The sequence below is a fragment of the Mauremys mutica genome, chromosome 15 (assembly GCF_020497125.1).
Source record: "Mauremys mutica isolate MM-2020 ecotype Southern chromosome 15, ASM2049712v1, whole genome shotgun sequence".
Taxonomy (NCBI): Eukaryota; Metazoa; Chordata; order Testudines; family Geoemydidae; genus Mauremys; species Mauremys mutica.
In genome coordinates this window covers 13,468,344-13,588,686 of record NC_059086.1, presented here as the reverse complement: position 1 = coordinate 13,588,686, position 120,343 = coordinate 13,468,344, and the positions used below count along the sequence as shown (strand labels likewise).

The 120,343-nt window shown below is 47.1% G+C and overlaps 2 long non-coding RNA genes across 2 annotated transcripts; one reads left to right on the top strand and one right to left on the bottom strand.

Moving 5' to 3' along the window:
* Positions 1-37,227: 37,227 nt before the first annotated feature.
* Positions 37,228-47,366, bottom strand: LOC123350222. The gene is made up of 3 exons (XR_006573731.1): positions 47,150-47,366; positions 43,449-43,636; positions 37,228-37,586 (listed from the first exon to the last, which is right to left on the bottom strand). It is a non-coding gene; the product is annotated as an uncharacterized LOC123350222 (long non-coding RNA).
* Positions 47,367-63,888: 16,522 nt separating this feature from the next.
* Positions 63,889-70,248, top strand: LOC123350223. Its single transcript, XR_006573732.1, has 3 exons — positions 63,889-63,940; positions 64,913-64,944; positions 68,875-70,248. It is a non-coding gene; the product is annotated as an uncharacterized LOC123350223 (long non-coding RNA).
* The last annotated feature ends 50,095 nt before the right edge of the window (positions 70,249-120,343 follow it).

Genomic DNA, 120,343 nt, shown 5'->3' with positions numbered 1-120,343 from the left:
CCTGATTATGTGAATCAAGGTCAGTGGAACTGTTTTATGACAGAGGGACTCACCATCAACTGAGTAGCACTCACTAGACAAGGGACATGGGTTCCAAAAGCCAGTGAATTGAGAGAGGTTGGGGGAAGATATGTGTAACTGAGGGTATGGGTTTCTTTGAGGCATGGCTATGCCTTCTCTCCACTGTTGAATAGCAGAGATAATTTTGAGTCCCTTAAGAGTCTAGTTACAGAGTGCTGAGCTGGATTCACTTTGGGACAGTGGTGTACCAGCACTGGGGCTCCCCTACTGCAAGCAGACATCACTAAGTGCTGAAATCATTAAAGAGCTAAAACTGCTGAGCTGAGCTGAGCTCACTGAGTGTTGTGTTAACTAGTGGGGAATCCTGAAGATCTATTGCTAAGTGGCTGGCAGAGCAGAGCAGAGCAGTTTGTGAGATACCCACGGAACAATGAGTGGCATGGAGCTGAGCAGTTTGTGGGGGCACCTGGAGCGGCTCATGGGCAGCTGGTGAACTGGAGTGGCTGATAGAGCAGAGCAGTTTGTGGTGAAAGCTGCAGGAGAACCTCATGCAGAGGTGGGGCAGTCAGCCTCAGACCACATACGGTGCCCCTTTACACCCTGTGCACCTCCTCATCCCCCCATTTCCACCCAGGCTGGGGGTGTAAAACTCTGCAGATAAACTTTTGAACTCTGGGACTGCACTGACCAGGGACAGAGACTTTTGGGTTGTTGGACTTTTGGATGATTTTTAGGTTGCTGGACTCAAGAGACTTTTGGGACTTTGGGGTGATCTTTTGGGTGGTTGGACTTAAGATCCTGAGAGGAAAAAGATACTGCCAAATTTACTTGGGGGTGGGTCTTTTGCTCATGGTTTGTGTTATGAATCCTGTTGTGGTGTTTCCCCAGCATAATGCCACATTGTTTCCCTCCTTTATTAAAAGGGTTTTGCTACACCCAGACTCCATGCTTGCGAGAGGGGAAGTATTGCCTCCTAGAGGCACCCGGGGGGTGGTATGTAATTATCCCAGGTCACTGTGTGGGGGCTCAAGCTGGTTTTGCATTGTGTTATTGAAACAAAACCCCTGGATACTGAACCCGGCCGTTGTTGCTGCCAACTCAGAGGGGCAGAGGGGTTACACCAGTTTGTAGAGTTTTGCTGGGAAACTTCCCCAGCCAGGCTGAGTTCACCTCCCAGCTCCCAAGGTGAGACCAGTCACCACATGGTCAGCTCTCTTCTGGCTGCTAGTTCAGAGCTGCTGCCTGTGTGTGTCTGGATGCTGGGCTGGGAGACAACAGTTTGGATGTTAGTATAGTTGTGTAACCTGCACCTTGAGCCCTGCAGCCCAGTTTGGTGAGGGGAAATCCTGGGACCAAAGCAGCCTGACTCTTGCCTGAAGAGGATCCCTGCCAGCAGAGATCAGCCCCTCTGCAGTGACCGAGTCATCTTTTAGTCAGTCAGTCAGTCAGTCAGTCAGAGAATTTGTCTTGGGGACACCCTTCTCCCCGAACTGTGTCCTCAAGCCAGGGAATGAGGGTTTGGCGATTTTATAACCTGCTGCATATTAAACCTGTGGAGGGATTTACCACCTTCTCCCACTTGTGAGTCCATTGGGTTGTACTGAACCCAGTCAGCCACACTGCTAAACCACTGCAGAAAATATCAGAAAGGTTGCTGTGTTGGTCTTGATCTGTAAAAAGCAACAAAGAGTCCTGTGGCTCCTTATACACTAACAGATGTATTGGAGCATAGGCTTTTGTGGGTGAATACCCACTTTGTCAGACACACTGCAGAAAAGAATTGTGTGTTCATAGGTCATCAAGGGCCCCAACAAAGCATGCGAACCAATGGGACACTAATCATACATTTGCTACATCAGGTCCCGTGACTGGGGAATGTCATGGGTATTATCAGCATGGGCACTGGTGACCCTAAAATAGTGTTTTACCCTGTTATGTATATTTGTCTCCTGTTTAATATAATTATTGTGTTGAATATATTGTATGTATTTGTGTTATTTCTTGGAAGTCTCCAACTAAACCTCTACCACGATATAACGTGACCCAATATAACATGAATTTGGATATAACACGGTAAAACAGTGCTCAGGAGGGGCGGGGCTCCACACTCTGGTGGATCAAAGCAAGTTCGATATAATGCCGTTTCACCTATAATGTGGTAAGATTTTTTGGCTCCTGAGGACAGCGTTATATCGGGGTACAGGTGTATCTGGTAAGTAAGTAGGGTTACCCTGTGATTGGAGGGAAGGAGCGAGGGGGGTGGAGGCACCGCCAAATAAATTCATAGGAAAAAATAAAGAAGATACACCCTGCTGAGTGAATGGCAGGATCCAGAAGAACCCAGACCTGTCCATCAAAACCTGTAAGCAGATTGGCATTACAGAAGGTAAGCAGGTGGAGAGAGGGCGCTACACTTATTATGCTCTTACATTCATGGGAGACCCCTGGGTCGTCAGAGACAAAAAAGGCGGCTCCCCCAGGCCCTGTCTGGGCTCCCCCCACCACATACACTGCTTTTCTCTTGCTAATCTCCCATCCCCTCATCCTGTTTCCATCCCCTGTTCTCCTCCTGCCATTTCCACCCCTTCCCTTCTCCTCCCCCTCCTCACTTCTACCTTCCCTTCCTTCTGCCCAACCCCCATCCCCTCCCTCCATCCCACTGACCTCCGCTTATCTGAGGGCTTTTCCTGACCCCTCCCCCAGCTATTGAGATCCTCCCCCAGGTGACAGTTGGGCTCCCCCATCCCCCCCAGGTGGCAGTTGGCTGTTCCCCCCCTTGAAGGTCCCATCACTGACTCTGCTCGCCAGGCCCCTCCCCCCACAGGCAGTTCCCAAGTCGCTGCAGGTTGCTCCGGCCCATCCCCCAAGCTCGCCACACCCAGGGCTAGCGGGTTTGGCCCGTCCCAGCAGGGCCCCACCAGGCTCCAGCAAGTCTCCAGCCCACAGAGCAAAGGGCCACGTAGCCCCTGACTGTTTGCTCCCCAGTGACGTCACTGCGCCCTGAAATGCAAACACGGGAGTTACACTGGCATTGCTCAGCTGTGGCCAGACGCCCGAGCGAGCGTGGGGAAGAGACGGGCTCTGCCTGCTGAGTTGCCAGCACTGGAGAGACACCAGGCAAAATTCTCACCTTTGTGAGCCGATCTGGAGTCCAGCTGGCCCAGGGACTGGGGGGACCAGGTTTGTTGGGTGTGTCTGTTTTTTATCAAACAGACAACATGGGTGAGGTCAAACCTTCTGTTGGACCAACTTCTGCTGGTGAGAGAGACACTTTTCAGCTACACGACTCTGCTATCCTGAGACCTACACGGGTACAACAATTTTTATTTTTCTGGTAAGGGATGCTGGGGTAGCGAAGGCCTGAAGAGGAAAGAGCCAGTGGCCACCACTGCCAAAGGAAAGGCTGGCTAGCAACAGAGGTGGGATTCAAACTCACCCATGTCTAATACAAAGGATCAACCATTAGCTCCTCAGCCACCATCTTATCTACTGGAGTATCTTTCCCATGAGTTGTCATTTTGTCAGCTGAGACCAGGCACCCAGGTGACTGTATAGAAGGAAACATAGGGCTGGCCTGCAGGCATACCAAGCCCATAGCCAGATCATGCAAGATCGCTGAGTGGTTAAGGCTCTAGACTACTAATCTATTATGTGCTGCTGTCCCCGTTGGTTGTGGGCTGTCACTTCTTTTTGTGGAGGCAGCTGCTTGGTCATTCTTCTGCACCCCTTCACCCAACAAAGCCATACGGTCACCAAAAGAAGACCCACAAATTGGGTGCCACAGCACTTCCTACACCAGGTAGGACTCAAACCCAGTTTAAAATAATGAGAATTAAGCACGAAACCTCTACACCACTGGTCTCTTTGCAGACCTCCTCTGCTATGTCTGCTCTACCCTGTCTTGGGTGCCTGGCCTGGGTGCCTGCCGTTGGCTGACCAAGCACAGCTGGTGGAAAGAGGCCCTTTTGGCTGATAAAGTGACCAAGCGGTTAAAGTGCTGGATTTCCAATCTGTTGTACCAAGAGCATCACAGTGGATCACAAATTGAATGTGAGTCAACAATGTGACGCAGTCACAACAAATGCTACTGTCATTCTGGGAAGTATTAACAAGAGTGTGGTATGTGAGGTTGTTGTCCCACCCTCTCCTTGAAACTGGACTGTGTCCAATTCTGGGTGTCAGTACTGTTTTAATATTTTTGGTCTTGCAATAATGTTATTTCTTCTGTACATGACTTGTTTAGTTTATGGTTGTCTTTTGGGTGCTGCCCATGCTGCTTTGTTATTGTAGAGTCAGACATTGGGCCTGTGCACACACTGGTTTGTTTTCATTTCCATGTCTGAGTTTAGATTTGTGCTGGTTGTTAACGCCTTTATGAAGCACAGAAATATTATTTGCCCTGGCTTTAGAGGGGCAGGAGGGGACTTACCAAAGCTCACACAGAGTCAGTGGAACAGCTGGGAATGGAACCCAGGAACCCCCCAAGCACTGGGTGTTAGCATCAAATTCCATCTTCCCACCCTATACAGTGGGAAGTCTTATGTCTTGTCAGTGTACAGAACTTACACCATTGGGCATAAAAGCAAAACATAACTAGAGGCTGGAATCTGTCTGGATTGGGGTGCAGCAGTAGTTATACCATAGTGAGGGTTGTGTTAAAGACATTCATGCTTTGACAGTGGAAAGAATGGTGAATATTGTGTGTTTTGAATGAGTTTTAATGAAACAAAACTTGGGTTAAAATCTTTAGTCAGTGATGAACTGTTTGGTATATAGATTGTACAATTTGTACTTCTGGAAAGTTTATGGTATGCTGTTGAAAAATGGGTGTTTTAGTGATTTCCCCCCCCCTTTTTGATATATTCTTCCAGCAGAAAGATACAATCACAGATATATCCCACATTTGAATACATCATTGCTTCTATAATCGGAATCCCAAGAGTACCAATTTAGGTCAATGCATGGCATATAAAAAGTATTTAAAAACTGGACATCAATCTAGAATTCCTGCCAAATATCAGCTCAAAACCATATACCAAAGCCAAATACTGACATGATGTTCTCTTGCCTCCACATGGCTGCACTCTCTGGAGGAGGCTAACAAATAGTTTCACAAACTCATAGCTTTGTGGGCCTTGGGTCACATTTTCGGGCCTTTCTCCCCAAACATGATGGTTATAATATTACCTTTTTTTTTTAATGAAAGCCGAGATTCTAACTGAACCCCCGACCCTCAGACTGGGGGCTTTATGTAGAACATCAAATGCCATGAGACTGATCCTTAAGTCATCAGACTTGGCCACACCCCTCCCAGGGGCAGTCAGTGGGGCTGGTGGAGATGGGGATAGGGATCCGTGTCAATACAATGATGAAATTGGGCCATGTCACTCATTTTCCATCTCTCTCTCTCTCCTGTAGCGGGCGGCAGTGCGGAGGAGGGGAGCGCCCTGCAGCAAACTCAGCAAACTCCTTCCCTCCCCACCGACCGGAGCAGCAAGAAGCCCTCCCAGCAGGCGGCGTGGCGATCAGGGCCGCGGGGTGAGCACCCCGCTGAAGCCCTGGCCGCCCCCTTCTCTCTCTGCCCCCCGCTCCCTCCCCATTAGACCAGGCGCGCACTGCAGCACAGGGAGTCCCCTGGCTCTGGCCGCCCTGTAGGGTTTTGTTTTGTTTTGTTTTCTCCCCTGCTTTGCCGGCCGTGCCGTTCCCCCCACACACCTCGCTTTGCCGCTCCAGCCACTCCGCAGGTTGTTGTTTTTTTCACCTGCTTTGCTGCTCCAGCCGTGCAGTGTTTTTTGTTCCCCCCCCCCCTGCTTTACCGCTCCGGCTGTGCTGCAGGTTTCTTTTTTCCCCCCTGCTTTGCCGTTCCAGCCGCGCCATTTTTTGTCTCACCCCCCCTGCTTTACCGCTCCGGCCGCACCGTGGTTTTTGTTGTTGTTGTTGTTGTTGTTGTTTCCCCCTGCTTTGCTGCTCCGGCTTTGCTGCATTTTTGACCCCTCCCCCCCCACTTTGCCGTTCCAGACACGCTGTTTTTTTGTTCCCCCCCCCCCGGTTTGCCGCTCTGGCCGTGCTGTGTTGTTTTTTTTTTTTTCCCTGCTTTGCTGCTCCGGCGGACCCCCCCCCCATTTTTTTTTTTTTTTGCTTTGGGCTGCAAAAAAGCCAGAGCTGGCCCTGGACATGTGTGTTCCCACTTGTGGATTTTTGGCGTGATGGGAGTCGTTGTGGTGGGGACCTCTCATTCTGCTTCTCTATCGGGTCCAGGTGGTGCTTTCTCTCTCTCTTTTTCTGTTTCTTCTTGCTCTCTCTCTCTCTTTTTCTTTTATCTCCAGTTTTTTCACTTGCAATAATCTCTGGTGCTCCTTCTCCTTTTCTGCAAACTGCAGCCTAAAGAGCTCCAACTTCACAATCACTTCACTGCTTTTACTCATTTTCCTGCTTTTCTGTTCCTACTTCCCTTTCCCAAAATAAACAAAGAGAAAATAACAAAACGATGATGTCCTCTTGACTGTTCTTAGTGTCGGGGACTCGAACCCCAACAGCGAAGTTCGTTGTCTGACCGCAGAGAGACCAGGCAACACCAGCAAGGTCCGATCAAAAGTTCTTTATTGATAAGTGCACGTATCAGTAAAGAACAGCTCGTATCCGAAAAGAACCAGCCCCCCCTTTATAGCTTAGTATAGCTTATATAGACAGTTTTATTACGTCATAAATCATTTACTTAAGCAATCCACCCCCTTTGTCTAACAACTAGAAATTAGACACCTTTTAATATATACGCATGCCTAGTCTCTACAGCATTATATTATTAATATCTCAACAAGCGCCAAAGGTTAGGAATGTGAGGGAGTTAAAAACACACCGAACACTAAACCAGGGAGTTAGTCAGAACTGTGAGATGCTTGTGTTTCTTATCGGTCCTTCAAACACTGTGTCTTAACACAACACAGCTGGCACCAGCCCCCTCACTTATCTTGCTCTTTCCCAGGGCTTTGTGAGACAATGGTGCCTGTCAGTATTTCACTCTGGGTTATCCCAGAAACCTCTGCTAGCCTGATTTTAGTCAGGTTGGCATAACTGGTTTTGTGCTACATCTTTATTCAGGCCTAACATTAGCCACTGCACTTAAGACTCACTTAAAATCATAAATATCAGTGCTTAAAGTGTGAACTCCACTTGGAATAACAAGCTGTACATACACCCTGAGCACTGTGCCACTGTGACATTCCCATGGTGTGATCTGCTAGGTCACTCCAATCCTCAACTCTGGGAGCCAGCCTTACCCTGCTCTGCTGTGAGAACCCCCACTCCCGGGTTATTCCTGCACAGCCTCAAGCATGTAAGCTGCTCCTTGGATTGTGCAACCGATTGACACTAGCCAATAACTCCAGTCCCAGACACAGTCCTAGGAACCTCCATCTTGCAGAGTCCAGTTATGCCTGCTACTATAACATCAGTATAAGAAACATGCTCAGTGCATCATGTTATGCCTTCTGAAGACACCCGACATGACAAACTTTGCATTGGATACCACACAATCATATTATAAGGATGAACATGGGGGTGCAGGGTGTTCCTCTGAGATACACAGCATCACAGATACAGCCCTCCTTTGTAAAATATTTTGAGATCTACTGTTGAAATGCCTGATATAAGAGCTTGGTATTATCTTCTTCTAAATGCTTTCTGTCAGTTTCCAGCAAAACCCCATTTTGATTAGGCTGAGTTGAAAAGCTTAAAAATAATAATTTGCAAAAGTATATTTGTGATGGGTTCCCCCCGGGGTGCCACCTGGAACTGCGGTACCACTGAGCCCTCTGACCCACCAGCCTGGGCTCCCTCTCACAGTGTGCTGCTATGACAAGTTGCAAAGCCCTTCAGACTTGAACTTTCACCAGCATGCAAGCAAGTAGGGACACATCCAGGTACAGTCTCATGCAGGCTCTCTAACCACCAGCATCTGAGCCTAGGACACCAGAGCAGTACTGTCCTACTTTGATCAAATCTGGCCAGTATATGAGTTTATCACCCGGTCCACCTCTACCCCATGTGAAGAGGACCATGGGATGGTGTTCCAAGAAGAAGGATTGCTAGGCAGAGACGGGCTGCACCTAACGAAGAGAGGGAAGAGCATCTTCACAAGCAGGCTGGCTAACCTAGTGAGGAGGGCTTTAAACTAGGTTCACTGGGGGAAGGAGACCAAAGCCCTGAGGTAAGTGGGGAAGTGGGATACCAGGAGGAAGCACGAGCAGGAGAGTGCAAGAGGGGAGGACTCCTGCCTCATACTGAGAAAGCGGGACAATCAGTGAGTTATCTTAAGTGCCTATACACAAATGCAAGAAGCATGGGAAACAAGCAGGGAGAACTGGAAGTCCTGGCACAGTCAAGGAAGTATGATGTGATTGGAATAACAGAGACTTGGTGGGATAACTCACATGACTGGAGTACTGACATGGATGGATATAAACTGTTCAGGAAGGACAGGCAGGGCAGAAAAGGTGGGGGAATTGCATTGTATGTAAGAGAGCAGTATGACTGCTCAGAGCTCCAGTATGAAAGTGCAGAAAAACCTGAGAGTCTCTGGATTAAGTTTAGAAGAGTGAGCAACAAGGGTGATGTCATGGTGGGAGTCTGCTATAGACTACCAGACCAAAGGGACAAGACTTTCTTCTGGCAGCTAATTGAAGTTACTAGATCACAGGCCCTGGTTCTCATGGGGGAACTTCAATCATAGGATATCAGGGTTGGAAGAGACCTCAGAAGGTCATCTAGTCCAAACCCCTGCTCAAAGCAGGACCAATCCCCAGGCAGATTTTTGCCCCAGATCCCTAAAAGGCCCCATCAAGGATTGACCTCACAATCCTGAGTTTAGCAGGCCAAGGGTGCTAAAGGAGTTGGTGGATGTGATTGCAGAGCCCTTGGCGATTATCTTTGAAAACTCACGGTGATCGGGGGCAGGGCTGTCTCTAGGCTTTTTGCTACTCCAAGCAAAAAAAATTTTGGCTGCCCTCCACCCCAGCCTTGGGCTCTCACCCCCCCACACCAGTGCCCTCCCCCACCTGCACCCTCTGCTGCCCCAGCCCTGGGCTTTTCCCCCCCACCCCACCCCACCCCACCCCACCCACACCCCCAGGTCTGGGCTCCCCCAACCAGTGCTGACTCCATCCGCTCCCCCCTCACCTCCAGCCAATCCGGCACTGGCAGGGTCGGGTAAGCATTGGGGCTCCCGGGCCATGCCTCAGCCCAGAGTCCCTCCAGCCAGGGCTCCTGCCTCCAGATCCGAACGGGACTTGGGAAGGCAGAGCCAAGGGACTGCCCCGGCAGGGGGCTGAGGAGCCGGGGCAGGGTAGCCCCAGAGGGAGAGGAACCCTGGAGAGCAGGACGAGGGCCCACACGGCAGCACCCCACCCTATATGGCCCCACTGCTTCTGCTGCTTCTGACCGTCCTGTCCGCAGGCTGCTTCGCCCAGTCCCTGTGCTGCACGGAGCGGCCACCAGCCTGAGTGTCCCCCGCTCGGAGCCTGCCTGGCCCAGCCACAAGGTGCGGGCACTGCTCCCTCGCAGCGCGGACTGCAGCGGCCCCAGGGTGCCCCCTGCGCACCATGCACTGCTGCTGCCAGGGCCGGCTCTAGGCTTTTGCCGCCCAAAGCAAGAAAAAAATAAGAGGGCCAGAATACCGCCTCTGAAAATGTGCCGTCCCAAGCACGTGCTTGGTTTGCTGGTGCCTAGAGCTGGCCCTGGCAGCACCCCCCTGCTCTGGAATCTTGCAGCAAACCACCCATCACTGGTGAGCCAATCAGAAGGGATTCTTTAACCACATGACTTTTTGTGGAATCACACCTCACTGAACCGTAAATTGCATCACATTTTCCTAAACCAGTCAGAAGGATTTTCTAACCCCATGGATTTTGACGGAATTATTCAGCAGAGCATGTTAAATTGTAAATTAAAGATAAAATACCAATTCCAGTGAGCATGTATGTAGGTGTCTTTATCAATTTTTTTACAATACCTACATAAATTCAGCAGTTAATTGTTTAACTGCTGTTAAACAATTAACAATTATTAACAATATTATTAACAATTATTAACAATAATTAACAGCAGTTAATTATTAACAAATAATTGTTTCTTAATTTGAACCAGGAATAAATGTCCTCTTTCTCCACAATTCTTTTAGCATTTGTCTTTAAAAACTGGTGGACTGGCCCTAATAGAATTACATGCCTAAATTTTATTCCAATTTCCCTTATTCCATATACTCAAATCATGTATTTCTTCCTAAGCTTTTATATTTATTGGAAATTAGCACCTATTGGCTTAAGAGGTATTAGGGGCCTCTTAATTTTCGTTAAGTTTTTGACAAAAAGATACATTTAAAAAAAGTAGGGAAACATGCAGCACGCCCAACCCCAAATAAGTATGTTCAAGCCAGCCTGTTCACTATTTATTGATAACCCCTTTAAATATTTAATATACAACTACTTTGAATGTTTTATAGATGTGTTTTTCTCACACACACTTGTTTTTCAACATTGTTTCATATAAAGCACACACAGCACCACACTCAAAGGAAATCTAATTGTGAAAATTCATTAATAGGCCCATTCGTGAGAGAAAATGCAGGCCTAGTTTAAGCTACCTTTTTATTCCTCTTTCCTCAAACTATGCACTTTTTGGTAATGTGGATTAATTAAAGTTATGTGTACTAAGTAAAATAAAAACAGCACTGGAGTAGTTGGGAAACTTACATTTTAGTATTTGAGAGACAATAGCTACAAACAAAATTTTATTCTTAAGTTTTAGCAGTAAATATTTTGCATTAATAACTTATTTGGCACATTTAGCAACATACACAAAAGACATTAACAATCACTGAACACATGCACACACACACACACACACACAGGTACACAGAGTTACCTGATAATCAGAGCTATCTGAAAAACAGTTAATTTTTTTCATTTTATTTATCATCACACTGAAGCAGCAACAAGGTATTAATTTTCTTTCTCTTATAAAAAAATTATTGTATAGTGTCATGCTGTCTGGAGTGGCTCACGACTGTGAATGCTACCTCAGGGCAGACTGCCAGAAAACAGGTCAGACACCCGACGCTGGTGGTTGTGTTCTATAATTAGATTTCACCAAACCAATAACAAATGTGAACTCCTGGATTACTATACCAGTCATGCCATGGAGTCACAGACAGTCCCCTTGGACTCTCCAGCCTATCTTGCCACCCAGACAAACTGGACTTTGTGATAAAACAGTCACTTAATCCAAAAATCACAAATATTTTAGGTTACTCCCACTCCCAAGAGGCCAGTCACTCACGCAGATCAAATGGTATCCTAGATCTTACACCAAAGACAATGCCGACAGCCAATTCTATAATAAACTTTTATTAGCAAAGAAATTGAAATGAGTTATTGAGAGGTTAAAGCAGGTAAAATATAATAACAGGTGAATTACAGTCTATAATTTCAAATGGGCAGAGATGTAATAACCAGCCAGTTTCCCAAAAAGATCTCAGGTTCTACTCAGATTAACTCTGGTTATTCCACCTTTTAGAATACAAACAGCTCAGAGTTGAAGAACTTTCCCTAACTCCATACTTATAGCTTCTTCTCACAGCAAGCAAACTCACAGGGTCACTACCCACATCGGCTCTACCTTTGATTACGGAGAGTGAGGAATGCACTTAGCGTTTTTCCCCTCTGATCACCACACACAATGATCACTTGCCTTAAAATTAGCACTTTTCTGTCAAAGTTCTTCATTTGGATTCCACAAGGCTTCTTTTTCCTTTGCTGGGTTATTTAGTTACAGGGATATACACTGTGGATGTTTGCTATTACATTATAACGGGATACAGATAAGTGAAAACAATGCATGCAACATCCCACTAGTTTTCATGAAGTTTAAACATCAAATACACTCTCATACATTTACCAATCACTTGGATCTGTACTAATACACAGGTGAATTGGTCTGGCTTCCAACTATGGATTTATAAACATTCAGTGAGGCCTGTGGCATTGGCATGAGGTGTTATAGTGTCATGCATCACATCTAGTGCCTTTAAACCCATAACCGCTAATGCAGTGGTGAGCAACAATGCAGCCCATCAGAGTAATCTGATTGCGGGCCGCAAGACATTTTGCTGACATCCGCAGGCACGGCCCCCCGCAGCTCCCACCACTGCTCTAACGCTCACATCTCATGCCTCCACTCCACCTCTCATAAACATTACTGTTGTGTTCGAACCAAAGAGAGGGGGTCTGGTGAAATAAAAAGTAAATTAAAACGCTTAAAAGAGAAACTAGCTAAACCTTTATTACTAGAAATTATGGCTATATTTTGAGATGATCTTTCCTGTTTGGATCCTTCGGCCCATTCAATGCAGGTAGCTCTGGGTTTGATTACTCCCCCGAGCTCCTTTTACAATTACTGCATGTTTTGATTTTATTTTTATTTTTACAGTCACGTGCCAGATGTCCAGGCTTATTGCAAGTGAAGCATGTAGTGATTCTGACTGCATGAACCACTACAATTTCCTTGCTACCGTCCTCTTTTTTTTTTCTACTTCTGTGGCCCATTTCATTACTGCCGAGTATGTCTCTCTCACTGAGATGCCTTATGCCAGGACTGCTTGGTGATCTGCAGACAGCCCTTCCTTTAGGATTTGAAGGAATACATCATGGTCTCAGGATGTTATATTCTCCAGACCTGAATAATCTCAGAATGCATTCCAGCCTGATCCCCTCCCGCTGGGTTGGGGTTATGATCTTCAGCCCAGCGCCCTGTCTTCCATCTATTATCTAGGTTCTCCCACACATCCCTGGGGCACTTGCACTTGACCAGGATGTGAACATCTTTCCTATGGAGGCCATGTATTTTAGTCAGGCCATCCAGCTTATCCCAGAACTCAGTATTGTTATCACACTTGAGTTTGGGTAAATCAGACAGAAGTGCCTGTTTTTCCTGGGGTGAAGGGATGGTAGATTTCAGTTGTTTCTGTTCTCAGTCCCCTTAAAGTTGACCCTCCACATTAACATTTCTGAATCTCCTTAGCTGTGTTTTGATTGGAGCCATGTGCTGTGCTTGCTCCCCTGGGGCAATTAATCCTTGTGATGCTCCTTTATTATCTCTGTGGGTGCTCAAATTTGGCCTGTCATGCAAAGAAATGTATGGAGGGGGTTCTGATTCCTCCCCTTTGCTTTGTGCTGCTGAGTTTTCCCACAGATAGTTAATCTGTTTCCCACAGATAGTTAAGCAGGTGGCTGGCAAATGCCAGGAGGTGTGTCCCAGGCATGGTGATGCTTTCGCTCTGGGATCTTTTCCAATTTCCAAACAGTTACATATTTTAGAGCACAGGCTCTTATCTTTGAGCCATAAGACTGATCTGCGTGTGTGAAACATGGGAAACATGAGAAATTGATTCCAGTTCATTGCTAGGCACAGATTTCTCTGCGAATCTTTTTTCACAAGCCAATAGCATCCCCGGCTGGACATTTGGTAATTTCCTTTGGTGAACATTGCTAAATATGAGCCTGTCATTGCAGATCACTGATAGGCACGAATTTCTCCTTGAACTATCCGCTAAACATTATTCGGATGCACTGTTAAGCATTTGTCTGAGCTCCTTTCGTTAAAATAGCTACCAATGACCAATTCGCGCATAGCTCTGCGAGCGACGAATGTCTAATGCAATCGTCCTCCAACTGGAATTCTGATGCTCTGCTGGCCATTTGGAAGAGATAGGTTATGAAAACTGGGAAACATGAGAAATTCATTGCGGAATATTGGTAGGCACGAATTTCTCGTGCTAGGATCCTAAAATTGCTATTTGGACGCAAATCGAGCAATTCGACCGAGATACGCTGTGAAAACAGCTATACATGAGCTAGTCTTTCCAAATCTCTCATAGGCAGTAATTACTCCTGCAACCAGTGTACAAATGATATTCGCTTCCACTGCTGGGCTTCTGGCAGAGTTCCGTTCGTGACAATAGAGCAACATGAGATATTCATTCCAGATGAAAGCTAGACACTTGAAACTAGCTAATGATGAATTATTAAGCCCGCATCAGTGCTAGACAGGAATTTCCCCTAGAACCAGCCTCCAACTGCTTTTGGAAAGCACGGGTGGTTTTTTGGTAGAGATCCTTCGTGAGAATTGCTATAAAGGAGACGCTCAGTGCAGATGACTGCTACGCAGGACTTTCTCATTGAAGCAGCCTACAAATGCTCTTCAGCTACGTTGTTGGCCTTGAGATTGATCTGCGTGTGTGAAAATTGATAACTATGAGAAATTCACGCCAGTTGATGCCTAAGCAAGGATCTCTCAAAGAATCCTCTTTCAGAAGCCTCTGCTGGACAATCCTTTCGTCAACATTACAAAAAAGGAGAAGTTCAGTGCAGATCATTGTTAGGCACCACTTTCTCCTGGATTCCAATTACACATGCTATTCCGATGCATTGCTGGCCAATTGGCTGAGATCCGTTTGTGAAAAGAGATAAACGTGAGAAATTCATTCATTCCAGATGAAAGCTAGGCACTTCAAATTAACTAATGATGAGTTATTAAGCCCACATCAGTGCTAGACAAGAATTTCCCCTAGAACGAACCTCCAAGTGCTTTTGGAAAGCACTGGTGGCTATTTGGCAGAGCTCCTTTCGTGAAAATTGCTATAAAGGAGAGGTTCAGTGCAGATAACGGCTAGGCAGGACTTTCTCCTTGAAGCAGCCTACAAATTCTTTTCGGCTGAGTTGCTGACTTAAGACTGATCTGGGTGTATGAAAATTTATAACTATGAGAAATTCACTCCAGTTGATGCCTAGGTAAGGATCTCTCTTAGAATCCTATTTCAGAAGCCAATAACATCCTCTGCTGGACAATCCTTTCGTCAACATTGCCAATTGGCTGAGATCCGTTAGTGAATGATGAATTATTAAGCCCGCATCAGTGCTAGACAGGAATTTCCCCTAGAACCAACCTCCAAATGCTTTTGGAAAGCACTGGTGGCTATTTGGCAGAGCTCCTTTCGTGAAAATTGCTATAAAGGAGAGGTTCAGTGCAGATCACTGCTAGGCAGGACTTTCTCTTTGAAGCAGCCTACAAATGCTATTCGGCTGAATTGCTGGCCAAAAGACTGATCTGCGCGTGTGAAAATGGCTAAATATGAGAAATTCATTCCAGTTCATTGTTAGGCACAGATTTCTCGGAGACTCCTCTTTCACAAGCCAATAGCATCCCCTGCTGGACATTTGGTAGAGATTCCTTTCGTGAACATTGCTAAACATGAGTCAGTCATTGCACGTCACTGATAGGCACGAATTTCTCCTTGAACTATCCGCCAAACTTTATTCGGATGCACTGTTAACCATTTGTCTGAGCTCCTTTCGTGAAAATAGCTACCAATGACCAATTCGCGCATAGCTCTGCGAGCGACGAATGTCTAATGGAATCGTCCTCCAACTGGAATTCTCATGCTCTCCTGGCCATTTGGAAGAGATAGGTTGTGAAAACAGCGAAACATGAGAAATTCATTGCGGATTATTGGTAGGCACGAATTTCTCCTGCTAGCATCCTAAAATTGCTATTTGGACGCAAAGCGAGCAATTTGACCGAGATATGCTGTGAAAACAGCTATACATGAGTTAGTCTTTCCAAATCTCTCGTAGGCAGTAATTTCTCTTGCAAACAGTGTACAAATGATATTCGCTTCCGCTGCTGGGCTTCTGGCAGAGATCCGTTCGTAGAGCAACATGAGATCTTCATTCCATATGAAAGTTAGACACTTGAAACTAGCTAATGATGAATTATTATGCCTGCATCAGTGCTAGACAGGAATTTCCCCTAGAACCAACCTCCAAATGCTTTTCGAAAGCATTGGTGGTATTCTGGCAGAGCTCCTTTCGTGAAAATTGCTATAAAGGAGACGTTCAGTGCAGTTCACAGCTAGGCAGGACTTTATCCTTAAAGCAGCCTACAAATGCTATTCGGCTGAATTGCTGCCCAAAAGACTGATCTACGCGTGTGAAAATTGGTAAATATGAGACATTCATTCCAGTTCATTGCTAGGCACTCATTTCTATGCGACTTGTCTTTTACAAGCCAATAGCATCCCTTGCTGGACATTTGGTATAGTTTCCTTTCGTGAACATTGCTAAACATGAGTCAGTCATTGCAGTTCACTGATAGGCACGAATTTCTCCTTGAACCATCCTCCAAACAGTATTCGAATGTACTGTTAGCCATTTGTCAGAGCTCTTTTCGTGAAAATAGCTACCAATGACCAATTCGCGCCTTAGCTCTGCGAGGGACGAATGTCTAATGGAATCGTCCTACAACTGTAATTCTGATACTCTGCTGCCATTTGTAAGAGGTTGTGAAAACAGAGAAACATGAGATATTCAATGCGGATTATTGGTAGGCAAATTGCTATTTGGATGCACTGATGGCAATCTGACAGATCTACGGTTTGAAAGCAGCTAAACATGAGAAGTTCATTCCACATCTTTGGTGAGCACAAATTATTGCTGTGACCGCCCTAAAATTGCCATCTGGACGCAAAGCTAGCAATCTGACCGAGATTGGCTGTGAAAACAGCTATACATGAGCAATACTTTCCAAATCTCTCGTAAGAAGTAATTTCTCCTGGAACCAGTCTATAAATGATATTTCGCTTCCACTGCTGGGCTTCTGGCAGAGATCCGTTCGTGACAATAGAGCAACATGAGATATTCATACCAGATGAAAGCTAGGCACTTGAAACTAGCTAATGATGAATTATTAAGCCCGCATCAGTGCTAGACAGGAATTTCCCTTAGAACCAACCTCCAAATCCATTTCGAAATCACTGGTGGTTTTTTGGCAGAGCTCGTTTCGTGACAATTGCTATAAAGGAGACGTTCCGTGCAGATCACTGCTACGCAGGACTTTCTCCTTGAAGTAGCCTACAAATGCTATTCGGCTGAATTGCTTTCCAAAAGACTGCGCGTGTGCAAATGGGTAAATATGAGACATTCATTCTCATATTATTGGATCATTGCTTGGCACATCTGTCCATGCGACTTGTCTTTTACAATCCTCTGATAGGCACGAATTTCTCCTTGAACTATCCTCCAAACAGTATTCGGACGCACTATTAGCCATTTGTCTGAGATCCTTTCGTGAAAATAGCTAAAAATGACCAATTCACGCCTTAGCTCTGAGAGGGACGAATGTCTAATGGAATCGTCCTCCATCTGTAATTTTGATACTCTGCTGCCATTTGTAAGAGATAGGTTGTGAAAACAGAGAAACATGAGATATTCATTGCGGATTATTGGTAGGAAAGAATTTCTCCTGCTGGATCCTAAAATCGCTATTCGGATGCACTGCTGGCAAATTGACAGAGCTTCGGTTTGAAAGCAGCTAAACATGAGAAGTTCACTCCATATCTTTGGGAATCACGAATTACTGCTGTTTCCACCCTAAAATTAATATCTGGATGCAAAGATATTGCAGAGAAAAACAGAGAAACATGAGATATTTATATTTCATATATTTAAAATTGCTATTTGGACGCAAAGCGAGCAATTTGACCGAGATACGCTGTGAAAACAGCTATACATGAGCAAGACTTTCCAAATCTCTCGTAGGCAGTAATTTCTCCTGGAACCAGTCTATAAATGATATTCGCTTCCACTGCTGGGATTCTGGCAGAGATCCGTTCGTGACAATAGAGCAACATGAGATCTTCATTCCAGATGAAAGCCAGGCACTTGAAACTAGCTAATGATGAATTATTAAGCACATGTTTAGCAATGTTCACGAAAGGAAACTCTACCAAATGTCCAGCAGGGGATGCTATTGGCTTGTGAAAGAGGAGTCTCCGAGAAATCTGTGCCTAACAATGAACTGGAATGAATTTCTCATATTTAGCCATTTTCACACGCGCAGATCAGTCTTTTGGGCAGCAATTCAGCCGAATAGCATTTGTAGGCTGCTTCAAAGAGAAAGTCCTGCCTAGCAGGGATCTGCAGTGAACCTCTCCTTTTTAGCAATTTTCTCGAAAGGAACTCTGCCAAATAACCAACAGTGCTTTCCAAAACCATTTGGAGGTTGGTTCTAGGGGAAATTCCTGTTTAGCACTGATGTGAGCTTAATAACTCATCATTAGCTACTTTGCAGTGCCGAGGTTTCATCAGGAATGAATGATTTTCTCAGGTTTAGATGTTTTTCACTAACGGATCTCTGCCAATTGGCCAGGAATGCATCGGAATAGCATTTGCAAGTTGAGTCCAGGAGAAAGTGGTGCCTAGCAGTGATCTGCACTGAACGTCTCCTTTTTTGCAATGTTGACGAAAGGACTGTCCAGCAGAGGATGCTATTGGCTTCTGAAAGAGGATTCCAAGAGAGATCCTTGCCTAGGCATCAACTGGAGTGAATTTCTCATAGTTATCAATTTTCACACACGCAGATCAGTCTTAAGGCCAGCAACGCAGCCGAATAGCATTTGTAGGCTGCTTCAAGGAGAAAGTCCTGCTTAGCAGTGATCTGCACTGAATTTCTTTTTTTTGCAATTGTCACAAAAGGAGCTCTGCCAAAAAAACACCAGTGCTTTCGAAAAGCATTTGTAAGATGGTTCCAGGGGAAATTCCTGTCTAGCACTGATGCGGGCTTAATAACTCATCACTAGCTGCTTTAAAGTGCCTAGGGTTCATCTGGAATGAATGAATTTCTCATGTTTATCTCTTTTCACTAACGGATCTCAGCAAATTGGCCAGCAATGCTTCGGAATGGCATGTGTAATTGGAATCCAGGAGAAAGTGGTACCTACCAGTGATCTGCACTGAACGTCTCATCTTTTGCAAAGTTGACGAAAGGACTGTCCAGCAGAGGATGCTATTGGCTTCTGAAAGAGGATTCTATGAGAGATCCTTGCCTAGGTATCAACTGGAGTGAATTTCTCATAGTTATCAATTTTCACACAACCAGATCAGTCTTAAGGCCAGCAACGCAGCCGAATAGCATTTGTAGGCTGCTTCAAGGAGAAAGTCCTGCCTAGCAGTGATCTGCACTGAACGTCTCCTTTATAGCAATTTTCACGAAAGTAGCTCTGCCAAATAGCCACCAGTGCTTTCCAAAAGCATTTGGAGGTTGGTTCTAGGGGAAATTCCTGTCTAGCACTGATATGGGTTTAATAACTCATCATTAGCTACTTTGCAGTGCCCAGCTTTCATCTGGAATGAATTTCTCATATTTAGCTCTTTTCACAAACGGATCTCAGCTAATTGGCCAGCAGTGCATCGGAATAGCATTTATTAGTTGAGTCCAGGAGAAAGTGGTGCCTACCAGTGATCTGCACTGAACTTCTCCTTTTTTGCAATGTTGACGAAAGGATTGTCCAGCAGAGGATGCTATTGGCTTCTGAAAGAGGATTCTAAGAGAGATCCTTGCCTAGGCTTCAATTAGAGTGAATAGTTATCAATTTTCACACACGCAGATCAGTCTTAAGGCCAGCAACGAAGCCGAATAGCATTTGTAGGCTGCTTCAAGGAGAAAGTCCTGCTTAGCAGTGATCTGCACTGAATTTCTTTTTTTTTTTTTGCAATTGTCACATAAGGAGCTCTGCCAAAAAAACCACCAGTGCTTTCGAAAAGCATTTGTAGGTTGGTTCTAGGGGAAATTCCTGTCTAGCACTGATGCGGGCTTAATAATTCATCATTAGCTATTAGGAAATGCCTAGCTTTCATCTGGAATGAATATCTCATGTGGATCTATTGTCACGAACGGATCTCTGCCAGAAGCCCAGCAGTGGAAGCGAATATCATTTGTAGACTGGTTCCAGGAGAAATTACTGCCTACGAGAGATTTGGAAAGAATTGGTTATGTTTAGCTGTTTTCACAGTCTATCTCGGTCAGATTGCTAGCTTTGCGTCCAAATAGCAGTAACAGCAGTAATTCGTGCTTCCCAAAGATGTGGAATGAATTTCTCATTTTTAGCTGCTTTCAAACCGTAGATCTGTCAGATTGCCACCAGTGCATCCGAATAGCAATTATAGGATCTTACCAGGAGAAATTCGTGCCTACCGATAATCCGCAATGAATTTCTCATGTTTCCCTGTTTTCACAACCTATCTCTTCCAAATGGCCAGCAGAGCATCAGAATTACAGTTGGAGGACGATTCCATTAGACATTCGTCGCTCGCAGAGCTATGCGCGAATTGGTCATTGGTAGCTATTTTCACGAAAGGAGCCCAGACAAATGGCTAAGAGTGCATCCGAATAATGTTTGGCGGATAGTTCAAAGAGAAATTCGTGCCTATCAGTGATCTGCAATGACAGGCTCATGTTTAGCAATGTTCACCAAACTACCAAATGTCCAGCCGGGGATGCTATTGGCTTGTGAAAAACGATTCGCAGAGAAATGTGTGCCTAGCAATGAACTGGAATCAATTTCTCATATTTCCCATGTTTCACACACGCAGATCAGTCTTATGGCTCAAAGATAAGAGCCTGTGCTCTAAAATATGTAACTGTTTGGAAATTGGAAAAGATCCCAGAGCGAAAGCATCACCATGCCTGGGACACACCTCCTGGCATTTGCCAGCCACCTGCTCCACTGATTAACTATCTGTGGGAAAACTCAGCAGCACAAAGCAAAGGGGAGGAATCAGAACCCCCTCCATACATTTCTTTGCATGACAGGCCAAATTTGAGCACCCACAGAGATAATAAAGGAGCATCACAAGGATTAATTGCCCCAGGGGAGCAAGCACAGCACATGGCTCCAATCAAAACACAGCTAAGGAGGTTCAGAAATGTTAATGTGGAGGGTCAACTAGTAAGGGGACTTAGAACAGAAACAACTGAAATCTACCGTCCCTTCACCCCAGGAAAAACAGGCACTTCTGTCTGATTTACCCAAACTCAAGTGTGATAACAATACTGAGTTCTGGGATAAGCTGGATGGCCTGACTAAAATACATGGCCTCCATAGGAAAGATGTTCACATCCTGGTCAAGTGCAAGTGCCCCAGGGATGTGTGGGAGAACCTAGATAATAGATGGAAGACAGGGCGCTGGGCTGAAGATCATAACCCCAACCCAGCGGGAGGGGATCAGGCTGGACTGCAGTCTGAGATTATTCAGGTCTGGAGAATATAACATCCTGAGACCATGATGTATTCCTTCAAATCCTAAAGGAAGAGCTGTCTTCAGATCTCCAAGCAGTCCTGGCATAAGGCATCTCAGTGAGAGAGACATACTCGGCAGTAATGAAATGGGCCACAGAAGTAGAAAAAAAAAAGAGGAAGGTAGCAAGGAAATTGTAGTGGTTCATGCAGTCAGAATCACTACATGCTTCACTTGCAATAAGCCTGGACATCTGGCACGTGACTGTAAAAATAAAAATAAAATCAAAACATGCAGTAATTGTAAAAGGAGCTCGGGGGAGTAATCAACCCCAGAGCTAGCTGCATTGAATGGGCCGAAGGATCCAAACAGGAAAGATCATCTCAAAATATAGCCATAATTTCTAGTAATAAAGGTTGAGCTAGTTTCTCTTTTCAGCGTTTTAATTTACTTTTTATTTCACCAGACCCCCTTCTCTTTGGTTAGAACACAACAGTAATGTTTATGAGAGGTGGAGTGGAGGCATGAGAAGGGAGCGTTAGAGCAGTGGTGGGAGCTGCGGGGGGCCGTGCCTGCGGATGTCAGCAAAATGTCTTGCGGCCCGCAATCAGATTACTCTGATGGGCTGCATTGTTGCTCACCACTGCATTAGTGGTTATGGGTTTAAAGGCACTAGATGTGATGCATGACACTATACCAGCTCATGCCAAAGCCCCAGGCCTCACTGAATGTTTATAAATCCATAGTTGGAAGCCAGACCAATTCACTTGTGTATTAGTACAGATCCAAGTGATTGGTAAATGTATGAGAGTGTACTTGATGTTTAAACTTCATGAAAACTAGTGGGATGTTACATGCATTGTTTTCACTTATCTGTATCCCGTTATAATGTAATAGCAAACATCCACAGTGTATATCCCTGTAACTAAATAACCCAGCAAAGGAAAAAGAAGCCTTGTGGAATGCAAATGAAGAACTTTGACAGAAAAGTGCTAATTTTAAGGCAAGTGATCATTGTGTGTGGTGATCAGAGGGGAAAGACGCTAAGTGCATTCCTCACTCTCCGTAATCAAAGGTAGAGCCGATGTGAGTAGTGACCCTGTGAGTTTGCTTGCTGTGAGAAGAAGCTATAAGTATGGAGTTAGGGAAAGTTCCTTCATCTCTGAGCTGTTTATATTCTAAAAGGTGGAATAACCAGAGTTAATCTGAGTAGAACCTGAGATCTTTTTGGGAAACTGGCTGGTTATTACATCTCTGCCCATTTGAAATTTTAGACTGTAATTCACCTGTTATTATATTTTACCTGCTTTAACCTCTCAATAACTCATTTCAATTTCTTTGCTAATAAAACTTTAGTTAGTTTATTATAGAATTGGCTGTCGGCATTGTCTTTGGTGTAAGATCTAGGATACCATTTGATCTGGGTGAGTGACTGGCCTCTTGGGAGTGGGAGTAACCTAAAATATTTGTGATTTTTGGATTAAGTGACTGTTTTATCACAAAGTCCAGTTTGTCTGGGTGGCAAGATAGGCTGGAGAGTCCAAGGGGACTGTCTGTGACTCCATGGCATGACTGGTATAGTAATCCAGGAGTTCACATTTGTTATTGGTTTGGTGAAATCTAATTATAGAACACACCACCAGCGTCGGGTGTCTGCCCTGTTTTCTGGCAGTCTGCCCTGAGGTAGCATTCACAGTCGTGAGCCACTCCAGACAGCATGACACTATACAATAATTTTTTTATAAGAGAAAGAAAATTAATACCTTCTTGCTGCTTCAGTGTGATGATAAATAAAATGAAAAAAATTAACTGTTTTTCAGATAGCTCTGATTATCAGATAACTCTGTGTACCTGTGTGTGTGTGTGTGTGTGTGTGCATGTGTTCAGTGATTGTTAATGTCTTTTGTGTATGTTGCTAAATGTGCCAAATAAGTTATTAATGCAAAATATTTACTGCTAAATCTTAAGAATAAAATTTTGTTTGTAGCTATTGTCTCTCAAATACTAAAATGTAAGTTTCCCAACTACTCCATTGCTGTTTTTATTTTACTTAGTACATATAACTTTAATTAATCCACATTACCAAAAAGTGCATAGTTTGAGGAAAGAGGAATAAAAAGGTAGCTTAAACTAGGCCTGCATTTTCTCTCACGAATGGGCCTATTAATGAATTTTCACAATTAGATTTCCTTTGAGTGTAGTGCTGTGTGTGCTTTATATGAAACAATGTTGAAAAACAAGTGTGTGTGAGAAAAACACATCTATAAAACATTCAAAGTAGTTGTATATTAAATGTTTAAAGGGGTTATATATAAAGAGTGAACAAGCTGGCTTGAACATACTTATTTGGGGTTGGGAGTGATGGGTGCGTGCTGCATGTTTCCCTACTTTTTTTTAAATGTATCTTTTTGTCAAAAACTTAACGAAAATCAAGAGGCCCCTAATACCTCTTAAGCCAATAGGTGCTAATTTCCAATAAATATAAAAGCTTAGGAAGAAATACATTATTTGAGTATATGGAATAAGGGAAATTGGAATAAAATTTAGGCATGTAATTCTATTAGGGCCAGTCCACCAGTTTTTAAAGACAAATGCTAAAAGAATTGTGGAGAAAGAGAACATTTTATTCCTGGTTCAAATTAATTAACAAATAAGGTTAACTGCTGAATGTATGTAGGTATTGTAAAAAAATTGATAAAGACACCTACATACAAGCTCACTGGAATTGGTATTTTATCTTTAATTTACAATGTAACATGCTCTGCTGCATAATTCCGTCAAAATCCATGGGGTTCGAAAATCCTTCTGACTGGTTTAGGAAAATGTGATGCAATTTACGGTTCAGTGACGTGTGATTCCACAAAAAGTCATGTGGTTAAAGAATCCCTTCTGATTGGCTCACCAGTGATGGGTGGTTTGCTGCAAGATTCCAGAGCAGGGGGCGGTGCTGCCAGGGCCAGCTCTAGGCACCAGCAAACCAAGCACGTGCTTGGGACGGCACATTTTCAGAGGTGGCATTCTGGCCATCTTTTTTTTTTCTTGCTTTGGGCGGCAAAAGCCTAGAGCCGGCCCTGGCAGCAGCAGTGCATGGTGCGCAGGGGGCACCCTGGGGCCGCTGCAGTTCGCGCTGCGAGGGAGCAGTGCCCGCAACCTTGTGGCTGGGCCAGGCAGGCTCCGAGCGGGGGACACTCAGGCTGGGGGCCGCCCCGTGCAGCACAGGGACTGGGCGAAGCAGCCTGCGGACAGGACGGTCAGAAGCAGCAGAAGCAGTGGGGCCATATAGGGTGGGGTGCTGCCGTGTGGGCCCTCGTCCTGCTCTCCAGGGTTCCTCTCCCTCTGGGGCTACCCTGCCCCGGCTCCTCAGCCCCCTGCCGGGGCAGTCCCTTGGCTCTGCCTTCCCAAGTCCCGTTCGGATCTGGAGGCAGGAGCCCTGGCTGGAGGGACCCTGGGCTGAGGCATGGCCCGGGAGCCCCAATGCTTACCCGACCCTGCCAGTGCCGGATTGGCTGGAGGTGAGGGGGGAGTGGGTGCAGTCAGCACTGGTTGGGGGAGCCCAGGGCTGGGGGTGGGGGGGAAAGCCCAGGGTTGGGGCAGCAGAGGGTGCAGGTGGGGGAGGGCACTGGTGGCGGGGGGTGAGAGCCCAAGGCTGGGGTGGAGGGCAGCCAAAATTTTTTTTGCTTGGAGTAGCAAAAAGCCTAGAGACAGCCCTGCCCCCGATCACCATGAGTTTTCAAAGATAATGGCCAAAGGCTCTGCAATCACATCCACCAACTCCTTTAGCACCCTTGGCCTGCTAAACTCAGGGTTGTGAGTTCAATCCTTGACGGGGCCTTTTAGCGATCTGGGGCAAAAATCTGCCTGGGGATTGGTCCTGCTTTGAGCAGGGGTTTGGACTAGATGACTTTCTGAGGTCTCTTCCAACCCTGATATTCTATGATTGAAGTTCCCCCATGAGAACCAGGGCCTGTGATCTAGTAACTTCAATTAGCTGCCAGAAGAAAGTCTTGTCCCTTTGGTCTGCTGGTCTATAGCAGACTCCCACCATGACATCACCCTTGTTGCTCATTCTTCTAAACTTAATCCAGAGACTCTCAGGTTTTTCTGCACTTTCATACTGGAGCTCTGAGCAGTCATACTGCTCTCTTACATACAATGCAACTCCCCCACCTTTTCTGCCCTGCCTGTCCTTCCTGAACAGTTTATATCCATCCATGTCAGTACTCCAGTCATGTGAGTTATCCCACCAAGTCTCTGTTATTCCAATCACATCATACTTCCTTGACTGTGCCAGGACTTCCAGTTCTCCCTGCTTGTTTCCCATGCTTCTTGCATTTGTGTATAGGCACTTAAGATAACTCACTGATTGTCCCGCTTTCTCAGTATGAGGCAGGAGTCCTCCCCTCTTGCACTCTCCTGCTCGTGCTTCCTCCTGGTATCCCACTTCCCCACTTACCTCAGGGCTTTGGTCTCCTTCCCCCAGTGAACCTAGTTTAAAGCCCTCCTCACTAGGTTAGCCAGCCTGCTTGTGAAGATGCTCTTCCCTCTCTTCGTTAGGTGCAGCCCATCTCTGCCTAGCAATCCTTCTTCTTGGAACACCACCCCATGGTCCTCTTCACATGGGGTAGAGGTGGACCGGGTGATAAACTCATATACTGGCCAGATTTGATCAAAGTAGGACAGTACTGCTCTGGTGTCCTAGGCTCAGATGCTGGTGGTTAGAGAGCCTGCATGAGACTGTACCTGGATGTGTCCCTACTTGCTTGCATGCTGGTGAAAGTTCAAGTCTGAAGGGCTTTGCAACTTGTCATAGCAGCACACTGTGAGAGGGAGCCCAGGCTGGTGGGTCAGAGGGCTCAGTGGTACCGCAGTTCCAGGTGGCACCCCGGGGGGAACCCATCACAAATATACTTTTGCAAATTATTATTTTTAAGCTTTTCAATTCAGCCTAATCAAAATGGGGTTTTGCTGGAAACTGACAGAAAGCATTTAGAAGAAGATAATACCAAGCTCTTATATCAGGCATTTCAACAGTAGATCTCAAAATATTTTACAAAGGAGGGCTGTATCTGTGATGCTGTGTATCTCAGAGGAACACCCTGCCACCCCCATGTTCATCCTTATAATATGATTGTGTGGTATCCAATGCAAAGTTTGTCATGTCGGGTGTCTTCAGAAGGCATAACATGATGCACTGAGCATGTTTGTTATACTGATGTTATAGTAGCAGGCATAACTGGACTCTGCAAGATGGAGGTTCCTAGGATTGTGTCTGGGACTGGAGTTATTGGCTAGTGTCATTCGGTTGCACAATCCAAGGAGCAGCTTACATGCTTGAGGCTGTGCAGGAATAACCCGGGAGTGGGGGTTCTCACAGCAGAGCAGGGTAAGGCTGGCTCCCAGAGTCGAGGATTGGAGTGACCTAGCAGATCACCAGTCCAGATAACACCATGGGAATGTCACAGTGGCACAGTGCTCAGGGTGTATGTACAGCTTGTTATTCCAAGTGGAGTTCACACTTTAAGCACTGATATTTATGATTTTAAGTGAGTCTTAAGTGCAGTGGCTAATGTTAGGCCTGAATAAAGATGTAGCACAAAACCAGTTATGCCAACCTGACTAAAATCAGGCTAGCAGAGGTTTCTGGGATAACCCAGAGTGAAATACTGACAGGCACCATTGTCTCACAAAGCCCTGGGAAAGAGCAAGATAAGTGAGGGGGCTGGTGCCAGCTGTGTTGTGTTAAGACACAGTGTTTGAAGGACCGATAAGAAACACAAGCATCTCACAGTTCTGACTAACTCCCTGGTTTAGTGTTCGGTGTGTTTTTAACTCCCTCACATTCCTAACCTTTGGCGCTTGTTGAGATATTAATAATATAATGCTGTAGAGACTAGGCATGCGTATATATTAAAAGGTGTCTAATTTCTAGTTGTTAGACAAAGGGGGTGGATTGCTTAAGTAAATGATTTATGACGTAATAAAACTGTCTATATAAGCTATACTAAGCTATAAAGGGGGGGCTGGTTCTTTTCGGATACGAGCTGTTCTTTACTGATACGTGCACTTATCAATAAAGAACTTTTGATCGGACCTTGCTGGTGTTGCCTGGTCTCTCTGCGGTCAGACAACGAACTTCGCTGTTGGGGTTCGAGTCCCCGACACTAAGAACAGTCAAGAGGACATCATCGTTTTGTTATTTTCTCTTTGTTTATTTTGGGAAAGGGAAGTAGGAACAGAAAAGCAGGAAAATGAGTAAAAGCAGTGAAGTGATTGTGAAGTTGGAGCTTTTTAGGCTGCAGTTTGCAGAAAAGGAAAAGGAGCACCAGAGATTATTGCAAGTGAAAAAACTGGAGATAAAAGAAAAAGAGAGAGAGCGAGAAGAAACAGAAAAAGAGAGAGAGAGAAAGCACCACCTGGACCTGATAGAGAAGCAGAATGAGAGGTCCCCACCACAACGACTCCCATCACGCCAAAAATCCACAAGTGGGAACACACATGTCCAGGGCCAGCTCTGGCTTTTTTGCCGCCCCAAGCAAAAAAAAAAAAAAAAGTGGGGGGGTCCGCCGGAGCAGCAAAGCAGGGAAAAAAACAAACAACACAGCACGGCCAGAGCGGCAAACCGGGGTGGGGGGAACAAAAAAACAGCGTGTCTGGAACGGCAAAGTTGTGGGGGGGGGTCAAAAATGCAGCAAAGCCGGAGCAGCAAAGCAGGGGGAAAAAACAACAACAACAAAAAACCACGGTGCGGCCGGAGCGGTAAAGCGGGGGGTGGGGGGGACAAAAAACACTGCACGGCTGGAGCAGCAAAGCAGGTGAAAAAACAACAACCTGCGGAGTGGCTGGAGCGGCAAAGCGAGGTGTGTGGGGGGAACGGCACGGCCGGCAAAGCAGGGGAGAAAACAAAACAAAACAAAACAAAACCCTACAGGGCGGCCAGAGCCAGGGGACTCCCTGTGCTGCAGTGCGCGCCTGGTCTAATGGGGAGGGAGCGGGGGGCAGAGAGAGAAGGGGGCGGCCAGGGCTTCAGCGGGGTGCTCACCCCGCGGCCCTGATCGCCACGCCGCCTGCTGGGAGGGCTTCGCGCTGCTCCGGTCGGTGGGGAGGGAAGGACGCGGGCTGCCCTGCCGAGTTTGCTGCAGGGCGCTCCCCTCCTCCGCACTGCCGCCCCCTACAGGAGAGAGAGAGAGAGATGGAAAATGAGTGACATGGCCCAATTTCATCATTGTATTGACACGGAGCCCCATCCCCATCTCCACCAGCCCCACTGACTGCCCCTGGGAGGGGTGTGGCCAAGTCTGATGACTTAAGGATCAGTCTCATGGCATTTGATGTTCTACATAAAGCCCCCAGTCTGAGGGTCGGGGGTTCAGTTAGAATCTCGGCTTTCATTAAAAAAAAAAGGTAATATTATAACCATCATGTTTGGGGAGAAAGGCCCGAAAATGTGACCCAAGGCCCACAAAGCTATGAGTTTGTGAAACTATTTGTTAGCCTCCTCCAGAGAGTGCAGCCATGTGGAGGCAAGAGAACATCATGTCAGTATTTGGCTTTGGTATATGGTTTTGAGCTGATATTTGGCAGGAATTCTAGATTGATGTCCAGTTTTTAAATACTTTTTATATGCCATGCATTGACCTAAATTGGTACTCTTGGGATTCCGATTATAGAAGCAATGATGTATTCAAATGTGGGATATATCTGTGATTGGATCTTTCTGCTGGAAGAATATATCAAAAGGGGGGGGGGAATCACTAAAACACCCATTTTTCAACAGCATACCATAAACTTTCCAGAAGTACAAATTGTACAATCTATATACCAAACAGTTCATCACTGACTAAAGATTTTAACCCAAGTTTTGTTTCATTACAACTCATTCAAAACACACAATATTCACCATTCTTTCCACTGTCAAAGCATGAATGTCTTTAACACAACGCTCACTATGGTATAACTACTGCTGCACCCCAATCCAGACAGATTCCAGCCTCTAGTTATGTTTTGCTTTTATGCCCAATGGTGTAAGTTCTGTGCACTGACAAGACATAAGACTTCCCACTGTATAGGGTGGGAACAAGGAATTTAGTGCTAACACCCAGTGCTTGGTGGGTTCCTGGGTTCCATTCCCAGCTGTTCCGCTGACTCTGTGTGAGCTTTGGTAAGTCCCCTCCTGCCCCTCTAAAGCCAGGGCAAATAATATTTCTGTGCTTCATAAAGGCGTTAACAACCAGCACAAATCTAAACTCAGACATGGAAATGAAAACAAACCAGTGTGTGCACAGGCCCAATGTCTGACTCTACAATAACAAAGCAGCATGGGCAGCACCCAAAAGACAACCATAAACTAAACAAGTCATGTACAGAAGAAATAACATTATTGCAAGACCAAAAAAATTAAAACAGTACTGACACCCAGAATTGGACACAGTCCAGTTTCAACGAGAGGGTGGGACAACAACCTCACATACCACACTCTTGTTAATACTTCCCAGAATGACAGTAGCATTTTTTGTGACTGCGTCACATTGTTGACTCGCATTCAATTTGTGATCCACTGTGATGCTCTTGGTACAACAGATTGGAAATCCAGCACTTTAACCGCTTGGTCACTTTATCAGCCAAAAGGGCCCCTTTCCACCAGCTGTGCTTGGTCAGCCAACGCCAGGCACCCAGGCCAGGCACCCAAGACAGGGTAGAGCAGACATAGCAGAGGAGGTCTGCAAAGAGACCAGTGGTGTAGCGGTTTCGTGCTTAATTCTCATTATTTTAAACTGGGTTTGAGTCCTACCTGGTGTAGGAAGTGCTGTGGCACCCAATTTGTGGGTCTTCTTTTGGTGACCGTATGGCTTTGTTGGGTGAAGGGGTGCAGAAGAATGACCAAGCAGCTGCCTCCACAAAAAGAAGTGACAGCCCACAACCAACAGGGACAGCAGCACATAATAGATTAGTAGTCTAGAGCCTTAACCACTCAGCGATCTTGCATGATCTGGCTATGGGCTTGGTATGCCTGCAGCCCAGCCCTATGTTTCCTTCTATACAGTCACTTGGGTGCCTGGTCTCAGCTGACAAAATGACAACTCATGGGAAAGATACTCCAGTAGATAAGATGGTGGCTGAGGAGCTAATGGTTGATCCTTTGTATTAGACATGGGTGAGTTTGAATCCCACCTCTGTTGCTAGCCAGCCTTTCCTTTGGCAGTGGTGGCCACTGGCTCTTTCCTCTTCAGGCCTTCGCTACCCCAGCATCCCTTACCAGAAAAATAAAAATTGTTGTACCCGTGTAGGTCTCAGGATAGCAGAGTCGTGTAGCTGAAAAGTGTCTCTCTCACCAGCAGAAGTTGGTCCAACAGAAGGTTTGACCTCACCCATGTTGTCTGTTTGATAAAAAACAGACACACCCAACAAACCTGGTCCCCCCAGTCCCTGGGCCAGCTGGACTCCAGATCGGCTCACAAAGGTGAGAAGTTTGCCTGGTGTCTCTCCAGTGCTGGCACCTCAGCAGGCAGAGCCCGTCTCTTCCCCACGCTCGCTCGGGCGTCTGGCCACGGCTGAGCAATGCCAGTGTAACTCCCGTGTTTGCATTTCAGGGCGCAGTGACGTCACTGGGGAGCAAACAGTCAGGGGCTACGTGGCCCTTTGCTCTGTGGGCTGGAGACTTGCTGGAGCCTGGTGGGGCCCTGCTGGGACGGGCCAAACCCACTAGCCCTGGGTGCGGCGAGCTTGGGGGATGGGCCGGAGCCACCTGCAGCGACTTGGGAACTGCCTGTGGGGGGAGGGGCCTGGCGAGCAGAGTCAGTGATGGGACCGTCAAGGGGGGGAACACCCAACTGCCACCTTGGGGAGATGGGGGAGCCCAACTGTCACCTGGGGGAGGATCTCAATAGCTGGGGGAGGGGTCAGGAAAAGCCCTCAGATAAGCGGAGGTCAGTGGGATGGAGGGAGGGGATGGGGGTTGGGCAGAAGGAAGGGAAGGTAGAAATGAGGAGGGGGAGGAGAAGGGAAGGGGTGGAAATGGCAGGAGGAGAACAGGGGATGGAAACAGGATGAGGGGATGGGAGATTAGCAAGAGAAAAGCAGTGTATGTGGTGGGGGGAGCCCAGACAGGGCCTGGGGGAGCCGCCTTTTTTTGTCTCTGAGGACCCAGGGGTCTCCCATGAATGTAAGAGCATAATAAGTGTAGCGCCCTCTCTCCACCTGGTTACCTTCTGTAATGCCAATCTGCTTACAGGTTTTGATGGACAGGTCTGGGTTCTTCTGGATCCTGCCATTCACTCAGCAGGGTGTATCTTCTTTATTTTTTCCTATGAATTTATTTGGCGGTGCCTCCACCCCCCTCGCTCCTTCCCTCCAATCACAGGGTAACCCTACTTACATACCAGATACACCTGTACCCCGATATAACGCTGTCCTCAGGAGCCAAAAAATCTTACCACATTATAGGTGAAACGGCATTATATCGAACTTGCTTTGATCCACCAGAGTGCACAGCCCCGCCCCTCCAGAGCACTGTTTTACCGTGTTATATCCAAATTCATGTTATATTGGGTCACGTTATATCGTGGTAGAGGTTTAGTTGGAGACTTCCAAGAAATAACACAAATACATACAATATATTCAACACAATAATTATATTAAACAGGAGACAAATATACATAACAGGGTAAAACACTATTTTAGGGTCACCAGTGCCCATGCTGATAATACCCATGACTTTCCCCAGTCACGGGACCTGATGTAGCAAATGTATGATTAGTGTCCCATTGGTTCGCATGCTTTGTTGGGGCCCTTGATGACCTATGAACACACAATTCTTTTCTGCAGTGCGTCTGACAAAGTGGGTATTCACCCACAAAAGCCTATGCTCCAATACATCTGTTAGTGTATAAGGTGCCACAGGACTCTTTGTTGCTTTTTACAGATCAAGACCAACACAGCAACCTTTCTGATATTTTCTGCAGTGGTTTAGCAGTGTGGCTGACTGGGTTCAGTACACCCCAATGGACTCACAAGTGGGAGAAGGTGGTAAATCCCTCCACAGGTTTAATATGCAGCAGGTTATAAAATCGCCAAACCCTCATTCCCTGGCTTGAGGACACAGTTCGGGGAGTAGGGTGTCCCCAAAACAAATTCTCTGACTGACTGACTGACTAAAAGATGACTCGGTCACTGCAGAGGGGCTGATCTCTGCTGGCAGGGATCCTCTTCAGGCAAGAGTCAGGCTGCTTTGGTCCCAGGATTTCCCCTCACCAAACTGGGGTGCAGGGCTCAAGGTGCAGGTTACACAACTATACTAACATCCAAACTGTTGTCTCCCAGCCCAGCATCCAGACACACACAGGCAGCAGCTCTGAACTAGCAGCCAGAACAGAGCTGACCATGTGGTGACTGGTCTCACCTTGGGAGCTGGGAGGTGAACTCAGCCTGGCTGGGGAAGTTTCCCAGCAAAACTCTACAAACTGGTGTAACCCCTCTGCCCCTCTGAGTTGGCAGCAACAACGGCCGGGTTCAGTATCCAGGGGTTTTGTTTCAATAACACAATGCAAAACCGGCTTGAGCCCCCACCCAGTGACCTGGGACAATTACATACCACCCCCCGGGTGCCTCTAGGAGGCAATACTTCCCCTCTCGCAAGCATGGAGTCTGGGTGTAGCAAAACCCTTTTAATAAAGGAGGGAAACAATGTGGCATTATGCTGGGGAAACACCACAACAGGATTCATAACACAAACCATGAGCAAAAGACCCACCCCCAAGTAAGTTTGGCAGTATCTTTTTCCTCTCAGGATCTTAAGTCCAACCACCCAAAAGATCACCCCAAAGTCCCAAAAGTCTCTTGAGTCCAGCAACCTAAAAATCATCCAAAAGTCCAACAACCCAAAAGTCTCTGTCCCTGGTCAGTGCAGTCCCAGAGTTCAAAAGTTTATCTGCAGAGTTTTACACCCCCAGCCTGGGTGGAAATGGGGGGATGAGGAGGTGCACGGGGTGTTAAGGGGCACCTTATGTGGTCTGAGGCTGACTGCCCCACCTCTCCATGAGGTTCTGCTGCAGCTTTCACCACAAACTGCTCTGCTCTATCAGCCACTCCAGTTCACCAGCTGCCCATGAGCCGCTCCAGCTGCCCCGGCAAACTGCTCAGCTCCGTGCCACTCATTGTTCTGTGGGCATCTCACAAACTGCTCTGCTCTGCTCTGCTCTGTCAGCCACTTAGCAATAGATCTTCAGGCTCCCCCACTAGTTAACACAACACTCAGGGAGCTCAGCTTAGCTCAGCAGTTTTAGCTCTTTAATGATTTCAGCACTTAGTGATGTCTGCTTGTAGTAGGGGAGCCCCAGTGCTAGTACAACACTGTCCCAAAGTGAATCCAGCTCAGCACTCTGTAACTAGACTCTTAAGGAACTCAAAATTATCTCTGCTATTCAACAACGGAGAGAAGGCATAGCCATGCCTCAAAAAGACCCCTACCCTCAGTTACACATACCTTGTCCCAACCTCTGCCAATTCACTGGCTTTTGGAACCCATGTCCCTTGTCTAGTGAGTGCTACTCAGTTGATGGTGAGTCCCTCTGTCATAAAACAGTTCCACTGGCCTTGATTCACATAATCAGGGTAACAACACTTTATTCTTCCTGCCCCAATAACAGAGAAACTGGGGATCCCACAGCAGCCAAAGTGACCATTTAGGGCTGCTGTGGGTTCATGCTAGGCGGGGTGGGTGTGCCTATGCAAACAAGACCAGCCCCTGAAGTTCTTTCCCACACTTGCCACAATTCACCATCAGATGTCAGGGTAGAGCTCATCCTGACTCTGCTTACACTGGGAATCATCAGCGGAGAAAGACAAGCCAAGCTGAGGGATCTTGCTTTCAGGTCCCTAGAAGCCAGTTTTCGGGGGGAACCCAGCATGTAGGCCTGGGACTTCCCAGCTCCCCACACAACCAGTCCTGCCCTTGCCCTGGCTGGCTCCAGACTGACTCAAAAATGGCTTCTCTCCTTTCCTGAACTCCCTGGGAGGGGCTTCTCACTCCCTATTGGTTGCCAGGCAGACTCTGAGTTTGCCTTGGCTCCCCCTCCCTCCCAGGGACAGTGTGCCTCTCCCTGAGCTGCCAGCAGACAGAGCTCCAGGAATCTAGGTAATCTTACATAAGAGCCCCTGTCTTTCCCAGCTTCTCCCATAGTAGGGCAGGGATCTGCTGATGGGGGGCAGCTGTGGCAGGAGATCCCTCATGTCACATGGGATCTGCTGGGACCCCCCAAGTGACTGAGGCCAGGGGAAGCCACTGGAAGCCTTGTGGCATAGCACCCCCCATACCTCACACTGTCTTCAGAGGTGTGACCCCCCCCCACACACCTGGAGGCTACAGGGCACATCTCGGAGCCAAGTGATCACTTGAGGGTCAGTCTCTGGGGGGTTTCATCCATTTCCGATGGGTGTGTTTTGAAGATGCCAGTGGTGGGTTTACAAGCTTCTGCAGTGTTGCTGCATCTGTGTGTTATTGCAGGTCACTTGCAGGTGGATCTGGGCAAATAATTGATGTTTTGGTCTGGCAGGAAACTGAAAAATCAGAGCAGGTATTTGAGACAGTTCGAGATGTGTTTGAAATTTGTTAGTAAATTGGAAAAGTCTGTTTCAGGTTGTTGAAAATGTTTCATTCAGGGCAGCTTCTGAAAAGTGCCGGCCCCTCCCAACCTTTGCCCTGGGGTTCAGTATTTGCCTGGGTTGTGGGAGACCCACTTTGGAGGGTTTTGAACTCAGCATTTAAACAGGATGTGAACAAATTAGAGAAAATCCAGAGAACAACAAAAAACTGATCAAAGCTTTAGAAAACTTCACTTATGCAGAAAGGTTAAAAAAATTAGCATGTTAAGGCTTGAGAAAAAAAGATCGAAGGGGAACCTGGTAACCATCTTCAAATCTGTTAAGGACTGTTATACAGAAGATGGTGATCAATTGTTCTCAGTGCCCTCTAAACATAGGGCAAGAAGTAATGGGCTTCATCTGCAGCAAGGGAGGTTTAGGCTCCATAGTAGGAAAAGCTTTCTAATGATCAGGGTAGTTAAGCTCTGGAATAGGCTTCCAAGGGGAGATGGAGGAATCCCCTCATCAGAGATTATTAAGAACACGTAGGACAAACCCCCTGTCAGGGATGGTCTAGGTTTACTTGATCCTGCCTCAGTGCAGGGGGCTGGACTTGATGACTTCTTCAGGTCCCTTCCAGCCTGACATGTCTATGATTGTACGATTACCAACTGTAGTTTGTGTTGCTAAGTGCTGCTGGTGCTGCAGCATTGGTAATGCTGCTAGTGCTGCTGTTCTCAGAACTCCGACATCAGCTGCACTAGCAGACAGTGCAGTGTGTTGATACAGGAAACCTCATATTACTACAAAGAAAGACCCCAGGCTCGGTTCAGTGGCAAAGGTGCTCGGCCAGATTTGTTGTTGACAAAGCACAGTCCTAGTGAGGAGCTACAGATACACTACAGATACACAGATACACTAATTATCTTGTCATCTCCTCCTTATCCTTTAGGAGCGGTCAGTGAGTTCCTGTACCATCTCTTAAGTCTGTATTTATGGTGTTACTTGAGAACTCTGTGTGTCCTTGTACCATCCTCTCACATGAGCTTACTTGGTTAGCCAATACCCAGTGTGTTACTATTCTCCCAAGACCAGCTCTACTTCTGTTCACAACCTTTGCTTCATACTGTTAGTTATGCCTAGAGCTCCAGCATAGCCTGCACCCACAGCCCCACACTCATCACAGAGGCCTTCAGGCTAATGTACATTAACCTCTAGGACATTCCAGGGAGTCATGTGGACACAGGGCAGAACAGAACATTGACAGATTCCACCTGCAACCAGTGAGGGCTTAAGAATGGTGCACTCTGGAGCAGGGCAGAACATGGATTTTTTTTTCCCCTGTGGAAAATTTCATTGAACTTTTCATCAAAAAATTGAAAATGTGAAAATTGGGAGGGAAATATTTGGTTTTGGCAAATGGAAACTGAATTATTTCAGTTGAAAACTCCCAAAAGCCAAAATATTTGGGGGCTTTTCATTTTCCAATGAAAAATCAAAACTCTTCAGAAAAAGCACAGACTTCCACAAATTAATTAATAAGAAAAAATTAAAAAATCATTCAGTCAAAATCTAATTTTCCATTGAGAAAGGTCTTGATGTACAATTCTCAGCTGGCCCTGCTGCAGGCATCATTACGAATGTGTTGTTTCTTCAGTACCATTGGTGGGCTGGTGCTGTACAGGTAGGTTTCATACAGCACAATCCCTGTCCTGACAATCTGCTGTGGGTTGTATTCTTCACTGGAGTGTTAAACTTCCCAGTGTCTTTTGTTACAGTGTAACCTAGGATTGTCAGTGGCCTTGCCTAGCTGCCCAGTCAGTCTGTCAATGGCAGGCCGTGGGTACACACCGGATCTGCACACTCCACTGAGCTTTCTGAAATCTCTGCCGAGATCAACAGCTCCATCTGGTCCCTCTTCCCCATTCACCATTAGGTGGCTCAGCTACCCTAGATCAAGCATCTTCTTCCCCTCCTCAGTCAGACTCTGGATCATTGTATCTGGTACCTATTGTGCTTTTAGTCTCAGAAAGAGAGTCCCCACACCCAGCCTTTGGGGCTGTCTCATACCAGAACCTAAAGTCCACACCCCCAACTCTGAGGAAGGTCAGATTAGGACCCACACCTGGAGCTAAATCTCATGGCCCATCTCCAGTTGCTCTGTCCCAGTCCAGCATCTCCCTTTCCCCTGGTCCTCTCTTTCGCTGATCAGCCACAGCCACCTTAGTGTTTAGAAATGGGAGCCGGTTTGGAGTCGTTAAACCAAGAGGGGATGTCTCTTTCCACCAGATGTGCTCTAGCTCAGCTAGAAGTGAGCAGCTCAAATCAGGGATCCCTGGGGGAGGCTCTCAGGCCTGGGCTATGTAGATGTTCTGACTAGATGGTCACATTGGTCCCTTCTGGCCTTTAAATAAACTCCCCTGAAAACCTCATGAGAACAGACTAAAGCGGGGGGGAGGGGAGGGGAGGCAGGTTAATGTGTGAGGACAAAAATAACATTGTGTGAGCATCTTATTTAATCCCACATCTCAGCGTATGATACACCCCCACCTCGCTGGGCTGCTAACTCAGTCAGGCCGGGGAGAGCTAGCTCAGGCTAGGCATGAGAAGATGCTCAGGGTGCTGTCAGCTCGTCCTGTGGTTCCCTCCCTCTGCAGCTGCACAGAGCAGCTGGGCTGTGTGTGCAGATAGTTGAGGAGCAGGAGCCCCCAGCTCACAGCAGTGACTATCCTCTCTCTTCCTTCTTCTGAGCAGCAGCCTGTCGCTCTCTAGTCCTGCAGCATCTGGCTCCATCCATGGGGCTGGAGAGATGGGTCTAATTCTGCCCAGGCTGCCCTGAGGTTTGGGCCAGGAGAAGGGAAGCAGGACCTAGCTCAGAAACAAAAGAGGGTGGGACCTACTGTGAGATAAATTGAACCATCTGCAGCAGATTTACCAGCTTGTGTAAATTAATTAATAATATGCTTTCCATATTTTCCAGTCCCATTCAGGCTCTTTTCCTCTTTGGGTGAAAAAGCCCAGGGTCATTGGCTTCAGGCAGTTATGACTCTGGTTATTGTCATCCAGGCCATTGGGAGGAATGGGGGCTGCAGGGAGGAAGTACAATCTTGTGGCTAGAGCAGTGGACCATGAGCCCTTGGTTCAATCCCTCACTCACATGTGAACTCCTGTATGTCCTGGGCTCAGTCACTTGGGCTTGCTCTGTGCCTCAGTTTCCCCATCTGTGAAATGAGGTGAGCTTCAGAAGTGTCTGAGGATAAACCCATTAATAATTGTGAAAGGCTCAGATACTCCACTGACAGGGGATGTACAGGGAGAGCATTGATGGGAAGGGCTGTTCATCCCAGGGCTTCTCCATACACAGAGAATTTTACAACTATAGCTTTTTCTGGTATACCTCCCACGGGGTCAGAGTCTTTGTCAGGTTTAGTCACAGATTCTAAGATCAGAAAGGACCACTGGGATCCTGTATAACATAAGACAGAGAACTGCCCCCCAAATAATTCCTGTTTGAATTAGAGCATCTCTTTGAGAAAAACATCCATGCTTGATTTAAAAATTGCCAGTGATGGGCAAGCCACCACAAACCCGTAGTAAGTTTTTCCCATGGTAAATTATCCTCACTGTTAAAAATGTACACCTTATAGTTTGTATTGCTTTCAAAACAAGATAAAGTAAACCAGAAAAGGGCTCTCTTATACCAGAACATGAATATGCACAGGAACTTATATTGGTGTAAATGGAGAGGTATAATTCACCCCTTAGCTGATACGAGATACTTTCCCATGAAGTACCATAGCGGTAAGGACTGAGTTTCATGGGCAGGTGCTGGGTCAAGTCCATCTGCTTTGGGAACATGTCAGGGTGCCCACAGCTTTCACACAGCTGCCTCTATTGCCTCAGCAGGAAATGACAAATGTTCACCCTGCAGGGAAGTTTGAGGCAGCTGAGAACTGGACTGGCCGCTCAGCATCCGCGCAGTGTGGTTGTGCCAGAGGAGCTTTATCACAAAATCCCCATCACAACTCGCACCCATTGCCCTTGATTGCAGTCTCACCCGAGGGCCAGAGCTAGAATCGGTCGTGGGGACGCAGCCCCTCGTACTCCTACAGCTGGTCTCAAAGACAGATTCTGCACATGAGCAATTGGCACAAGCACTTCTGGTCACACCGTCCAAAATGGTCGATAATTTGGGAGCCCAGCGTGAGACAGCTTAAGGAGTGACAGACAGACTGCGTTGAGCCCCCACCTGCTGGAAATCAGCCCCTTTAAGATGGCCCCAAATTCACTAATCGTTTTAGGAAGTCTTGGTCTTTCTGCTTAACCATGTGATAAATCAAGCATGGTATTTAAAAACATCCCCATATACATGCTTTGTGTGTGTGTGTGTGTGTGTCTCTCTCTCTCTATCCCCATACATAGCCATCTATCTATATATCGATCTATCAATCAATAGCTCTCTCTATCACAGGCTCTATGCAGATGACTCCTTCAAGTCTTTGTTAAATCACTAGCCTAGAGAGGAGCCCTGATCATTTCTTCCCCGTGTGGAGCTGTTTGCTCCTTTCAGGGTCTGTGTGAATGAGGCAGCTGCAGGATATGTGCAGCGGGAGCATTTCTTTATGCACATGTTCTTGCTTCACATATCAGCTGTGTTGGAAGCTCTGCTGGGGATGCAGGGATTGAGTTCCTCTTCTTCACATCCTGCTATGTGCTGTGCATGGTCCTGTCATCAACCTCCCCTTCACCCACCCATGGTGGAGACTTTCCCTGTTCCTGGTTCCAGTCTGGGTTGGGGTCACTCCAAGTGAAAGCTCCTGAGCCATTTCTCTGTCACAAGAGAACCGACCCGCTTACACAGTGGCCTGATCCCAAGGCCAGTGAGGTCAGTGGAGTCTTTCCATAGACACCAAGGAGCTTTGCATCAGACCCTTTCTGGGCAGCATTGTCTGAGCTACAAGCAGGGCCCAGCTGCCATCCAAGGGTGCCAGCAGCTCAGCCTGACCCACAGCCCTGGGGGTCACTCTGGACGGAGCCACCACAATGCAGTAATCTCCAAAGTGAGAGTTTTTGTCCAAATATTTTCATTATTTCCAAAGTTTTCATTTTTTCAAAGAAAACATTAAAACTGTTTGGCGGGGTGAGTTGTAAAAATAAAACTGGAAAATGAAAAGAAAAAAATGAAAATTTACATAAAAAAACTTTTTTGGATAATTTTTTATAAAGTTTCAGCTTTTGGATTTCCCCTCCCTCCATTTTCACCATTTTGCCACCAAGAAAGGTGGAAAAAACAGCAAATATTTAAAAAAATATTTTTTACAAAAAGTTTTGAAATAATGATATTTTTAAAAAGAGCAAAACATATTTACCTTTTTCACGCTGCTGTTTTCTGGGCACTGCTTATAACAGGTAGTCTCAACCTGTGCTCCACTGACCCTTACCTGAGCTATGCTGATGATCCCTCAAGCATCTGAACTACCCCAAACATCCCCTGTCCAGCTGCTCTGCAGAGCTGACTCCATCCCAGTGGAGAAATGTGCCCAGCCACCACCCCAGGACAATCCTGCATCAATCTGCATCAATGAAAAGTTGCTCTGCAAAACTGCTCTGCCTTGTACTCCTGACAGATTTCCCTCGTGGCCCTCGGATATTTGGCTTCCCGCAGAGGTGGTAATGTCTATTCAAAAGACTCCCTCATGTTTCTTTGGCCTTTTGCTCTGGTTCCTCCACTTGCTTAGTCACACTGATCTGAGCTCCCCACCTCCTCAGAGGTCACTTCTGGAGGCTCTTTCTCAACTGCCTTGTGTTCTTCCCCCCGACCCCGGCAGTGGGGAGGTGATTCGAGAGGGAACCAGGGTAGGAGAAAGGGACCTTCTGCCCGTCTCTCAGCAGGGACAGCAGACTCTTCAGAAACCCAGAATGAGAAGAGAAGGGAAGTCATGGCAGACTCTGTAGAAGTGGCTGGAGCTGGATGTGGAGGATGGGGTGGGTGCAGACTAAGGAGGTGGGGAAGCCAGTGCAGAACTGTGATCGCTGTTCTCTGGCGGTGAAATTCACCTCTGTGCAGGGGGTCCTACACAACCCCATTTATGTCCAACTCAAGCCCAGAGGGTGAATTTCCCCTGGGGGAGCTGGGTCCTTCTCCTCATGGACTGGAGAAAAGAGTGTAGCAAAAGATTCAGACTCATCCAACATCCCAGGCCCCACAATCACCCAGTGACCTTTCACTCTGGCCCAGCTGTGCCTTTAGCCAGGGCTGTCTCGGTCCCTGGGCAGTGAGATGGGACAGGAGGTGTTTCCTCAGTGATATGTTTAGACTCAAACAAGCAAACCAGACCCTTTCAGTTCTCAATTTTGCAGGCCTAAATAGAGACGCTGTGGCCAGGGCAAGGAAAGGGGGCGGTGCAGGGTAGGAAACAGGGAGCAGTGATTAATATCAGACCTGAGGAGAGGACAGAGCAGGTTGGAGAGAGGCTGAAACGTGTGCTGCCTGAGCGCTGCAGACTCCAGGGTGCCTGGGAACAGGAAGAGGAGCTGGGTGGAGACTCCAACCCTGGGGAGCAGAGTGGGGCAGATCAGAGCAGAGAGAGAGACCAGAGCTTCCCTTCCGAAGTCAGACAGGGCAGAGGGGGCAGGTGGGAGCAGGGAGCGACTGTGGATTGTCCCCTCCTGATCTCATCAGGAGAAGAAGCTGCTGGGCTGTTTCCATCCTGATCGGTTCCTCCCGGTGCCCCGATGATCCTGTCTCTGTGCCTCTTGCTGCCCGGTGAGTATGCGGGAACCCTGCGCTAAGTCGTAGCAAGTTGGAAGGAAACAAGACTGAGAGCAGCCCCTGGCCTAGACAGCCAGCAACTCCCGTTTAGTGGGAGAGAAATGGGAACCAGTGTAAACACCGAGTGTGAGAGCTGCTGGGCCAGATCGGTGTCGTTCCACTGGAGTCAGGCCGGTTTTCACCAGCTGAGGATCTGGCCCTCTAGAGAGCTGAAGGGAAAGGCGGTTCCCAGCTCAGCCAAGGTCTGCGTGCCATGCCCCAGATCTAACATCTTGCCTGGTTTGCTTCTTTACCAAAACACAAATCAGCAATTTTTTCCTATTAAAGGCAGTTTTTGTCTCTGAAGAGGGACCTCAGAAAAGGGAGAGATTTTATCTCCAGCACTAACCGCACGGCACCTTTCTGTTCCCAGCGCTGAGTTCCAGCAGCCAGGAGATATGTTCAGTACCCGGTGAGTCCATCTGTCTTTCTGTCCCCATTCTACCCAGGGCATTTACCCCTCTGTTTTCAGGCCTCCAGCCACCACCCCTTTGGCTGCTCCCTGCTCACTGTGGTGTCAGCAGCAATGGCCCGGGAAGGTGCGCGGGGCTGTGTGGGATCCGAGCAGGGATCTGACCAACCCCTCCCTGTCCCATTGCCTCTCAGCTCTGGTCTGATAGGGGGCTGGTGTGACACATGGGTGACACATGGGGTGACACATGAGTGACACATGGCTGGGGTGAAACATGGGTCCACAACCCATCCCACCCTCAGGTCACTAGCTCTGGTAAGCAGAGAACACCATAGCTCTGGCCCCAAGGGATTTACCTTCCCATGGCATCAGCTCCCAGCCCTTCATGGCCGCAGGTTTCTCCCATGCAGCTCACCCCCACATGGACTCAGCCTGCACCTTGTCCATAAATGTCAGCCGCACCGCTAATAGTCAGCAGGTGGAATTCGAAAGGGTACGGCCAGAAGGGACCATTTTATAAACCAGGCTGAGCTCCCATATGACCCGGGCCAGGAAGCCGCACCCAGTGAGCCTGCACCCAGTGCAGCAGGGGCTGGCTGAGTTGCTTCTTTGCTGGCTGCCTGGGCAAGGCAGCAGCAAGGGGTGGGGCAGAAAGCCAAAGCGCCACCACACGGGACTGAAGCCAAAGCCTGATCAACTTAGCTTTGTGGTGCTCTCTTTGGTGTGGGGCCCTGGGCAAATGCCCGGCTTGCTACCCCCAGGGGCGGCTCTAGGGATTTTGCCACCCCAAGCACGGCAGGCAGGCTGCCTCCGGCGGTTTGCCTGCGGAGGGTCCGCTGGTCCTGCGGCTTCGGCGGACCCTCTGCAGGCAAACCGCCGGAGGCAGCCTGCCTGCCGCCCTCGCGGCGCCGGCAGAGCGCCCCCCGCGGCTTGCCGCCCCAAGCACGTGCTTGGCATGCTGGGGCCTGGAGCCATCCCTGGCTACCCCCTAACTCTGGCCCTGGCTTTTATATACAGAAAAACAGTTGTCGTGGTACAGCTGGGTCATGGAGTTTTTATAGCATGTTGTGGGATGGAGCAGGGGCTCAGAAAGAAGAAGGTTGAGAACCTCTGCCCTAGACAGCCCTCAATGGCCAGAGGCCGGTCTTGATGAGGGGTCGCCTCTCTCCCAGCCGTACTGCTCCAGCTATGTCAGCCGGGTGCCCACGTCAGGGCCCTTTGTTCTAGGAGAGTGTGCAGTGCCAGACAATTGGAGCCCAGCCCACTGAGCCTCCAAGCCCTTCCACAACCCAAATGATCCCACTTAATGAAGCTTCCGGTCACCAGAGAGAGTTCATCTCCCCATCTGCCCAGTTGAGCTGTAATCAGACCCTCCAACCACGATGTGGCACAGACCCACCTGCCATTTGCATCCTGTCCCACCAACAGTGCTGGGCGCCACCAACGCCCCACTGATAGTGCTGACCCATTCCCCTTCCCAGGCACTCTCCGTGGCCCCATCCTCTACCTGAGCCAGACGTCTGCCCAGCCAGGGGACTCCATGCGGCTCCAGTGCTCCGTGCTGTCCCAGCTCCTGGCCACCCGCATCATCTTCTGCAAGGACGGGGAGGAGGTTTCATCCCAGCGGGGTTCAGAGGAGAAGGTCACCTACAACTATGACCATGTGGTGTCCAGGAACAGTTCTGGGAGTTACTCCTGCGGGTACGAGATCAAGGACAGCGATAACCACGTGATCAGATTCCAGCTCAACCCTGCCCAGCAACTCAGCATCACAGGCAAGTGGGGGTGATGGCAGAGTGAGAATGACAATTAAATAATAATCCCTGGAAATCCAAATGCTGAATTTCATCAAAATCTGAAAAAAAAAATTATCACAAAACATCTTTTTTCAAAATTTGACACAGGGAACCCCCCCCCCACTCCACCCCCATTTTAACCCATCTCAGCTCAGACAGCTCAACACAGGCAGGTGGGGTCAGGGACATCATAGAAATGTCTGGCTGGAAGGGACCTCAAGATGTCATCAAGTCCAGCCCCCTGCACTGAGACAGGACCAAGTGAAACTGGACCATCCCTGCCAGGAGTTTGTCCAATCTGTTTTGAAAAACCTCCAATGACAGGTATTCCACAACCTCCCTTGGAAGCCTATTCCAGAGCTTCACTAGCCCTATAGTTAGAAAGTTTTTTCTACTGTCTAACCCAGGGTCGGCAACCTTTCAGAAGTGGTGTGCCAAGTCTTCATTTATTCACGCTGATTTAAGGTTTCGTGTGCCAGTAATAGATTTTAACATTTTTAGAAGGTCTCTTTCTAGAAATCTAGAATATATAACTAAACTATTGTTGTATGTTAAGTAAATAAGGTTTTTAAAATGTTTAAGAAGCTTCATTTAAAATTAAATTAAAATGCAGAGCCCCCTGGACCGGTGGCCAGGACCCAGGCAGTGTGAGTGCCACTGAAAATCAGCTAGTGTGCCAAAGGCGGCACGTGTGCCATAGTTTGCCTACCTCTGGTCTAACCTAATCCTCCCTTGCTGCAGATTAAGCCCATTATTGCTTCTCTTACTTTCAGTAGGCACTGAGAACAATTCATCACCGTCCAGCAAGTTAAAAAAGGATGGATTGGAAGAATAGACTATAAGGTGGATAGAAAGCTGGCTAGATTGTTGGGCTCAGTGGGTAGTGATCAACAGCTCGATCAACGGTATCGAGCAGCAGCGTGCCCCAGGGGTCGGTCCTGGGGCCGGTTTTGTTCAACTTCTTTATTAATGATCTGGATAACGGAATAGATTTCACCCTCAGCAAATTTGTGGATGACACTAAGCTGGGGGAGAGGTAGATAAGCTGGAGGGTAGGGCTAGGATCCAGAGTGACCTAGACACATTGGAGGATTGGATCAAAAGAAATCTGATGAGGTTAAACAAGGACAAGTGCAGAGACCTGCACTTAGGACGGAAGAATCCCATGCACCACTACAGGCTTGGGATCGACTGGCTAAGCAGCAGTTCTGCAGAAAAGGACCTGGGTATTACAGTGGATAAGAAGCTGGATATGAGTCAGCAGTGTGCCCTTGTTGCCAAGAAGGCTAATGGCATATTGGGCTGCATTAGTAGGAGCATTGCCAGCAGATCGAGGGAAGTGATTATTCCCCTCTATTCGGCACTAGTGAGGCCACATCTGGAGTGTTGCATCCAGTTTTGGGCCCCCCACTACAGAAAGGATGTGGACAAATTGGAGAGATTCCAGCGGAGGGCAACAAAAATGATCAGGGGGCTGGGGCACATGACTTATGAGGAGCAGCTGAGGGAACTGGACTTGTTTAGTCTGCAGAAGAGAAGAGTGATGGGGGATTTGAGAGCAGCCTTCAACTACCTGAAGGAGGGTTCCAAAGAGGATGGAGCTCAGCTGATCTCAGTGGTGTGCTCAGAACAAGGAGCAATGGTCTCAAGTTGCAGTGGGGGAGATCTAGATTGGATATGAGGAAACATTATTTCACTAGGAGGGTGGTGAAGCACTGGGTTACCTAGGGAAGTGGTGGAATCACCACAGTTAGAGGTTTTTAAGGTCAGGCTTGACAAAGCCCTGGCTGGGATGATTTAGTTGGTGTTGGTCCTGCTTTGAGCAGCGGGCTGGACTAGATGACCTACTGAGGTCTCTTCAAACCCTAATCTTCTATGATTCGATGATTCTTTATAAGAGACCATAACATATTTGGAGACCGTTATCAGATCCCCACTCAGGCTTCTTTTCTCAAGATTAAACAGTCCCAGCTTTTTAACCTTTCCTCCTAGGTCAGGTTTTCTAAACCTTTGATCATTTTTGTTGCTCTCCTCTGGACTTTCTCCAATTTGTCCACATCTTTCCTAAAGTGTCACACGCAGAACTGGACACTGTACTTCAGCTGAGGCCTCATCGGTGCCAAGCAGAGCGGGCCAATGACCTCCCATGTCTTACATACAATGTTAGCCCTTTTCACAACTACGTCCCATTGCTGACTTGTTGCCCTGGAATTTGACATTCCTGCATGTATCCCAGAACTTGACAGCGCTGCAGTCAGTCATTTTATATGTGTAGCCACTGTTGGCTGAAAACCAAACATCACATAGCTGGCAATAATGTGAGACAAGGTCAGACAAGGGAAGACTTGCAGTTTGTTAATCAGAATGGGAGGATGGGATAGAAAGTTGCAGAGGAAAGTAAGTGAATAGCAAGCTTGGTTTTAAATGCCTCCGATATATTGTTGTTATGGCTAAAAATACTAGAAATGTTTTGAGATGATGAGCAGCGTGTTGAAATTAGGACAATTGCTGACTCAGTAGAGGTCATTATGCTGACCCACTAGGAGTCAGTGCTGGTTATGTGCTTTGTTAGAGTAACAGTAAATACCCGAAGAAACTTTTCTCAGGACAAGGAGCTGACATCTAAACTCCCCATCAGCTGGATAGAAAGAGGGCCCCTGGAAGTCCGGCTGGTGATTACTCAAAACCATCTGAGACTGTGGGTAACTATGTCTGGGATGTCCTAAGCCTATTGCGTATGGGTGTGTGTTAAAATCTAAACAATTGTAATTTTAGATAAGAGCATGCTTACTTGTATAAATCATTTCTCAGATGGAAATTGCTGTGAAACAGTTAGCTTACCACTATTTTAGGTTCTGAAAACCCCAAGTAACAGACTCAGATTCAGTTTGTGATCCACTCTAACCCCAGGCCCCTTTCAGCAGCACGGCCACCAGCCAGGTATTGCCCATGGTGTAGCTGCATGAGGGCAGCATATGGGCCTGGAGTGGGGCCATGCTCTGCTCTGATCTCTTGTGTATTTGTTGCCTAGATGGTGACTCCAGCGGTGATGTCGGTGGTTCCTCCCCACAAGGTAAATTATTCTGAAGCATTTCTTTATTCTGGGGGCTCTATTTGGAGAAAGGCGGGTCCTGAGCTGGGCAACCCGCAGTCTGAGTGTGAACGCCATGACAATGGATGTATAGGAAACACAATAGGGTGATAGGCTCGTCCAATGCAGCACTCTCTCTCCCTGCATCTCTCTCAGGCTTTAACCAGCATTGCTGAGCTGGGCTGCATCTTTGCAGTGCAGGAAACTGGCTCTTTCAAAGGGGGAATCCCAAACCCTTCTGATGGGCAAGTTTCATCTAGAGTTCACTGACCCACTCTGCTAAACTGGCATTAAGTGAATTATTTCCTCCTGTTCACTCACTGTATTTGTTGTTGCTCTGGCAGGAGGTACCAGATGCACCGTCACACCAGGACTCACAAGTTCTTCTCTCTGGGTAATTAGTTGTTTACGCTCTATGCTCCAGTCCTGGAACAGAGGTGTCACACTCAGCATGTGGGCAAACCCCTCTTTCAGGAATCTCAGACCAGCACCAGTGCCTGGTTCCCTGGCAGCAACCAAGCCCCAGGAATGGACCTTAGCAGAGCCCAAACCTGGCTGTTTGTCCCCAAAGCGTCTGCACCAGCAAACCAACACCTAAACTGTATATCTACAAAGACTGTGTGTACAGCTCCCATGGCAAGGAGAAGATGGTGTCAGACTTTGGGTAACAGCACCATCTAGTGACTCCAGCCAGAGCGATACTAATGATATCTGTAAAAAGCGACAGAGTTCTGTGGCACCTTATAGGCTAACAGATGTATTGGAGCATAAGCTTTCATGGGTGATACCTGCCTCTGGAAATTTCCACCAATATGTCTGCTAGTCTATAAGGTGCAACAGGACTCTTTGTTGCTTTTTACAGATTCAGACTAACATGGCTGCCCCTCTGATACTTGACACTTATGTTATCTGTGCCTCAAAAGCTAGTGGGAACATAGCATTTTGGTCCTGCAAGAAATACTGACCTTTCAAATTTTATTTTCATCCTGAATGAGGATGAAAAGTCAAAATTTCAGATTTTTCATGGAACAGAAGAAACTCAGCACATTTTGATTCAGAAACATCAAAGCGCTTTGTCAATAGGTTTTCATTTTGAAGAAACAGAACTTTCTGATGGAAAACTGTTCCATTAAATAATTTTGGACGAGCTCTGCACAAGTCTCTGCATGCCATACAGATCTCAGTCCCATTAGGTCACTTTCTATAGAACTCAGTCAGCTCAAGCCAGTGGGGACTTGCCGGTGGCTGCTTGGAGAGGCCATTCACATTGAGGTTCTTTCCTAGGGCCGGATATAAAGTTCTTGTTGGGAATTACAATCCCTGCCATCGTGGTTCTGGCTGTGGTACTTTATCTTCTGGGAAAGAAAGGTGGGTATGACAGTGAGGCCAAACCGTATTATCAAAAGTAGACAGATGTGGCAGAGACAACCCTGCAGCGTGTCTGGGACTGGGAAGAGAGATGATCAAAGACACAATGAAACTTATCATTTGTTTTTGGGAAGCTGGCTGGAGAGAGAGATCAAAGAGATCATAGAATATCAGAGTTGGAAGGGACCTCAGAAGCTCATCTAGTCCAACTCTCTGCTCAAATCAGGACCAATTCCCAACTAAATCATCCCAGCCAGGGCTTTGTCAAGCCTGACCTTAAAAACCTCTAAAGAAGGACATTCCATTACCACCGTAGGTAACCCATTCCAGTGCTTCACCACCCTCCTAGTGAAAAAGTTTTTCCTAATATCTTACCTAAACCTCCCACACTGCAACTTGAGATCATTACTTGTTGTATCGGGAAACAGAGACGAGACAAGGCTGCAGTGAGGCGTCCTGGTATAGTCCCAGACCGCTGCTTTTATTCTCTTTCTTACAGACTGGTTGCTCAGTATTACATGATTGACATCACACAGGTTACTTATTACTATATGATTGATACACCTGTTTACTTCATTCTGATTGGTTAAGGCTGGTTCCCATCACCGGGCCATTGTCTTGTGTGACTAAGCTAGCATAGCAGAAAGTGCATACTATACTGTTCTAATGAACAGTTCAATGCAGAGACAGTGTGGCTTGCCAGCACTTGTACCTACATCTCACCCTTTTTTGTTTTGTTAACTATGACTAATACTTTCGGGGGGGCTCCGGGCTAGTCCATGGACAGCCCTTAATGAAGAGAGAAACAAGTGAAGGGACACACTGGATGCCGCAGCAAAACAGCACGAGTAATAGTACAGTGAGTCCCCCAAAGGTGACAAGCTGATGCAACCACCCAGTGTTAGGAAGCCATGAGGAGAGCCAATCCCACCATCCCCCGAAGGGGTCTGGATTGTATCTGATTTGATCTGTTAAATTTTTAATTATCTTGAGTTGATTTTCAACTGAATGATGATGATCAGAAATATTAAAGCAACACATATCATTAACCTTTTTACATCCATAATGATGCAGCATAAGTAAATAATCTATAGCCGCTCTAATACATGTTCAGCCTGCCGTGATAAAGCTTTGACCTGCCCCCAAGTTATGGCAGTGTTAGGTGTGCCACGCTTTCGGGCCTTGTCAATCTTGTCCACCCTATCCGTCAGGGTTAGACTGAAGTCCGGAATGGGATTCTTTAGCCCCTGATGCCAGGCCATCTCTCCACGGCTTCACAAAGCGAGCGGGAACCCACACAGGGCCGGTTTCAGTTGACACTGCTGCGTAGCCCCGGCCCCAGGTGATGAGTGGCACAGGCAGGCTCCACTCTGGTCCTGGCAACTTGCGATATATCACCTTCGGCGCCGGAAGGGGCTCGGTCTGTCTATAATGGCGCTGGGCTCTAGATAAAAACTGATTATTAAACAAGGTTAAATTTAAATGATTCAGTGTAAACAAGACACGAGCCAGCCATTCTTCCTTATCTGGCAAGGATAGGGGCACTCCTCCTTTTTGTTTTTGTTTAATAAGGGCCTCCTTTAGGGTACGGTTAGCCCGCTCAACAATGGCCTGACCCCGGGAATTATAAGGAATGCCGAATTTGTGGAGAATGCCCCACCGGGCACAAAATGCGGCCATGGCGGAGGAACAGTAAGCAGGGCCATTGTCAGTTTTTAACTCAGCGGGGCTGCTCATTACCGCAAAACTGCGAATCAAGTGATTACAAACATGTTTGGTAGCCTCCCCTTTTTGGGCAGTTACCCAAGTGTAGCCTGAAAATGTGTCGATGACAACATGCAGGTATTTCCAAGGGGAGAAGGGGGGGAAAAGGGTAACATCCATCTGCCAAAGTTGATTGGCTCCGAGACCACGGGGATTTACCCCTATGGGAGGACCCTGTGGGTTAAGGGTGCATTGAGGACATTGTTGAACAATACCTCGAGCATCAGAAAGAGGGATCTGAAATTGTTTAGCCAATGCCTTGGCATTTTGATGATGTAGGGCATGACTTTCTATAGGAGTACAAGGGAATGCCCTGAGTTGGGCATCCGCCTCGGCATTGCCTTCTGTGTCAACATGCCAGGGAAAGGTTGGTGGCTTCGAATATGAGCAATAAAAAACTGATCGGTACGGGAATGAATGAGATGTTGCAATGCTAAAAACAAAGCTAGCAAATTTTTATCTAGCGCTGGTGATACATAGCTACCACTAATATTTGAAACAACATTGGCTACATATAAACTATCAGTAATAATATTAAACGGTTGCATAGAAAAACGATTAAAGGCAAAGTACTTTCGATCACGGGGGAGGAGAGGAATAGAGAAAAAACAATCCTTAAGATCGATTACTGCTAACTGATAATCATGTGGTATAACATTCGGATTCGGGGTCCCACATTGAAGGGCTCCCATAGGTTCCATAATTTTGTTTATAGCTCGGAGATCATGTAATAATCGCCAGCGTCCAGATTTTTTCTTAATAACAAAGATTGGAGTATTATATGGGCTAGTAGTAGGCTCAATATGTCCCTCGGTTAATTGTTCCTGAACTAATTCCTTAAGGGCTATTAATTTTTCCTGAGGGAGTGGCCATTGCTCAACCCACACTGGGACGTGGGTTTTCCATTCCAGTGGGAGGGCAGTGTGTGAAGAGCATTGACGTGTCATGGCACAACTAGGGAGGCTCCCAGCTGAGACAATAGGTCTCGCCCCCAGAGATTAAGATCAATTGGCAAAATGCACGGACGAATTTTTGCAACCTCTCGCCCGTCCTCACTATCCCATACTGAGAGCCAATTGGTGCTCTGTCGAGAAGATTGCGGGCCTCCCACTCCCCAAACAGAGGGGGAAACTTCGGAAGGCCAGGAAGGGTCCCAATGCTTTTGTGCAACTACTGAAACATCCGCTCCAGTGTCTAGCAACCCATAAAGCTCCTTACCGTTGATGGTATACTTACGGGTCGGCTTGTGGGTTCGGATATGTTGTAATACTGCAGCAATCTGTGGATGAAAAAGGAGACCTTGCTCCAGATTAACGCGAGTAGAACCAAATCCGCCGGCACGACTCGCCTGGCTGGGTCCGGCCGGCGCTGTGTAAGGTAAGATTAGCAGTTGAGCCCAAGAGTCCCCCGCCTTTAATTTGAGGGGAAGGTGACTCCAAATTTGAACATAGATAATGCCGGTGTAATCAGAATCGATAACTCCAGGTACAATCATAATAGACTGACTACTGGCAGATGAGCAAGGCAAAATTAACCCAAATGTGTCTGGGGGAAGCGGACCAGAAAGCTGCGTAGGCATGAGGAGTACGTCACCAGGGAGAGGGGATTGCATATCTACTGCATTAATAAGATCCAAACCAGCACTGCCTTTTGTGGCTGGTCGAGCAGCTGTGGCAGGCAAAGCTCCCTCCTTTAAACCGGGGCTGGAGGGGGGCCCGGTCGAAAGTTTCCCGAATTAGCTGGAGTAGAGGAGCGACATTGATTAGCCCAATGATATCCTTTATTACATTTTGGGCACTTTTTAGAAGGACGGCCCCCGGTGGTGTTAGTTCCTCCCTTATGAGCACCACCTCCTGGGGCCCGGCACTCCTTTTTGAAGTGTCCAGGTCGCTGGCAGTTAAAGCAGTTACCTGTAGGTTTGTTACCTTGACGGATTGCTCCCGCCAACAGTGCCATAGCGTGGGTCTGAGTGCCTACTTCGGCACATGCCTGCAACATGTCAGCGAGTGTGTAATTAGGGCGGTGAATGATAGTTTGGAGAATTTTCCGACAGTCAGCATTGGACTGCTCATACGCTAAGCGTAAAAGGAGTTCCGTCTGAGCATCTGGATTGTCAATTTGGCGTTGAACAGCCTCCTTGAGGCGATCAACGAAATGATGATAAGGTTCAGTAGCTTGTTGTTTAACATTTGTGAATGATCGAAGGGGCTTGCCAGAGGCTGGAACGCGCCTAAAGGCTCTTTGAATACACATTGCCGTGCGGTGAAAAGATTCCATGGGCAGTATAGATTGTTGTTCTATGGTGGCAAAAGCTCCTGTCCCATATATTTGCTCAGCAGTATTCTGCGCGTTACCGAGTGCCAGGGCTGCCAATTTAAACTCATTATCCCATACCACGTATTGTGCAGGGGAAAGGATCATACGAAATAGATGTTTCCAGTCCTCCGGGATCATAGTATAACTATTAGCGATCCCTTCTATCATACCCTGCACATAAGTGGAATGCAGCCCTGACTCACGTACCGCTTTGTTAAGCTCCCGAAGAATAGAATACGGGATGGTGGAGTGTCGAGCTACCACTTCACCTGCCTCATTGGGAGGGTCATAAGACAGGGGAAACATCAAAGGGATTTCTCCCTCCCATTCTTCCAATAAGGGGTCCTGCCCGCTCGCCCGCGCCGCCGCAAGGGCGGCACAGACAGCACCCTGATGAAGGGACTTCTGCCCCAGGGTGTCCACCACTGGTGTAGAAGTTTTTGGTGCTAAAAAAGGGGCTGGTGGGAGCACTCAGAGATAGGCGGGAGGTGCCTCTACCGAGAGCAAGGGAGGTGCGGAGGGGGACGCCTCTTTTCGTAATCTCCCCACCGCAGCTGAACAGTGCTGCCACAACAGAATATGTTGGATCTCGGCTCGAGGTTCCCTAAACAATGCCTCTCCGATCTTTATCCAATCGGAGTGATCTAGGGAGCCTCGGTTCGAGTACCATGGGCACTTATACTCAATCACTCGGAGCAATTCCTCCAAGTGCCGTAACGATACTGCAGTACACCCGTCCTGTTTGATAAGCTTCAATAACTCTTTTGCATGATCTTTTTGCTCAATGGATAAGTCCCCCCCCATACTCACGAGGGAGCGCGTTGCGCTGAGGTGCACCAAGGCTAAGCCAGCCGATGAGTCGGGGGTCCTGTGTCTGGATCACGTCGGGGTCACCAGATGTTGTATCGGGAAACAGAGACGAGACAAGGCTGCAGTGAGGCGTCCTGGTATAGTCCCAGACCGCTGCTTTTATTCTCTTTCTTACAGACTGGTTCTCAGTATTACATGATTGACATCACACAGGTTACTTATTACTATATGATTGATACACCTGTTTACTTCATTCTGATTGGTTAAGGCTGGTTCCCATCACCGGGCCATTGTCTTGTGTGACTAAGCTAGCATAGCAGAAAGTGCATACTATACTGTTCTAATGAACGGTTCAATGCAGAGACAGTGTGGCTTGCCAGCACTTGTACCTACAATTACTCCTTGTTCTGTTGTCAGGTACCACTGAGAACAGTCTAGATCCATCCTCTTTGGAACCCCCTTTCGGGTAGTTGAAAGCAGCTATCAAATCCTCCCTCATTCTTCTCTTCTGCAGACTAAATAATCCCACTTCCCTCAGCCTCTCCTCATAAATCATGTGCTCCAGCCCCCTAATCATTTTTGTTGCCCTCTGCTGGACTCTTTCCAATTTTTCCACATCCTTCTTGTAGAGTGGGGCCCAAAACTGGACACAGTACTCCAGATGAGGCCTCACCAATGCTGAATAGAGGGGAACGATCACGTCCTTCAATCTGCTGGCAGTGCTCCTACTTATGCAGCCCAAAATGTCGTTAGCCTTCCCGTTGAGCCCGATGATCTAGCCAGTTTTCTGTCCACCTTATAATCCATTCATCCAGCCCATACTTCTTTAACTTGCTGAAAAGAATACTGTGGAAAAATGATTAATACTATGGATAGATGATGAATACTGTGGATGATGAAAGGGATTATCATTATGATTAATTATTTGTATTACAGTAGCACCTTGTAGCCCTTGTCAGGGATCAGAGCCCCACTGCATCCACTGCTGCACAGATTAGTAATAAAGAGGGCAGTTCCTGCCCCATACATGGTCACATCTAAGACTCAGCCAGGGGTGTGTGTCTGGATGGAATATCAACACACAGATAACTAAGGCTGCAGTTCATGAAGGAATCCCCAAGTCAGGAAGGGCTCCTAAGTATGTTTCTGTGTGTAAGTACTTTCCTGAATCAGGGCCTAACAGCTCTGATAATAGAGCTCTGGACACAGCTCTGTCCTGCCAACCTTTCCTCACACAGTGTCCCCACCTCAAGCTTTCACAGCACTCGAGTCACCCCAACAATCTCGAGACTGGCTTAAAACTCATGGGATTTCCAACAAGTCATCAAAGTGGGTTCTTTGTATCTTCCTGTGGGATTTGATCTTTGTGGGGTCTCTCAGATCACATTTTGAGGCTTTTCTCTCCAGCCATGAGGGCTATAAATTTACATATATATTTTTTTAATGAAAGCCAAGTTTCTCACTGAACCCCCTGACTGGGGCTTTATGTAGAACAAATGCTGTGAGACTGGCACTAAAATGGTCAGACTTGGCCTCACCACTCCCGGGGGCAGTCACTGGGGCTGGTGGAGGAGAGCGCTGGGCTGGGCTGTGGGGATGGGGCTCTGCATCAATACGATGATGAATTTGGGCCACATCATTCAGTTTCTCTCTCTCTCTCTCTCTCTCTCCCCCCCCACGAGGAAACATGTCGTGTCTGATATCACATTGTTTCTCTGCCTTCCAGTCATGTCTCTACCAAGGGATCAAAGGTAGGAGGAGATTATTCCCTCTCCTGTCTTGGGGTACGTCTACACTACGGGACTATTCCGAATTTGCGTAAACCGGTTTTGTAAAACAGATTTTATAAAATCGAGTGCGCGCGGCCACACTAAACACATTAAATCGGTGGTGTGCGTCCATGGTCCGAGGCTAGCGTCAATTTCTGGAGCGTTGCACTGTGGGTAGCTATCCCGTAGCTATCCCATAGTTCCCGCAGCCTCCCCCGCCCCTTGGCATTTCCGGGTTGAGATCCCAGTGCCTGATGGGGCAAAAATCATTTTCGCGGGTGGTTCTGGGTACAGCCTCACCCCTCCCTCCCTCCCTGACAGCGGCAGACAACCGTTTCGCGCCTTTTTTGCTTGGTGAACCGTGCAGACGCCATAGCACAGCAAGCATGGACCCTGCTCAGCTCCATACCGCAATCGTGGATGTTTTAAACACCTCGCGCACTCTCGTGCAGTATATGCTGAACCAGGACCTTCGAACCGAGGCGAGTAAGAGGCGGATACGGCAGCGCGGCGATGACAGTGATGAGGACGTGGACACAGAATTATCTCAAACCGCGGGCCCCGGCGCTTTGGAGATCCTGATGGTAATGGGGCAGATTCTATCCATTGAACGCCGATTTTGGGCCCGGGAAACAAGCACTGACTGGTGGGACCGCATTGTGTTGCAGGTGTGGGACGATTCCCAGTGGCTGCGAAACTTTCGCATTCGTAAGGGCACTTTCATGGAACTTTGTGACTTGCTTGCCCCTGCCCTGAAACGCCATAATACCAAGATGAGAGCAGCCCTCACAGTAGAGAAGCGAGTGGCGATAGCCCTGTGGAAGCTTGCAATGCCAGACAGCTACCGGTCAGTCGGGAATCAATTTGGAGTTGGAAAATCTACTGTGGGGGCTGCTGTGATGCAAGTAGCCAAAGCAATCACTAAGCTGCTGCTACGAAAGATTGTGACTCTGGGAAACGTGCAGGCCATAGTGGATGGCTTTGCTGCAATGGGATTCCCTAACTGTGGGGGGGCGATAGATGGAACCCATATCCCTATCTTGGCACCGCAGCACCAGGGCACCCAGTACGTAAACCGGAAGGGGTACTTTTCAATGGTGCTGCAAGCACTGGTGGATCACAAGGGACGTTTCACAAACATCCACGCGGGATGGCCAGGGAGGGTTCATGACGCTCGCGTATTCAGAAGCACTACTCTGTTTAAACGGCTGCAGCAAGGGACTTACTTCCCAGACCAGAAAATAACAGTTGGGGATGTTGAAATGCCTGTCGTTATCCTGGGGGACCCAGCCTACCCCTTGATGCCATGGCTCATGAAGCCATACACAGGCAGCCTGGACAGTGGTCAGGATCTGTTCAATTACAGGCTGAGCAAGTGCAGAATGGTGGTGGAATGTGCATTTGGCCGTTTAAAGGCTCGCTGGCGCACATTACTGACTCGCTCAGACCTCAGCCAAACCAATGTCCCCTATGTTATTGCTGCTTGCTGTATTCTCCACAATCTCTGTGAGAGTAAGGGGGAGACCTTTATGGCGGGGTGGGAGGCTGAGGCAAATCACCTGGCCGCTGATTACGCGCAGCCAGACACCAGGGAGATTAGAAGAGCACACCAGGAAGCGGTGCGCATCAGAGAAGCTTTGAAAACGAGCTTCATCAATGGCCAGGGTACAGTGTGACTGCTGTGTTTGTTGATGAACACCCAACCCCCTTGATTGACTCAGTCCCTGTAAGCAACTCCCCCTCCCCCTTCGAGTACAGCTTACTTATGCAAATAAAGTCACTCTCATTTAAAAAGCATGAATTCTTTATTGATTCATTATAAAAAGAGGGAGAGAAGTAAGGGTGTGCTTTGGGAGGAGGAAAGGAGGGATGGAGAAGGCCATTAAAAAAAAATTCAGAGCAACGGCATCCTTCTGGTTGGGCTGTCCACGGGGGTGGAGTGGGCGGGTGCACGGAGCCTCCCCCCACGCGTTCTTACACGTCTGGGTGAGGAGGCTAAGGAACATGGTGAGGGGGGAGGGTGGTTATACAGGGGCTGCAGCGGCACTCTGTGATCCTGCTGCCGTTCCTGAAGCTCCACAAGACACCGGAGCATGTCAGTTTGATCACGCAGCAGCCCCAGAGTTGCATCCCGCCACCGCTGATCTTCCTGCCGCCACCGCTGATTTTCCTGCCGGTCTTCCTGCCGCCACCTCTCATCTCGGTTGTCCCTCCTGTCCTCACGTTCATCCCTCCTGTCCTCACGTTCACTGGCCTCTTTCCTGTAATTTGAAACCACGTCCTTCCACTCATTCAGATGAGCTCTTTCATTGCGTGTAACTTCCATAATATCCGAGAACATCTCATCTCGCGTCTTCTTTTTCCTCCGCCTTATCTGTGCTAGCCTTTGGGATGGAGGAGGGACGCTTGAAAAATTTGCAGCTGCATGAGGGAGATAAATATTTAGAAAGATACATTTTACAGAACAATGGTTATACTCTTTCACAGTGAAAAGCACTATTCACCTTACATAGCACATGTGATTTCCCTACAAGGTCGCATTTTTCATCTTAATAGTGACTGCTTGCATCTCTGGGGTTACAGATCTCAGACACAGGTCCAGGCATCAGGATTCAGCTTGCATGCGGCCATGGTAAGCCACTGTCTCAGTGATTTACCCCTCCCCCCCCAACGCATGGCTAATACCACGCTGGCTCCCTGCTAATCAACAACCTTCCCCCTCCCCCCACCCACTGCTTGTCCGGTAGCTTGGGGAAGATCGCCTCGCCGGTGACCAAACAGAAAAGATCATCGGCATTTCACTCCTCCCCTCCCCCCGCTTCGCTACGTGCAGGAAAGTGTTTTTTTTAAGCTGCTGCATTCCACAAACCCAGTAGAGAAATGGCCACCCCCCTTACTTAAATTCCTGATTTTTAACCAGGTTATCCTGAACGATATCACTTTGCTGAGGATAACAGAACAAGATAAAGAGCGGATGCTTCTTGAATGCCAGCAGTCACCGGGACCATACGCCGCTATGCTTTGCCACGCAATGATACCTGATTACTTGCTACATGCATGGCATGGTAAAGTGTCCTACCATGGTGGGCGGAACAAGGATGCCTTGCCCAGAAACCTTCTGCAAAGGCTTCTGGAGTACCTACAGGAGCGCTTCATCGAGATGTCCCTGGAGGATTTCCTCTCAATCCCCGGACATGTTAACAAACTTTTCTAAGTAACTATACTGTCTGCGAATGCATCCCAAGTCCTCTGGGCAAATCAATCATTAAAAAAGGCTTGCTTAAAAAACACTGTTTGCTATTTGCAAAGGTACACTCACCAGAGCTCCCTTCCAGGGCGTCATTCTCTGGAATAGTTGCTTGTGAGGGCTGGGAGCAGGGTAATTCCGTCAGGGTGATAAAAAGCTCCTGGCTGCTGGGGGTCACGGATTGCTGTGTGCTCTCTGCGAGGTCTTCCTCTTCTTCTTCCTCTTCATCTTCCCCGTCTGCATAATCCTCAGACATGGCAGAGATTACAACCCCCACCTCGGAATCCACGGTCAGGGGTGGGGTACTTGTGGCGCAGCCCCCTAAAATTCCATGCAGCTCATCATAGAAGCGGCATGTTTTTCGACCTGCCCCGGACCTTCCGTTTGCTTCTTTGGTTTTCTGGTAGGCTTGTCTGAGCTCCTTAACTTTCACTCTGCACTGCACGGAGTCCCTGCTGTGGCCTTTAGCCGTCATAGCCTTAGAAATTCTTTCAAATACTTTTTCATTTCGTCTTTTGGAACGCAGTTCTGTTAGCACTGAATCCTCTCCCCATATAGCGATCAGATCCATTACCTCCCGAGCGGTCCATGCTGGGGCTCTTTTTCGATTCTCAGGAGACAGCATTGTTAACTGTGCTGATGAGATGTGCGTGGTCACCTGTGATGATGAGCTCTCCACGCTGTCGAAGCAGGAAATGAATTTCAAAAGTTCGCGGGGCTTTTCCTGTCTACCTGGCCAGTGCATCCGAGTTGAGATTGCTGTCCAGAGCGGTCAGTGGTGCACTGTGGGATAGCTCCCGGAGGCCAATACCGTCGATTGCGGCCACACTAACCCTATTCCGATATGTTAATACCGATATTAGCGCTACTCCTCTCGTCGGGCAGGAGTACAGAAACCGATTTAAAGAGCCATTAAAATCGATATAAGGTGCCTCCTAGTGTGGACGGTTGTGGCGTTAAATCGGTTTTACGCTCCTAAAACCGATTTAAACGCCTAGTGTAGACCAGGCCTTGTTTCCATTCTGGGTCCTTTCTCTCGGCCTCACTGAAGGACCAGCTTGGCCACTCCAGCCTCACAGTGGAGCTCAGCTCTCCGGCTGTGGGGAGCGGGGGTCCAAAAAAGAGTCACTGTGGCTAAACAACAAAGTAAAAGAAGCAGTGAGAGGCAAAAAGTATCCTTTAAAAAGTGGAAGTGAAATCCTAGTGAGGAAAGTAGAAGGGAGCATGAACACTGGCAAATGAAGTGTAAAAATACAATTAGGAAGGCCAAAAAAGAATTTGAGGAACAGTTAGCCAAAGACTCAAAAAGTAATAGCACATTTTTTTTAAGTACATCAGAAGCAGGAAGCCTGCTAACCAACCAGTGGACCACTGGATGATCAAGGTGGTAAAGGAGCACTCAAGGATGATAAGGCCATTACGGAGAACCTAAATGAATTATTTGCATTGGTCTTCATGGCTGAGTATGTGAGGGAGATTCCCAAACCGGAGCCATTCTTTTTAGGTGACAGATCTGAGGAACTGTCCCAGATTGAGGTGTCATTAGGGGAGGTTTTGGAACAAATTGATAAATTAAACAGCAATAAATTGCCAGAACCAGATGGTATTCACTCAAGAGTTCTGAAGGAACTCAAATATGAATTTGCAGAACTACCAACTGTGGTAGTTAAATCAGCTTCTGTACCAGATGCATCCAAAGAAGTGGGCTATAGCCCACGAAAGCATATGCTCAAATAAATGTGTTAGTCTCTAAGGTACCATAAGTACTCCTGTTCTCTTTGTACCAGATGACTGGAGGATACCTAATGTGATGCCAATTTTTAAAAAGAGCTCCAGAGGTGATCCTGGCAATTACAGGCCTGTAAGCCTGACTTCAGTTCTGGGCAAACTGGCTGAAACTATAATAAAGAACAATATTGTTAGACATATAGATGAACATAATTTGTTGAAGAAGAGTCAAGATGGTTTTATTAAAGAGAAATCATGCCTCACCAATCTACTAGAATTCTTTGAGGGGGGTCAACAAGCATGTGGACCAAGGAGATCCAGTGGATATACTGTACTTAGATTTTCAAAAAGCCTTTGACAAGGTCCCTCACCAAAGGCTCTTATGCAAAGTAAGCTGCCATGCAATAAGAGGGAAGGTGCTCTAGTGGATTGGTATCTGGTTAAAAGGTAGGAAACAAAGGGTAGATATAAATGGTCAGTTCTCAGAATGGAGAGTGGTTAATAGTGATGTCCCCAGGGGTCTGTTCTGGAAGCAGTCCTATTCAACATATTCATAAATTATCTGGAAAAAGGGGTAAACAGTGAGGTGGCAAAATTTGCAGATGATACAAAATTACTAAAGATAATTCAGACCCAGGCAGACTGCGAAGAGCTACAAAAGGATCTGTCAAAACTGAGTGACTAGGCAACAAAATAGCAGATGAAATTTAATGTTGATAAATGCAAAGTAACGCACATTGGAAAGCATAATCCAAGCTATACAGATAAAATGATGGGATCTAAATTAGCTGTTACCACTCAAGAAAGAGATCTTGGAGCCATTGTGGACAGTTTTCTGAAAACATCCACTCAATGTGCAGTGGCACTCAAAAAAAAAAAAAAGGAACAGAGTGCTGGGAATAATTAAGAAAGGGATGATAATAGGACAGAAAATAATTAAGAAAGGGATGATAATAGGACAGAAAATATCATGGTGCCCATATCTTGAATACTGTGTGCAGATGTGGTCACCCCATCTCAAAAAAGATATATTGGAATTGGAAAAGTTTCAGAAAAGGGCAACAAAAATGATTAGGGGTATGAAACAGCTTCCATATGAGGAGAGATTAATAAGACTGGGACTTTTCAGCTTAGAAAAGAGATGGCTAAGGGGAGATATGACTGAGGTCTATAAAATCATGACCGGTGTAGAGAAAGTATTGTTTACTACTTCTCATAACACAAGAACTATTGGTCACCAAATGAAATTAGTAGGCAGCAGGTTTAAAACAAATAAAAGGAAGTATTTCTTCACACATCGCACAGTCAACCTGTGGAACTCCTTGCCAAAGGATGTTGTGAAGGCCAAGGCTATAATAGGGTTCAAAAAAGAACTAGATAAATTCATAGAGGAAAGGTCCATCAATGGCTATTAGCCAGGATGGGCAGGAATGGTGTCCCTAGGCTCTATTTGCCAGAATCTGGGAATGAGAGACAGGGGGTGGATCACTTTATGATTACCTGTTCTGTTCATTACCTCTGGGGCATATGGCCATTGTTGGAAGACAGGATACTGGGCTAGATGGACCTTTGGTCTGACCCAGTAGGGCCATTCTTATGTTCTTATGTTTATTCTGGAGGAAGTTTTGAAAAGGCCAGGGCAGAATGAACTTCCTGGTCGGGATGGGATCTGGGGATTAGGAGGAGACACTTTAAGGAAGGGGTATGCCAAAGCAGCATGTTCCCATCGAATTCACCGGCACCAGAGCGACTTCATTTGAAAATCACCCCCGGGGGTTTCAAAGACTGAAGGTGACCCTGTTTTACACTCAGGGTGTGTTGGGGCTGGTTGGCCACAAAGTGGCACTGAGTGACCCAGCCAGCTCCCTTGAACTGGGTCTCTTCTTTGGGGCAGGGCTGGGAGTGGCCAGGCCTGGCTGGGAGCCAACGGTCTCCAGTCCATCCAGCTGTTGTGACTAACACCCAATGTTAGCTCCATCAGCTGCAGAGGGTTTAGTGCAAGGTTCAGCACGTTCACACACAGACGTCCCCTAAAACACCCACAGATGGTTCCCTCACAGCGGCCCGTGATTTCGTTGCGGGTCTGTTCATGGGGCAGCCGTAGCGCTCCCCTGCCTGATGGCGAGAACCAGGCAGCAGGAACACCCGTGGAGATTCAGTGCACACCATATGTGTGAACAACGCGCTGTGCAGAGGGGGCTCTGAGCTGATCGCTTCTGCAGCACAGACCAGCGGGACCAACTCATTGGCTGCTCTCAGTGTCAGGGGAGTTGCTGAGTGCTGCTGGTTCACTGTCTGCTCACCACCCTGTCAGGGGGTTCTCAGGGACCTCTTCCCCACCCTTCACACACACAAACTCTGCAGGGACCCCAAAGAGAATGTCTAAGGGTTGCTCCCGGTTGCTCTTGTGCCAGCATCTGCCATTCAGGGCTCCCCCGACTCCTGCTCCCTTTCCCCTCTATTCCTTCTGCAGCCAGCCGCCCTTCTGAGGGCCACAGCACCCATACACTGGTTCCAGGGCCAGCTCTAGGCACCAGCATTCCAAGCTGATGCTTGGGGAGACAGTCTGCAAGGGGCGGCAGTCCCTGTTGTTCTGCCCCCAAGCTATGTTTAGCTGTCCGCGGCGGCTTCAGCTAAACATAGAAGCTGCCGCCGAATTGCTGCAGCCACAGAAAAGCACCTGCCGCCCTAAGGGGACAGGGACTGCCCCCGCTGCCTGTGGTGGCAATTCGGCACGCTGCTTGGGGTGGCGAAAACTGTAGAGCTGGCCCTGACTGGTTCTAAACCTGCCTGCCCCATGCTGGCCTCACTGCTACGTAGCTGGGAGCATATTCATGAGCTGCACATTGCTCCAAGAGGGATTCCAGGAAATCTACATGGTCCCGACCCAGACAGACATGATAAGGGGAGAAGCCAGCCCTGGGGGTGGGACAGAGAGTTCCCAGGTGGGAGATGAGGCAATCCATGGGGTGACCAGCTGGACACAGAGAAGGAAAGGCGCATGGGGAGACTAGAGGCAGTTTCCAGACTATGCCAGTGTCCAACCCAGCCTGGGTCCCCAGTGCAGCAACTCTGCCAATAAAACTTGTGGGGGTAATGGGGACATGACACATGGACTCTCAGTACTGGGAGCCCCCACTCCAACTTCCAGCAGGGTATGTTCCCTGCCTTCCTCCTGTGCCCCCCACCTGTAGGGCTCCTTAGCTGCCTCTCTTCAAATATTCCTTTCCTCCTTCTTCCTGCCTTATGACCAGTCTCTCTCTACAAACACTCCCACCCTGCTCTCCTCGGACATGGGAGCTGGTTAGCAGACTAGGCCAGAAGTGGGGCTCTGAGGCTGTATTTCCACAATATGCAAATACATTAAAGTCGAGCCTTAACAATGCATGTTCAGCCTTTGTGCACTGAGGAGACCTGGGCTAAAAATCCAGTTTTATTTGGGTGAAAAAAATTCAAATAAACAATTTTCTGACTAAAAATTTCTAAGTGAAACAAAACAAAAGTGTCCATTCAAAAGAAAACAAAATGAATATTTTGTTTTAAGATTTTTTTCATTGAAAATTTCATTGGATTTAATACTTTGGCCAAACATTTTGTTAAACTATTGTTCATGAAAAAAAAATCTGTTGAAAAATGACACCCAGTTCTAACTTTGTGAAAATGACCAGGTTCTCTTCTGTCCTAAAGTATCAGGAATTTTCAGTTCCTCGCCCCCCCCCCCTCCTCCCAATCATAACTCCATGCTGACCTAGTGGGGTTTTGGTTAGTTGGTTCTGTGCCATTTTGCTGAAGTAGAACAGGACGTTCAAGTCTCATCTTTATTAGATGTTCCCTCTGTAAATGGTAAAGCCACCATGTTCCCTGATTATCCAGAAGTTGGATTTGCTGCCTTTCCACTGAGTGTGAGCTGATTGGAGATGTAAGGTCCTAGTAGGAAAACAAGCCATAGGAAGAAATCTCCTCACAGCTGGACCTCTGAAAACAGACTCAGTGTCACCAAGGTGACAGAGAGAGAGCACACGGTGTCACTGATACCCCCTGTCCTTATTACTCCCCGCAGAGAACGAGCCCAGCATGACACCAGCAACTCTGCTGAAGATCAAATTCAATGTAAGAGTTTTTGTAGAGTATCAGGGTTACCAGGGTTGGGGGAGAAATGTGGGGACTGGGGGAAAATCTGTTAATTGGTGGGGGATGGACAGATCCCACTGTCTGATCAGACTGTCTGGCCAAGAGTTACAACAACAAATTGCCTGGGATCAAACTGAATTATGAGAAAGAGATCTCAGGATGCCAGGGCTCGTGCAGCTGAGTCCCTCCGGTTCCTTTGTTCCACCCTTTGCCTGTAATCCCCAGTCCTGTGTTGCCATGGCTTAGGGGACTGAGCCAAAGTGTTACCATTTCCAGTCCTTCATGGAAAGGGCACATCCCGGGGAAAGCTCCCAATGGAACGTGTTCCACCGCCTTCCCTGAGAGCTGGGTGCAAGAGTGCCTCATGGGAGCTGTAGTCCAGGTGTCTACTGCTCCTGGTCTCCTCTTTGAGCCAGGCTCTCTGATTCTCCCATGATGCACCACTTTCTCCCTTTTTGGTGACTGGAACTAATACATCGTGGGAGTCCCTGGTTGCAGTGCATCATGGGAGATGAAGCCCAGCGATCCAGCCCTCCTGCAGGGGACAATATGAGCACACTGCAACTGAACTACATGTCCCATGTGGCACCATGGTGGTATTTTGAATCAGAATATTTCTAGATTTTGCCAAAATATTTCAGTTTTGGGGAACTTCTTTTTTTAACAAAATCTTGAAATTTTCTGCTGAAAGCCGACTCTGTTTGTGACTAAATAACTCTGTCAAAAACCGTTTACTGAACATCTTCAACAGCCATGTTAAATACTCTCTTCTGGTATCCCCAGCAACTCTGCTCAGGATCAAGCTCCATTATGCTCAGTGCTGCCTATGGGGGAGCCCTGGCTGGGGGAAAGGTGGGAGCTGGGGGGGTTATAATTCGTGCCCAGCAAAGTGCCTTCCCTTAGAGGCATTTACAACCAAATGACCATGTGTAACTGTCATTCTCTCCCCAGACGCCTCCGTGAATTGGTTGAGAAGCTCCAGGGTGAGTCCCAGCTTTTAATAATGACAAAGCGTAGTGATAGAAAAGAGCGATTCGTTTGCCCATTCCAGCTCAGCAGTGACCCATGGGCTTGAAACATGGATTTACTCAGGATTCCCAGGGTTCAGATTGTGTCTGTTACCTTGGTCTCACTTCTGCTACCTCCCTCTACCCAGGAGCAGGTAGCTGACTCCCACATCTGCTGTTAGCCTTGCTAGTCAGACCCTGCCCCCTCAGACACACAGACCCACATCCAGGCAAGAGGAAAACATCCTTCCCAAACTCCACACCACAGCGATAGGGAAGAATCTCCCACAGCTTGAAAATCTATCCAGATACAGAGGGGCTTTCCCCACCAGCCTCTGCAGTCAGACAAACAACCAAATCCCCCAGGCAAGTTTGAAAACCTCCTTTGAAATATTACCCAAGTGGGAATCAGCTCTAGTGAGAAGCCCCAGCACCACTCACTGCTAACCTTGTGCCTCACTGGGAAGGAAGACAGGCAATGGGTGAAATCCTGGGAGTTTCACATTGACATCAATGAGGGAGGATTTCCCCCAATGGGTTTGCATGCAATGTAGGTGTCAGTGGGGTGTGCATGATCTCACACTGCTAACAGCAGCTGTGCGGTGGTGTACACGCCATGGGTATCATGGTAGTTGCAGGGAAAGCTGCTAACACAGAGCTTCCTTCCCCCAATTGCTTCCTCATGATAATTATTTGTCCACACTTCAGCCGATATTGGCAATGAACAATAACCTTAAATTTTTATTTCTCATCCTCTAAAGCAGTGGTCTCCAAACCTTTTTAATCGTGCACCCCTATCAGTAACAATTTTTTGAGCACGCACCCCCCGCCACACCGGAACAAAACAAAATAAAAAAAAACGAAGAAGCTTGGACTCCTGCCCAAACTGCCAAAGCAAAAAAAAAACCAAACACTCTTCCTGCCACGCACCCCCCAGGATCCTCTTGCGCCCCCCTGGGATGTGCGCACCCCACTTTGGAGACCACTGCTCTAAAGATCCATAGGAGGAGCTTTGGTCACTGAAGTTCTCTCCTAGTATTTTTTTTTTATTATGTAACTAAAATGCTCAGTAAAATCTGAGCATTTAAAGCAATGTCACAAAGGGAGGAAGTGTGTGATGCTATCATGGAAGCATAGTTGGTCTCCTCGGAGTTAAGGGTAAAGTTAGCATCCTGTTATGAGTCTGATTTTCACACACACACACACACACACACACACACACACACACATATAAATCCATTCCAGCAGATATGAAATTTGATAACCACATCTCATCACCAAGGAGATCTTGTCCTGAAAGTTTGGGTCAAAGAACTCAAGTGATCTCAGAGAGATGTCAAGTATCAGAGGGGTAGCTATGTTAGTCTGGATCTGTAAAAGCAGCAAAGAATCCTGTGGCACCTTATAGACTAACAGACGTTTTGCAGCATGAGCTTTCGTGGGTGAATACCCACTTCATCGGATGCAAGAGAGATGGAGTCTCATTCACTTTCTGCAAATTTTGCTACTATTACTTTGGCTGTTCTTATACTAACAAATGCCAATTTATCCCTTAGAGATTTTAGTAAATGATTGTAGGACAGGATATTGCTTATAAAGATATTTAAGACTCCTGTGAATTCAGAAGCTGGTTTAACTCTATCAAAATTATATATAGAGATTTCCCTTTGACCCAAGCAGTGAGCCAATATTCTGGGTCTTGTGCATAGTTACATTGAGAGGAGAAAGTGATGACAGAGTCAGGTATGTTTGTTGATGCAACCCTACTTATTTACATAACAGCTACAAAGGTCTGTTTCCCTGAACACAACGGGACCAGACAACAGGAGGCACTTTCTTTGATCCCAGCTCCAAGCCTCTTTCCAGCCAGCACTCTGCCCAAAAACTTTCTTTCCCTCTCAGCTTTCAGTATCCTGCTCCAAGTGCTCCTCTGGCTGTGTCTGGCTTTCTTATTGCTTTTGAGATATTTCTGCTGCTTCTATCACATAGCATGACTCTGCTTTTCTTATCAGACCCAAAGGAACCCTCTTGGGCCACATGGCCCTGTCCTGCCCATGCTCTTCTGCGGTCTTCTCCTTGAGTGGTAGTTTTCCATTGCTTCAGCTGAGCCACCAATTTCAGCAAGTAGTTGTGATTGCCCATAGATCTAAGACATGCTTGTTGGGAGCCATTTAATCTCTAATAGAACAATAGAATAATAAAAAGTGCTTGGAGCCATTATAAATATTGTCATTAATAACATCAATCATTAAGATATCAAACTGGACTGGAAACAACTACACTGCCTACAGCATAGATGAGTCCTTATTTCAGATAAGATAAGCCATGAAAAAGGCTAATGAAGTCCTAGGATACATCAGAGGAGGTATTTCCAGTAGAGACAGGGAAGTGTTATTACCATTCTGCAAGGCACTGGTGAGACCTCATCTGGAATGCTGGGTGCAGTTCTGGTCTTCCATGTTTAAGAAAGATTAATTCAAACTGGAACAGGTGCAGAGGAGGGCTACTAGTATGATCTGAGACATGGAGAACCCATCTTATGAGAGGAGACTCAAATAATTGGCTTGTTTAGCCTAACCAAATGAAGGCTGAGGGGGGATATGATTGCTCTCTATAAATACGTCAGAGTGACAAATACCAAGGAGGGAGAGGATTTATTTATGTTAAGTGAATGTGGGCACAAGAACCAATGGACATTAACAAGTTTAAGCTTGAAATTAGAAGAAAGTTTCTAACCATCAGAGGAGTGAAGTTCTGGAACAGCCTCCCAAGGGGAGTAGGGGGTAAAAATGTAACTGGCTTGATAAGTTTATGTGGGGGATGGTATGATGAGATGGTACAATCGTATGTAGCCATTCTGCAACTGCTAGCAGCAAATATCTCCAACGGCTGGTGATGGGACACTAGGGGCTTGGCTACACTTACAAATTTGCAGCGCTGCAGCAGGGTGTGAAAACACACCCTCTCCAGCACTGCAAATTGTGGCGCTGCAAAGCGCCAGTGTGGTCAAAGCCCCAGCGCTGGGAGCGCAGCTCCCAGCGCTGTACGTTATTCCCCACAGGGAGGTGGAGTATGGACAGTGCTGGGAGAGCTCTCTCCCAGCGCTGGCGCTTTGACTACACTTAGCGCTTCAAAGCGCTACCGCGGCAGCGCTTTGAAGTGCTAAGTGTAGCCACAGCCTAGATGAGGCAGGCTCTGGCTTACTACAGAGAATTTGTAGCCAGGTGTCTGGCTGGTGGGTCTCTCCCACATGGTCAGGGTCTAACTAATCACTATTTTTGGGGTCAGGAAGGAATTTTCCCCCAGGTCAGATTGGCAGAGACTATGGGGTGTTTTTGTCTTCCTCTGCATGGGTACCTTGCAGATTTAAACTACCGTAAATTGTGGAGTCTCTGTAACTTGAAGTCTTTAAATCATGATTTGAGGACTTCTGTAACTCAGTGAGAGGTTAGGGGGCCTGCTGTAGGAGTGGGCGGGTGAGGTTCTGTGGCCTGCAACATGAACGAGGTTAGAGTAGATGATCATATGGTCCCTTCTGACCTTAAAGTCTATGAGTCTATAATAACACCCCATCACAGGGAGACCCGGCACCAACTCAAGGGGGCTGGCTGGCATGGAGAGAGGGAGAAGGGCTCCTCTGCCCAGCTGGGAGGTGTCAGGGCAAAGCCCAGCTGTCTGGGAGCAGAAAAGGGCCAGACCAAGGCTGGGGAGGGGAAAGCTGAGCTGCCTGCCTCACAGGGGTTGATGTAGGAAGTGGGGCCATTGGTGTTTCCCAGCCTAGATGCCCATTAGAACTGCTCCTGAGGTACAGATAGCAGTGCTGTCAGATGGACATTTTCTGGCTTCATTTCTCTGGCATTAGGCTGGTTTAGCAGAAAAGTAACATTACTGTGTTTTATCTTAAAGCATCCACCACCCCAGAGAGAAGAGACATTGACATACGCGATCATCGCTCTGCAGCGGGAGACATGTCATTAATGCTCCACTGGCTGAAATGCAGGACTCATCGTTGTGCAGCTGCATCACAGAACCTCCCAAAATCACAGGCAACTGTAACCCAGGCTTTGCAGCAAGGAAGTGGGGAACCTTCTCTGGGGCCACAGCAGGACAATGCACAGCACCCCAAAGTGCTGTAGGACACTGGGATATTCTTAGGGCAAATGCAGCCTGTTTGCCTTTTGGAAAAAAGTCACTGGCTGCTGCCGGCACCAGGTCCCTCACTAACCTCCCAGGCTGCCCTGGACCCCACATCCCCCTGAAGTATGGGGCCCCCCAAAGCCCAAACATAGGTGGAGCCAGGCCCACATTCCTAACTATTGATGGCACACAGGTACCATGGGCCCATGTAACTCACCGTCTATGAAGGGAAAAAAACTATATTTTACAGTGCTTTTCAGAAATCTATTGTGACATTCTGTTCATTGGGGGAGCACCCAGTAACCCCCCACATTCCTTATCTGCATATAATCGCGATCTCACATATAAAGCATACCTTGTAAGGTATCAGGGGTATCAGGTTATGATCTGCTGAAAGTCATTTCTCTCTCCATATATGTATATCTTTAATGCATGCGAAGTTATGAGGATTGTGTTGTATGTGGTCACTAAAGCATGCTGTAAGTTGGGGAATCAACCAGATATTAGCTCCCCAGAGGCAACAGCAAGGAAAGTAACCAATGCCCAGGCAAGGTGTGAAACAACCCATCAACAGCCGTTGTCCAGCAAGGAAACTACAATGCAATGACTCACCTGCATGAGGCCACACCAGGGGGGTTGCTCAGATTTGCCTGGAGACTCAGCAATGCCCCCCAGACATTCCTGGACATGTGTTCTACAAGCACATGGACTGAGGGTATAAAACTGAACACAGCAGGCTCAGGCTTGGCTTTTCTCCTTCACTCACCTACACTGCAAGTGTAACACAGAAACCGCGGTCATTGGCTGGAAGGATCAACCCGGGGACCTTTGGAGCTTAATGCATGCGCCTCTAACTGCCTGTTGAGCAGACTCATTTAATTCTCTCTAAGTGATCTCTGTGCCACTAGACGGGACAGAACACCACACCCAGAAGGTGTGTGGGTTACACAAGCTACAAGGTCGCTGGAGACTTGAGACTCCAACTGAGGGGACAGGCCCTGATTTCAAAGGTGAAATCTGTGGACTGCAATATCTAGTGGGGGTGAGAAAAACTGCTTAATCTGGTTGCTGCCCAGTCTAACAGGGTTGAGAGTTTAGACAGTGGGCTTATATTTTATTTCTTTTGGTAACTCACTCTGACTTTTTGCCTATCATTTCATATCACTTAAAATCTATCTTTTATAGTCAATAAATTTGTTTAATTGTTTATCTTTACCAGTGAGTTTGTATGAAGTACAAATCTTTGTACGGCTGGGGTATACCCATCTTTCCATTGATGAAGTAGTGAACCAATTAATAAATCTGCACTGCTTGTCTTGATGGTATATTCCTGGGGTACAGTGCTGGGAGGATTTGGCTCTGGTGCCTTTCTCTGGGTGATTCATGAGTGGCTCTGGGAACATTCATGCAACCTAGCTGGGTATATGGGCTCCACGTGCAGTTGGCTGAGTGATCACAGCACCAGGAGGGGTTGCTGCTGGTCACTAGTGAGACTTTGTGAGAGACAACGTGCCGCCCTAGCTTTGGGCGGAATGCCGCCCCATAGAGTCTGCCGCCCCAAGCAAGAGCTTGCTTGGCTGGTGCCTGGAGCCGGCCCTGCTTATGTCTTGCATAGAGTGAAGAGGATGATATTGCTGAATATCTGACCTCCTTTGAAAGGCTATGTGTATTGCTTGAAATCCCTGATGATAAGGGAGTTCCTACCCTGATTGCAAAATTAACTGGTAAAGCTCGAAATATATTCAATGGAATTCCTAATGAAGATGCTTTAAACTATTGTACACTTAAAGATACTGTTTTGTGAAGTCTTCAGATTACCCCCAAAATATATAGAATTAAATTTAGGAATCTTAAAGGGGATATTGGAATGAGTAATGGAGAATGTGTAAACCAAATGAAATATTTGTTGGGGAAATGGGTGAGGGGTAAAGAGGTGGCAAGTTTTGAAGGAATGCTTGATCTTGTTGCTCAAGAGCATTTCTTAAGCATATGTAAGGCTGAAGTAAAGCAATGCCTATGGAGTAAAGATTGTGGATGAGATGACTTTTTTAGCTGATGTCTTTGAACAGACTCAGGCATCTATTGAGGGCAGGCCACAAAAAGAGAAGTTTAAAACTGGTGGGAAGGGAGAATCCCATTTTGCCCGTGGGAAGAGAGAAGGGGGTTGGGAGCCTAAACGTTCTCCTCCCCCAAAACATCCCTCTATTGATAACTCCTATCCCAAATCTCCTGTAAAAGCAGAAGAGTCCAGAAAGTGCTATCAGTGTAATTCCACTGATCACCTAAGGAATAAATGCCCCTGTGCTAGGGGCAATCGGGCAACCAATAGCTCATGTTAGTTCTGCTGTCCTCAACACAGAACCCCCTCAGGCAATCAAAACCTATCATATTGGTTTTGTGAGATTAGCCTCTGCAGAATGAGACATGGAGCTGGTTAAGGTTGTCGAAATTAATGTCAGGGAGTACTTGGGACAGAAGGATACATGGGCCCAGATCTCTCTGGTTAAACAGAGTGTGGGCCCAAAGGCCAATATGTTACCTGGCCAGATGGCAGAGATTGTGGGGTGGGCGAAAGCAGATTCCTCATACCACTAGCTAAAATCCATGTGGTGTGGGAAGGTTTGGAAAGTGTTTTGACTGGGGGTAATGGAACACTTCCTAGTTGACCTGCTTCTTGGTAATGATTTTATCTGTGTAGCTCAGATTAAAGTATTTGCCTGCAGCAAGAGGGAATTTTATGCTGGGTCCCCAGAGGGAAAGGGTAAGGTCTCAGGAACTGCTCAGAGAGTTTCCTTGATTCTTCTGCAGAAGAGGGAAGCCACATGCTTCCAGGTGGGAGGGTGGTTGAGACCAACTCCTACACTGCAGCTGGAGGCAACACCAAATGAGGAAGAGATGGGAGTGTAATGCCTGCCAGGGAAAGAATTGTCCTGGTTGTTATCTGCCAGCAGGTTGCAGATGAACCAGAGACAGACCCAGCTCTAGGGATCATAGAGAAATGTGTCCCAGAGGAGAGCCCAAGGAAGGGGCAGGGAATCTCAGAAACCACTGAAGTGGGTGAGGATTCCTGTGACTCTGTAACACAGGGAAGAAGGGTGCTTCCAAGTATGGGAGGGGTTGAGACTAGCTCCTTTCCAGCAGAAAGCAACATGCCCTCAGGCACAGGGGCAGTAAAGGTGTTGTCAGTGATTAAGGAAATTGTCCGAGTTGTTAGCTGGCAGAGTTTTGCAGATGAACAAGGGATAGAACTGTTCGTAGGGAGCACAGAGAACTGTGTCTTAGGAGGGGGCCCAGAGGAGGAAACAGGGGAAGAAATAGTGGTGGGGGTACAAGAATGTCTCTTCACTAGTCACTTGGGGCAGGATGCCCAGAACACTAGGAGGATGGCTGAGTCAACCTCTGTGCACCCAGGCACTCAGCCTCTGACCCAGGTTTTGAGAAGGAACTGCGTACCTGACCTCCTGGAGGGGAAAAGTCACACAGCTGACTTCTCAGGGACAGAGAAAGGGGTGGCAGAGGGTTCCTCGATCCAGGTCCCAGTTTTTCAGGATGCTATTTCTGATAAGTTTGTGGAAAGTAACTGTGTCTCTTTAAATCAGGATGCAGCTCCAATGCCTGCGATAGCAGAGAAGTTGAGACCAGAAAATTGCCAGGTGGTACTTTGTGAGAACACAAATGACCAAACTGACAGAGAGGGAGTGTTTTCCTGGGGGATTTGGTTGTTTGTCTGACTGCAGAGGCTGGTGGGGAAAGCCCCTCTGTATCCGGATAGATTTTCAAGCTGTGGGGGATTCTTCCCTATCGCTGTGGTGTGGAGTTTGGGAAGGATGTTTTCCTCTTGCCTGGATGTGGGTCTGTGTGTCTGAGGGGGCAGGGTCTGACTAGCAAGGCTAACAGCAGATGTGGGAGTCAGCTACCTGCTCCTGGGTAGAGGGAGGTAGCAGAAGTGAGACCAAGGTAACAGACACAATCTGAACCCTGGGAATCCTGAGTAAATCCATGTTTCAAGCCCATGGGTCACTGCTGAGCTGGAATGGGCAAACAAATCGCTCTTTTCTATCACTACGCTTTGTCATTATTAAAAGCTGGGACTCACCCTGGAGCTTCTCAACCAATTCACGGAGGCGTCTGGGGAGAGAATGACAGTTACACATGGTCATTTGGTTGTAAATGCCTCTAAGGGAAGGCACTTTGCTGGGCACGAATTATAACCCCCCCAGCTCCCACCTTTCCCCCAGCCAGGGCTCCCCCATAGGCAGCACTGAGCATAATGGAGCTTGATCCTGAGCAGAGTTGCTGGGGATACCAGAAGAGAGTATTTAACATGGCTGTTGAAGATGTTCAGTAAACGGTCTGTCTGGGTTTTTGACAGAGTTATTTAGTCACAAACAGAGTCGGCTTTCAGCAGAAAATTTCAAGATTTTGTTAAAAAAAGAAGTTCCCCAAAACTGAAATATTTTGGCAAAATCTAGAAATATTCTGATCAAAATACCACCATGGTGCCACATGGGACATGTAGTTCAGTTGCAGTGTGCTCATATTGTCCCCTGCAGGAGGGCTGGATCGCTGGGCTTCATCTCCCATGATGCACTGCAACCAGGGACTCCCACGATGTATTAGTTCCAGTCACCAAAAAGGGAGAAAGTGGTGCATCATGGGAGAATCAGAGAGCCTGGCTCAAAGAGGAGACCAGGAGCAGTAGACACCTGGACTACAGCTCCCATGAGGCACTCTTGCACCCAGCTCTCAGGGAAGGCGGTGGAACACGTTCCATTGGGAGCTTTCCCCGGGATGTGCCCTTTCCATGAAGGACTGGAAATGGTAACACTTTGGCTCAGTCCCCTAAGCCATGGCAACACAGGACTGGGGATTACAGGCAAAGGGTGGAACAAAGGAACCGGAGGGACTCAGCTGCACGAGCCCTGGCATCCTGAGATCTCTTTCTCATAATTCAGTTTGATCCCAGGCAATTTGTTGTTGTAACTCTTGGCCAGACAGTCTGATCAGACAGTGGGATCTGTCCATCCCCCACCAATTAACAGATTTTCCCCCAGTCCCCACATTTCTCCCCCAACCCTGGTAACCCTGATACTCTACAAAAACTCTTACATTGAATTTGATCTTCAGCAGAGTTGCTGGTGTCATGCTGGGCTCGTTCTCTGCGGGGAGTAATAAGGACAGGGGGTATCAGTGACACCGTGTGCTCTCTCTCTGTCACCTTGGTGACACTGAGTCTGTTTTCAGAGGTCCAGCTGTGAGGAGATTTCTTCCTATGGCTTGTTTTCCTACTAGGACCTTACATCTCCAATCAGCTCACACTCAGTGGAAAGGCAGCAAATCCAACTTCTGGATAATCAGGGAACATGGTGGCTTTACCATTTACAGAGGGAACATCTAATAAAGATGAGACTTGAACGTCCTGTTCTACTTCAGCAAAATGGCACAGAACCAACTAACCAAAACCCCACTAGGTCAGCATGGAGTTATGATTGGGAGGAGGGGGGGGGGCGAGGAACTGAAAATTCCTGATACTTTAGGACAGAAGAGAACCTGGTCATTTTCACAAAGTTAGAACTGGGTGTCATTTTTCAACAGATTTTTTTTTCATGAACAATAGTTTAACAAAATGTTTGGCCAAAGTATTAAATCCAATGAAATTTTCAATGAAAAAAATCTTAAAACAAAATATTCATTTTGTTTTCTTTTGAATGGACACTTTTGTTTTGTTTCACTTAGAAATTTTTAGTCAGAAAATTGTTTATTTGAATTTTTTTCACCCAAATAAAACTGGATTTTTAGCCCAGGTCTCCTCAGTGCACAAAGGCTGAACATGCATTGTTAAGGCTCGACTTTAATGTATTTGCATATTGTGGAAATACAGCCTCAGAGCCCCACTTCTGGCCTAGTCTGCTAACCAGCTCCCATGTCCGAGGAGAGCAGGGTGGGAGTGTTTGTAGAGAGAGACTGGTCATAAGGCAGGAAGAAGGAGGAAAGGAATATTTGAAGAGAGGCAGCTAAGGAGCCCTACAGGTGGGGGGCACAGGAGGAAGGCAGGGAACATACCCTGCTGGAAGTTGGAGTGGGGGCTCCCAGTACTGAGAGTCCATGTGTCATGTCCCCATTACCCCCACAAGTTTTATTGGCAGAGTTGCTGCACTGGGGACCCAGGCTGGGTTGGACACTGGCATAGTCTGGAAACTGCCTCTAGTCTCCCCATGCGCCTTTCCTTCTCTGTGTCCAGCTGGTCACCCCATGGATTGCCTCATCTCCCACCTGGGAACTCTCTGTCCCACCCCCAGGGCTGGCTTCTCCCCTTATCATGTCTGTCTGGGTCGGGACCATGTAGATTTCCTGGAATCCCTCTTGGAGCAATGTGCAGCTCATGAACATGCTCCCAGCTACGTAGCAGTGAGGCCAGCATGGGGCAGGCAGGTTTAGAACCAGTCAGGGCCAGCTCTACAGTTTTCGCCACCCCAAGCAGCGTGCCGAATTGCCACCACAGGCAGCGGGGGCAGTCCCTGTCCCCTTAGGGTGGCAGGTGCTTTTCTGTGGCTGCAGCAATTCGGCGGCAGCTTCTATGTTTAGCTGAAGCCGCCGCGGACAGCTAAACATAGCTTGGGGGCAGAACAACAGGGACTGCCGCCCCTTGCAGACTGTCTCCCCAAGCATCAGCTTGGAATGCTGGTGCCTAGAGCTGGCCCTGGAACCAGTGTATGGGTGCTGTGGCCCTCAGAAGGGCGGCTGGCTGCAGAAGGAATAGAGGGGAAAGGGAGCAGGAGTCGGGGGGAGCCCTGAATGGCAGATGCTGGCACAAGAGCAACCGGGAGCAACCCTTAGACATTCTCTTTGGGGTCCCTGCAGAGTTTGTGTGTGTGAAGGGTGGGGAAGAGGTCCCTGAGAACCCCCTGACAGGGTGGTGAGCAGACAGTGAACCAGCAGCACTCAGCAACTCCCCTGACACTGAGAGCAGCCAATGAGTTGGTCCCGCTGGTCTGTGCTGCAGAAGCGATCAGCTCAGAGCCCCCTCTGCACAGCGCGTTGTTCACACATATGGTGTGCACTGAATCTCCACGGGTGTTCCTGCTGCCTGGTTCTCGCCATCAGGCAGGGGAGCGCTACGGCTGCCCCATGAACAGACCCGCAACGAAATCACGGGCCGCTGTGAGGGAACCATCTGTGGGTGTTTTAGGGGACGTCTGTGTGTGAACGTGCTGAACCTTGCACTAAACCCTCTGCAGCTGATGGAGCTAACATTGGGTGTTAGTCACAACAGCTGGATGGACTGGAGACCGTTGGCTCCCAGCCAGGCCTGGCCACTCCCAGCCCTGCCCCAAAGAAGAGACCCAGTTCAAGGGAGCTGGCTGGGTCACTCAGTGCCACTTTGTGGCCAACCAGCCCCAACACACCCTGAGTGTAAAACAGGGTCACCTTCAGTCTTTGAAACCCCCGGGGGTGATTTTCAAATGAAGTCGCTCTGGTGCCGGTGAATTCGATGGGAACATGCTGCTTTGGCATACCCCTTCCTTAAAGTGTCTCCTCCTAATCCCCAGATCCCATCCCGACCAGGAAGTTCATTCTGCCCTGGCCTTTTCAAAACTTCCTCCAGAATAAACATAAGAACATAAGAATGGCCCTACTGGGTCAGACCAAAGGTCCATCTAGCCCAGTATCCTGTCTTCCAACAATGGCCATATGCCCCAGAGGTAATGAACAGAACAGGTAATCATAAAGTGATCCACCCCCTGTCTCTCATTCCCAGATTCTGGCAAATAGAGCCTAGGGACACCATTCCTGCCCATCCTGGCTAATAGCCATTGATGGACCTTTCCTCTATGAATTTATCTAGTTCTTTTTTGAACCCTATTATAGCCTTGGCCTTCACAACATCCTTTGGCAAGGAGTTCCACAGGTTGACTGTGCGATGTGTGAAGAAATACTTCCTTTTATTTGTTTTAAACCTGCTGCCTACTAATTTCATTTGGTGACCAATAGTTCTTGTGTTATGAGAAGTAGTAAACAATACTTTCTCTACACCGGTCATGATTTTATAGACCTCAGTCATATCTCCCCTTAGCCATCTCTTTTCTAAGCTGAAAAGTCCCAGTCTTATTAATCTCTCCTCATATGGAAGCTGTTTCATACCCCTAATCATTTTTGTTGCCCTTTTCTGAAACTTTTCCAATTCCAATATATCTTTTTTGAGATGGGGTGACCACATCTGCACACAGTATTCAAGATATGGGCACCATGATATTTTCTGTCCTATTATCATCCCTTTCTTAATTATTCCCAGCACTCTGTTCCTTTTTTTTTTTTTTGAGTGCCACTGCACATTGAGTGGATGTTTTCAGAAAACTGTCCACAATGGCTCCAAGATCTCTTTCTTGAGTGGTAACAGCTAATTTAGTTCCCATCATTTTATCTGTATAGCTTGGATTATGCTTTCCAATGTGCGTTACTTTGCATTTATCAACATTAAATTTCATCTGCTATTTTGTTGCCTAGTCACTCAGTTTTGACAGATCCTTTTGTAGCTCTTCGCAGTCTGCCTGGGTCTGAATTATCTTTAGTAATTTTGTATCATCTGCAAATTTTGCCACCTCACTGTTTACCCCTTTTTCCAGATAATTTATGAATATGTTGAATAGGACTGCTTCCAGAACAGACCCCTGGGGACATCACTATTAACCACTCTCCATTCTGAGAACTGACCATTTATATCTACCCTTTGTTTCCTACCTTTTAACCAGATACCAATCCACTAGAGCACCTTCCCTCTTATTGCATGGCAGCTTACTTTGCATAAGAGCCTTTGGTGAGGGACCTTGTCAAAGGCTTTTTGAAAATCTAAGTACAGTATATCCACTGGATCTCCTTGGTCCACATGCTTGTTGACCCCCCTCAAAGAATTCTAGTAGATTGGTGAGGCATGATTTCTCTTTAATAAAACCATCTTGACTCTTCTTCAACAAATTATGTTCATCTATATGTCTAACAATATTGTTCTTTATTATAGTTTCAGCCAGTTTGCCCAGAACTGAAGTCAGGCTTACAGGCCTGTAATTGCCAGGATCACCTCTGGAGCTCTTTTTAAAAATTGGCATCACATTAGGTATCCTCCAGTCATCTGGTACAAAGAGAACAGGAGTACTTATGGTACCTTAGAGACTAACACATTTATTTGAGCATATGCTTTCGTGGGCTATAGCCCACTTCTTTGGATGCATCTGGTACAGAAGCTGATTTAACTACCACAGTTGGTAGTTCTGCAAATTCATATTTGAGTTCCTTCAGAACTCTTGAGTGAATACCATCTGGTTCTGGCAATTTATTGCTGTTTAATTTATCAATTTGTTCCAAAACCTCCCCTAATGACACCTCAATCTGGGACAGTTCCTCAGATCTGTCACCTAAAAAGAATGGCTCCGGTTTGGGAATCTCCCTCACATACTCAGCCATGAAGACCAATGCAAATAATTCATTTAGGTTCTCCGTAATGGCCTTATCATCCTTGAGTGCTCCTTTACCACCTTGATCATCCAGTGGTCCACTGGTTGGTTAGCAGGCTTCCTGCTTCTGATGTACTTAAAAAAAATGTGCTATTACTTTTTGAGTCTTTGGCTAACTGTTCCTCAAATTCTTTTTTGGCCTTCCTAATTGTATTTTTACACTTCATTTGCCAGTGTTCATGCTCCCTTCTACTTTCCTCACTAGGATTTCACTTCCACTTTTTAAAGGATACTTTTTGCCTCTCACTGCTTCTTTTACTTTGTTGTTTAGCCACAGTGACTCTTTTTTGGACCCCCGCTCCCCACAGCCGGAGAGCTGAGCTCCACTGTGAGGCTGGAGTGGCCAAGCTGGTCCTTCAGTGAGGCCGAGAGAAAGGACCCAGAATGGAAACAAGACAGGAGAGGGAATAATCTCCTCCTACCTTTGATCCCTTGGTAGAGACATGACTGGAAGGCAGAGAAACAATGTGATATCAGACACGACATGTTTCCTCGTGGGGGGAGAGAGAGAGAGAGAGAGAGAAACTGAATGACATGGCCCAAATTCATCATCGTATTGATGCAGAGCCCCATCCCCACAGCCCAGCCCAGCGCTCTCCTCCACCAGCCCCAGTGACTGCCCCCGGGAGTGGTGAGGCCAAGTCTGACCATTTTAGTGCCAGTCTCACAGCATTTGTTCTACATAAAGCCCCAGTCAGGGGGTTCAGTGAGAAACTCGGCTTTCATTAAAAAAATATATATGTAAATTTATAGCCCTCATGGCTGGAGAGAAAAGCCTCAAAATGTGATCTGAGAGACCCCACAAAGATCAAATCCCACAGGAAGATACAAAGAACCCACTTTGATGACTTGTTGGAAATCCCATGAGTTTTAAGCCAGTCTCGAGATTGTTGGGGTGACTCGAGTGCTGTGAAAGCTTGAGGTGGGGACACTGTGTGAGGAAAGGTTGGCAGGACAGAGCTGTGTCCAGAGCTCTATTATCAGAGCTGTTAGGCCCTGATTCAGGAAAGTACTTACACACAGAAACATACTTAGGAGCCCTTCCTGACTTGGGGATTCCTTCATGATCTGCAGCCTTAGTTATCTGTGTGTTGATATTCCATCCAGACACACACCCCTGGCTGAGTCTTAGATGTGACCATGTATGGGGCAGGAACTGCCCTCTTTATTACTAATCTGTGCAGCAGTGGATGCAGTGGGGCTCTGATCCCTGACAAGGGCTACAAGGTGCTACTGTAATACAAATAATTAATCATAATGATAATCCCTTTCATCATCCACAGTATTCATCATCTATCCATAGTATTAATCATTTTTCCACAGTATTCTTTTCAGCAAGTTAAAGAAGTATGGGCTGGATGAATGGATTATAAGGTGGATAGAAAACTGGCTAGATCATCGGGCTCAACGGGAAGGCTAACGACATTTTGGGCTGCATAAGTAGGAGCACTGCCAGCAGATTGAAAGACGTGATCGTTCCCCTCTATTCAGCATTGGTGAGGCCTCATCTGGAGTACTGTGTCCAGTTTTGGGCCCCACTCTACAAGAAGGATGTGGAAAAATTGGAAAGAGTCCAGCAGAGGGCAACAAAAATGATTAGGGGGCTGGAGCACATGATTTATGAGGAGAGGCTGAGGGAAGTGGGATTATTTAGTCTGCAGAAGAGAAGAATGAGGGAGGATTTGATAGCTGCTTTCAACTACCCGAAAGGGGGTTCCAAAGAGGATGGATCTAACTGTTCTCAGTGGTACCTGACAACAGAACAAGGAGTAATGATCTCAAGTTGCAGTGTGGGAGGTTTAGGTAAGATATTAGGAAAAACCTTTTCACTAGGAGGGTGGTGAAGCACTGGAATGGGTTACCTACGGTGGTAATGGAATGTCCTTCTTTAGAGGTTTTTAAGGTCAGGCTTGACAAAGCCCTGGCTGGGATGATTTAGTTGGGAATTGGTCCTGATTTGAGCAGAGAGTTGGACTAGATGAGCTTCTGAGGTCCCTTCCAACTCTGATATTCTATGATCTCTTTGATCTCTCTCTCCAGCCAGCTTCCCAAAAACAAATGATAAGTTTCATTGTGTCTTTGATCATCTCTCTTCCCAGTCCCAGACACGCTGCAGGGTTGTCTCTGCCACATCTGTCTACTTTTGATAATACGGTTTGGCCTCACTGTCATACCCACCTTTCTTTCCCAGAAGATAAAGTACCACAGCCAGAACCACGATGGCAGGGATTGTAATTCCCAACAAGAACTTTATATCCGGCCCTAGGAAAGAACCTCAATGTGAATGGCCTCTCCAAGCAGCCACCGGCAAGTCCCCACTGGCTTGAGCTGACTGAGTTCTATAGAAAGTGACCTAATGGGACTGAGATCTGTATGGCATGCAGAGACTTGTGCAGAGCTCGTCCAAAATTATTTAATGGAACAGTTTTCCATCAGAAAGTTCTGTTTCTTCAAAATGAAAACCTATTGACAAAGCGCTTTGATGTTTCTGAATCAAAATGTGCTGAGTTTCTTCTGTTCCATGAAAAATCTGAAATTTTGACTTTTCATCCTCATTCAGGATGAAAATAAAATTTGAAAGGTCAGTATTTCTTGCAGGACCAAAATGCTGTGTTCCCACTAGCTTTTGAGGCACAGATAACATAAGTGTCAAGTATCAGAGGGGCAGCCATGTTAGTCTGAATCTGTAAAAAGCAACAAAGAGTCCTGTTGCACCTTATAGACTAGCAGACATATTGGTGGAAATTTCCAGAGGCAGGTATCACCCATGAAAGCTTATGCTCCAATACATCTGTTAGCCTATAAGGTGCCACAGAACTCTGTCGCTTTTTACAGATATCATTAGTATCGCTCTGGCTGGAGTCACTAGATGGTGCTGTTACCCAAAGTCTGACACCATCTTCTCCTTGCCATGGGAGCTGTACACACAGTCTTTGTAGATATACAGTTTAGGTGTTGGTTTGCTGGTGCAGACGCTTTGGGGACAAACAGCCAGGTTTGGGCTCTGCTAAGGTCCATTCCTGGGGCTTGGTTGCTGCCAGGGAACCAGGCACTGGTGCTGGTCTGAGATTCCTGAAAGAGGGGTTTGCCCACATGCTGAGTGTGACACCTCTGTTCCAGGACTGGAGCATAGAGCGTAAACAACTAATTACCCAGAGAGAAGAACTTTGTGAGCCCTGGTGTGACGGTGCATCTGGTACCTCCTGCCAGAGCAACAACAAATACAGTGAGTGAACAGGAGGAAATAATTCACTTAATGCCAGTTTAGCAGAGTGGGTCAGTGAACTCTAGATGAAACTTGCCCATCAGAAGGGTTTGGGATTCCCCCTTTGAAAGAGCCAGTTTCCTGCACTGCAAAGATGCAGCCCAGCTCAGCAATGCTGGTTAAAGCCTGAGAGAGATGCAGGGAGAGAGAGTGCTGCATTGGACGAGCCTATCACCCTATTGTGTTTCCTATACATCCATTGTCATGGCGTTCACACTCAGACTGCGGGTTGCCCAGCTCAGGACCCGCCTTTCTCCAAATAGAGCCCCCAGAATAAAGAAATGCTTCAGAATAATTTACCTTGTGGGGAGGAACCACCGACATCACCGCTGGAGTCACCATCTAGGCAACAAATACACAAGAGATCAGAGCAGAGCATGGCCCCACTCCAGGCCCATATGCTGCCCTCATGCAGCTACACCATGGGCAATACCTGGCTGGTGGCCGTGCTGCTGAAAGGGGCCTGGGGTTAGAGTGGATCACAAACTGAATCTGAGTCTGTTACTTGGGGTTTTCAGAACCTAAAATAGTGGTAAGCTAACTGTTTCACAGCAATTTCCATCTGAGAAATGATTTATACAAGTAAGCATGCTCTTATCTAAAATTACAATTGTTTAGATTTTAACACACACCCATACGCAATAGGCTTAGGACATCCCAGACATAGTTACCCACAGTCTCAGATGGTTTTGAGTAATCACCAGCCGGACTTCCAGGGGCCCTCTTTCTATCCAGCTGATGGGGAGTTTAGATGTCAGCTCCTTGTCCTGAGAAAAGTTTCTTCGGGTATTTACTGTTACTCTAACAAAGCACATAACCAGCACTGACTCCTAGTGGGTCAGCATAATGACCTCTACTGAGTCAGCAATTGTCCTAATTTCAACACGCTGCTCATCATCTCAAAACATTTCTAGTATTTTTAGCCATAACAACAATATATCGGAGGCATTTAAAACCAAGCTTGCTATTCACTTACTTTCCTCTGCAACTTTCTATCCCATCCTCCCATTCTGATTAACAAACTGCAAGTCTTCCCTTGTCTGACCTTGTCTCACATTATTGCCAGCTATGTGATGTTTGGTTTTCAGCCAACAGTGGCTACACATATAAAATGACTGACTGCAGCGCTGTCAAGTTCTGGGATACATGCAGGAATGTCAAATTCCAGGGCAACAAGTCAGCAATGGGACGTAGTTGTGAAAAGGGCTAACATTGTATGTAAGACATGGGAGGTCATTGGCCCGCTCTGCTTGGCACCGATGAGGCCTCAGCTGAAGTACAGTGTCCAGTTCTGCGTGTGACACTTTAGGAAAGATGTGGACAAATTGGAGAAAGTCCAGAGGAGAGCAACAAAAATGATCAAAGGTTTAGAAAACCTGATCTAGGAGGAAAGGTTAAAAAGCTGGGACTGTTTAATCTTGAGAAAAGAAGCCTGAGTGGGGATCTGATAACGGTCTCCAAATATGTTATGGTCTCTTATAAAGAATCATCGAATCATAGAAGATTAGGGTTTGAAGAGACCTCAGTAGGTCATCTAGTCCAGCCCGCTGCTCAAAGCAGGACCAACACCAACTAAATCATCCCAGCCAGGGCTTTGTCAGGCCTGACCTTAAAAACCTCTAACTGTGGTGATTCCACCATTTCCCTAGGTAACCCAGTGCTTCACCACCCTCCTAGTGAAATAATGTTTCCTCATATCCAATCTAGATCTCCCCCACTGCAACTTGAGACCATTGCTCCTTGTTCTGAGCACACCACTGAGATCAGCTGAGCTCCATCCTCTTTGGAACCCTCCTTCAGGTAGTTGAAGGCTGCTCTCAAATCCCCCATCACTCTTCTCTTCTGCAGACTAAAAAGTCCAGTTCCCTCAGCTGCTCCTCATAAGTCATGTGCCCCAGCCCCCTGATCATTTTTGTTGCCCTCCGCTGGAATCTCTCCAATTTGTCCACATCCTTTCTGTAGTGGGGGGCCCAAAACTGGATGCAATACTCCAGATGTGGCCTCACTAGTGCCGAATAGAGGGGAATAATCACTTCCCTCGATCTGCTGGCAATGCTCCTACTAATGCAGCCCAATATGCCATTAGCCTTCTTGGCAACAAGGGCACACTGCTGACTCATATCCAGCTTCTTATCCACTGTAATACCCAGGTCCTTTTCTGCAGAACTGCTGCTTAGCCAGTCGATCCCAAGCCTGTAGTGGTGCATGGGATTCTTCCGTCCTAAGTGCAGGTCTCTGCACTTGTCCTTGTTTAACCTCATCAGATTTCTTTTGATCCAATCCTCCAATGTGTCTAGGTCACTCTGGATCCTAGCCCTACCCTCCAGCTTATCTACCTCTCCCCCAGCTTAGTGTCATCCACAAATTTGCTGAGAGTGAAATCTATCCCGTTATCCAGATCATTAATAAAGAAGTTGAACAAAACCGGCCCCAGGACCGACCCCTGGGGCACGCTGCTTGATACCGTTGATCGAGCTGTTGATCACTACCCACTGAGCCCAACAATCTAGCCAGCTTTCGATCCACCTTATAGTCTATTCTTCCAATCCATCCTTTTTTAACTTGCTGGACGGTGATGAATTGTTCTCAGTGCCTACTGAAAGTAAGAGAAGCAATAATGGGCTTAATCTGCAGCAAGGGAGGATTAGGTTAGACCAGAGGTAGGCAAACTATGGCACACGTGCCGCCTTTGGCACACTAGCTGATTTTCAGTGGCACTCACACTGCCTGGGTCCTGGCCACCGGTCCAGGGGGCTCTGCATTTTAATTTAATTTTAAATGAAGCTTCTTAAACATTTTAAAAACCTTATTTACTTAACATACAACAATAGTTTAGTTATATATTCTAGATTTCTAGAAAGAGACCTTCTAAAAATGTTAAAATGTATTACTGGCACACGAAACCTTAAATCAGCGTGAATAAATGAAGACTTGGCACACCACTTCTGAAAGGTTGCCGAACCCTGGGTTAGACAGTAGAAAAAACTTTCTAACTATAGGGCTAGTGAAGCTCTGGAATAGGCTTCCAAGGGAGGTTGTGGAATACCTGTCATTGGAGGTTTTTCAAAACAGATTGGACAAACTCCTGGCAGGGATGGTCCAGCTTCACTTGGTCCTGCCTCAGTGCAGGGGGCTGGACTTGATGACATCTTGAGGTCCCTTCCAGCCAGACATTTCTATGATGTCCCTGACCCCACCTGCCTGTGTTGAGCTGTCTGAGCTGAGATGGGTTAAAATGGGGGTGGAGTGGGGGGGGGGTTCCCTGTGTCAAATTTTGAAAAAAGATGTTTTGTGATAATTTTTTTTTTCAGATTTTGATGAAATTCAGCATTTGGATTTCCAGGGGATTATTATTTAATTGTCATTCTCACTCTGCCATCACCCCCACTTGCCTGTGATGCTGAGTTGCTGGGCAGGGCTGAGCTGGAATCTGATCACCTGGTTATCGCTGTCCTTGATCTCGTACTCGCAGGAGTAACTCCCAGAACTGTTCCTGGACACCACATGGTCATAGTTGTAGGTGACCTTCTCCTCTGAACCCCGCTGGGATGAAACCTCCTCCCCGTCCTTGCAGAAGATGATGCGGGTGGCCAGGAGCTGGGACAGCACGGAGCACTGGAGCCGCATGGAGTCCCCTGGCTGGGCAGACGTCTGGCTCAGGTAGAGGATGGGGCCACAGAGAGTGCCTGGGAAGGGGAATGGGTCAACACTATCAGTGGGGCGTTGGTGGCGCCCAGCACTGTTGGTGGGACAGGATGCAAATGGCAGATGGGTCTGTGCCACATCGTGGTTGGAGGGTCTGATTACAGCTCAACTGGGCAGATGGGGAGATGAACTCTCTCTGGTGACCGGAAGCTTCATTAAGTGGGATCATTTGGGTTGTGGAAGGGCTTGGAGGCTCAGTGGGCTGGGCTCCAATTGTCTGGCACTGCACACTCTCCTAGAACAAAGGGCCCTGACGTGGGCACCCGGCTGACATAGCTGGAGCAGTACAGCTGGGAGAGAGGCGACCCCTCAGCAAGACCGGCCCCTGGCCATTGAGGGCTGTCTAGGGCAGAGGTTCTCAACCTTCTTCTTTCTGAGCCCCTGCTCCATCCCACAACATGCTATAAAAACTCCATGACCCAGCTGTACCACGACAACTGTTTTTCTGTATATAAAAGCCAGGGCCAGAGTTAGGGGGTAGCCAGGGGTGGCTCCAGGCCCCAGCATGCCAAGCACGTGCTTGGGGTGGCAAGCCGCAGGGGGCGCTCTGCCGGCGCCGCGAGGGTGGCAGGCAGGCTGCCTCCAGCGGTTTGCCTGCAGAGGGTCCGCCAAAGCCGCAGGACCAGCGGACACTCCGCAGGCAAACCGCCGGAGGCAGCCTGCCTGCCATGCTTGGGGTGCCAAAATCCCTATAGCCGCCCCTGGGGGTAGCAAGCCGGGCATTTGCCCAGGGCCCCACACCAAAGAGAGCACCACAAAGCTAAGTTGATCAGGCTTTGGCTTCAGTCCCATGTGGTGGCGCTTTGGCTTTCTGTCCCACCCCTTGCTGCTGCCTTGCCCAGGCAGCCAGCAAAGAAGCAACTCAGCCAGCCCCTGCTGCACTGGGTGCAGGGTCACTGGGTGCGGCTTCCTGGCCCGGGTCATATGGGAGCTCAGCCTGGTTTATAAAATGGTCCCTTCTGGCCATACCCTTTCGAATTCCACCTGCTGACTATTAGCGGTGCGGCTGACATTTATGGACAAGGTGCAGGCTGAGTCCATGTGGGGGTGAGCTGCATGGGAGAAACCTGCGGCCATGAAGGGCTGGGAGCTGATGCCATGGGAAGGTAAATCCCTTGGGGCCAGAGCTATGGTGTTCTCTGCTTACCAGAGCTAGTGACCTGAGGGTGGGATGGGTTGTGGACCCATGTTTCACCCCAGCCATGTGTCACTCATGTGTCACCCTGTGTGTCACCCATGTGCCACACCAGCCCCCTATCAGACCAGAGCTGAGAGGCAATGGGACAGGGAGGGGTTGGTCAGATCCCTGCTCGGATCCCACACAGCCCCGCGCACCTTCCCGGGCCATTGCTGCTGACACCACAGTGAGCAGGGAGCAGCCAAAGGGGTGGTGGCTGGAGGCCTGAAAACAGAGGGGTAAATGCCCTGGGTAGAATGGGGACAGAAAGACAGATGGACTCACCGGGTACTGAACATATCTCCTGGCTGCTGGAACTCAGCGCTGGGAACAGAAAGGTGCCGTGCGGTTAGTGCTGGAGATAAAATCTCTCCCTTTTCTGAGGTCCCTCTTCAGAGACAAAAACTGCCTTTAATAGGAAAAAATTGCTGATTTGTGTTTTGGTAAAGAAGCAAACCAGGCAAGATGTTAGATCTGGGGCATGGCACGCAGACCTTGGCTGAGCTGGGAACCGCCTTTCCCTTCAGCTCTCTAGAGGGCCAGATCCTCAGCTGGTGAAAACCAGCCTGACTCCAGTGGAACGACACCGATCTGGCCCAGCAGCTCTCACACTCAGTGTTTACACTGGTTCCCATTTCTCTCCCACTAAACGGGAGTTGCTGGCTGTCTAGGCCAGGGGCTGCTCTCAGTTTTGTTTCCTTCCAACTTGCTACGACTTAGCGCAGGGTTCCCGCATACTCACCGGGCAGCAAGAGGCACAGAGACAGGATCATCGGGGCACCGGGAGGAACCGATGAGGATGGAAACAGCCCAGCAGCTTCTTCTCCTGATGAGATCAGGAGGGGACAATCCACAGTCGCTCCCTGCTCCCACCTGCCCCCTCTGCCCTGTCTGACTTCGGAAGGGAAGCTCTGGTCTCTCTCTCTGCTCTGATCTGCCCCACTCTGCTCCCCAGGGTTGGAGTCTCCACCCAGCTCCTCTTCCTGTTCCCAGGCACCCTGGAGTCTGCAGCGCTCAGGCAGCACACGTTTCAGCCTCTCTCCAGCCTGCTCTGTCCTCTCCTCAGGTCTGATATTAATCACTGCTCCCTGTTTCCTACCCTGCACCGCCCCCTTTCCTTGCCCTGGCCACAGCGTCTCTATTTAGGCCTGCAAAATTGAGAACTGAAAGGGTCTGGTTTGCTTGTTTGAGTCTAAACATATCACTGAGGAAACACCTCCTGTCCCATCTCACTGCCCAGGGACCGAGACAGCCCCTGGCTAAAGGCACAGCTGGGCCAGAGTGAAAGGTCACTGGGTGATTGTGGGGCCTGGGATGTTGGATGAGTCTGAATCTTTTGCTACACTCTTTTCTCCAGTCCATGAGGAGAAGGACCCAGCTCCCCCAGGGGAAATTCACCCTCTGGGCTTGAGTTGGACATAAATGGGGTTGTGTAGGAGGTGAATTTCACCGCCAGAGAACAGCGATCACAGTTCTGCACTGGCTTCCCCACCTCCTTAGTCTCCACCCGCCCCATCCTCCACATCCAGCTCCAGCCACTTCTACAGAGTCTGCCATGACTTCCCTTCTCTTCCCATTCTGGGTTTCTGAGGAGTCTGCTGTCCCTGCTGAGAGACGGGCAGAAGGTCCCTTTCTCCTACCCTGGTTCCCTCTCGAATCACCTCCCCACTGCCGGGGTCGGGGGGAAGAACACAAGGCAGTTGAGAAAGAGCCTCCAGAAGTGACCTCTGAGGAGGTGGGGAGCTCAGATCAGTGTGACTAAGCAAGTGGAGGAACCAGAGCAAAAGGCCAAAGAAACATGAGGGAGTCTTTTGAATAGACATTACCACCTCTGCGGGAAGCCAAATATCCGAGGGCCACGAGGGAAATCTGTCAGGAGTACAAGGCAGAGCAGTTTTGCAGAGCAACTTTTCATTGATGCAGATTGATGCAGGATTGTCCTGGGGTGGTGGCTGGGCACATTTCTCCACTGGGATGGAGTCAGCTCTGCAGAGCAGCTGGACAGGGGATGTTTGGGGTAGTTCAGATGCTTGAGGGATCATCAGCATAGCTCAGGTAAGGGTCAGTGGAGCACAGGTTGAGACTACCTGTTATAAGCAGTGCCCAGAAAACAGCAGCGTGAAAAAGGTAAATATGTTTTGCTCTTTCTTGGTGGCAAAATGGTGAAAATGGAGGGAGGGGAATCCAAAAGCTGAAACTTTATAAAAAATTATCCAAAAAAGATTTTTTATGTAAATTTTCATTTTTTTCTTTTCATTTTCCAGTTTTATTTTTACAACTCACCCCGCCAAACAGTTTTAATGTTTTCTTTGAAAAAATGAAAACTTTGGAAATAATGAAAATATTTGGACAAAAACTCTCACTTTGGAGATTACTGCATTGTGGTGGCTCCGTCCAGAGTGACCCCCAGGGCTGTGGGTCAGGCTGAGCTGCTGGCACCCTTGGATGGCAGCCGGGCCCTGCTTGTAGCTCAGACAATGCTGCCCAGAAAGGGTCTGATGCAAAGCTCCTTGGTGTCTATGGAAAGACTCCACTGACCTCACTGGCCTTGGGATCAGGCCACTGTGTAAGCGGGTCGGTTCTCTTGTGACAGAGAAATGGCTCAGGAGCTTTCACTTGGAGTGACCCCAACCCAGACTGGAACCAGGAACAGGGAAAGTCTCCACCATGGGTGGGTGAAGGGGAGGTTGATGACAGGACCATGCACAGCACATAGCAGGATGTGAAGAAGAGGAACTCAATCCCTGCATCCCCAGCAGAGCTTCCAACACAGCTGATATGTGAAGCAAGAACATGTGCATAAAGAAATGCTCCCGCTGCACATATCCTGCAGCTGCCTCATTCACACAGACCCTGAAAGGAGCAAACAGCTCCACACGGGGAAGAAATGATCAGGGCTCCTCTCTAGGCTAGTGATTTAACAAAGACTTGAAGGAGTCATCTGCATAGAGCCTGTGATAGAGAGAGCTATTGATTGATAGATCGATATATAGATAGATGGCTATGTATGGGGATAGAGAGCGACACACACACACACACACACACACAAAGCATGTATATGGGGATGTTTTTAAATACCATGCTTGATTTATCACATGGTTAAGCAGAAAGACCAAGACTTCCTAAAACGATTAGTGAATTTGGGGCCATCTTAAAGGGGCTGATTTCCAGCAGGTGGGGGCTCAACGCAGTCTGTCTGTCACTCCTTAAGCTGTCTCACGCTGGGCTCCCAAATTATCGACCATTTTGGACGGTGTGACCAGAAGTGCTTGTGCCAATTGCTCATGTGCAGAATCTGTCTTTGAGACCAGCTGTAGGAGTACGAGGGGCTGCGTCCCCACGACCCATTCTAGCTCTGGCCCTCGGGTGAGACTGCAATCAAGGGCAATGGGTGCGAGTTGTGATGGGGATTTTGTGATAAAGCTCCTCTGGCACAACCACACTGCGCGGATGTTGAGAGGCCAGTCCAGTTCTCAGCTGCCTCAAACTTCCCTGCAGGGTGAACATTTGTCATTTCCTGCTGAGGCAATAGAGGCAGCTGTGTGAAAGCTGTGGGCACCCTGACATGTTCCCAAAGCAGATGGACTTGACCCAGCACCTGCCCATGAAACTCAGTCCTTACCGCTATGGTACTTCATGGGAAAGTATCTCGTATAAGCTAAGGGGTGAATTATACCTCTCCATTTACACCAATATAAGTTCCTGTGCATATTCATGTTCTGGTATAAGAGAGCCCTTTTCTGGTTTACTTTATCTTGTTTTGAAAGCAATACAAACTATAAGGTGTACATTTTTAACAGTGAGGATAATTTACCATGGGAAAAACTTACTACGGGTTTGTGGTGGCTTGCCCATCACTGGCAATTTTTAAATCAAGCGTGGATGTTTTTCTCAAAGAGATGCTCTAATTCAAACAGGAATTATTTGGGGGGCAGTTCTCTGTCTTGTGTTATACAGGAGGTCAGACTAGATGATCCCAGTGGTCCTTTCTGATCTTAGAATCTGTGACTAAACCTGACAAAGACTCTGACCCCATGGGAGTTATACCAGAAAAAGCTATAGTTGTAACATTCTCTGTGTATGGAGAAGCCCTGGGATGAACAGCCCTTCCCATCAATGCTCTCCCTGTACATCCCCTGTCACTGGGGTATCTGAGCCTTTCACAATTATTAATGGGTTTATCCTCAGACACTTCTGAAGCTCACCTCATTTCACAGATGGGGAAACTGAGGCACAGAGCAAGCCCAAGTGACTGAGCCCAGGACATACAGGAGTTCACATGTGAGTGAGGGATTGAACCAAGGACTCATGGTCCACTGCTCTAGCCACAAGATTGTACTTCCTCCCTGCAGCCCCCATTCCTCCCAATGGCCTGGATGACAATAACCAGAGTCATAACTGCCTGAAGCCAATGACCCTGGGCTTTTTCACCCAAAGAGGAAAAGAGCCTGAATGGGACTGGAAAATATGGAAAGCATGAGAGACACAAGCTGGTAAATCTGCTGCAGATGGTTCAATTTATCTCACAGTAGGTCCCACCCTCTTTTGTTTCTGAGCTAGGTCCTGCTTCCCTTCTCCTGGCCCAAACCTCAGGGCAGCCTGGGCAGAATTAGACCCATCTCTCCAGCCCTATGGATGGAGCCAGATGCTGCAGGACTAGAGAGCGACAGGCTGCTGCTCAGAAGAAGGAAGAGAGAGGATAGTCACTGCTGTGAGCTGGGGGCTCCTGCTCCTCAACTATCTGCACACACAGCCCAGCTGCTCTGTGCAGCTGCAGAGGGAGGGAACCACAGGACGAGCTGACAGCACCCTGAGCATCTTCTCATGCCTAGCCTGAGCTAGCTCTCCCTGGCCTGACTGAGTTAGCAGCCCAGCGAGGTGGGGGTGTATCATACGCTGAGATGTGGGATTAAATAAGATGCTCACACAATGTTATTTTTGTCCTCACACATTAACCTGCCTCCCCTCCCCCCCGCTTTAGTCTGTTCTCATGAGGTTTTCAGGGGAGTTTATTTAAAGGCCAGAAGGGACCAATGTGACCATCTAGTCAGAACATCTACATAGCCCAGGCCTGAGAGCCTCCCCTAGGGATCCCTGATTTGAGCTGCTCACTTCTAGCTGAGCTAGAGCACATCTGGTAGAAAGAGACATCCCCTCTTGGTTTAACGACTCCAAACCGGCTCCCATTTCTAAACACTAAGGTGGCTGTGGCTGATCAGCGAAAGAGAGGACCAGGGGAAAGGGAGATGCTGGACTGGGACAGAGCAACTGGAGATGGGCCATGAGATTTAGCTCCAGGTGTGGGTCCTAATCTGACCTTCCTCAGAGTTGGGGGTGTGGACTTTAGGTTCTGGTATGAGACAGCCCCAAAGGCTGGGTGTGGGGACTCTCTTTCTGAGACTAAAAGCACAATAGGTACCAGATACAATGATCCAGAGTCTGACTGAGGAGGGGAAGAAGATGCTTGATCTAGGGTAGCTGAGCCACCTAATGGTGAATGGGGAAGAGGGACCAAATGGAGCTGTTGATCTCGGCAGAGATTTCAGAAAGCTCAGTGGAGTGTGCAGATCCGGTGTGTACCCACGGCCTGCCATTGACAGACTGACTGGGCAGCTAGGCAAGGCCACTGACAATCCTAGGTTACACTGTAACAAAAGACACTGGGAAGTTTAACACTCCAGTGAAGAATACAACCCACAGCAGATTGTCAGAACAGGGATTGTGCTGTATGAAACCTACCTGTACAGCACCAGCCCACCAATGGTACTGAAGAAACAACACATTCGTAATGATGCCTGCAGCAGGGCCAGCTGAGAATTGTACATCAAGACCTTTCTCAATGGAAAATTAGATTTTGACTGAATGATTTTTTAATTTTTTCTTATTAATTAATTTGTGGAAGTCTGTGCTTTTTCTGAAGAGTTTTGATTTTTCATTGGAAAATGAAAAGCCCCCAAATATTTTGGCTTTTGGGAGTTTTCAACTGAAATAATTCAGTTTCCATTTGCCAAAACCAAATATTTCCCTCCCAATTTTCACATTTTCAATTTTTTGATGAAAAGTTCTATGCAATTTTCCACAGGGGAAAAAAAAATCCATGTTCTGCCCTGCTCCAGAGTGCACCATTCTTAAGTCCTCACTGGTTGCAGGTGGAATCTGTCAATGTTCTGTTCTGCCCTGTGTCCACATGACTCCCTGGAATGTCCTAGAGGTTAATGTACATTAGCCTGAAGGCCTCTGTGATGAGTGTGGGGCTGTGGGTGCAGGCTATGCTGGAGCTCTAGGCATAACTAACAGTATGAAGCAAAGGTTGTGAACAGAAGTAGAGCTGGTCTTGAGAGAATAGTAACACACTGGGTATTGGCTAACCAAGTAAGCTCATGTGAGAGGATGGTACAAGGACACACAGAGTTCTCAAGTAACACCATAAATACAGACTTAAGAGATGGTACAGGAACTCACTGACCGCTCCTAAAGGATAAGGAGGAGATGACAAGATAATTAGTGTATCTGTGTATCTGTAGTGTATCTGTAGCTCCTCACTAGGACTGTGCTTTGTCAACAACAAATCTGGCCGAGCACCTTTGCCACTGAACCGAGCCTGGGGTCTTTCTTTGTAGTAATATGAGGTTTCCTGTATCAACACACTGCACTGCCTGCTAGTGCAGCTGATGTCGGAGTTCTGAGAACAGCAGCACTAGCAGCATTACCAATGCTGCAGCACCAGCAGCACTTAGCAACACAAACTACAGTTGGTAATCGTACAATCATAGACATGTCAGGCTGGAAGGGACCTGAAGAAGTCATCAAGTCCAGCCCCCTGCACTGAGGCAGGATCAAGTAAACCTAGACCATCCCTGACAGGGGGTTTGTCCTACGTGTTCTTAATAATCTCTGATGAGGGGATTCCTCCATCTCCCCTTGGAAGCCTATTCCAGAGCTTAACTACCCTGATCATTAGAAAGCTTTTCCTACTATGGAGCCTAAACCTCCCTTGCTGCAGATGAAGCCCATTACTTCTTGCCCTATGTTTAGAGGGCACTGAGAACAATTGATCACCATCTTCTGTATAACAGTCCTTAACAGATTTGAAGATGGTTACCAGGTTCCCCTTCGGTCTTTTTTTCTCAAGCCTTAACATGCTAAGTTTTTTTAACCTTTCTGCATAAGTGAAGTTTTCTAAAGCTTTGATCAGTTTTTTGTTGTTCTCTGGATTTTCTCTAATTTGTTCACATCCTGTTTAAATGCTGAGTTCAAAACCCTCCAAAGTGGGTCTCCCACAACCCAGGCAAATATTGAACCCCAGGGCAAAGGTTGGGACGGGCCGGCACTTTTCAGAAGCTGCCCTGAATGAAACATTTTCAACAACCTGAAACAGACTTTTCCAATTTACTAACAAATTTCAAACACATCTCGAACTGTCTCAAATACCTGCTCTGATTTTTCAGTTTCCTGCCAGACCAAAACATCAATTATTTGCCCAGATCCACCTGCAAGTGACCTGCAATAACACACAGATGCAGCAACACTGCAGAAGCTTGTAAACCCACCACTGGCATCTTCAAAACACACCCATCGGAAATGGATGAAACCCCCCAGAGACTGAACCTCAAGTGATCACTTGGCTCCGAGATGTGCCCTGTAGCCTCCAGGTGGGGGGGGGGGGGGGTCACACCTCTGAAGACAGTGTGAGGTATGGGGGGTGCTATGCCACAAGGCTTCCAGTGGCTTCCCCTGGCCTCAGTCACTTGGGGGGTCCCAGCAGATCCCATGTGACATGAGGGATCTCCTGCCACAGCTGCCCCCCATCAGCAGATCCCTGCCCTACTATGGGAGAAGCTGGGAAAGACAGGGGCTCTTATGTAAGATTACCTAGATTCCTGGAGCTCTGTCTGCTGGCAGCTCAGGGAGAGGCACACTGTCCCTGGGAGGGAGGGGGAGCCAAGGCAAACTCAGAGTCTGCCTGGCAACCAATAGGGAGTGAGAAGCCCCTCCCAGGGAGTTCAGGAAAGGAGAGAAGCCATTTTTGAGTCAGTCTGGAGCCAGCCAGGGCAAGGGCAGGACTGGTTGTGTGGGGAGCTGGGAAGTCCCAGGCCTACATGCTGGGTTCCCCCCGAAAACTGGCTTCTAGGGATGTGACGTTATGAGTGTGATATAATATCTCATTGAAAGGTGACAGGGCCAGAAAGAGTTAATTAACTCATAGACTGACCTGACCCATGGGTGAACCTTAAGGACTGGTTAGGAAGATATGTAAATGACTAGAGCTTTGAAATGCAAGTCTGCATTGTTAGAGGTAGTAGGGGAGATGTTTGCTCAGGTCTTGTGATGACAGCAAACAAGTCTTGTCTATTGCTATAGTTTTAATTCAAAGATCAAAAAAAAAGGAATATTAACATTTATAATGATACTTGAGTAAAATAGTATTATTGTCTCTGTGTCTCTTTGAAGGTTGTGCTAACCTGTATCTGAACTGTTTAATGGGTAAATTACTCTGTGCTAATTGCCAGGATGTTTGGGAGAAGGAGTTGAGCCTATTGTTTTCTCAGGCCGAAAGGCTGCTGGAAATGTATAAGAAGCCTGGGACACGATCCTTCTTCATCTCAGATCTGCTTTGGGTTTCAAGAGGGGGAAACCTTAAGCCATAAGGATTGAGATCCCCAGTCATTGACTGGAGCCACCCTGAATATGGACATTGGACTAGAACCTATGGACTGTTTCTAAAAGGACTTTTGGCAACTACAAGCTCATCTCTACTGTGTATCTGAACCTCAAGAATTGAATTCAAGACTGTCTGTAGATTAATCTTTTAACCAACACTCTCTCTTTTCTTTTTTAATAAATTTTAGCTTAGTTAATAAGAATTGACTATAGCGTATACTTTGGGTAAGATTTAAGTTATAATTGGACCTGGGTATGTGGCTGATCCTTTGGGATTGGAAGAACCTTTTCTTTTATATGATGAAGTAAGATTCTTAGGAATCATCATCATATCTGACAGGTGTGTCTGGACGGAGGCCTGAGGCTGGGCACTTTAAGGGAACTGCATGGTTTGAACTTCTAAGTGACCAGTAAGGTACTGTAGAAGCTGTTTTGTGCTGGTTGGTAAATCTAAGTATTGGAATAACCACCAGCATTTGGGGTTTGTCTGCCCTGTTTGGTTTGCAGTTCACCCTAATTGAGTGACCTCAGCTGGCTCCCACGGGCAGCACCGTCACAGTGGCGTAGTCGTGCTAGGATCCACAGAACCAGGTCAATTAAGCTTTGGGTCAGAACCCCACGCTATCCAAATTGGAATTTTGGTATTGAGAGTTTGGTTGGTTAAGGAGCAGTTGCAATGGATGAGCAAAGAGCATATGAGGGTCTTGACAAAAAAGCCCTGGAAGATTTGTGTTCAGGAAAGGGGATAAGCTTTAGAAAGAAAGCTACAAATCAAGAAATGAGAGATCTGTTAACGGCCAGTGATCAGGAGGCAGGAGCACGGCCCTTACCTGATGCTACAGAAAATGCAGAAACAATTAGAATAAATAAGGCAGCAAATAAACTGCAACTGGAGCATGAACAGAAACTAGCAGATCTTCGATTGCTGGAAAGGCAAAAAATAGCTGAATTCGAAAGAGAAGCTGCTGAAAGAGAGAAAGAAGCTGCTGAAAGAGAGAAAGAAGCTGCTAAAAGAAAGAAGGAGGCTGATGAGAGAGAAGAAAAAGCTCGTAAGGGGCGTCTGGAATTACTGGCTGCTGAGGAGAAAGCTCTACAGAGGCAACAGGAGCTGAAACAGGAGACCCAGAAGATGCAACAAGAAACTGCTAGACTCCAGCTCCAAGTCAAAAAAGCAAGGGAAGAACAGCAGAAACTGTATCCTCTTGAAAATCCAGTTTATAACTGTGTGGATATGTGGTATTACTCTGGGCAGTTTTCTGTGTTTAACCAGTTTTGCTATGGCGATGCAGAGGGGGATTCTAACCTGGTGGGAAATAGCTGTTTGTCTGTAAATGAAGTTTCTGAATGTCTGTCTAATGTCTCAGAAGTGAATCTGGAATTAGATCAGAAGCAGAAAAATCTCATTGGTGAGGAGAATATTTCTCAGAAGCAGATTAAAGTAGAGGGTCAGGTGAAAGCCCTAACTGAGGAAGGAAAGGGTAGATCTGTGATGGGTGATGAATTGGTGGCTAGTGCAGCTTGTAAAAGTGAACCTAAAATGGGTAACTGTGATTTGCTGGAAGTAGCTCAGTGTAGTGAAAAGAGCAGCAGTTTATCTGTTGGGAGTGGCAATGTGCCTGGCAGGGAAAGTCTGGATAAGCCTAGGCAGCCTTGTGAGCTGATGGCTTTGTCCAGTCAGCAGTTTGGGAAGGGAGGGATAGTGGAAGATGAGTGTCCCTATCCCTTACCTGTGTCCTGTGTGGAGAAATGTGACAGTGAAGGGAATGTGCCTGTGTCTGTCAGGGGTATTGACTTGCCTATGGAGGAAGTTACCCCAATCTCCAAGCAGTTGTCTGTGAACAGCCCTGTGTGCTGGAACAAGGGAAATGAGATCCCAAGCTGTGTGTCTGGTGGAGGAGAATATGTCTCCAGCTCTTCTGTGTCTGTGAAGCAGACAGAAGGGGCCTTCCAGCCTGTGATGGTTGAGGGTGATTCAGTTGTCTCGGAGTCGGTTGTAGATACAGCTAAAGCCCAGGAAGGGAATGGTCCTGAGTTTGTGTCTGCTGGGGAGAATGGCACTGTAACTAGGTTGCATCCAGTTAGTGTCTTAGCAAAATCCCAGAGAACAGACAATTCTGGTGCTTGTAGTTTGCCAGTTGCTGATGTGTGGTTGGAAAAGGGTGTAGCAGCTCTGTCTGATCAGGGTAATACCCTAGCCAGGGCACAAGGAGAGCATAAAGGTGATTTAATGGTGTTACCTACTAACAGTTTAACAACTTATAGCAAGAAGGAAAAGATTCCTGAACTTGTTCATGGCCAAGGGAAGGAGACTGCTTCTAACCTGTTATCTAGAAAGTCTGTAGGTGTGCCTAAAAGGGGATTGTGTAGAAATCCCCCAGTATGTCCTAAGTAGATTCTGAATTTAATTCAGACCCAGAAAGCATCTGTGGTTGCTCAGGGAAGTGTTCCTTTAGAGCAAGCCCTAGGTGAAGAGAGGGGAAGGGCAGAATTTCTGAGAGGGGTGAATTGCTGCTTAGAGAAGCTCCTAGGGAAAGGAATCCTCATGGTAGCCTGTGCAAGCAGTTTACTGCGACTGAAGGGTGTGAAGGTAATTTAATCAAAAAAGTTTCATTTCCTAACAGCCAGAAATTTTCTGTTGTGAATGGATCCACTGACTTTCCTTTTGAGAGATCCAGTGTGGGTAGCTTAGAGAAGGTCTCAGATGAAGTAGAAGCTGTTAAGAAAGTTGAGCAGCCATATAACCAGGTGGCTGTGTGTGGCCAGCCTGTTGAAAAGACCATGGTGTTGGGACAGGACTGTCTCCATGCTGATTCTGTAAGTAACCAGTCTGTGCTTCAGGATTTAAAAAGAAATTTGGTTACTGGTGTTTCAAAGCAAAACAGTTTTATGGCTGAATGCTTGAGGATGCAGGGGAAAGCAAGTGAACTCTCACCCTCAAACTATTTGGAATTGTGTGGTATCTCTGTTAGACAAAGTCCAGCCGTGAAATCCATAGCAGCTAAGAAGTTAAAAGCTAGTGTCTGTGTTGATGCGAATTACTTGGCTGGCAGGGAGAAGAAAGACTTGCTAATAGCTGTTAGCACAGAGGGCCCACCCCATCAGGCAGTGAATTCTGTTAAACAAAAGAAATCAGGGTTTAATCCTTCAGGACAAGGAGAAAAGAAGAAACTTAATTTTGCAAAGGAAAGCCACAGGGTAACCCTAAAAGGCCCAAATCCCAATGGTATTAAGCCAAAGGTGTGGCATAGCAAACATAATGGTAGATGGACACCTGCAATAAATTTGTTGTTATTGCTGATGGTAATGTTTGTAACTAATGTGTTGCTATTACCAAGAAATGTAAAAATGTACAATGTGCCTAATCTTATGGTAAATCCCTTGAACATGTTAAAAGTAATGCATAAGAACCCACTTTATGTTAAAAGGCCTTGTTATACTAATGTTTCACTGTTAGTGCCTATAAACAGTCTTGGAACTTTTCATAGGAGAAAAGACATTCCAAACCTAATGTGCTGTGTTAAAAGGGAAACTAAGGCACACTACCATATTGCTTGCATGGCTAAATGCCAAGATTCCTGTACAATGAACAACATTAATATCTACATTGGTTTAATGTTAATTGGGTTCCAGGCATTTGCCAAAGCTTGTATAAATAAAATAGCTAGTTTCTTTAGCTCTTGGCAAGATCACATGAAACATACAGGAACCCTGCTGCAAGAGCAGATCCAATCCACTATTGTTCTAACCAAGTTTTACCTTAAGTTCATAAAAAGATTCAATCATGTTATTGAACATGAGTTGGGTAAACCATTTCTGTTATACAGTGACATGGCTTCTAACCCAATACAAGCTGTAATAAAACAAAACCCAGGATGGGGAGCTTTTGGGATGCAGTCAGTGATGTTTGTGTCATCCCTTCCTGCATCAATTTTGCGTTGGGGGTGTGACGTTATGAGTGTGATATAATATCTCATTGAAAGGTGACAGGGCCAGAAAGAGTTAATTAACTCATAGACTGACCTGACCCATGGGTGAACCTTAAGGACTGGTTAGGAAGATATGTAAATGACTAGAGCTTTGAAATGCAAGTCTGCATTGTTAGAGGTAGTAGGGGAGATGTTTGCTCAGGTCTTGTGATGACAGCAAACAAGTCTTGTCTATTGCTATAGTTTTAATTCAAAGATCAAAAAAAAAGGAATATTAACATTTATAATGATACTTGAGTAAAATAGTATTATTGTCTCTGTGTCTCTTTGAAGGTTGTGCTAACCTGTATCTGAACTGTTTAATGGGTAAATTACTCTGTGCTAATTGCCAGGATGTTTGGGAGAAGGAGTTGAGCCTATTGTTTTCTCAGGCCGAAAGGCTGCTGGAAATGTATAAGAAGCCTGGGACACGATCCTTCTTCATCTCAGATCTGCTTTGGGTTTCAAGAGGGGGAAACCTTAAGCCATAAGGATTGAGATCCCCAGTCATTGACTGGAGCCACCCTGAATATGGACATTGGACTAGAACCTATGGACTGTTTCTAAAAGGACTTTTGGCAACTACAAGCTCATCTCTACTGTGTATCTGAACCTCAAGAATTGAATTCAAGACTGTCTGTAGATTAATCTTTTAACCAACACTCTCTCTCTTTTCTTTTTTAATAAATTTTAGCTTAGTTAATAAGAATTGACTATAGCGTATACTTTGGGTAAGATTTAAGTTATAATTGGACCTGGGTATGTGGCTGATCCTTTGGGATTGGAAGAACCTTTTCTTTTATATGATGAAGTAAGATTCTTAGGAATCATCATCATATCTGACAGGTGTGTCTGGACGGAGGCCTGAGGCTGGGCACTTTAAGGGAACTGCATGGTTTGAACTTCTAAGTGACCAGTAAGGTACTGTAGAAGCTGTTTTGTGCTGGTTGGTAAATCTAAGTATTGGAATAACCACCAGCATTTGGGGTTTGTCTGCCCTGTTTGGTTTGCAGTTCACCCTAATTGAGTGACCTCAGCTGGCTCCCACGGGCAGCACCGTCACAAGGGACCTGAAAGCAAGATCCCTCAGCTTGGCTTGTCTTTCTCCGCTGATGATTCCCAGTGTAAGCAGAGTCAGGATGAGCTCTACCCTGACATCTGATAGTGAATTGTGGCAAGTGTGGGAAAGAACTTCAGGGGCTGGTCTTGTTTGCATAGGCACACCCACCCCGCTTAGCATGAACCCACAGCAGCCCTAAATGGTCACTTTGGCTGCTGTGGGATCCCCAGTTTCTCTGTTATTGGGGCAGGAAGAATAAAGTGTTGTTACCCTGATTATGTGAATCAAGGTCAGTGGAACTGTTTTATGACAGAGGGACTCACCATCAACTGAGTAGCACTCACTAGACAAGGGACATGGGTTCCAAAAGCCAGTGAATTGAGAGAGGTTGGGGGAAGGTATGTGTAACTGAGGGTGTGGGTTTTTTTGAGGCATGGCTACTTCTTCTCTCCACTGTTGAATAGCAGAGATAATTTTGAGTCCCTTAAGAGTCTAGTTACAGAGTGCTGAGCTGGATTCACTTTGGGACAGTGGTGTACCAGCACTGGGGCTTCTCTACTACAAGCAGACATCACTAAGTGCTGAAATCATTAAAGAGCTAAAACTGCTGAGCTAAGCTGAGCTCCCTGAGTGTTGTGTTAACTAGTGGGGGAGCCTGAAGATCTATTGCTAAGTGGCTGGCAGAGCAGAGCAGAGCAGTTTGTGAGATACCCACAGAACAATGAGTGGCACGGAGCTGAGCAGTTTGCGGGGGCAGCTGGAGCGGCTCATGGGCAGCTGGTGAACTGGAGTGGCTGATAGAGCAGAGCAGTTTGTGGTGAAAGCTGCAGCAGAACCTCATGGAGAGGTGGGGCAGTCAGCCTCAGACCACATAAGGTGCCCCTTAACACCCCGTGCACCTCCTCATCCCCCCATTTCCACCCAGGCTGGGGGTGTAAAACTCTGCAGATAAACTTTTGAACTCTGGGACTGCACTGACCAGGGACAGAGACTTTTGGGTTGCTGGACTTTTGGATGATTTTTAGGTTGCTGGACTCAAGAGACTTTTGGGACTTTGGGGTGATCTTTTGGGTGGTTGGACTTAAGATCCTGAGAGGAAAAAGATACTGCCAAACTAACTATGGGGTGGGTCTTTTGCTCATGGTTTGTGTTATGAATCCTGTTGTGGTGTTTCCCCAGCATAATGCCACATTGTTTCCCTCCTTTATTAAAAGGGTTTTGCTACACCCAGACTCCATGCTTGCGAGAGGGGAAGTATTGTCTCCTAGAGGCACCCGGGGGGTGGTATGTAATTGTCCCAGGTCACTGGGTGGGGGCTCAAGCCGGTTTTGCACTGTGTTATTGAAACAAAACCCCTGGATACTGAACCCGGCCGTTGTTGCTGCCAACTCAGAGGGGCAGAGGGGTTACACCAGTTTGTAGAGTTTTGCTGGGAAACTTCCCCAGCCAGGCTGAGTTCACCCCCCAGCTCCCAAGGTGAGACCAGTCACCACATGGTCAGCTCTGTTCTGGCTGCTAGTTCAGAGCTGCTGCCTGTGTGTGTCTGGATGCTGGGCTGGGAGACAACAGTTTGGATGTTAGTATAGTTGTGTAACCTGCACCTTGAGCCCTGCAGCCCAGTTTGGTGAGGGGAAATCCTGGGACCAAAGCAGCCTGACTCTTGCCTGAAGAGGATCCCTGCCAGCAGAGATCAGCCCCTCTGCAGTGACCGAGTCATCTTTTAGTCAGTCAGTCAGTCAGTCAATCAGAGAATTTGTTTTGGGGACACCCTACTCCCTGAACTGTGTCCTCAAGCCAGGGAATGAGGGTTTGGTGATTTTATAACCTGCTGCATATTAAACCTGTGGAGGGATTTACCACCTTCTCCCACTTGTGAGTCCATTGGGGTGTAATGAACCCAGTCAGCCACACTGCTAAACCACTGCAGAAAATATCAGAAAGGTTGCTGTGTTGGTCTTGATCTGTAAAAAGCAACAAAGAGTCCTGTGGCACCTTATACACTAACAGATGTATTGGAGCATAGGCTTTTGTGGGTGAATACCCACTTTGTCAGACACAATGCAGAAAAGAATTGTGTGTTCATAGTTCATCAAGGGCCCCAACAAAGCATGCAACCCAATGGGACACTAATCATACATTTGCTACATCAGGTCCCGTGACTGGGGAAAGTCATGGGTATTATCAGCATGGGCACTGGTGACCCTAAAATAGTGTTTTACCCTGTTATGTATATTTGTCTCCTGTTTAATATAATTATTGTGTTGAATATATTGTATGTATTTGTGTTATTTCTTGGAAGTCTCCAACTAAACCTCTACCACGATATAACGTGACCCAATATAACATGAATTTGGATATAACACGGTAAAACAGTGCTCTGGAGGGGCGGGGCTGTGCACTCTGGTGGATCAAAGCAAGTTCGATATAATGCCGTTTCACCTATAATGTGGTAAGATTTTTTGGCTCCTGAGGACAGCGTTATATCGGGGTACAGGTGTATCTGGTAAGTAAGTAGGGTTACCCTGTGATTGGAGGGAAGGAGCGAGGGGGGTGGAGGCACCGCCAAATAAATTCATAGGAAAAAATAAAGAAGATACACCCTGCTGAGTGAATGGCAGGATCCAGAAGAACCCAGACCTGTCCATCAAAACCTGTAAGCAGATTGGCATTACAGAAGGTAACCAGGTGGAGAGAGGGCGCTACACTTATTATGCTCTTACATTCATGGGAGACCCCTGGGTCCTCAGAGACAAAAAAAGGCGGCTCCCCCAGGCCCTGTCTGGGCTCCCCCCACCACATACACTGCTTTTCTCTTGCTAATCTCCCATCCCCTCATCCTGTTTCCATCCCCTGTTCTCCTCCTGCCATTTCCACCCCTTCCCTTCTCCTCCCCCTCCTCATTTCTACCTTCCCTTCCTTCTGCCCAACCCCCATCCCCTCCCTCCATCCCACTGACCTCCGCTTATCTGAGGGCTTTTCCTGACCCCTCCCCCAGCTATTGAGATCCTCCCCCAGGTGACAGTTGGGCTCCCCCATCCGCCCCAGGTGGCAGTTGGCTGTTCCCCCCCTTGACGGTCCCGTCACTGACTCTGCTCGCCAGGCCCCTCCCCCCACAGGCAGTTCCCAAGTCGCTGCAGGTGGCTCCGGCCCATCCCCCAAGCTCGCCGCACCCAGGGCTAGCGGGTTTGGCCCGTCCCAGCAGGGCCCCACCAGGCTCCAGCAAGTCTCCAGCCCACAGAGCAAAGGGCCACGTAGCCCCTGACTGTTTGCTCCCCAGTGACGTCACTGCGCCCTGAAATGCAAACACGGGAGTTACACTGGCATTGCTCAGCCGTGGCCAGACGCCCGAGCGAGCGTGGGGAAGAGACGGGCTCTGCCTGCTGAGGTGCCAGCACTGGAGAGACACCAGGCAAACTTCTCACCTTTGTGAGCCGATCTGGAGTCCAGCTGGCCCAGGGACTGGGGGGACCAGGTTTGTTGGGTGTGTCTGTTTTTTATCAAACAGACAACATGGGTGAGGTCAAACCTTCTGTTGGACCAACTTCTGCTGGTGAGAGAGACACTTTTCAGCTACACGACTCTGCTATCCTGAGACCTACACGGGTACAACAATTTTTATTTTTCTGGTAAGGGATGCTGGGGTAGCGAAGGCCTGAAGAGGAAAGAGCCAGTGGCCACCACTGCCAAAGGAAAGGCTGGCTAGCAACAGAGGTGGGATTCAAACTCACCCATGTCTAATACAAAGGATCAACCATTAGCTCCTCAGCCACCATCTTATCTACTGGAGTATCTTTCCCATGAGTTGTCATTTTGTCAGCTGAGACCAGGCACCCAAGTGACTGTATAGAAGGAAACATAGGGCTGGGCTGCAGGCATACCAAGCCCATAGCCAGATCATGCAAGATCGCTGAGTGGTTAAGGCTCTAGACTACTAATCTATTATGTGCTGCTGTCCCTGTTGGTTGTGGGCTGTCACTTCTTTTTGTGGAGGCAGCTGCTTGGTCATTCTTCTGCACCCCTTCACCCAACAAAGCCATACGGTCACCAAAAGAAGACCCACAAATTGGGTGCCACAGCACTTCCTACACCAGGTAGGACTCAAACCCAGTTTAAAATAATGAGAATTAAGCACGAAACCGCTACACCACTGGTCTCTTTGCAGACCTCCTCTGCTATGTCTGCTCTACCCTGTCTTGGGTGCCTGGCCTGGGTGCCTGGCGTTGGCTGACCAAGCACAGCTGGTGGAAAGGGGCCCTTTTGGCTGATAAAGTGACCAAGCGGTTAAAGTGCTGGATTTCCAATCTGTTGTACCAAGAGCATCACAGTGGATCACAAATTGAATGCGAGTCAACAATGTGACGCAGTCACAAAAAATGCTACTGTCATTCTGGGAAGTATTAACAAGAGTGTGGTATGTGAGGTTGTTGTCCCACCCTCTCGTTGAAACTGGACTGTGTCCAATTCTGGGTGTCAGTACTGTTTTAATTTTTTTGGTCTTGCAATAATGTTATTTCTTCTGTACATGACTTGTTTAGTTTATGGTTGTCTTTTGGGTGCTGCCCATGCTGCTTTGTTATTGTAGAGTCAGACATTGGGCCTGTGCACACACTGGTTTGTTTTCATTTCCATGTCTGAGTTTAGATTTGTGCTGGTTGTTAACGCCTTTATGAAGCACAGAAATATTATTTGCCCTGGCTTTAGAGGGGCAGGAGGGGACTTACCAAAGCTCACACAGAGTCAGTGGAACAGCTGGGAATGGAACCCAGGAACCCACCAAGCACTGGGTGTTAGCACCAAATTCCTTGTTCCCACCCTATACAGTGGGAAGTCTTATGTCTTGTCAGTGCACAGAACTTACACCATTGGGCATAAAAGCAAAACATAACTAGAGGCTGGAATCTGTCTGGATTGGGGTGCAGCAGTAGTTATACCATAGTGAGCGTTGTGTTAAAGACATTCATGCTTTGACAGTGGAAAGAATGGTGAATATTGTGTGTTTTGAATGAGTTTTAATGAAACAAAACTTGGGTTAAAATCTTTAGTCAGTGATGAACTGTTTGGTATATAGATTGTACAATTTGTACTTCTGGAAAGTTTATGGTATGCTGTTGAAAAATGGGTGTTTTAGTGATTCCCCCCCCCTTTTGATATATTCTTCCAGCAGAAAGATCCAATCACAGATATATCCCACATTTGAATACATCATTGCTTCTATAATCGGAATCCCAAGAGTACCAATTTAGGTCAATGCATGGCATATAAAAAGTATTTAAAAACTGGACATCAATCTAGAATTCCTGCCAAATATCAGCTCAAAACCATATACCAAAGCCAAATACTGACATGATGTTCTCTTGCCTCCACATGGCTGCACTCTCTGGAGGAGGCTAACAAATAGTTTCACAAACTCATAGCTTTGTGGGCCTTGGGTCACATTTTCAGGCCTTTCTCCCCAAACATGATGGTTATAATATTACCTTTTTTTTTTAATGAAAGCCGAGATTCTAACTGAACCCCCGACCCTCAGACTGGGGGCTTTATGTAGAACATCAAATGCCATGAGACTGATCCTTAAGTCATCAGACTTGGCCACACCCCTCCCAGGGGCAGTCAGTGGGGCTGGTGGAGATGGGGATGGGGCTCCGTGTCAATACAATGATGAAATTGGGCCATGTCACTCATTTTCCATCTCTCTCTCTCTCTCCTGTAGGGGGCGGCAGTGCGGAGGAGGGGAGCGCCCTGCAGCAAACTCGGCAGGGCAGCCCGCGTCCTTCCCTCCCCACCGACCGGAGCAGCGCGAAGCCCTCCCAGCAGGCGGCGTGGCGATCAGGGCCGCGGGGTGAGCACCCCGCTGAAGCCCTGGCCGCCCCCTTCTCTCTCTGCCCCCCGCTCCCTCCCCATTAGACCAGGCGCGCACTGCAGCACAGGGAGTCCCCTGGCTCTGGCCGCCCTGTAGGGTTTTGTTTTGTTTTGTTTTCTCCCCTGCTTTGCCGGCCGTGCCGTTCCCCCCCCCACACCTCGCTTTGCCGCTCCAGCCACTCCGCAGGTTGTTGTTTTTTTCACCTGCTTTGCTGCTCCAGCCGTGCAGTGTTTTTTGGTCCCCCCCCCCCTGCTTTACCGCTCCGGCTGTGCTGCAGGTTTCTTTTTTTCCCCCTGCTTTGCCGTTCCAGCCGCGCCATTTTTTTGTCCCCCCCCACCCTGCTTTACCGCTCCGGCCGCACCGTGTTTTTTTGTTGTTGTTGTTTTTTTCCCCTGCTTTGCTGCTCCGGCTTTGCTGCATTTTTGACCCCCCCCACTTTGCCGTTCCAGACACGCTGTTTTTTTGTTCCCCCCACCCCGGTTTGCCGCTCTGGCCGTGCTGTGTTGTTTGTTTTTTTCCCTGCTTTGCTGCTCCGGCGCATCCCCCGCCCCGCCCTTTTTTTTTTTTTTTTTTTGCTTGGGGCGGCAAAAAAGCCAGAGCTGGCCCTGGACATGTGTGTTCCCACTTGTGGATTTTTGGCGTGATGGGAGTCGTTGTGGTGGGGACCTCTCATTCTGCTTCTCTATCAGGTCCAGGTGGTGCTTTCTCTCTCTCTCTTTTTCTGTTTCTTCTCGCTCGCTCTCTCTCTTTTTCTTTTATCTCCAGTTTTTTCACTTGCAATAATCTCTGGTGCTCCTTCTCCTTTTCTGCAAACTGCAGCCTAAAAAGCTCCAACTTCACAATCACTTCACTGCTTTTACTCATTTTCCTGCTTTTCTGTTCCTACTTCCCTTTCCCAAAATAAACAAAGAGAAAATAACAAAAGGATGATGTCCTCTTGACTGTTCTTAGCCACTGCACTTAAGACTCACTTAAAATCATAAATATCAGTGCTTAAAGTGTGAACTCCACTTGGAATAACAAGCTGTACATACACCCTGAGCACTGTGCCACTGTGACATTCCCATGGTGTTATCTGGACTGGTGATCTGCTAGGTCACTCCAATCCTCGACTCTGGGAGCCAGCCTTACCCTGCTCTGCTGTGAGAACCCCCACTCCCGGGTTATTCCTGCACAGCCTCAAGCATGTAAGCTGCTCCTTGGATTGTGCAACCGAATGACACTAGCCAATAACTCCAGTCCCAGACACAATCCTAGGAACCTCCATCTTGCAGAGTCCAGTTATGCCTGCTACTATAACATCAGTATAACAAACATGCTCAGTGCATCATGTTATGCCTTCTGAAGACACCCGACATGACAAACTTTGCATTGGATACCACACAATCATATTATAAGGATGAACATGGGGGTGGCAGGGTGTTCCTCTGAGATACACAGCATCACAGATACAGCCCTCCTTTGTAAAATATTTTGAGATCTACTGTTGAAATGCCTGATATAAGAGCTTGGTATTATCTTCTTCTAAATGCTTTCTGTCAGTTTCCAGCAAAACCCCATTTTGATTAGGCTGAATTGAAAAGCTTAAAAATAATAATTTGCAAAAGTATATTTGTGATGGGTTCCCCCCGGGGTGCCACCTGGAACTGCGGTACCACTGAGCCCTCTGACCCACCAGCCTGGGCTCCCTCTCACAGTGTGCTGCTATGACAAGTTGCAAAGCCCTTCAGACTTGAACTTTCACCAGCATGCAAGCAAGTAGGGTCACATCCAGGTACAGTCTCATGCAGGCTCTCTAACCACCAGCATCTGAGCCTAGGACACCAGAGCAGTACTGTCCTACTTTGATCAAATCTGGCCAGTATATGAGTTTATCACCCGGTCCACCTCTACCCCATGTGAAGAGGACCATGGGGTGGTGTTCCAAGAAGAAGGATTGCTAGGCAGAGATGGGCTGCACCTAACGAAGAGAGGGAAGAGCATCTTCACAAGCAGGCTGGCTAACCTAGTGAGGAGGGCTTTAAACTAGGTTCACTGGGGGAAGGAGACCAAAGCCCTGAGGTAAGTGGGGAAGTGGGATACCAGGAGGAAGCACGAGCAGGAGAGTGCAAGAGGGGAGGACTCCTGCCTCATACTGAGAAAGCGGGACAATCAGTGAGTTATCTTAAGTGCCTATACACAAATGCAAGAAGCATGGGAAACAAGCAGGGAGAACTGGAAGTCCTGGCACAGTCAAGGAAGTATGATGTGATTGGAATAACAGAGACTTGGTGGGATAACTCACATGACTGGAGTACTGACATGGATGGATATAAACTGTTCAGGAAGGACAGGCAGGGCAGAAAAGGTGGGGGAGTTGCATTGTATGTAAGAGAGCAGTATGACTGCTCAGAGCTCCAGTATGAAAGTGCAGAAAAACCTGAGAGTCTCTGGATTAAGTTTAGAAGAATGAGCAACAAGGGTGATGTCATGGTGGGAGTCTGCTATAGACCACCAGACCAAAGGGACAAGACTTTCTTCTGGCAGCTAATTGAAGTTACTAGATCACAGGCCCTGGTTCTCATGGGGGAACTTCAATCATAGAATATCAGGGTTGGAAGAGACCTCAGAAGGTCATCTAGTCCAAACCCCTCCTCAAAGGAGGACCAATCCCCAGGCAGATTTTTGCCCCAGATCGCCAAAAGGCCCCGTCAAGGATTGAACTCACAACCCTGAGTTTAGCAGGCCAAGGGTGCTAAAGGAGTTGGTGGATGTGATTGCAGAGCCTTTGGCCATTATCTTTGAAAACTCATGGTGATCGGGGGCAGGGCTGTCTCTAGGCTTTTTGCTACTCCAAGCAAAAAAAATTTTGGCTGCCCTCCACCCCAGCCTTGGGCTCTCACCCCCCCACACCAGTGCCCTCCCCCATCTGCACCCTCTGCTGCCCCAGCCCTGGGCTTTCCCCCCGCCCAGCCCTGGGCTCCCCCAACCAGTGCTGACTGCACCCACTCCCCCCTCACCTCCAGCCAATCCGGCACTGGCAGGGTCGGGTAAGCATTGGGGCTCCCGGGCCATGCCTCAGCCCAGGGTCCCTCCAGCCAGGGCTCCTGCCTCCAGATCCGAACGGGACTTGGGAAGGCAGAGCCAAGGGACTGCCCCGGCAGGGGGCTGAGGAGCCGGGGCAGGGTAGCCCCAGAGGGAGAGGAACCCTGGAGAGCAGGACGAGGGCCCACACGGCAGCACCCCACCCTATATGGCCCCACTGCTTCTGCTGCTTCTGACCGTCCTGTCCGCAGGCTGCTTCGCCCAGTCCCTGTGCTGCACGGGGCGGCCCCCAGCCTGAGTGTCCCCCGCTCGGAGCCTGCCTGGCCCAGCCACAAGTTGCGGGCACTGCTCCCTCGCAGCGCGAACTGCAGCGGCCCCAGGGTGCCCCCTGCGCACCATGCACTGCTGCTGCCAGGGCCGGCTCTAGGCTTTTGCCGCCCAAAGCAAGAAAAAAAAAAGATGGCCAGAATGCCACCTCTGAAAATGTGCCGTCCCAAGCACGTGCTTGGTTTGCTGGTGCCTAGAGCTGGCCCTGGCAGCACCCCCCCCCTGCTCTGGAATCTTGCAGCAAACCACCCATCACTGGTGAGCCAATCAGAAGGGATTCTTTAACCACATGACTTTTTGTGGAATCACACATTGCATCACATTTTCCTAAACCAGTCAGAAGGATTTTCGAACCCCATGGATTTTGACGGAATTATGCAGCAGAGCATGTTACATTGTAAATTAAAGATAAAATACCAATTCCAGTGAGCTTGTATGTAGGTGTCTTTATCAATTTTTTTACAATACCTACATACATTCAGCAGTTAACCTTATTTGTTTCTTAATTTGAACCAGGAATAAAATGTTCTCTTTAGCCACTATTCTTTTAGCATTTGTCTTTAAAAACTGGTGGACTGGCCCTAATAGAATTACATGCCTAAATTTTATTCCAATTTCCCTTATTCCATATACTCAAATAATGTATTTCTTCCTAAGCTTTTATATTTATTGGAAATTAGCACCTATTGGCTTAAGAGGTATTAGGGGGCGTCTTGATTTTCGTTAAGTTTTTGACAAAAAGATACATTTAAAAAAAAGTAGGGAAACATGCAGCACGCACCCATCACTCCCAACCCCAAATAAGTATGTTCAAGCCAATTGTTCACTCTTTATAGATAACCCCTTTAAACATTTAATATACAACTACTTTGAATGTTTTATAGATGTGTTTTTCTCACACACACTTGTTTTTCAACATTGTTTCATATAAAGCACACACAGCACTACACTCAAAGGAAATCTAATTGTGAAAATTCATTAATAGGCCCATTCGTGAGAGAAAATGCAGGCCTAGTTTAAGCTACCTTTTTATTCCTCTTTCCTCAAACTATGCACTTTTTGGTAATGTGGATTAATTAAAGTTATATGTACTAAGTAAAATAAAAACAGCAATGGAGTAGTTGGGAAACTTACATTTTAGTATTTGAGAGACAATAGCTACAAACAAAATTTTATTCTTAAGATTTAGCAGTAAATATTTTGCATTAATAACTTATTTGGCACATTTAGCAACATACACAAAAGACATTAACAATCACTGAACACATCCACACACACACACACACACACACACACGTACACAGAGTTATCTGATAATCAGAGCTATCTGAAAAACAGTTAATTTTTTTCATTTTATTTATCATCACACTGAAGCAGCAAGAAGGTATTAATTTTCTTTCTCTTATAATAAATTATTGTATAGTGTCATGCTGTCTGGAGTGGCTCACGACTGTGAATGCTACCTCAGGGCAGACTGCCAGAAAACAGGGCAGACACCCGACGCTGGTGGTGTGTTCTATAATTAGATTTCACCAAACCAATAACAAATGTGAACTCCTGGATTACTATACCAGTCATGCCATGGAGTCACAGACAGTCCCCTTGGACTCTCCAGCCTATCTTGCCACCCAGACAAACTGGACTTTGTGATAAAACAGTCACTTAATCCAAAAATCACAAATATTTTAGGTTACTCCCACTCCCAAGAGGCCAGTCACTCACCCAGATCAAATGGTATCCTAGATCTTACACCAAAGACAATGCCGACAGCCAATTCTATAATAAACTAACTAAAGTTTTATTAGCAAAGAAATTGAAATGAGTTATTGAGAGGTTAAAGCAGGTAAAATATAATAACAGGTGAATTACAGTCTAAAATTTCAAATGGGCAGAGATGTAATAACCAGCCAGTTTCCCAAAAAGATCTCAGGTTCTACTCAGATTAACTCTGGTTATTCCACCTTTTAGAATATAAACAGCTCAGAGATGAAGGAACTTTCCCTAACTCCATACTTATAGCTTCTTCTCACAGCAAGCAAACTCACAGGGTCACTACTCACATCGGCTCTACCTTTGATTACGGAGAGTGAGGAATGCACTTAGCGTCTTTCCCCTCTGATCACCACACACAATGATCACTTGCCTTAAAATTAGCACTTTTCTGTCAAAGTTCTTCATTTGCATTCCACAAGGCTTCTTTTTCCTTTGCTGGGTTATTTAGTTACAGGGATATACACTGTGGATGTTTGCTATTACATTATAACGGGATACAGATAAGTGAAAACAATGCATGTAACATCCCACTAGTTTTCATGAAGTTTAAACATCAAGTACACTCTCATACATTTACCAATCACTTGGATCTGTACTAATACACAAGTGAATTGGTCTGGCTTCCAACTATGGATTTATAAACATTCAGTGAGGCCTGGGGCTTTGGCATGAGCTGGTATAGTGTCATGCATCACATCTAGTGCCTTTAAACCCATAGCCACTAATGCAGTGATGAGCAACAATGCAGCCCATCAGAGTAATCTGATTGCGGGCCGCAAGACATTTTGCTGACATTCGCAGGCACGGCCCCCTCGCAGCTCCCACCACTGCTCTAACGCTCCCTTCTCATGCCTCCACTCCACCTCTCATAAGCATTACTGTTGTGTTCTAACCAAAGAGAAGGGGGTCTGGTGAAATAAAAAGTAAATTAAAACGCTGAAAAGAGAAACTAGCTCAACCTTTATTACTAGAAATTATGGCTATATTTTGAGATGATCTTTCCTGTTTGGATCCTTCGGCCCATTCAATGCAGCTAGCTCTGGGGGTGATTACTCCCCCGAGCTCCTTTTACAATTACTGCATGTTTTGATTTTAATTTTATTTTTACAGTCACGTGCCAGATGTCCAGGCTTATTGCAAGTGAAGCATGTAGTGATTCTGACTGCATGAACCACTACAATTTCCTTGCTACCTTCCTCTTTTTTTTTTCTACTTCTGTGGCCCATTTCATTACTGCCGAGTATGTCTCTCTCACTGAGATGCCTTATGCCAGGACTGCTTGGAGATCTGAAGACAGCTCTTCCTTTAGGATTTGAAGGAATACATCATGGTCTCAGGATGTTATATTCTCCAGACCTGAATAATCTCAGACTGCAGTCCAGCCTGATCCCCTCCCGCTGGGTTGGGGTTATGATCTTCAGCCCAGCGCCCTGTCTTCCATCTATTATCTAGGTTCTCCCACACATCCCTGGGGCACTTGCACTTGACCAGGATGTGAACATCTTTCCTATGGAGGCCATGTATTTTAGTCAGGCCATCCAGCTTATCCCAGAACTCAGTATTGTTATCACACTTGAGTTTGGGTAAATCAGACAGAAGTGCCTGTTTTTCCTGGGGTGAAGGGACGGTAGATTTCAGTTGTTTCTGTTCTAAGTCCCCTTACTAGTTGACCCTCCACATTAACATTTCTGAACCTCCTTAGCTGTGTTTTGATTGGAGCCATGTGCTGTGCTTGCTCCCCTGGGGCAATTAATCCTTGTGATGCTCCTTTATTATCTCTGTGGGTGCTCAAATTTGGCCTGTCATGCAAAGAAATGTATGGAGGGGGTTCTGATTCCTCCCCTTTGCTTTGTGCTGCTGAGTTTTCCCACAGATAGTTAATCAGTGGAGCAGGTGGCTGGCAAATGCCAGGAGGTGTGTCCCAGGCATGGTGATGCTTTCGCTCTGGGATCTTTTCCAATTTCCAAACAGTTACATATTTTAGAGCACAGGCTCTTATCTTTGAGCCATAAGACTGATCTGCGTGTGTGAAACATGGGAAATATGAGAAATTGATTCCAGTTCATTGCTAGGCACACATTTCTCTGCGAATCGTTTTTCACAAGCCAATAGCATCCCCGGCTGGACATTTGGTAGTTTGGTGAACATTGCTAAACATGAGCCTGTCATTGCAGATCACTGATAGGCACGAATTTCTCCTTGAACTATCCGCCAAACATTACTCAGATGCACTCTTAGCCATTTGTCTGAGCTCCTTTCGTGAAAATAGCTACCAATGACCAATTCGCGCATAGCTCTGCGAGCGACGAATGTCTAATGGAATCGTCCTCCAACTGTAATTCTGATGCTCTGCTGGCCATTTGGAAGAGATAGGTTGTGAAAACAGGGAAACATGAGAAATTCATTGCGGATTATTGGTAGGCACGAATTTCTCCTGGTAAGATCCTATAATTGCTATTCGGATGCACTGGTGGCAATCTGACAGATCTACGGTTTGAAAGCAGCTACAAATGAGAAATTCATTCCACATCTTTGGGAAGCACGAATTACTGCTGTTACTGCTATTTGGACGCAAAGCTAGCAATCTGACCGAGATAGACTGTGAAAACAGCTAAACATAACCAATTCTTTCCAAATCTCTCGTAGGCAGTAATTTCTCCTGGAACCAGTCTACAAATGATATTCGCTTCCACTGCTGGGCTTCTGGCAGAGATCCGTTCGTGACAATAGATCCACATGAGATATTCATTCCAGATGAAAGCTAGGCATTTCCTAATAGCTAATGATGAATTATTAAGCCCGCATCAGTGCCAGACAGGAATTTCCCCTAGAACCAACCTCCAAATGCTTTTCGAAAGCACTGGTGGTCTCTTGGCAGAGCTCCTTTTGTGACAATTGCAAAAAAAAAAGAAATTTAGTGCAGATCACTGCTAAGCAGGACTTTCTCCTTGAAGCAGCCTACAAATGCTATTCGGCTTCGTTGTTGGTCTTAAGACTGATCTGCGTGTGTGAAAATTGATAACTATTCACTCTAGTTGAAGCCTAGGCAAGGATCTCTCTTAGAATCCTCTTTCAGGAGCCAATAGCATCCTCTGCTGGACAATCCTTTCGTCAACATTGCAAAAAAGGAGACGTTCATTGCAGATCACTGCTAGGCACCACTTTCTCCTGGACTCAACTTACAAATGCTATTCCGATGCACTGCTGGCCAATTGGCAGAGATCCGTTAGTGAAAACATCTAAACCTGAGAAAATCATTCATTCCTGATGAAACCTAGGCACTGAAAAGTAGCTAATGATGAGTTATTAAGCTCACATCAGTGCTAGACAGGAATTTCCCCTAGAACCAACCTCCAAATCGTTTTGAAAAGCACTGTTGGCTATTTGGCAGAGTTCCTTTCGAGAAAATTGCTATAAAGGAGACGTTCAGTGCAGATCCCTGCTAGGCAGGACTTTCTCTTTGAAGCAGCCTACAAATGCTATTCGGCTGAATTGTTGGCCAAAAGACTGATCTGCGCGTGTGAAAATGGCTAAATATGAGAAATTCATTCCAGTTCATTGTTAGGCACAGATTTCTCGGCGACTCCTCTTTCACAAGCTAATAGCATCCCCTGCTGGACATTTGGTATAGTTTCCTTTCGTGAACATTGCTAAAAATGAGTCAGTCATTGCAGGTCACTGATAGGCACGAATTTCTTCTTGAACTATCCTCCAAACAGTATTCGAATGTACTGTTAGCCATTTGTCAGAGGTCTTTTCGTGAAAATAGCTAAATATCACCAATTCGCGCATAGCTCTGCGAAGGACGAATGTCTAATGGAATCGTCCCCCAACTGTAATTCTGATGCTCTGCTGGCCATTTGGAAGAGATACGTTGAGAAAACAGCGAAACAAGAGAAATTCATTGCGGATTATTGGTAGGCACGAATTTCTCCTGCTAGGATCCTAAAATTGCTATTTGGACGCAAAGCGAGCAATTTGACCGAGATACGCTGTGAAAACAGCTATACATGAGCTAGTCTTTCCAAATCTCTCGTAGGCAGTAATTTCTCCTGCAACCAGTGTACAAATCATATTCGCTTCCACTGCTGCGCTTCTGGCAGAGATCCGTTCGTGACAATAGAGCAACATGAGATCTTCATTCCAGATGAAAGCTAGACACTTGAAACTAGCTAATGATGAATTATTAAACCCGCATCAGTGCTAGACAGGAATTTCCCCTAGAACCAACCTCCAAATGCTTTTCGAAAGCACTGGTGGTTTTTTGGTAGAGATCCTTTCGTGAGAATTGCTATAAAGGAGACGTTCAGTGCAGATCTTTGTTAAGAAGGACTTTCTCATTGAAGCAGCCTAGGAATGCTATTCGGCTGCATTGCAGGCCATAAGACTGATCTGTGTGTGTGAAAATTGATAACTATGAGTAATTCACTCCAGTTGATTGCTAGGCACAGAGCTCTCTTAGAATCCTCTTTCACAAACCAATAGCATCCCCTGCTGGACATTTGGTAGAGTTTCCTTTCGTGAACATTGCTAAACATGTGCTTAATAATTCATCATTAGCTAGTTTCAAGTGCCTAGCTTTCATCTGGAATGAAGATCTCATGTTGCTCTATTGTCACGAAAGGATCTCTGCCAGAATCCCAGCAGTTGAAGCGAATATCATTTATAGACTGGTTCCAGGAGAAATTACTGCCTACGAGAGATTTGGAAAGTCTTGCTCATGTATAGCTGTTTTCACAGCGTATCTCGCTCAACTTGCTATCTTTGCGTCCAGATAGCAATTTTAGGGTGGAAACAGCAGTAATTCGTGATTCCCAAAGATGTGGAGTGAACTTCTCATGTTTAGCTGCTTTCAAACCGAAGCTCTGTCAAATTGCCAGCAGTGCATCCGAATAGCAATTTTAGGATCCTAGCAGGAGAAATTCTTGCCTACCAATAATCCGCAATGAATATCTCATGTTTCTCTTTTTTCACAACCTATCTCTTACAAATGGCAGCAGAGTATCAGAATTACAGATGGAGGACGATTCCATTAGACATTCGTCCCTCGCAGAGCTAAGGCGTGAATTGGTCATTTTTAGCTATTTTCACGAAAGGATCTCAGACAAATGGCTAATAGTGCGTCTGAATACTGTTTGGAGGATAGTTCAAGGAGAAATTCGTGCCTATCAGAGGATTGTAAAAGACAAGTCGCATAGACAGATGTGCCAAGCAATGATCCAATAATATGAGAATGAATGTCTCATATTTACCCATTTGCACACGCGCAGGTCAGTCTTTTGGAAAGCAATTCAGCCGAATAGCATTTGTAGGCTACTTCAAGGAGAAAGTCCTGCGTAGCAGTGATCTGCACGGAACGTCTCCTTTATAGCAATTGTCACGAAAAGAGCTCTGCCAAAAAACCACCAGTGATTTCGAAATGGATTTGGAGGTTGGTTCTAAGGGAAATTCCTGTCTAGCACTGATGCGGGCTTAATAATTCATCATTAGCTAGTTTCAAGTGCCTAGCTTTCATCTGGTATGAATATCTCATGTTGCTCTATTGTCACGAACGGATCTCTGCCAGAAGCCCAACAGTGGAAGCAAAATATCATTGATAGACTGGTTCCAGGAGAAATTACTTCTTACGAGAGATTTGGAAAGTATTGCTCATGTAAGCTGTTTTCACAGCCAATCTCGGTCAGATTGCTAGCTTTGCGTCCAGATGGCAATTTTAGGGCGGTCACAGCAATAATTTGTGCTCACCAAAGATGTGGAATGAACTTCTCATGTTTAGCTGCTTTCAAACCGTAGATCTGTCAGATTGCCATCAGTGCATCCGAATAGCAATTATTGGATCTTACCAGGAGAAATTCGTGCCTACCAATAATCCGCATTGAATATCTCATGTTTCTCTGTTTTCACAACCTATCTCTTACAAATGGCAGCAGAGTATCAGAATTACAGTTGTAGGACGATTTCATTAGACATTCGTCCCTCGCAGAGCTAAGGCGCCAATTGGTCATGTTTAGCTATTTTCACGAAAAGAGCTCTGACAAATGGCTAACAGTACATTCGAATACTGTTTGGAGGATGGTTCAAGGAGAAATTCGTGCCTATCAGTGACGTGCAATGACTGACTCATGTTTAGCAATGTTCACGAAAGGAAACTATACCAAATGTCCAGCAGGGGATGCTATTGGCTTGTAAAAGACAAGTCGCATAGAAATGAGTGCCTAGCAATGAACTGGAATGAATGTCTCATATTTACCAATTTTCACACGCGTAGATCAGTCTTTTGGGCAGCAATTCAGCCGAATAGCATTTGTAGGCTGCTTTAAGGATAAAGTCCTGCCTAGCTGTGAACTGCACTGAACGTCTCCTTTATAGCAATTTTCACGAAAGGAGCTCTGCCAGAATACCACCAATGCTTTCGAAAAGCATTTGGAGGTTGGTTCTAGGGGAAATTCCTGTCTAGCACTGATGCGGGCTTAATAATTCATCATTAGCTAGTTTCAAGTGTCTAGCTTTCATCTGGAATGAATATCTCATGTTGCTCTATTGTCACGAACGGATCTCTGCCAGAAGCCCAGCAGTGGAAGCGAATATCATTTGTACACTGGTTGCAGGAGTAATTACTGCCTATGAGAGATTTGGAAAGACTAGCTCATGTATAGCTGTTTTCACAGCGTAATTCGGTCAAATTGCTCGCTTTGCGGCCAAATAGCAATTTTAGGATCCTAGCAGGAGAAATTCGTGCCTACCAATAATCCGCAATGAATTTCTAATGTTTCCCTGTTTTCACAACCTATCTCTTCCAAATGGCCAGCAGAGCATCAGAATTCCAGTTGGAGGACGATTCCATTAGACATTCGTCGCTCGCAGAGCTATGCGCGAATTGGTCATTGGTAGCTATTTTCACGAAAGGAGCTCAGACAAATGGTTAACAGTGCATCCGAATAAAGTTTGGCGGATAGTTCAAGGAGAAATTCGTGCCTATCAGTGATCTGCAATGACAGGCTCATGTTTAGCAATGTTCACCAAAGGAAATTACCAAATGTAGAGCCGGGGATGCTATTGGCTTGTAAAAAACGATTCGCAGAGAAATCTGTGCCTAGCAATGAACTGGAATCAATTTCTCATATTTCCCATGTTTCACACACGCAGATCAGTCTTATGGCTCAAAGATAAGAGCCTGTGCTCTAAAATATGTAACTGTTTGGAAATTGGAAAAGATCCCAGAGCGAAAGCATCACCATGCCTGAGACACACCTCCTGGCATTTGCCAGCCACCTGCTCCACTGATTAACTATCTGTGGGAAAACTCAGCAGCACAAAGCAAAGGGGAGGAATCAGAACCCCCTCCATACATTTCTTTGCATGACAGGCCAAATTTGAGCACCCACAGAGATAATAAAGGAGCATCACAAGGATTAATTGCCCCAGGGGAGCAAGCACAGCACATGGCTCCAATCAAAGCACAGCTAAGGAGGTTCAGAAATGTTAATGTGGAGGGTCAACTAGTAAGGGGACTTAGAACAGAAACAACTGAAATCTACCGTCCCTTCACCCCAGGAAAAACAGGCACTTCTGTCTGATTTACCCAAACTCAAGTGTGATAACAATACTGAGTTCTGGGATAAGCTGGATGGCCTGACTAAAATACATGGCCTCCATAGGAAAGATGTTCACATCCTGGTCAAGTGCAAGTGCCCCAGGGATGTGTGGGAGAACCTAGATAATAGATGGAAGACAGGGCGCTGGGCTGAAGATCATAACCCCAACCCAGCGGGAGGGGATCAGGCTGAAGAACCAGCAAGAATCCCAAACCCAGACGCAGACACTGTACCAGAATTCAGGAATGCACTATCTGTTGTTCTAGGAGCCCAGACCACTAACTGGGGGGCTCTGCAGTCTGTGGTTCAGCAGAAGCGGGAGTCTGCCATGTCCTATGCTGAAAAGAAATGGAATGCATTCTGAGATTATTCAGGTCTGGAGAATATAACATCCTGAGACCATGATGTATTCCTTCAAATCCTAAAGGAAGGGCTGTCTGCAGATCACCAACCAGTCCTGGCATAAGGCATCTCAGTGAGAGAGACATACTCGGCAGTAATGAAATGGGCCACAGAAGTAGAAAAAAAAAAGAGAAAGGTAGCAAGGAAATTGTAGTGGTTCATGCAGTCAGAATCACTATGTGCTTCACTTGCAATAAGCCTGGACATCTGGCACGTGACTGTAAAAATAAAAATAAAATCAAAACATGCAGTAATTGTAAAAGGAGCTCGGGGGAGTAATCAACCCCAGAGCTAGCTGCATTGAATGGGCCGAAGGATCCAAACAGGAAAGATCATCTCAAAATATAGCCATAATTTCTAGTAATAAAGGTTGAGCTAGTTTCTCTTTTCAGCGTTTTAATTTACTTTTTATTTCACCAGACCCCCTCTCTTTGGTTAGAACACAACAGTAATGTTTATGAGAGGTGGAGTGGAGGCATGAGAAGGGAGCGTTAGAGCAGTGGTGGGAGCTGCGGGGGTCCGTGCCTGCGGATGTCAGCAAAATGTCTTGCGGCCCGCAATCAGATTACTCTGATGGGCTGCATTGTTGCTCACCACTGCATTAGCGGTTGTGGGTTTAAAGGCACTAGATGTGATGCATGACACTATACCAGCTCATGCCAAAGCCCCAGGCCTCACTGAATGTTTATAAATCCATAGTTGGAAGCCAGACCAATTCACTTGTGTATTAGTACAGATCCAAGTGATTGGTAAATGTATGAGAGTGTATTTGATGTTTAAACTTCATGAAAACTAGTGGGATGTTGCATGCATTGTTTTCACTTATCTGTATCCCATTATAATGTAATAGCAAACATCCACAGTGTATATCCCTGTAACTAAATACCCCGCAAAGGAAAAAGAAGCCTTGTGGAA